This window comes from Sturnus vulgaris, chromosome 2 (assembly GCF_052056855.1).
Source record: "Sturnus vulgaris isolate bStuVul1 chromosome 2, bStuVul1.hap1, whole genome shotgun sequence".
Lineage (NCBI taxonomy): Eukaryota > Metazoa > Chordata > Aves > Passeriformes > Sturnidae > Sturnus > Sturnus vulgaris.
In genome coordinates this window covers 30,074,754-30,215,997 of record NC_142244.1, presented here as the reverse complement: position 1 = coordinate 30,215,997, position 141,244 = coordinate 30,074,754, and the positions used below count along the sequence as shown (strand labels likewise).

The 141,244-nt window shown below is 43.2% G+C and overlaps 6 protein-coding genes across 14 annotated transcripts; 5 read left to right on the top strand and 1 right to left on the bottom strand.

The window, feature by feature from the left end:
• Positions 1-3,629: 3,629 nt before the first annotated feature.
• On the top strand, positions 3,630-12,487 carry TRIM45 (tripartite motif containing 45; the record flags this gene model as incomplete). The annotated part of the gene is given in 7 exon segments (XM_088155857.1): positions 3,630-3,721; positions 7,229-7,547; positions 7,549-7,963; positions 8,960-9,044; positions 9,046-9,162; positions 10,377-11,362; positions 12,158-12,487. Coding segments are annotated over 6 exon segments (1,050 nt in total), but the record flags the coding sequence as incomplete, so codon positions are not given.
• Positions 12,488-26,710: 14,223 nt separating this feature from the next.
• On the top strand, positions 26,711-29,682 carry VTCN1 (V-set domain containing T cell activation inhibitor 1). Its single transcript, XM_088160664.1, is given in 4 exon segments — positions 26,711-26,749; positions 27,157-27,376; positions 27,379-27,576; positions 29,107-29,682. Coding segments are annotated over 4 exon segments (894 nt in total). The 3' UTR covers positions 29,544-29,682.
• Positions 29,683-33,880: 4,198 nt separating this feature from the next.
• CTC1 (CST telomere replication complex component 1) lies at positions 33,881-50,109 on the bottom strand. Of its 5 annotated transcripts, none has more exons than XM_088159039.1 (24): positions 50,064-50,109; positions 49,844-49,983; positions 48,116-48,362; positions 47,039-47,235; positions 45,281-45,425; positions 44,601-44,903; positions 44,299-44,427; positions 43,765-43,991; positions 42,112-42,283; positions 41,826-42,026; positions 41,467-41,593; positions 40,434-40,548; positions 39,641-40,100; positions 39,224-39,316; positions 38,796-38,939; positions 38,440-38,510; positions 37,567-37,676; positions 37,067-37,232; positions 36,762-36,848; positions 36,518-36,677; positions 35,975-36,039; positions 35,569-35,731; positions 35,303-35,429; positions 33,881-34,374 (listed from the first exon to the last, which is right to left on the bottom strand). In XM_088159039.1, the coding sequence occupies exons 1-24, from the start codon at positions 50,082-50,084 to the stop codon at positions 34,214-34,216; spliced, it is 3,831 nt and encodes a 1,276-aa protein (XP_088015165.1). In that variant the 5' UTR covers positions 50,085-50,109; the 3' UTR covers positions 33,881-34,213. The 5 variants fall into 5 exon arrangements, with proteins under 5 accessions (XP_088015165.1, XP_088015167.1, XP_088015166.1 ...); XM_088159041.1 differs by having other exon boundaries at positions 33,881-34,317; XM_088159040.1 differs by having other exon boundaries at positions 39,224-39,313.
• Positions 50,110-52,724: 2,615 nt separating this feature from the next.
• TNFRSF1A (TNF receptor superfamily member 1A) lies at positions 52,725-69,379 on the top strand. Its single transcript, XM_014888920.2, has 10 exons — positions 52,725-52,952; positions 61,573-61,774; positions 62,103-62,231; positions 62,538-62,684; positions 65,177-65,258; positions 65,577-65,644; positions 65,845-65,967; positions 66,303-66,340; positions 67,134-67,293; positions 67,881-69,379. Exons 1-10 carry the CDS (start codon positions 52,914-52,916, stop codon positions 68,180-68,182), a joined length of 1,290 nt encoding a protein of 429 aa, XP_014744406.1. The 5' UTR covers positions 52,725-52,913; the 3' UTR covers positions 68,183-69,379.
• Positions 69,380-71,657: 2,278 nt separating this feature from the next.
• On the top strand, positions 71,658-83,112 carry METTL16 (methyltransferase 16, RNA N6-adenosine). Its single transcript, XM_014888918.2, has 9 exons — positions 71,658-71,879; positions 71,965-72,164; positions 74,477-74,617; positions 75,647-75,762; positions 77,822-77,964; positions 79,251-79,320; positions 80,166-80,255; positions 81,154-81,327; positions 81,418-83,112. Exons 1-9 carry the CDS (start codon positions 71,752-71,754, stop codon positions 82,030-82,032), a joined length of 1,677 nt encoding a protein of 558 aa, XP_014744404.1. The 5' UTR covers positions 71,658-71,751; the 3' UTR covers positions 82,033-83,112.
• Positions 83,113-83,604: 492 nt separating this feature from the next.
• POLQ (DNA polymerase theta) lies at positions 83,605-137,964 on the top strand. Of its 5 annotated transcripts, XM_088159027.1 has the most exons (31): positions 83,678-83,800; positions 88,081-88,263; positions 88,991-89,121; positions 90,588-90,744; positions 94,601-94,709; positions 97,329-97,548; positions 99,412-99,556; positions 99,654-99,800; positions 100,834-101,046; positions 104,258-104,400; positions 105,610-105,814; positions 106,376-106,518; positions 108,882-109,075; positions 109,354-109,478; positions 111,660-111,903; positions 112,697-115,749; positions 116,676-116,819; positions 118,212-118,408; positions 119,805-120,045; positions 121,159-121,352; positions 123,518-123,655; positions 124,971-125,145; positions 125,605-125,740; positions 128,173-128,291; positions 128,881-129,065; positions 129,410-129,521; positions 131,082-131,206; positions 132,695-132,848; positions 134,603-134,718; positions 135,110-135,204; positions 137,516-137,964. In XM_088159027.1, exons 1-31 carry the CDS (start codon positions 83,701-83,703, stop codon positions 137,529-137,531), a joined length of 7,659 nt encoding a protein of 2,552 aa, XP_088015153.1. In that variant the 5' UTR covers positions 83,678-83,700; the 3' UTR covers positions 137,532-137,964. The 5 variants fall into 5 exon arrangements, with proteins under 5 accessions (XP_014744359.2, XP_088015153.1, XP_088015155.1 ...); XM_014888873.2 differs by lacking the exon at positions 135,110-135,204 and having other exon boundaries at positions 83,605-83,800; XM_088159029.1 differs by lacking the exon at positions 135,110-135,204 and having other exon boundaries at positions 129,410-129,452.
• The last annotated feature ends 3,280 nt before the right edge of the window (positions 137,965-141,244 follow it).

Below are 141,244 nucleotides of genomic sequence, written 5' to 3'. Positions count from 1 at the left end.
CTTGACCACTTCGAACTCCGTGTTTCCTGTCACAAATCTGGAGTACAAGAGAGATCTACACATTACTTTTGCTGTTTTCTTTCTGTGTTTCAATTGTTACCACATGTCCATACCCTATCCACTTCCTGTTTGCAAGTTCAGGGTCAAGCCAAGCCCATGTGTGATTATTGCGTGCCTTCCATTAGTCAGTGAGTGACAGAGGTTTAGGCTGCCAGGTGTGCTGTTTGGCTGCCTTCTTCCTTCACCTGTCCCAGGTCACACTGCAGTGGCTGAAGTCCTGCTGGAGCACAAGTTTGATGTGTGACAGCAGCAGCTCACAGGCATGTGCTTTGGAGTCCAGCATGAAAATGAAGATACATGGACTTATGTTAAATGAGGTAATTTGAGTTCAGTTTTGTCTCCAAAGCTCAACGCAAGCCTGAAGAGAAAAAGCTACTGGCAAATTCAAAAGAGAGTATGTATATGCACAAAGGGAGATGTTTGGTAGCAAAGGCGTTTCACTGAAGAGTGAGTTGCCCTAGGAATGCTTTGTAGAAAAGCAGTGAGAAATGCCAGGACAGAAGTCCTCTTTCTCTGTCCCAGGTGCTATTCCCAAGTAGGAGATCAGTGTTGTCCTTCTGCTGCAGCTGTTGCATTCACCCATGTGCCATCAGCTTGCAGAAATTTTGTCATGTGAGGCTAGGGGCAATTTACTTGTGTGTATTTGAGGCCCAGCACGAGTAGAGGTCAAATGGTACCTCCTTTTAAAACATCCATGGTTTTAAACTAAAGAAGAGATTTAGATTAGGTGTTAGGAAGAAATTCTTTACTCAGAGTGTGATGAGTCTGTGGGTGTCAGGCTGGATGCAGAAGTGAAGGCTGCAGATGACACCAGCCTCCGTGCCTTACAGAAATGCTCCTCTCACCAGTCAAATCCACATAATTTCAAATGCACCTTTAGCTGAATGAGGGAGAGATTCTGCCTAAACTGGGAGATGTTTGTAAAGGCTTTTTTGGAGTTTCTGGATGAGGTTGATAAAAAGGAGAAGAGCTGTCAGCTGGGTATCTGGAAACGGTTTGCATGGAAACAAGTAGTGATACATCAAGTACTCCCAAGACCATGCCTGGCAGCTCTGCCACATTCAGAGAAATCTCTGAAACACAGTAGCTCCCAGGGCTCAGAAATTCACAGGAAAACCGGACTTCTTAGTCAACAGGAAAGAAGCCAAAAAGTATATTCTACTTGTCTTTTATTTGTAAATTCCCCAAATAAGTCATTTTCCATCCTCCTCTGGCTGCCATCATGCTAAGCTCTGGCACTTTGACAAGTTCTCAGCTTTCTGTCAACAAGTCATCTTGGACTTTTCTTCAGTCCTATTTACTAATGACTTTCATTTCACCACTTTTTCAGTTTGTTTCTTATGGCAGGATATCCAGAAACAACTCCCTAAAATTATCAGAGTAAATAGGGACAGGAAGGCATGAGGCATCCAAATCAAAATTTAATAAATGGGCTATACCCACTCTGCTCACAGAGTCTAGGAAGGAAATTGTGCTTTAAAGATTTTTTTGAAAACACCAGAAAAAGTTTTACTAATATTCCTTCAGAAAAATATAAACGGGAAAGCAGCATAAAGCTTTCTCTGGGAGAGGCTAATTAGGAGCTACAATAGAAATTAGTCAGAAGTCCTTAACGAGAAGGGAGAAGGAAACAAATCTTCCATATCTCAGTGTAATGATCTGGTGCTTAATAATAGGAAATGAGAAGCAGATAAACAGGAAAAAGAGGAAGGAGCTGGCCGTGAAACTACAGTGGGGAAGGAACAGATCACCCAGAGCAACTACTCTGGGAGGCTCTGATAGACATCATTAACAATAGGGGCAGGAAAACAAGTTTAAAGAGGACTTCATTTCAAGTTAAACTTGGGTCAAATGAGAATAATTAGCCATCCATCAGCTCTTGCGGCAAAAGGAAAACAGCTTAATTTTAATTTTCATTTTTCATCGCTTCATTTATGTAACTATTGTCCTTTATTGCCTTCCAGTGTCTATAACACATTGTTTTTTTCATCCATAAATTTTGATCAGTTACAAAGCAAACTGAATAATCCAAGACGGGAGAAGGTCTCTCAGTCAAGTTCTTGCAGTGCTTTGCAGACCAGTGTGCTTAATTGACGATATTCACAGAGCTCCAGTTAACATGTCCATTGAGTTGTCTTCTACTCTTTAGGATGTAGTGGCACAGGGGCTTCCTCCACTGACTGACAGTACCCAATAAAACAATATTATGGGGAAAGTAACCAAAGTGCATCATGAGTTTGTACTAATGCAGCTCCTGTTTTGTGGGTCTGGGTTAGTTTAGTTAACCTAACCCATTTAGGTTAGTCTTAATTGGGTTAGTTTTTTGGTTGTTTGTTTTTTTTTTTTCTGCATTTCTGCTTTTGCTTTCTTTCCCCAAGTCTCACAGGGCTCCTTCAGCCCATTTCACTACAACTTTCTCTAATCATCCCAAGAGTGCTCCTGCTTTGTGCTGCTAGCTCATAAATACATTACTCAGCAGCAATCTGTGCTCCAGCCTGATCAGTGGCAGGACAGGCGGTCAGATCAGATCAGCTGGGCTGGATCCTCAGCTTTCCGCTGCCACTGGCAATCATGGCTTATTCCACCATCTCTCTGCAGGGATGGAAGATGCTGCTGTTCTCTAGGTAGCTCACCTTTTCTACACAAAGGTGACATTATGACACTTCCTCTGTTTTCTTCCACAACCATGTTTACAGGGCCATTTGCTGTTCTTTCCTCCAGTGCGATTAAAAGAACTAGTCTTTCTATGTGGCAATATTGAATATTTTTGCCAAGTCATCTTGTCTCACAATTACTGCAGCTTTTATCCTCTCTAACCTCTGCAACCCCTGCAGTGTTGGGACATCTTTTGATTGGCTTTGAGGTTGTAAATACTTCATCATGACCAAAACTTTGATCTTGTATTACATTATAAAAGACACAGAAATGTTTGAGTGTATCAGAAGATGATTTCTGTGTTAAGGCATTGGGCATCAGAGCGGCATTAACATCAGTTACAGAGGCAGTATCTACTTGTGTTATATAAAGATATTAAGTATTTATCTACTGCTCTCTACACGGACTCTCTGATTCTAAAAACAAAAACCTGACTGGAGATCTTCCTGGTTGTTGATTTTTGACTTAGGGAACTGAAATTCCAGAAGTCTCAAATGCACTTCACATTACATTGCTGTTCAAAAGGGGCAGCAGGATGGGACAGGTAAGATACTGAATGTCCTGGGCAAACTGATGGATCAGCTTGTAAGAAGTTCAACTATTAAGGGCTGAATGTGGTACACTAGAGGACGCTTTATAAAAAAGAGCTTTTTCAAAACAAGGAAAATTGATTTCAGTCTTTGAAGAGCTTACACATCACACTGATAAAACACACATCTCCAACCATGTAGATGCCATCAAAGTCCAAGGGGCATCACGCAGGGCTTCACTGATGTTGGGCTTTCCAAGCCTGCCTTGCCCAGTATTCCTACTTCCCCGGTGCCCGTGAATGAAAACAGCCACCAGCTCGTCCTAGTGGGCAGTCGCAGGGAAGCCCGGCCGCCTTGCCCCGCCTTAGTTGACGTTTCACCGCTCTCTCTCATCTGTGCGGAGAGTTCTGCAGTGATCCGAAGGAAAAACTACCAAGGCCTGAAAGCACACAGAGGCTGCAGAGGCCAGTCAGGCGGTAAACCTGGAAGTTTTGAACTGAAAGAAGTGGAAACATGATCTACCGGCGGTGGGGTGGGAAGGGGCAGTTTCCCACACAACCGGCGGAGACAACCCCGCAGGTGCCAGAGGAGGGGAGCAGCGGGCCCGTCCCTCCGCGCCTCGGTGAGGGGGACGAGGACAAAGGGGGCTGCCAGATCCTCTCCAGCCGCCTTCGCCGGAGGAGGAGCGGCGGAGTGGGCAGCAGCAGGGTCGCCTAGCAGCCCCCGCCCCTCACAGTGCGGCTCCTCACGGGGCGGGCGGTGCCAGGACGGGGAACGACTGCGTGGTGCGGGGCGGTGGTGTTCCCGACGGGAGTGCTCGGCCGAGTGTGGGTGAGGGATCGCGCGGGTTGCCGGCATGTCGGCACCCACGGTGCGCCCAGCCCTGCGTGTCGCCGCGGCTGCTGCCCTGCCCGCACTCGCTGTGCGAGCCCTGCCTGCGGCGGCTCGAGCCACCGGAGGGACTGCCGGGCGCCACTCGCCCCGTCCTGTGTCCGGTGTGCGACGCCGAGGTGTCGCTGCCGGCCGGCGGCGTGGGGCAGCTCCCCCGCAACTGCCTGGCCGGGAGCCGCGCCAGGGCCGCGGCCGGGTGCGACCTCTGCGCTGACGGGGCGGCGGCCGGGCGGTGCCTGACCTGCGGCGTCTGCCTATGCCGCTTCTGCTGCCGGGCGCACAGGTGAGGGACGACGGCGGGTCCGGGCGGGGACACCGGGACATCGCGGTTGGGGCGCGGCGGGCAGGGACCCGCTCAGGGCGAGCCAGAGCAAGAACTGTCTCCAAGTTTTTACCCACCGCTCACCACCTTTGCCTGAAGGATGCCCGCAGGATGCTCTGTGTTCAGGGACAAGAAGGCTGCTAGCATAGAATCATACTGGAGTTGGAAAGGACCCAAAAGGGTCATGGAGTCCAAGTCCTGGCCCAAAACAGCCCCAGGAATTCCACTCCACGTGCCTGTGAATGTTGTCCAAACACTTCTTGAACTTCCTGGGAGTAGGTCCATCGGCCATATTATTGGCCATTGAGTCCAAAATCAAGCCACCCTTTGCCTGTAGAGGTGTCCACATGCTGGTTTGCATCTCAGTTTAGTGTTACTGGGCAACAGGCATGAGTATGGGCAGGACAAGAGCCTACTAGAGGACAAGAGCCTCACATGCTGTACAGTACCACTTTGGAAAAGACACATCTCCCAAAGGAAAATGAGGAAATTAAGTTGCTGCTCTATGTCTTTCCACCTCCACGACATTTATTGTGTATATGTTTAAAGGCACCCCTGGGCAAAATGAAAGGAGATATGTGGAAGTCTTGCTAGTGTGGTTGCTATCTGCTGATGATCAACCCATGTGCTTGCCTGCTATGTAATGTGGAATTATTGCAGAAAGAAGAGTTAACTACAACAGAGTTAGGAGTCGAAGAGCAGAGGGGTGCAGTGGCCTGTAAGCCAGGCAGAGGATAGTGAGCACTATAGAAGAAAAGTGATGTAAACCTGAATTGCTTTCTGAAGCGAGGAGGTGACAAGCAGGTCCAGAAAAACACCCAGCAGCACAAGCCAGGGAAGCCTCAGACTAGGTTAAGCAATTTAGCCTATTCCCTCCACATTTGCTCCTTTCTGCTTGATTAGCAGATTCTTGCCCCAGAAGGACCTGAGGCATATTCCTCCCTGCCCTGCCCCCCTGCACATACTGGTGCCTTCGGGGAAAACGGTTTAGGCTCTTAGTTACCTTTCCACTCCGGGTGTAATTTTTAGCATACCATTCCCATTAGCTAATGCCTCATACCCCGTGGAGCTGCTGAAAAGTGATAAGAGAACTTGAATAGCAGCCTGCTGCTCTGCCAGGGATAACTTCAGAAGGGAGAAAATTTGTCCCTGTGACCCACTTCCTATAGTATTTACTGCTATCATTTTTTTCACCCCACTGGCACCTACAGACTCTCATTTGATTTAGTTTATGTCAGAGCAGAATAAGGGCTAAGGAAAACCATTTTGAAATTATTTCCTGGCGTGTAGGGAAAGTTCCTATGGTTCTGAGTGCCATGGTTGTGCTTCTTGGAACAAGTGAGAGAGATCTTAGGCTGAAGTTATGCAACACTGGAATGTTGGAGTCAGTAAATCAAGAGTTTCTCTGAATCCTTCAGGGAGAGATCAGAATGCAGGGATTGAGTTGAAACCTTTAGATGGATTGAAGTATATTAGGCCTCTCACTTATAAGGCAGAGGTGAAGATTTAGGTTGTAACATAAGAGAGAGAAAATAAGTAAGTAAATGGAATAAGTTTTAAGTGCTTTTAGTGAGCAAAAGGTCTTAGATGCCTAAGAAGTAGTACATGTTCTAGTGAAGGTTAAAAAACATGCTAGTGTTTCCTTAGTGGCTCCAAGAACTTAGCTTTAGACATAATAGAGTTAAGAATATTGCTTACATTTTTCAGTTAGAACAAGATAGGCCATGAACGTAGTCTATATGTAGTCTGGCATGCTAAGAAAACAGAATTTTAATAGGTTAAAAAGTAGTGGTCCGAGTTTGTGTCTTAGCTAGTTGGAAAGTTTCTATAAAAGAACATGCATCAGGGAGAGCTGGGGCTCTATGCCATGGCTTTATACCATGTGCATTTTGCCATTGCATTTTGCCACTGCAGCTTTGCCATTGCTTTATGCCATTGCTTTGCTTTGCTTTGTTCTTGCTTTTGAGACTGATGTGCTTCTGCAATAAATAACTTTACAGCAACTATTAGTTGCTTCGCTTTTTAAACAATAGAAGAACTAGCCCGGCAGTGTGGGTGCACAGGAGGCACCCGGAGGTCCCCATGAAACCTCACACTGGAAGGCTTTGAAAATGTCACGGATCCAAGGGAGGTTAGTGGGAAGAAAAAGGAGGAGCACAAGAGCCTGTGATGAGGTTGCTTTGTGTTACCAGAGCAACTCTGCAGAGCTTGGTCCTTGGAGTATGTCTTTGCTTATGGCTTGGGGCTCCCATTGCAACTGTCACAAGTCATTAGTGCAGGAGACAAGTAAGGAGAGGGGGGCGGTTTGCATCCTTCTCAATAACTAACTCCCAGTGTCCAAAATAGCAGAGAACAGAATATTCTACTGCAGCCCTTGGTAGCCCATGGTAGATGTCTGGGTTATAACAGGTTCTTCATGTCCCATCCAAGTTTGACTTTTGGAATAGTAAATGTTTTACTGTTTGACTGTCTTCTGGCAGTGGCCTGAACTAGATTTTCCCCTAAGGGATATTAGAGCTCTCTTGCCTTGTGTCTGAGATCAGTGCTGACCATGCAGTCAGGGAGGCTCCAGGAGCCTATGAGCTCTTTCTTTGTGTGGAGCCTAGTTCTCAGAAGAGCACAAGCCCTTTCTGGGAATTTCAGTGGAGACAGGAGGGAGCAGTGCACACTATGACTTACAGCCTGTGGCAAATAGGCATTTGCAAAGGGTCTCAGTTTTTGTATTTTTTGTCCAACATGCATAAAGTGACTGGTGTTTGCTCCTGCCTAGGAGACAGAAGAAAACGGCCTTCCATGCTGCGACAGAGCTGGAGGACACCAAGGATTGCAGCCAGGCCGGGAAGCCTCTCCTGTGCCCCTCCCATCCTACAGAGGAGCTCCAGCTGTTCTGCGAGCAGTGTGACCAGCCCGTGTACTGGGAGTGCATTCTGGGCAGACACGGTCAGCACCCCTGTGATTTCATCAGCAATGTCACCCACAAGCACAGAGATGCCCTGCGGGAGCTGCTAAAGAGCAGCCAGCAGCACATGAATACCCTGGAGGATGTGCTGAGCCAGGTTGATGAGATGGGCAGTGCTGTCTGCAGTCAATGCAGAGGCTGTGGCCGCAGAGATCTGCCTGTTTGCCAGGGGCTACGTGAAAGCAATTGAAGAGCACTGAGACCGGCTGCTGAAGCAGCTGGAGGACTTGAAGGTGCAGAAGGAAAACCTGCTGCACTTGCAGAAGGCCCAGCTGCAGCAGCTGCTGCTGGACATGAGGACAGGTGTGGAGTTCACAGAGCACTTGCTGATGAGCAGATCAGATGTGGAGATCCTCCTCACCGAAGGGGTGGTGTCCAGCCGTCTGAGAAAGCTCAACAACACTGCTTACAGCATCCACCCTAGTGTGGATGACAGGATCCAGTTCTCTCCTCAGGAGAATGCAGGGCAGTGTTGTGGCTATGAAGTTTTTGGGGCCATTCTCAATGAAGTGGTTGATCCAGCCAGATGTACCCTGCATGGGGAAGGTAATGGGGTGCTGTATACAGCAGCTGAATGGGAGTGCACTGCTCCCTGAAGTCACCCCCCTGCTCTCTGTACCCACATGGTGTGCAGCTTCTGGCACTGTTGGCTCCCTGCTATCCAGGCGTTGACCAAGGGCAGAGGTAGAGCCCCAGCAGAGGTTGCATTTCCTGCCTATGGGAGCTGTGCTGGGCAGGAGCCAGGCAGCTTTTCTCATCCAGACGTGCAGAGCATATGGCACTGCCCTCTGCAGCATCACCAACCTCAGTATGGGGCTGAGGCGTGAGGAGGGCTCACTCAGGGGATGGGAATGGCACCTGCAATAGCAGGGCATGATTTGCTGGTGGTCCAAGCTGTTCTGCAGGGTGAGCCCAGGCAAATCCTCTTTGTGGCTGAGTATGTTTTTCCCATTATAGCTTCTGCTGAGATTGCTATAGGAATGCCTGGCAATACTTTGATGATTTTATGGATATTTGCTCACTAAGGACTTGGAGCTGGGCCAGCAAACAGATACTGTTCAGACCATCCCACAGAGCACAGCCAGCTCTGGTCAGTAATGGTCTCTGCAGGGCAAATGAGACAGACCCAGGACTTGTTCGAGACATTCTGTGCCAAACTGTAGGTGTTGAGTTCTCTGGGGCACAATGGGGTGCTGCTCCTTCTTCCTCTGGGTAGCATGGTGCATCTTGAGGCCTTCTGGGAAGGTGCCAGGTAGGCTTAGAGTGACAGGCAAAAAGACCCTCGTGGTGCATACAGATCTCTGGGCTAAACCTGCCTGACATCTCTCAGAGCCTATGGCTTCCACTCTCTCCTCATACCCAGTTGTATGTTGACTTTTCCCTGTGAGTGGAAGGAACTGTACACCCCAGAAGTAAAGTCCTGACTGTGTTCTGATGTGTCTGCAATTCTGCAAAATAGGTGGGAGGTAGCAGTCATGGCTTGACTTGAATCCTTTGTAGTTCTATTTCTTTCTAGTTTGGTGTTTTGTTTTTTATTCCCAGATCTCCACAATGCCCGTCAGAACCAGCTAAGCAGCTTTACCCTGCTGTGCAAGGACACTACAGGGGAGTGCATGGGTCGGAGAGGCTGTGTGGGTCACCATCACCCACAAGGACAAGAGGACTACTGGGTATTCCACTCAAGAAATCCCTGGTCACCAGCTTAGCCTTTCTGCCTCCCTTATCCTGGCTCCTTGCTTGCTTAGGTGGATGGGAGGATGTGCTTCAGCATTTGGGTCAGAATTTGTAGAGGAAAAGGCACTACTCTTTTTCCCACAGTGCTTCCTACTGGTTGTTTTTGGCTAGACAGTGATTGCTGAGATTCGTATTAAATCTTTGAGTGATTTGAACTCCTTAAAGGATTCAACTCGTATGTGTTGGTCTTCACGATCAGAGGGAGCTGTTTTTCCTTCTCACTCCTCCCAGCAGACACCTGGGGCTTCTCTTTTTGTTAACACCTAACAAGCATAAGTCATTGCAACCCCTGTATGACAGTCACAAGTCAGACAGAGAGTTCACCAACCCCACGAGCCTCTTACACCTGATAGAAGTGCCTTCTTCATGTTCTGGAGAAAGAATCTGTGTTGTGCTTCTGTCCTTTCTCCTGTAGTTGCAAGCATTGAGTACTTTAACATGTTTGAAAGTTTTCTAGCAAAACCAGGAAAGGCTGCACTTGAGCTCCTCAGTGTTTCCACAAGGAAAATGACCAACCAGAAAAAAATTGTAACTGTTTCCAGGCCATACTTGTCACTAAGGAGCAGCCAGGCACAAAAGCAGACCCAGTTGGGGGTTAGTTCTTAAAAATATCGATTGTTTTGTAGCAGCTGGAACCAGATGCCAGCATTAATTTGTTCCAGGAACACTCACGATAGGATGACCTGATGAAAGAAAGGGACAGGATGCTAAAACCCTTTGCTATGTTGACAAATCATACAGAAGCAGTGCTGGCTGCACAGATGCTTATCAATACAGCATCATTGATAATGATGATATTATTGGAGAATATTGTTCCAATGTACCTTCTTTCCGTAAGTGTACCTATGATGTAGGAAGGTGCGTGCCTGAGACGTTTCTGGATTTCTCTTGGTGGGGTAGAGGTCACTGTGGGGTAGAGGTCGCCACATTTACTCAGTTTCTTGTCTCTGCCTGTATGCATTTGCTACATGGGTTGCTGAAAGCTGTCTGGCTTTGCTTTGAGGCACAACAGCTGCAGAGGAGTATGAAGTATCACCACACAGTTCATGGCAGGAAATTATGTAGGCAGCTGTATTGATGTGTAATGTTGGGGGTGGGGAACACAGATTATAAACTGTCATGCCATGGGGCCCAGGAGACTAATTAGTGGGGATTAGCAAGAACACCTTCCTGTATGCAGAACTGCCTGACAATTGTCTGTGAAAAGCTTTCCATCTTCCTGTAGAGCAGAATTTATCCTCGAGTAACCAGCTGAGGCTTTCTCTCTGGCCCTGTTCATCAGGGTTCCCCGTGGAACACAATGAGCTTCACTACGACAAGGAAGAGTTTACCAGCAGTGTCCTAGAACTCCTCAGCATTGAACGGAAGAGTTGGGATAGGTGCAGTTGGGACAGTCGTTAAAGTGATTCAAACCTGCTGTATTATATCCTGTCTTCTTAATGGATATTTCTGGAGGTAACTGCTTGCTGAAGCTGTGAATTTACCCCATTTCTGTGGGCTCTTATTTGATAGGATAATCTGATTTTTAAGTGTGCTATGTGTCATGTTTTGCCTTTTCGGTGTGCAGGTTGCTACAAATCCTTGCAGTGCAACGGGCTTTGTGTGACTTCCTTTGTATGGCAATTGCAGTAGCAGGGGTGTGTGAAAACCACTCTAGGCCGAACTCTGGTTTACATTTAAAGCAATTTTCTGCCAGTCACTGACCTCTTGGATTTCTCTCCACTGTTCCTGGTGCAGTCAAGCCAACAGTGTTTGATAATGGTGATGGGACCTATTGTATTTCCTACAGCCCTGAGGAGCCAGGCTTGTATGCTGTCTGCGTCTGTGTGAAAGGGCAGCATGTACAGGTGGCATTTCTTGTTTCTCATGCACTGCTTCTTCTTTACCTGTTTTTCTTTTCTTAGGTATTTGTTTTAAATCTGTCTTTAAATCTTTAAATCTGAAGGATTACTTCTACCACGTAGCAGTTTAAGATTGGGCTTAGTGATGTGTGATGGATAGGGTCACCCACATGGTGTCTGAGAATGCAGACACATCTGACAGCACCTACTGCAGCAGCCTCTCTGTTTGTTTGTCCTCTGCAGGGCTCTCCCTTTACTCTGATGGTGAAGCACAAATTCCGTGAGCACTAGCGGGTGTTTCACTGCTGCACATTCTGTTCCAGTGGAGGCCAGAAATCTGCTCACTGTGCCTGTGGTGCGACCATGCCAGGTGGGTGCTCAGCTCTCCCCACGCTGTTAGGATCAGGAGTATTTGTTGCACTGCATCCTCCCTGGTGGATGGAGGTGTGAGGAGATATGCTCACCCAACTCCCACCTTGGACATACACAAGGAATGTGGTAAACTGTGCATACACATGTTCTGGTGGAGTGACTGCAGCAGGGAGAAGTGCAGCAGGATACACGAAGGGTCTTTGTGGCACATCCCATAGAAAAAGACCTGAGCCAGCTGTGCAGGGGGTGGGGCAGGGCATGTCAGCCTTTCAGCCCTTCTGAGTGAGGCTGAGCAGCATCACACCTGTGTTCCTGTTCCAGTGCTGGCATGTTGGGAGCTTATGGGTTGTGCCACACAGTGACCAGCTCTGGAGAAGCCTCACTCCATGTTTAGGCCAAGAGTTCAACTCCCTTACTTGTTTAATCCCAACCATCTTCCCTGTCCTTCACCTGCACGTGTCAACGTGTGTTTTGTGTGTTTTTAGGATAGAACTGACCTCTTCCTTTTTCTGTGCTTGATCTGTATCTTTGGCCATAGCCACAAGCAGCTGGCATGGGGTTCTGTATGCCTGTGTATTGCTTTATTCAACAGGCAAGGGGGCGGAAATCATCAGCTTTCTCCAGCTTTTGAGATGAGTTATTCTTTCTTTATGGAGCCCTAGCAATTTTGGCTTTGAATATGGTGTGTTCTCCTCAGAACATTTTAGAGAAGTCCTGGGGCCAAAGCCTATAACACACTGGGATCTTCTGGCCCACTTTGGATTGAGTTGCTCTGGTGCCTCTTCTCCTGCAGGTGGGTACCAAGGCTATGGCCACGGACACAAAGGTCACCCTGGCTGCTACCACTGGTCGTGCTGTGGACAAGTGAGGGAGAGCTCAGAGTGTTTGTGTGTGTCACCCAGCAACACCTCACAGAGAAGTTTGCTCAGGACAGTGGCACTCTGAGCAGCCAGGTGAACTCCTGGGAGTCCAGGGCACTGCTACTAGCTGCTCCAGGAGCACAAATGATCCATGAGGATCCATATGATCAATCCCTGCATAGCCTTGCTGCCAGCAAACAGTGTGATGGCTGTGAGTTGAGAGGGGGGGGATGAGGGAAAATAAAAATGTGCCTTATATTCCACCCAGGAGTGTGTATGCAAAGTTATTTTGTGCTCAAACAGGAGCAAATTCTGGGAATTGTACTGCTGCCTATACTTCTGAGGACTTGCAGCCCATGGGGACATGCTCTAAGGGGAAACTCAGTCTGAGCAGTTGCCTCACAGGAGGGTCAAGATGTGTCCTGTTCTGCAGGGTCAACAGCCTGTACTGTCCTTCTTGATGAGGTTAAAGCTGCTCATTGGGCCACATTCCAAAGGGTTTGTGGTCATGCCTTGGAAAGGCTTGGCAACCTGAATATGGCTTCTGCCTCCCTGGTGGATATGCATCTGGATTCCAGCCTTGGATATGTGCACATAGCACAGTCATGCTTCTGGAAGCTGCTCTTTGCAACTTCTACACTTCCTCCAGGTAAACTCTAGTCTCATTATACCCTGCCTGCAAAGTAAGGGCGAGGTGACTTAGTAATGTATCTGCAGGAAGGCCCAGAAAACCTCATGGCACTGAACCAGAATCGGAGTATCATTCACCTGGTCTGTATGTTCTCCATGGAGATGATGTGGGACACAGTGCTGCTGGGTGTGATGCGGGAGCAAAGGGAGTGCCCAGCTCATCAAGGGAAGATCTGGGTACAGTTTGAGCATCAGTAGGAGTCACAGACACAAGTTGGCAATTGTCTGTCCAGAACTTGGTGGATTAATCTCCCAGTTCTTGAAAGTTCCCCCACCCAGTGCCTTCAAGGTGGTTTTAAGCAGGCCATTGCAGTGTTCAACTTTCCCTGCAGCTGGTGCGTGGTAGGGGATATGGTACACCCACTCAATGCCGTGTTCTCTAGCCCAGGTGTTTATAAGGCTGTTCTTGAAATGAGTCCTATTGTCTGACTCAATTCTCTCAGGGCTACCATGCCTCCAAAGAACTTGTTTTCCAGGCCCAAGATGGTGTTCCGAGCAGTGGCATGAGGCACAGGGTAGGTCTGCAACCATCCAGTGGTGGCTTCCACCATGGTCAGTACATAGCGCTTGCCCTGGCGGGTTTGAGGCAGTGTGATGTAGTCAATCTGCCAGGCTTCCCTATACTTACATTTGGACCATTGCCCCCCATACCAGTGGGGCTTCACCTGCTTGGCTTGCTTGATGGCAGTGCACGTCTCACAGTCATGGATAACTTGAGAAATACTGTCCATGGTTAGATCCACCCCTCGGTCTCGTGCCCACTTATAGGTGGCGTCTCTACCCTGGTGGCCTGAGGCATCATGGGCCCATCGAGCCAGGAACAACTCTCCCTTGTGCTGCCAGTCTAAATCTATCTGCGACACTTCTATCTGTGCAGCCTGATCTACCTGCTCATTGTGTCGGTGTTCCTCATTAGCCCGACTCTTGGGGACATGGGCATCTACGTGACGGACTTTCACAGGCAGTTTCTCTACCCGGGTGGCAATGTCTTTCCATTCATTGGCAGCCCAGATTGGTTTTCCCCTACGTTGCCAGCCAGCCTTTTTCCACCTTTCCAGCCAACCCCACAGAGCATTGGCTACCATCCATGAATCAGTGTAAAGGTAGAGTTTTGGCCACTTCTCTCTTTCAGCAATGTCCAGGGCCAGCAGAACAGCTTTGAGTTCAGCAAGTTGACTCGATCCACCTTCTCCTTCAGTAGCTTGTGCAACCTGTCATGTGGGGCTCCATAATGGCTGCTTTCCACTTCGGGTTCATCCCCACCATGTGGCAGGAATCAGTGAAGAGAGCATAGCATGATTCATCTGCTGGCAGTTGGTTATACGGTGGGGCTTCTTTGGAATGGGTCACTTTTTCCTGTTCCTCTTTGTCAGCAAGACCAAAGTTTTCACTTTCTGGCCAGTTGGTAATTATCTGCAAAATCCTAGGGCAATTTGGGTTTCCAATACGGGCACGTTGTGTGATGAGGGCAATCCATTTACTCCATGTGGCGTCAGTGGCATGGTGGGTTGAGGGAACCTTTCCTTTAAACATCCAACCCAGCACTGGCAGTTGGGGTGCCAGGAGGAGTTGTGTTTCTGTGCCAGCCATTTCTGAGGCAGCTTGAACCCCTTCATAGATGGCCAAGATCTCCCTCTCCGTTGGAGTGTAGTTGGCCTCGGACCCTCTGTAGCTTCAACTCCAGAACCCCAGTGGTCGGCCTCGCGTCTCACCAGGCACCTTCTGCCAAAGGCTCCAGGACAGACCATGGTTCCCGGCTGCAGAGTAGAGCATGTTCCTCACCTCTGGTCCCGTCCTGACTGGGCCAAGGGCTACTGCATGAGCAATCTCCTGCTTGATCTGGGCAAAGGCTTGCTGCTGCTCAGGGCCCCAGTGGAAATCGTTCTTCTTGCGGGTGACCAGGTAAAGAGGGCTCACAATCTGGCTGTATTCGGGAATGTGCATCCTCCAAAAGCCTATGGCACTTAGGAAAGCTTGTGTTTCCTTCTTGCTGGTTGGTGGAGACATTGCAGTGATCTTATTGATGATCTCACTGGGGATCTGGCGCCGTCCATCTTGCCACTTTACTCCCAGGAACTGGATCTCTTGGGCAGGCCCTTTGACTTTGCTCTTTTTAATGGCGAAGCCGGCTCCCAGCAGAATCTGAATGATCTTTTCTCCTTTCTGAAATACCTCCATTGCTGTGTCCCCCCCACACAATGATGTCATCAATGTACTGCAGATGTTCTGGAGCTCCACCCTTCTCCAGTGCAGCCTGGATCAGTCCATGACAGATGGTGGGACTGTGTTTCCACCCCTGGGCCAGTCGGTTCCAGGTGTACTGCACACCTCTCCATGTGAAAGCAAACTGAAGCCTGCATTCTGCTGCCAGAGGAATGGAGAAAAATGCATTGGCGATGTCAATGGTGGCGTACCACTTTGCTGCCTTGGACTCCAGCTCATACTGCAGTTCCAGCATGTCCGGCACAGCAGCGTCAGTGGTGGAGTCACCTCATTCAATGCACGATAGTCCACGGTCAATCTCCATTCTCCTTCAGATTTATGCACAGGCCAGATGGGGCTGTTGAAGGGTGAGTGGGGTTTGCTGACCACCCCTTGGCTCTCCAGCTCACGGATCATCTTGTGGATGGGGATCATGGCATCTCGATTCATCCAGTACTGCCAGCGGTGCACTGTTGAGGTAGCAATTGGCACCTGTTGCTCTTTCACCCTGAGGAGTCCCACTGCAGATGGGTTTTCTGATAGCTCAGGCAGGGTGTTCAACTGCTTAATGCCCTCTGCCGCCACAGCAGCTATTCCAAAAGCCCACCTGAGTCCCTTTGGGTCTTTTAGAATAGCTGTTCCTGAGGAAGTCTATGCCAAGGATACATGGTGCCTCTGGGCCAGTCACAATTGGATGTTTCTGCCACTCTTTCCCAGTCAGGCTCACCTCAGCCTCCAGCAAAGTCAATTCCTGAGATCCCCCCGTAACCCCGGCAATTGAAACAGGTTCCTTCCCGACATGTCCTGATGGTATTAATGTACATTGTGAACCAGTGTCAACCAATGCTCTGTGTTCCTGTGGCTCTGATGTGCCAGGCCATTGGATCCACACCGTCCAAAAGACCTGGTTTTCCTGTTTTTCTACCTGGCTAGAGGCAGGGCCCCTCTAGCCCTGGTTATTATTTCTCTCCTGGGCATACATACTGGAGGTTCCTTCAAGGGGATCTGACAGATCATCCTCCCTTCTGTAATACCCTGCAGCTTGGTCATGGGAGGCTGAGGCTACCTTCACTTTAGCAGAGCTCCCTTGATTAGTGTTTTCTTCCCTGAGTTGATGCACCTGTGCTGCCAGGACAGAAGTGGGTTTCCCATCCCACCTTCTCATGTCTTCCCCGTGGTTACGTAGAAAAAACCACAGGTCAGCACGTGGGGTGTACCCTCTCTCCCTAGCTGGGGGGCGTTGGGCTCTACTTTTGGGGTCCATGACTCGCACTGGTGCTGCACTGATCTTCCTCACCTCTTCCCTTATCTCCTTCATCTCCTCCTTCAACTCCTCTTTGAGTTCCTTAACCACAGCAGAGACATGAGCCTGCACTGGGCCAGCCATCATACTCTCAAAATTTCTGAGCCTGTTGGCAACAGAACCCACTGTCATTTGGTTGGTATCAGCATTAATCATTGCAATAACAGTGGTATATTGAGATGGGCCCAGGTTTGCCACATTTCTCAACATCTGACCTGTGCACCTGACCTTGTCAGGATCATTATCATGCTGTCCATCCCTCCCAAAGAGCACCTCCAGTACTGCCACTTCTTTCAGCTGTTGGATCCCTTCCTCAAGGGTATTCCAACGTGTTCTCTGGTGGTGCTCCTGCATTCTCTCTCTGTGGACAAACCTCTCTCTCACACTCATTAAAAGACGCTCCCAGAGGGAAAGGAGGCCTGGCTCCCTTACAAATACCTGGTTGAGTCCTGGGTCAAGGCTCCCAAATTCCTTGCCTCAGTACCATCCAGTTGCACACCTGTACCCATAAGGTCCCAGACCCGCAGTAACCCGCAGGTTGTAAAAGGCTCACGGCCCCGTCGTACAATGTCTTTTCGCAGGTTACGGAGACTCTCGTATGACAGGGACTCGGTGATGATCTCAACTTCTGGCTCCCCTGCTGGTTGTGAGGGGCCCCCTTCCTGACCCTTATTATCTAGGTGCCTTGTTTTCATCTTAGACTTCCTAGTTGCCACAGGGGCAACTGCTGCTGCTGGGTGCCCTTGCATTTCAGCTGGAACCTGGACAGATGTAATGTTGGTGGGTTCCACTGCTGCACCATCAGAGTCTCCCTCTTTAAGGCAGGGGGAGGGTTTCTCACCAGGTGGGGAAAGGTACTCCTTCAGCATCTGGCTCATCTCACGTGTCTCCTTCGCTAGAAACCCCACCCACTCCGGGTGGTTCCTTTCCGAGGTGGGCTGTGGGGCAGGGTCAAACTCTGGGGTAATATCCCTAGTCTCTAGAACAGGGTCAGGCTCTGGGGCAGCATCACTATTTCCTGGGGTAGGTATCAGGGTTGTTATCCAAGTCAATCTCCCCTTATCTCTGAATGTTAGATAGAACAGGTTTAACAGGGATATAAGCAACACTAGCCACAGTATAATGTCATTAGCATTTAAAGCGGATTGGAACCCCTTGAAGACTGGTGGGGTGAACTTCAAAAACCCTGTGATGGGTTGGGAAAAAATTTCACCTGCTGTCACTTCCTCACAGTAAGTACCATTATTAAGTAGCCCAAGAAACACACACATAGAGTGTGATAGCTCTGAATCCATGTGGCCATCTTCCAGAGAAAATTAAAAATCCATGACTTCCTCAACTGATCAACCCACAAAATGAACTGGATAATAGCCACAGTAACCTTGGTTATGAGACTCATGTTTAAAAAAGGGCTTGCAAATGGGAGAGATATAGCAGTGACCACATGGAGGCTAAACCAGGGTAAGCTGGACAGCATGGTGTCACCTACCACAAGCTTGGGTAACTCTAGAACTGTTATCCCCTTTTCTACCCCTCTCTCAGGCAATGCCCCACTCTTGGGCGCCAAAATCTGTCTTGGTTTGAAAGACAGGTATTTGCTAAGGAAAGGTGAGAACCCCTTTCCTGAGATGCAGAGTGCAACCCCCTCCCTTCTAATTATTATAGTTTCAAATCAGAGGCTTTCAGGCAGGAGATATGGGGATAGGAATAACAGTTCTTTACTGGTATCTAACAAGGCAAAACAGCAGAAACAACAACAGCTATAAAAATTGACAACAAAACAGAACAGTATAGCTCAGTTCCAGTCCCTTTTGGCCAAGGCCCTCTCCCTGTGCTCAGTTCCCGGTGCTGTGGGCAGGGCAGGTCCCGCGCAGCTGAAGGGGCTGGGTGATGGCGGCAGCGGCCCAGGGGTGAGAGGGATGGAGGAGCCACTCCCCCCTCACGGTGTCGGTCGTGGTGCTCGGCACAGTGTCCGGAGGCAGTAGGATGAGGTGGGAGAGCAGCAGAGCAGTGTTCGACGGCAGGGAACGTGGATCCCGGTGCTGGGATGGCGGGGAAGATGCTAGATCGGAGCACGGGCCGTGTCCTCCTTTCACTCCACAAGTGAAGCGAGAGCGAGAGAGAGCGAGCCCAGGGCCCTGTCCCACTTTTCCTTTTCCGGTGTCCCCCTATCCCCCACCCCCCTGCGAGAGAAAACTATTGCTACTAAGGTGTAGCCATAAATACTCAGCATAACAATGGGAAAAATTCCACAGAAAGAAAAGGGAACAATTCAACCCCCAACACCTCCCTTTATCTGCCAGCAGCCTTTGCCCTCAGTCTTCATAATTCAGAGTACTTTGCAAATGAATACATCCTTCTGATCTGCTAGAGTCTGATATTGGACCCCAACAACCATTCCCAAGATGGGCTTCTAGTGCTCTGTTAGTAAACACCTGGGTCAGGGGGTGCATTAGGAAGTGTAGTTAGTCTGCTGGGCTATATGATATTATTTCTGTCCAGCTGGTCCTGGAGATAATAAAGGTATTTTCAAGACAGACATGAATGCAGTGCTGACAGAACTGTGCTGGTAGATACTATTTTTTTTTCCCCAGGACAAAAGCTCTTGATAAAATTGCCTGCCTCCATAATTAGGGAAAAAATGAACATGGGGAGGGGCTTTGGATGTCAAGAGAAGAGGATTTACTCCTTCAATAGGGAAAACAGTGTAGCTAGAAGAGAAACCATGAAGAACAAGAGACTGGAAAACCTGGAAGGATGCCTGGAGCCTGAAAGTCTCCATGTAGGGTGCTTCCAGAGTCAGGTTCAGGCTAAGGTATCTCTCCTTTGAAAGGCTGGTGACACAACTGGACTTGTGCCTTTGTTTCACAAGTGTCTATTTTGTCCCAGAAGATCTTAGGAGCAGAGCAGATCCTGGCTCAGATGGGCTGCTTCTTTTTCCCATAGCAGAAGGTGGTTCACAGGGGTGCACTGATGGGAATGCCATGTCAGGACAGATCCACATGCAGTGTGGAGGACTTTGTGTGTTTGCAGCCCAGGGTGGCTCAGCACCTCCCTCTTTTGAGAGGTGAGGGCTTGTTCTGGGTGCTGCTGCTTCCAGCTTCCCTTCACAGGCAGGTGAGGCTGAGGACAGATACTGCCAATAAGGCAGTGCCAAGTTCTCCTCCTTCCAGATCAGTAGCGTTCTCATTTGTGGTGCTTCTCAAGCATCTCTTGGCATCATTATTACAGATCTGGGATCATAAAGCTGGAAAGTACCACATTTTGGGCCAGACCCCAAGAAAAGCTTTCATCTCTTTCAGCTTGCTGGCTGCCTATACTTCTGTGGAATGCTCTGTCAATATGTGGCTCCTGGTCAGCTTGCCACAATTCTGTCTTCGTCACTGATAGCTCCTGCAGCATTCCAGTGACGCTGAAATAAGGTGCAAACTGCCCATAGGCAGGGGAGCTCTTCTGTAGGGTACCAGCTGCTGGGCCTAGCAAAGCTGGTAGCACTTTGTGCCTGCTGTTCCCTTCTCCTCAGTGAAGGCAGCTGATGTGTCCCAGGTGCTCACCAGCTCTCACAGGCCATGTGGGACCAGATCCTGCTGTCACATTTGGTTGGATTTGCTAATAGATTCAAGATTGGTAAGAGCTGGGCAGATCATGTAGTCACAGACCTTGGTTTCTTTGGGAAGTATCCTAAACACCTGTTGGGGTTTTTTGCAGTATGAGCACACAGACAGGAGTCAGATCCAGCATGAGCTGCTCAGAAATGAATGTGTTGTTGCCCTGGGTAACGGGACTTGCCCTGGTCCTGCTGGGGCTGCCTGTGCCCGAGAAGCAGTGTTTTTCCAACATGGAAGTAACCTGACTGTTGACTGTGAAATGCGGTGTGCTGTGGCTGACCTGGAGTTAACTGGAGCAGAAAGGGGACATCTTGTCTGCCCACTGCACATGCAGCTGTAAATCAGGTGTCACCACAGCCATTAATCAAGTCTCACTGAGGGCAACAGGGTATTTATAAGGTGCATTTCCCACCAGGCCACTGTGGCCTAGAGCTATTCTTAGCTTCTTGTACTGTACTGCTAAATTATGAGAGGCTTAATAATCAGCAGAATGCTGACAAATAATGATGATTTTTTTCCCAGCTTATCATTACTGACCAGTATTGTTTGGTCTTGATTTTAACCTCTGGTTATTGCAGAGAAAGTAGTTTGGTTTTTTTAGTTGCTGGACTGTGCCCAGTTCCTCTGGGCATCGTCAGCTCTTCATGGGAAAGCTGTTCACTCCCACTTACCATTTAAACTTACTGGAGATAGCTACAGAGTGTCAAAAATCCCCTTTTACCCATCCTCCCTGGAACACAGTCCAGATGTAGATATCAGGATACAGGTTCACTTTTGGGGAACTGAAAATGGTGGTGCAAGCTGCCTTCCCTTTTCTACTCTTTCACAGACTCTCTACTCAACTGTTATGCCCAAGAGCTGCTCATCCTGCCCCCAGCCTCATCTGAGACCAAGCCCAGAGGGAAAAACCTACAGGGTCTTGCCAGTTTCTTTCCTTTGCATGCTCCAAAGTGCAGCACACTGGCAGACCTGAGAGCAACAGGAGCTGGCCTCGGGGTGGGGGGAAGAGGTAGTTTGGCCTGAAGGAGCTCAGTGGGATTAAACAGCAGTCAGAAAACAGGCAGCTGCCAAACCCGTGTGTCTCTGAGAGACTGCTGAGCTCGTAGGAGCCTCTTAGCACAGCACAGATAGGCAGGAGAGACTCACCGTGAAAAAATGGGGCCAGAAGGGAGTCCCGCAGGTGGGACCTCTCTTCCCAGTGCCAAGATAGTGGTTGGAGATTTTTGCAGAGAGACATGAGCTAGTCCTGGTTATGACACGGCCCCTCAGTGATGGTTAAACTGCAGATATCCTGGAACACTTGTGCACTCTAACCCCAGGATTAGCTGGCTACCAAACCACTAGCTGTGCTATTTTTTATCTTAAATAAGACATGTTTCTTAAATGGATGTGTGGGAGGTCTCTCCTGTTGCCCCAGTGTCTAACCAGACCTCCCTGATTATGACTGCCCTGGGAGAGGGGGGAGTTGAGATCCTCAGTGTTTCCTCATTCCTGAGAGTTCAGTGCTTGGGCTCACCACTCCTTAGCTTCCAGTTATTTAAGCAGGACAGCTTGGGAGGATATATCATGCAACAGACAGGGGCTGTGCTGAACAGTGTGGGACCTTCAGGCACCTGGTGTTTGACTTGTCTCTGTAGATGCTGTGACCATGGCATCCCAAGACCAGGTCGTTTTCTGGAGCTATGGTACCATCTGTACTTGCCTTGGCAGAGAGGAGGGAGGAAATTGAATTTTTTCAGACTCTTGGGATGTAACACCCTGCCGCCAGGAGCTCTCAAGACAGCAGTTCTTTGCATCTTGACTGTACTGCACTCACTCAAGCTACTTAAATACCAGTAGATCTTGTTTTATACAATTTGTAGTAAGGCCATGTATGTATCAGACACCCATGTGTAGGTCATCAGCTGTAGTCAAGATGGAGATGCATATCCTAGAACTCTGCATTTGCTAGAATTTTCTATCCCAGGGTTGAATGCTGTGGTAGATTGGAGTAGCAGTGCTTGAGGAAGGGTTCCTGCTGTTGTATTTTGGGGGTTCAATGGCTTGAGAAAGGCACCCCTCTTCTGCTGGTCCTCAGACAGTTGCTTGTGTTTCCATCCTATCAGCTTACTGTGGGGAGAAAGAAACTGTCCTCCAGAAGTTTCCTTGCGGAAGTAAAAGCTGGGAAGACTGGGAAGACAAAGCATTTTGTGCCTCTCATTTCACATACCCCATTTCCTTTGGAGCTATTGACCGAGTGCTGGTGGACTACAGTTGGAAAAAGAAGCCATAAAAGTATCTACCTCATATCCTTATCTCTTGATTAGTTGAAAATATCCCCTACCAGCTGGATAAAAGGGCAAAATTTTCATCCTCTAGTGAACATGGACTGAGCTTTCATCTAAACCTCACTGAACAGAGACAGCAACAAGCTGTGTCTTTCCATCCCAGTGTCTTTCCAGGCTGGATGGATACAGAGGTTCAAGTGGTGTGTGAGACAGTGCTGCTGGAATTTATTCTGTGGAAAAGATTTCAGCTGTTACCTGTGTCTCTCCCACCAGAGTAGAACAGCAGTGGGGAGAAGGATAGGCCACGTGTGAACAGAAGAGACCTCACACATGAGCTTTGTCACATGGAGCATCAAGGAAGAGATAAATAGCAATATTATCTTCACCTTTTCACTGACAGGAGTGAGGTTGCCTGTAGATACAATGTCAGAGTGTAAATATTCCCTGGGCACTGTATTCCTCATGTGTCTGGAATGCATGCAATAACCAGCTCTGTTATTCTCAAGAGGCAGCCCAGCCAGCCTTTGTCAGGGAAATGAAATAACTGATGGGTGTGAAAAAATGCACATCTATCCCTTGCTGTTCTGAAAACCTTCCTCCTGCCCTACGAGTGCCTCTGCCTGCTCTGCCAGGCAGCAGCAGGTTACTGAGAGAGGCAGGCTTCCTTCAGGGACATTTGCTCTTCAAGCTAATCCTGAAATGCAGAAACAGACCAGAGAGAGGGGTGAATTTTCCAGGAAGTTTCAGAGAAGCAGTGGGAGATTTCTGCTGATTTCAGGAAAAAAACAAAACCAACCAAGGAAACAAAACCAAAACCAAAAACAACAACAATAACAACAAAACCCCCTGAAGTGCTGAAGAAAGTTGGGTTCTGCAATCATCAGCTGCATATTGGAATAAAAACCCTATTGTTCTGGGTTACGACTGCCATTTCTTTTCCAGTAAAGTTTGATATAAGGAAGAAGGCAAAGGACCGTCGATATCTTAATATTCCAGTTCTTTCGACCCTCCAAGCCCATTCCTGAAGGAAAATTTAGTCCAAATGGAGCTAGAGATCTGGAGGATTAGGACTGCTGCCTATCACAGCCAGGCTGCACGCCTCTCCCTGTCCCCAGGCTGGGATCAGCAGCATTCAGGCAGGGATGAATTTAATGCCAAATTTGATTCCAGTTGGATTCCAAATTTGGCTGATGAGGAGCAAAACTATAGAAAATAGAGTGAGAGGCACAGAGTAGCATCCCACAGGCTGCCAGATTGACACTCGGAACTGAGGGTGGTGTCAGGGCTCCACCTGGTGCAGCCTCAGCCTCAGTCTTTTCCTATGCCTTTAAAGCACTGGAGGTACCAGGGGTGCCGATGCACAGAAAATTGCTTTTTGCTTGAAGTGCTTGACCTGGACTGCTGCAAGACACAGCTGCCACCAGCATGTGGCTGGGATGCCAGGTTCCTTTCATTCACTCTGCACTCCAGTGAGCACACAGCAAATGTTTGTAAGGATCCTATGATTACTAGATCTTGCAGTTTCTGCAGATGAAATTCCAGAGGGACTGATTTCTCCTTGTCCCTCACAAAGGATGTTGAAGTGGGCAGTGGCATCTGTATACCCAAAATTGCCATTCCCCCTGACAAGCAAGCTGCTTTTTCAATCAGCCCTGCTGGTGCTCTAGAGCAGGGTGAGTAGCCATTCTCTTGATGCAAAACTAGCAATGCTTTGCAGCCATGTGGGCAGGTGGCATCAGCACAGGACAAAGCATTGGTGTGGCTTGTTTGTGCCGGTTTGTGTTTGTCTGTGAGTAAGCTGAGGGTGGTTTTGGACAGAAGAGTGTGAGGGCAGAGGTGGTGTTCAGGCCAGAGGGTCCTTTCAAGGACCAGAGGCAAGAGTGGTGGTACTTGAAGCATTTAGGGAGTGCACAGGAGGACATCCTGGCTTCCTCTGCCGTACCTCCTAGCATTGACTCCTAGCATACCTCCTTTGGCATCATCCCTTAACTCTGAGCAATTTCTTCCCTGCCTGTCCTTGGGAATAAGGATTGTAAGATATGAGTCACAACTGTTGTGTGACAGCACAGCGTGGCTGCTGCTTGCTTTGTGCCTCCCAGGCGTGAGAGCTGAGGCTTGTCATGACAACCTTGGCTGAGTTTATAGCAGCTATCTCGCTCTGGGATCAACTCCCAGAGTGGAAATTGGTAGAGCTCTGTAAGGAGGTGGATGTTATTCAGTGTACATGACACACTTGGCATCTTCCCCAGAACAGGAAGGCACAGGCTGTCCAACAGTGAGCCTGGCTGGAACCTTGAGTGACTCGGGATTGAGCCCTGTGGGACATGGTAAGGCTTTTCTGGAAGTGTCACACTGCAGGATCCACAGAAACGATCAAAGTCCCCATCCCACAGGCCTCTGGAGGAGGCAGTGGCTCAGTCCCCAGCTGTCTGGTGCCCATGGCTGGATGATGTCCATGGATTTTCTCTCAGTAGGGTCAGCTGTAATCCACCATGAGGGATTAGGTGGAGAACTGCTGTGCATGCCAGCCATGACTGAAAGCTGGTGACAACGGGGAAGAAGCCAAACATGACATTTCCCAGCTTTGAGGGCCTCTAGGCAGAGCTCGGTATTTTGTGAATTTGCATATGGATTTGTATGAACCCTTATCTGGAGGTACCACATATTTTGGTAAAATACAGAGTTCTAATCCCTTCTGAGCATGTGCAAACAGGGCTTCTTCCAACAACTTCCCACTGGCTTTAAGGATGAAGATGCAAGGGAGACTGGGAGAGCAAACAAGCCTGCAACATCTCCCTTTTTCTCTATTCCCTCTTTCAACCTACCTTCCCTTTCTTCCTTCCCTGCTGTTCCTTGCAGGAAAGGCTTGTTCACATGGTACGATTCTCTGGAGTTCCGTATCAGCCCTGTGATCACAGAATCCATGGAAACTGAGCAAGTCACAGATGCAGGCACACATCAGTGGTGGGAGGAGTCCCTGGTTGTAGAGACACCGATGGACTATCCTGCGGGAGGCTGCCCAGTGTGTTGGTAAAGTGTGCTGCAAACCACTAAATGCTGCTGAAGCAGAGCAGCTGGTTTCGTGTGGGCAGAAGGGCTGTGACCTCTCATGCTCTCTGGGCTTCTCCTGTGTGAGGGGTCTCTTTGAGACTGCTGGTCATGAGCCTCAGGATGTACCTGTGGGTTTTGTGGGGAGCTGCTTCAGGGCTTGCTCTGGCTGGGAGCTGAGTTTTCTGCCACAACCCCTCAGTCCACAGGAAAATGTGCCCATGACCAAATGACAGCTCCAGTGGCTATGGTGGGAGTCCATACCTAGCTGTGCTTCTGGGTCTGTCCAAGGTGGGCTGTGCCAGAGAGGTTGTGCTTGGCAAGGCTGAAGCTGTGCTGATCCATGACATGCTGCCTTTCTTCTCCTCTGGCATGGCTGCTCCACCTGTGTGGCTTGGCAAGTGGTCCTCTTCTCCTCAGTCTCTCATTCAACAGCCCATTACTGATCTCCACATGGAGCATCCCATATCCAACTAGCTCAAAAATGGCCCTGTTTCCAGACCCCTCCTGCACATTCTCTGCCTTGTGTCTCCTGGGGTCAGAGACATCTCTGCTTTGCTCATTTCCTGATCACTCACGAGCACCAGCAGGGACTGCCTGACTTGCTTATGCACCAGGGAATGCAGAGAGAAGCATCCTCCACTGGGGCTAGCTGCCTGCTCTCAAAGGCAAGGCCTGGGTCTGCTGCCACAGCATCCCCCACTGTTGATGACACCTGAATGTTCATCTCTGTTGTGGTCATGTGCTTCACCCTTCTGCCTCATTCTGGGTCTGGGCCCCATCTACCTCCCCCTCCTTCCTGCAGACACCTCTGCAGATGGATGGTACAGGCATGGGCTGTGAAGGAGGTGGACTCTGCGCTAATGTTGTTCTTTCCTTTTTCCCCAGTACCATGACTACAGACATTGTCATTCTGGCTGCAGTGATCACCCTGGTCATTGGTTTTTGCGTCTCAGAGATGTGACTGCTCAGATTTCTTGCAGTTACTGGTGGGGTGATTAACTTTTGCCTTGCCTCTACCTCCGTGTGTCTATCCCAGGCACAAGCTGAGGTGTGATCGTGTGTGGAAGTGCCACCTACCACCCTTGAACAAAGGCTAGGTAGGTGTAGTGCAGCCTGTGCTGCTGGAGGTGTAGTGGTATGCCAGCTGAAATTTCCTTGGGCTTGGAGCCCCAAACCTACACATAAAGTCCTGCACATACTGTGCTTCTTCTCCCAGATGGGATGACATGATGGGATGGTATTTATTGTGAAATCAGAGAGCATCTGACAGGATGGGGCACCTTTCCCAGGTCCCTCAGAGACAACAAAAATGTGTTGCTTTGGTGTTGGCCAAAATGCAGCTTCCTTGGAATGTGTTGAGTGAGGATGGGTAGGAAAGGACTGCATGGGAAAGAGGACCTGGCTGTGGGAATTCTCAGGCTTGAAGCTTAGGATTTGAGATGCTGACGTTTCTTAAATGAAAGAAAAATATTTGGATTTCAGTAAGGGGGAAAGAGCTGCTATTTCTTTGTCAGCATTATGCCTTCCAATCACATTTATATTGCATAAAGGGAGGTCCTTACTAAGAAGAGACAAAAAACCTATGCTTTTCTGGCAGCTGCAAAGAGAAAAATCCCAATACATATAAGTAAACAAGAAAATACCACACGAATTCTTCTCAAACAAGTAAAAAGAGCTAGTTTTTAAAGCACTCTTTTGCTAAAGAAATACTCCTGGCTCTGTCTTGGCATACAATCCACAGCAGCTGACCTCTACTAGTAGCACAGGTGGCCTTGCCATGTGCCAGTGCCTCAGGCTTGGGTCCATGACAGCCACAGGGAAGTCTGGCCTTTCTCCGGGCTTGCTGCCTCACCTTTCTCCTGCCTCCTTGCTCTCTTCTTGCAGGAAAACACTCCATCAGTGTGACAGCACTGATGTCTCCAGGGAACATTGGCCAGCTCAGCATCCTGGGCTGCACTTTCAAGCCCGACATCCAGATGGACAGCATAGTAATCCAATGGGCCAAGGAAGGGGTAGCTGGGCTGGATCACAAGTTAAGGGTGGGAAGGACCACCTGCAAGAGCAAGATCTGTCCTTTCAGGGCCACACGGCCATGTCTGCGGACCAGGTGATGGGCAGGAATGCTTCCCTGGAGCTGAGGAATGTGCAGCTCTCTGATGCTGGCACTTACCAGTGCTCTGTCACCACAGCCAGAGGGAGTGGGGAAGCAATTCTGCAGTACAGGACAGGAGGTGAGGGCTACAAGGAGCAAAATACTGCTGCAAAACACATGCTAATGTGGCTTGGTTGAACCTACCTGTGCTTAGGATGGTGCTGCACCCCTGAGTGTTACGAGTAGGATATTTTTATGGCTTTTACAGGGATATTTATGGCCTTACTCCCTCTTTTGACATCCTTGTTCCAGAAAAGGTTATAATCTTGATAACATGGTAGCTTTTTCTCTCTAGAATTAGGTTATATCTCCAGCCAGAAGTGCTGCATAGTAAAAATTTAATATATTTTATTCAGTTTTACTAAAGTATTACGTTTTTTAAAATTACTACCAAAGCAACAAACCTCTGATATAATACTTATCTAAAACATTAAATATTTACAGGAGTCAGTCCTCGAGAAAAGATCTGGAAACCAAGAGGTCTTCAGCCTCTTCCAGTGAGATGAATTTAGCTGTATTAACAAGTAACCTCCCAAGTGGTCACCTCATAGATAGATGAACCCCTTGAGGGTCTTCTCCAGACTCCAGTTTTGCACCCTCCCTCTCATCCCTGTGGCTAGAATTGCTGCCCTAGAGCTCAAAGAGGGTGAGGAAGAGTCTTCAGAACTCTCCAAGTGAAAGAGGGTTTTGGCTCAAGCCTGAGAGTTGCAAATGGTCCACAGGAACTTTGTCCCTCATCCCTCCTTGAAACCTTGTGAATCTGTCTGCTTTTGTGTTGCTTGATTGGACATTTAAAGTAATCCACACAGAAAAAGCATTAAAAAGAACACGTGAAATGTTGTGACACAGCTGTAGTAACTGTTCTGTGTGGAAAGACAGACATGTTCCTTTCAGCTGATTTTCTTTAGCTCATCCTTTCACCAGTTCACCTCCAGGTCCTACCACCCAAAGCCAAAGCTGATGAATACTGAAGGCAGGTGTCCTGTGCTTTGGCTGTGTAAGCCCTCCTTATTCCAGGTCTGCAGGGGATTGCTCAGGAGAGAAAATGGCCTCGAGTTGCACCAGGGGAAGTTTATATTTAAGAAAAATTTGCTCATGGAAAGGGTTTTCAAGCCCTGGAACAGGCTGCCCAGGGAAGTAGTGGGGTCACCTACTATCCCTAGAGATTTAAAATATGTGCATTTATGGTTATGGTATAGTGGTGGACTTAATGCTGTGTTAACAGTTGGACTTGATCTTAAAGGTCTCTTCCAACCTTAACGATTCTACAACTCTGTGAAGCTGTAGGTGTGGGTCAGGCCCCCTTCTCAGTGAGTGGAGAGAGTGAATCATCTTCCCCCATTATTAAGATACTAAAGCTGTGTCACGACCTCAGCAGGTCCTGTCAAGCTGGACTGCCATGTCCTAGGAGTCCTTTGATCCCTTGTAATCATCCTCCCACGGCCCAGCCTATACATAGCTCTGTCTGAGCCAGTTTGTGGCTTGGCTACAGGCAGTGCTGTGCAAGCAGCCTAGAAATACCTGGAACTGGTAGATGCAGTTGGGTATTTCCTGACCAGTTTCTATCACTTGCCTTGTTTTGACTCTCTCCTTGTTGTCCCTCCCAAAGCCTTCAGCATCCTCGTGGTGCAGGTGAACAACAGCTATGGGGACACACTGCAGTGTGAAGGCCTGCACTCGTTCCCTTGCCTTGCCGTGCACTGTACAGCCTACAGTGACACTGGGGAGCACCTGCCCCATGCTGCCAACACCAGCTACGAGTTGAACCCCAAAAACGTCACTATGAGGGTGGCTTCCCTCCTGCACAACATCACTGCTAATGCTGTCTACACCTGTGTGATTGAAAACAGCATTGCCAAGGCTATGGGCAACATCAGAGTAACAGGAAGGATTCAACAGCACCCTGAGACCACAGGCATGGGGGAGAGAAGAGTTTCAACATTGTTCCTGGTGCACCAGAGGGTTCCTGCAGCAGCTGTGTCAGTCAAGGAAGGGACTGAAAGCATGGCTAATCCAACCACTTCTGTCTGTCCCTGGGATGAATGAAAGGGTCTGTGTTTGCTTCTGCTATCTCATATGCGTCTCATGGTACTGAGACACACTTCAAAGGACCGTATTGCTTGGAATGTTAACCAAAACAAAACCAACCAACCAAACCCCACCTCTTTTGACACTTTTTTTAGCCAGTTCAGCTTAGATCCAATTTGTGTACCAAACCAAAAGGCCCCTTTAGTGGTTATTGATGACAATATCTCTGACTCTAGCCCAATCTCTTTATTTAAAAGGCCATTTTACTCAGAGAAAATCAAACTTTCCAAAGGTCTCAGTATGTTCTCCTGTTCTACATGAGAAGGGCCATAATGCTTCTATGGGCAGGACTTCATTGCAATTGGTCTCCAGTACAAGGGGCGGGGTCTGTTTTCATCCACATTCAGAAAAACGGGAAGGAATAAGTACACACTTTATTTGCCTTCCCTGCTGTGTTCTTGTACTGGTAGCCTCTCACTATTCTTCTGCTACAGATTTCAGTGTTACAAAGGTGACCAACTTGCAGCTGGTGAACCTGAATGCAGAGTCAGTGTCATCCTCCTTTCTAGCTTGTCACTGGATGCTCTTGCTTCCCTTGTACCTGCTATCACCACAAAGCCTCTAAAAAGCAATTGGAAACTCTGCTGGACCTGGAGGTAAGCTTGGGAAGAGAAACTTCTACATGTACAAAATATGTAGATCCTCTTTGGGAGTTTGGCTGCAGCAGCAGACCTATCCCAAGCCTGCCAGAATGGGAGAATGTGTCTTTCCCCTCTGCCCACGCTTTCCTCATCCCCACCTTTAGGTGGGAAACATGGCTTGTTCCTCCCACAGGCTTCTCCCATCACTTTCTGCAACCACAGAGACCCTTCTCTTGCACCATCAACTCTCAGCTCTTGTTTGTCCCCTCGTTCTCTTTCTACTGCACCCTCTGGACCTGGGCTGCAGTTTATGGCTGCAAGGCCACAAAAGGGCTTAGGGCTTTTATCTCTCCCTCCCTGCTTGCAAGACCTGCTACAGTACAAGGCTTGCTTGCTCCCAGTTTACTCACACAACTCCACACTACAGTGTGCTGTCTCTAGTAAATACTACAGATACCTTGAACATGGCTAGAGGGAGCTGCCAGCCTGAGCCAATCCCCTGCAGACCTGGAATAAGGAGGGCTTACACAGCCAAAGCACAGGACACCTGCCTTCAGTATTCATCAGCTTTGGCTTTGGGTGGTAGGACCTGGAGGTGAACTGGTGAAAGGATGAGCTAAAGAAAATCAGCTGAAAGGAACATGTCTGTCTTTCCACACAGAACAGTTATTACAGCTACAGTGATGGCAGGACTCACTTCAGGCTTTCCTCCCTCTGGGGCTGAGGACTTTAACAGCTCCTTCCAGTTCCAGAGCATACAGTAGCACAAACATGAAATTAGCTGATTTTTCCTGTGTTATTATTTCTTACCCACACCAACACCAGGACGCTTTGTTTGGCTTCACAAAGAGAACACGGAATGTGATAAGGAGAATTGTATAAAGGAAGAGTTCTGATTACAGGATAAGATGTTTCCCTTGTCTGATCTAACACAGTGACCAGAGCTCTGATCAAGGGCAGAAGTTCAGACACAAACAGGAAAAGGGTTTCTTGCAATACAGCTGAGAACTGCTCCTTCAGAGTATTAAAAGCAAGTAAATCTTAACTCCACCCAAAAAGATTTGATTAACCCATCTCTTTGCTTGTGATTCTCTGTCTGTATTATACAAGAGAGCCAGTTAATCTTCTTCATCTTCTTGGAATGCTACAATCAAACTCCCCTCTGAAAAAGATGTGAATGACGGAACGGCGATGGGTTAGAAAACTGCCAGCAGGCTTGGAATATCGTGGAAAAGACAAACCACATTGTAATATATGATATAATGTAATTCGTGTAAAGTTGTAAATTAACATGGAATAAGCAATGTTTGTATGAATAAAATAATAAAGAAAACTCAGAAACCAAAAAGAGAACCACGGACGAAAAGAACACCAATTGCTTCATCACAACATTGTAACAGCCAACAAAAGCAGGACAGCCCAGATTAACAAGTAAATAGACGTGGCCTCAACAGAGATAACTCTCTTGGAAACAAACAAGGAACACCCAAACTATGAGTTCCCGACAAGCACCCACGATTAAGATAACCAGAGCCATCGGGAAAAGTACATCTCAATACCAGCTTCCTGTAAACCAAGGCCTGCCTTCATCAGAATTCATCGTCTCCCAGAATATGGTTTTGTCCAGCCCAAGCAAAGAAAGAAAACCACATGAATATGCGAAACGACGAAAGGAGACAAAGACCTCTGCTCCAGGCTAGGAAAAACTGTATATAAACTGGACTGATCAAAGCGGTTTAATAAACATTGGGGGATCCAGAGCCGTAGAGTTCAGATCATAGCGTGTTCACCCGGCGCCAATGCTAGGCTCGGCATTGTTCTTTGCGATTGTGGCTGTCGTGGACCATATCCCGGTCACGAAATAAATTATCACTTATTTTTGATTATACTCAATTCATCTAAATCTCTTTATTATCTATAACAATCTTGATGACCCCAACATGATTCTGATTGGTGGGTTTGAGAAGGCTCCCCTCTGCTCAGGAAGTGCCCTGCTGAATTCAGCAGCCTGATGGAATCGGGACAATTTTTGGAACCAATCAGAATCTCAAGCCCAAAAGCCAGTGCCACAATCGAAAGGGGATAAAATGGGCCCAGAGCTGTCGGAAAAGCCGCGGCGAAATTTTTTCACTCACAAAATTCTATGTGCACAAAGAACCCACACGAGAAAAGGAACCGTAAGTATGGCATGGTCGAGTGAGGAGTGATCGGGCGCATATGTGAGACGTGATCTTATCACAAAGCAAGTGTGGACCCTGAAACCGCAGTTCCACTATCCCATGAGGGACGTGGTCAGGTGAAGGGGAAGCGAACCTAACGTGGTTGTTCTCTCTTGCTCATGTGAAAAGCCTAAAACTCAGCGAAGTTTTAGAGGTCGATCATGAACGGGGATCAAAAGGGAGGATACGTTCTCAAGTGTTGAGAACTGGTAAACCTTTTGGATCTGGGGACTAGGTAAGTCCAGGAAAGGGAGAGAGCTTGCTACCTTTCGAAAAGCTCACAGAACAGTTCTCTGTGAGGCTAAGTAGACTGGTAAATTAAATAAAAAAGGAAAAATTAAAAATAAGTACAGTATTGCTAAAATTTTAAAAGAGGTCATCTGGACGATTCTGGCATAAAAACAAGGTAAGGAAATTTTCAATTCTTTTAAGAATGGGACAGAAGAAGAGCAAAATTCAGGAAAAAGCCCCAAAGAAGCCCTTAAAGGCATGAGGGAATAAATTGCCTGAAATCCCTCATTATACTCAATTCGGCTGAATCTCTTTATTATCTATAACAACATCTAAAGTCCCTTATGAAGACTGATGATTGCATTTGTAATGTGAAATAAAAGAACAAATAAGTAGACACCAGACAGAAAACTAACATACAGTATGAGGAGGAAAAGGAGACTAGTAAGATACTACTGGAAGGTTCAAATTCAGAAGCAAAGTTATTAAACTCAGATAAAACAATAGAGCTTAATTTTCCCTTTTATTTTTAAGTGTTATCTGGTACTTCCTATCTGTTTCTGTCTGTTATTGTGTTATTCATGTTACAGGACTACTTTCAGGTATGCTTTTTAACCAGATTTGATCTTTGTCTTATCACTTATGGTCAACATTGTCCTCAGGCTGAGATAGTTTATTTTTGGTTGGTATTTTTTGGTTTATTTTCTTTCTAGAGGGTGGAGAGTAAGCTTTAGTAAAATCTTTTCTGTTTTGCAGAAAGCACCCACAGAAAATAAGGCTGTCACAGGAATATTTGCAGAATTCTGCTTTAAGCTATTTTGGCAACCTTTTAGGATGGAGTCCCAGAACTTTACTGAATGGTGGCATCTATCAGGTCTTGTGCCACTCAAACTTTGGTCTCAGAAGTGGACAGCAGGCCTTGAGAGGGAAGATACTTCACTCATGCTCAATAAACCCACTGCCTGTATCACAGCTCAGTGCCTGCCTCTTCTTAGCATCCCCACCTAGAGTTCAGGCTGCTGTTCATAAACTGCAAAACAATGCCCAAACAATCTAGTCATTTAGTACTGTGATGTAGTCTCTAAACAGCAGCTTGCTCACTTCCCTTCTCTTCCTGAAGAAGATGCTTTAAAAAGTGTAATTTTAATAATTTCAGTTAGGTTAAGAAGACCATACCCTGTGGGAACTGTGTAGTTTTGTTTAATGGTCACCATAATAGCAAGTAAACCTGAATACTAAAATAGATACTAAAACAGATACAGTGTTCTTTAAGTAATATTTTCATAGCTTTATTTAGTAGATACTACTACCACACAAAATGCACACACTGTCTGCCCTAGGCCCAAGGCAAGAGCTGTCACATAGGAAGCACTGAACATCTCTCTTCCAAAATGTAGCCCAGTATCACTGGTTGACAATGCCCCAGAGTGACCATTCAGGAAATCCACAACTCACAGCAGCTGCTTGACTGCACACTTCACCCTGTGCTCACAGGCTTGTTCTCCCACTGGAAAGGAGATTAAAAAAACTCCTGATCCCAGCAGGTATTTGCACAATTCTTCTCCCACTGGGAGAGATATTAAGCAGTGGCTCCTACTCAGCAGGAACTGGATGTCTTCCTCATCCTCTGGCTGTTCAGGTAGCGTAAGGCATCTTGTCCCACTTCCTCCACCTTCAGGCACAGCAGGCTCAGACGAGGCCCTACTTGTGACACAAACTCCATTTCACCACAGCGAAAATTCCGCAGCTGCAGGGGAGCTGCAGGGGAAGAATACAACAGGTAACAACTCGGTACAGGGCTCTGGCTCTGCTCTAGCCCACAGCTGCAGAAACTGCTGGGGGAGGAAAGGTCTTGCAGGAGCTGCTAAACCTCAAAGGACAGCATGATGAATGATTCCAGCATATAGGCAGATGAATGCATTTTGTCAGTACCCGTCTAAACTTGGAAGAAACAGACATTCTACACTGTGAAACGCTGTGACCTATGTGCTCACAGAGCTGATGCACTGAGTTTTGTACCCTCTATCAGTATCAGCAACCTGCCTTTACGGACAGTGTACATGACAGCCAGAAACAGTCTCCACTGCAGAGCATCATCCTCTGGTGAGCTTAGCAAATCAACCCCTGCAGCACCAGGACTCAAATTTAAGCACTAGGTACTTGTGCAAACAGTGTGAAGAATTGGTGTGAAGAATGTCCCCTTACCACAGCAACTGCATAGTTGTGGCAGCATGAGCTCGAACCTCAGCACTCATGAATTCAAAACACTTCAGTGTTGATTTCCAGGTGAGGATTTCCATGCCTACTATAGACCCTATATGCTGTTTAAAGTCAAAACCCACATGATTTGAGAGGTCTGCACAATAACTCTGGCTGATCAGATTCCTACCCCAGACGAAGACTGGGAGTCTTTCTCAAGTTAAACAATTTTCTGTTTCTATGTGAAGTAGAGAAATTAATGTATGTTGTTTTAGTGATTTCCATAATACTTTTTCTCTATTTCTATAGCCATGGATCTACTAAGACACAACTTAGTTCTGCACCACAGAAATCAAAATTCCAGGAAAATCCTTCAAAGATCTTGCTTTGTGGGTAGTGAAGGCACCTCTCCCTCCCCAGGCTGGTGAGATGCCTCCTCCCTTCCTTCCCACACTACGTATTAGAAAAGCCAGCAGTTCTTGCTTACCGGGATGCAGGATCTTGGAAGGCTTCCTGTCTAGGCTGAAATCCAGCAGGATAGGCCGACATATGAGAGGACTCCTGCACAGACTCCTTAGGTAACAAGCAACAAGATCCTCGAGTTCCTCTAGACACTGAGGAAGGAAAGAGTGTTGCCAGGGAGTGTTCAGAGGGAGGCAGGGAGGCTCTGGAACACCCAGAGCAAAGGGAAATCCTGTCCAGCCAAGACTTGAGCCCAGCAGACTGCAATTGCTGCTAGAATAACCCACTCACCACTGTTCCAGGAGCTTCCCCATGCTGAATGCACACACTGCCCCTGCTCTGTACACAGTTCTGCACAGCTTCCCACTCAAGAAGGCTCAGGCCCAGCACTGCTGCCACATGTTCATTCCTGCACAACACCACAGCTTCACCTGTTCCATCTTCTACCAGCACCCTGTGCAGACAGCAGGCAGGCTGGAATCAGAGGGAGGGCAGGACAGTGTGTGGCTCCCTCACAAGGGTCACACCCCAGACAACAGCTCTCACTAAACAGTTTGCTCACGTCTCAGATGTGATAAGTCCATCTTTGCTATTCTGTTCACATCCCATCCTTGATATGATATTTCCCCTCCTGTTTGTGGTGTAATTTTTCCCCTCCTCTCCACCTCTTCTTACACCCAATCCCCGCAGCACTTACCGTGCACTGGCTTGCCTCACTCCTGTTTGTGATGGACATGGAGGATTGTGTCGGGTGCACCTCCCCTGAAGAAAGAACAAAGTTACAGCTATGTATGGATGGTGTAAGTGAGAAAGGGAAGGGCCACTGCTTATTTTAACCCTTCCCTAATTAAGTATGCAAAGGTGTAAAGAATTTCACTGCATTTCCAATGAGTCTCCTGGGAGAAGTGTATATGGGGAGAAAAATCACCTGGTGCAAGGTGCTGATCCCCAATAGCAGTGAACATGAGAAGAGCAGAACATTAACAGAGTAGGACTGTCCTCTTCAACGTCCTCACTTCACCCCCAGTCCTATCTGCCCGCCTGCCTGGCATCAGATACATACTTCTAATCAGCTATCACCTTGGTCTCTTTCTAATATGCAAGTCCTTCTCAGACACTGGAAAAGAGGGTTTGCAAGTGAGATAGGAACTCTCATTTCTTCTACATGGTAGCAAAGGATGTGTGAGAGTAAAAAATCCACAAGACCTCTCACAAATTATGTTTACGGAAGCTTGAATACCTCTTTAAAGATGCAGCTGCAAAGTGAGCAAATCCACTGCAGGCACACAGTCAGTACACAGGACAAGTGGCATAAAATCCGAGCCTGGGCCAGGTTTTGCAGCTGAGGTCTCAAGCTGGATAGAAACACTAGTGAAGGGGATGAGGCTTCTCCTGCATTACTAGAAGAAATAGGAATTTGAGAAGTTTGGAACACAGAAGCCTTTCTAGGGACACAGTAACATGAGCCCAGACCCAACACTTACCTGGAAGGAAAAAGTAGGTGAGAAGCTGGCAGAGATACAATGCTCACACAGCTGGAGGTAATGTATGTGCAATAAACATTATGGAATCTGCAATATGAAAGAGCAGATGTCAGAAAGAGCTCACAGAAACCAAGCACTCAAGTTTTTTTGGGATGGCTGGGCTGATCTTCATTTGTAACATGGTAGGAAAATAATTTATGGTATTGGGAGACGTGAAGCTTTAGACAAGGGATGAGGGAAGTCCACAGATTAAGAGATGGTTTCAAAGACAGTATGAGAGATCAGGGCTCTAAAGACAGAAGCACCTTGAGATCTTGCGTTCCAAGTTCTGGAAGAGGAGCTTGGCTCCAGGTAGCAAACCCCAGAGATGCTGCAGATAGGTGGCAGTAATGTAAATGTCCATCACAACAGGGGAGCCTGGAGTAGCTGACACGCTGAGCTTCACGCTGTGATCCCTGGACAGCAGAGTCCCTGAGGAGGCACAGAACCACACAAACCATGAGCTCACTCACACAGGCAGCATGGCTGTCACTGAGCTGGGCCTGCTAGATGGGTAAAAACCTCCCATCACAATGAGGCTATCACTGTTTCACCTCCCAGGTTTTCTGAACACTACATTCCCATTCCCATCTCCACATACACAGTGTGCAGTTTCCAAGCCCTTTGACATGCAACAGGATGCAACATCCTGGCATACTTCCACTATTCCCAGACACAGCAGCACAGTTAGCAAAGTGCATTGGCTCTGAAACAGAAAGAAACAAGAACCAATTTGTTGCTTCTCAACAGGCTGCCACAATCTTACCTTTCTGCTTTGGAAGGCCAAGGATCACAGGTGGCTTCTCATTCTTGGGAGAGGCACACAAGGTCCTCTCCATGATCTCACCACAGAAAGAAACAAGGGAACCTGTGAAACTGAGAGCAGACCAGGATTTTTGTCCTGCCTGAAAACAAAGGGAGTGAAGAAGGCCTAACTTCAAGATTGCCACAAAGTAGAGCACTGTTGGTTAAGCCCAGTTTCTGGGGAACCTTCCCCTGAGCATCTGAGCTACTGGATTGAGGGTAGCCTACCCCTCCCAGGGACAAGGGACCCTTTACCTCGCTTTCTGCTGCTTCAGGCTCAGCAGTGATGATGAAGGGTGAGGCATTACAGCCTTCCTATCTGCTAAACTCCTAATTGTTTTTCTGAATTAGAGGAAGAAGCCAAGCAAAGAAAACAGTTTTTCATAAAGCACTGGTGAAAAATCCAGTGTACATCCATCTCACCCTGGACTGAATATGCTTTGAACAGAAAGGCTTCTAACCTTAATATTTATTTGAGCAAGGTATACTAAAATAATATAAAACAAAACAAAAAAACCCTTTACATTCAGTCTGATTTTCCCTGCTGTGCTTGTTTCCACTTCTGACAGGAATTTGGCAGACACCTTTGGGACTTAGTCCACACCAGCAGTAGCTGAACCATTTTCTAGACACCATTTTGCAGTTTTGTCACCTACAACCCCTTTATCTTCAATAATCTGGATGGGAGAAGTCTGAACTAATTGCACACAGATTTTCCAAACCATATTCCTAGGATGGATATTTAATCGCGATTTAATATAGCACTTCCCAATAAAATTACCACAGAGCCACTCCCTAAGACACAGCGGCTTGTAATTTGGGGCAACCAACGTACCTGCTGCTAAGCACTTCTGGGATGGAGGCAGTTCTCTGGTCCATGCCTGTCAGCACTGACATGGCTGCCAGCTAGAAGTGAGGGAGACACAGCCTCAGAGGGGTTGCAGTTTACAGGCATCCCAGCCAGAGCAGAAAAGACAAGCTCTGCATGCTCAGAGCTAGGTCAAGCAACTCATTCTTCCTCTCCAGATGAATTCTGAAGCAGGAAAATGTGAAGCTCAGCAGCAGCCTCTGATGGAACTTAGCGCAGAACAGTCTCATCAACAAGATACTCTGTAGTGATAATTTTCTAGCTAGTTCTGGAGAGATGTACAAGGAGCCTGTGGAAGCCCTGTGAAATAAGGCACTGCATACCTGGCGCTCAGGCAGACAGGAGATCCAGGTCTCATGCTGTAAGTGCCAGCTATCTTGGACAGGCAGGCACAGTGGGCAGGAGGACCTGCTCAGGAATGTTGCTGGCACGGGTGGAAAAGAGAGCTTGTCAAACACTTCCAAGTCCTGAGGTAAGAGTGATATGGCAAGATAAAAAATTATTAGAAAGGAGATAAAAGTTATATAGGGAAAAAATGAAGAACAATGGTTTACAGAACAATAACAAAAAAATCCCACTGAACTCAGAGCTCTGAGAATTTTAATCAAACACCAAACGAAATCAGTTTCTTGGAAAGACAGAAGGAAATTCCAAACCTCAAAAACAGCTTAGTCACCCTCTGACTCCTTTGACTCCCACATGCAGTTCAGCAAAAGCGTCCAAGAGTACAGCACGAAAACTTCTCTCTTACCGAGCAGCAGGGCACAATGAAGCGATACAGTCCATCCATGTGCAGGAATGGAAACCATTGCAGAGACTTCCCCATAAAGAGCAGTAGTGCCTGCTGGGGGAAGGGACAAGAGAGAGAGAGACAGTGATGAGAACTGTTAGGTATGGAATGAAAAATACAGTAAAAAGAGAGCAAGACCAGCCCAGAGGATGTCTTGATTGAGAAGTAAGGTTAGCACCACCAAGAGCAAGAGAAGGCAGATGCAGTTACAAGAAGGTGACAGAGAAGAGATGAAACTTGCTTGGGGTGCCAAGAAGGAATTTGCCAGCACAAACACACAACTGTACCTAACAAAACACAAAAAATACTTTCCCCATTGATACTAAATTACCACATAGGCTCCCAAACTTATCAAACCACACCCCAAAGCTGCCTCACTTCTTGCTGTATCACATCCTCTTTTCCATCACAGCCAGTCTCCTCCAGCTCTGATAGAGTCCCAATTTCTCTGGGGTGGCTCCAGAGCCGTGGTCTGCCCAGCCACAGCACCGTGGCTTGGAAACAGCGCTGCAGCTCCTTTGCTTCCTTTGGTTCTTCTGTGGGCAGTTGGTAATTGCGTGACATGAGACCCTCCTTCTGGGTAACCAAAAACAGGTGAGATACACAGCTCATTGTCCTGGTGCTGCTCTGGCCCCCCTGACAGTTCTCATCTCTGCCAGTATCTGCCTTGGGATCCTCCAATTTCAGCATTTTTGCCTCTGGGGTTTCCAGCTCAGATGTGCTGCCATCTTTCTTCTTCCTCAAAGAGGAGCTGCTTCCAGTCCTAAGGCTTTTCTGGATTTGTCCTTCAGCAGCATGGAGAACCTGAACATCCTCAAAGTAAAACTGCACATAGACACTGAAATGACAAATGGTAACAGTGAAATTTCCTGTTCCTGACATGTGGCTGTCCAAAACAAATGCTTATCTGGGAAGAACACATCTGGTGAGCACCCCACAGGTACTCAGCAGGAGCAGTGGGAAAGAGTGGAGGGCAGCTCCCAGGCTGCACATACTCTGAACAAAAGGGAGATGTGGCTTTGTTGCTGAGAAAGAGCTCATTTTATGCAAATAGCAAAGAACAGTTGCTTTGGCACTGAAATGCTATGTTGGTAAGAAGGCTTACTATAGTCCAAAATACTCATGGAACTGGAAGTGATGATTTACCTGCACACTGAATAAAGGGACTCACCTAGTTTTTTTCTCTCTCACATGCTCCAGATTTTCTAGGTGTTTCCAGGAGGGAAAATCAGTCTTAAGGAATCTCTCCACTACAAGCTGGTAGTTTTCCACCTGCAAGAGTGATCCTGCCAACACATCAGAGAAAAGAGCTGAGCTAAATAAAAAGAGAACATAGAACCAGTAAGGTCAATATCCTCATTTTAGAGTCACGAGGTCAGGCAGTGACAGTTCAGCATCTCCACACAAGGTCTCTTCTTCCGTGTTTTGGAGATGGAAGGCAGAAGAGCAAAAGCTCAGCACTCAAATAGTTTAGTGGGTGTTGGGGGTTGAATTTTTCCCTTTTCTTTCTGTGGAATTTCTCCCGTTGTTATGCTAAGTATTTGTGGCTACACTTTAGTAACTATAATGTTCTCTCGAAGGGGGATGGGTAGATGGGGGGAAACCGGAAAAGGAAAGGTGGGACAGGGGTCTGGAGCGGGCTCTCTCGCTCTCACTTCGCTTGTGGAGTGAAAGGAGGACGGCCCGTGCTCCGATCTAGCATCTTCCCCGCCATCCCAGCGCCGGGATCCACGCTCCCTGCTGTCAGACATCGCACTGCTGCTCTCCCACTTCATCCTACTACCTCCGGACACTGTGCCGAGCACCACGACCGACACCGTGAGGGGGGAGCGGCTCCTCCATCCCTCTCACCCCTGGGCCGCTGCCGCCATCACCCAGCCCCTTCAGCTGCGCGGGACCTGCCCTGCCCACAGCACCGGGAACTGAGCACAGGGAGAGGGAGCCTGCGGCTCAAAGGGACTGGAACTGAGCTATACTGTTCTGTTTTGTTGTCAATTTTTATAGCTGTTGTTGTTTCTGCTGTTTTGCCTTGTTAGATATCAGTAAAGAACTGTTATTCCTATCCCCATATCTCCTGCCTGACAGCTTCTGATTTAAAACTATAATAATTAGAAGGGAGGGGGTTGCACTCTGCATCTCAGGAAAGGGGTTCTCGCCTTTCCTTAGAAAATACCTGTCTTTCAAACCAAGACAGTGGGACATACCTATGAGAGCAGTCTGGGCAAAGGGCCTACCATCCTTATGGGAGATCACACAGGGAAGTGTGCTGCTCTTGTCCCGCAGCTGCAGGGAACTGCTCCTGGAGGAGACCCTCAGCACACCCAGGAGTATCTACAACAGAAAGGAAGCTGCAAAGAGTATCATACAACTCTGATCTTTGAAAGCCATAAATCAAAGTGTTTGTAGCAGCAGCTCAAATTCAGTCTGTTTTCAACATGCCACAGTGAGAAAAGCAGTGTTACTCCCTAACAGGAGGAAGAGCCATACAGGACAAGGTGCTGGAAGGCATGGTGAGAACCAGGGGTTCTCAAGGCACAGACAGGAAAGAGAATGAGGCACTTACCACTCGAGGCTGGAAACTTTCTGCTGAGAATGTGCAGTAGGACCAGGCCAGTCTGCGATTCAGCTCCTGGGTGCCCATATGCTGTGCCTCCAAGGGGGAAAGCAACTGTGATGGACTGAAGCCTTCCCAGTTCTTCTGTTCTGCCACACGGCAAACTGCAGACAAAGATGGGGCCTGGCATGGAGGGTCCAGAGTCAAATACTTTGAACAAAAGAGAGAAAGAACGAATTAGCTGAGTTTCTTCTCATCAGGCAAATAGGAAAGAGCTCAAAGAACATCTACTCACTTTCTGCAGAGGACACTGGTGTATTTTTGATAAAATTTCTTTATAAATATCTCTTGCTTCCTCTCTGTCTGGCACCATAGCTTGCAGAAGGGGGACAAGGAACTTTTCAGCAGCTCCAGGGTTTTGGTGCATAGAGCTAAGCAGCCGATGGTGCCCAAAGAAACAAGAGAACCTGAAAAAAAGTTACGACCATTAAAAACAAAAGCAGTCCTTGCATTTTAGTGAATCTTGCATCTTAGTCAGGGACTCCTGCTTGTTTTGAGTATAGGACAAGAAACTAAAGAGATCACAAAAATCATGAAGTGATTAAAAAATAGAGTATTTAAGGCTGATGCAAATTATGTTGGGCAGACAAGGAACAGGAAAATCCACAGAAATGAACAGACTAGCAAAATTTCAAAACTCAAATGGCCAGAAAAACAAATGGCATGAAGATAATCTCCCTCTAAGCCACACAAATGGATCTCCATGCATTTTGGCCAGGCTTGACACAATTACTCATGTTAGGTACACTTGGCTTTCTTTCACAGAATGCAAAAATTCACAAGTCAGAAACAACTACAGACTATTCTTATTCCAGTATTTTCCTCATGTAGAATTTCATAAGTTTAGCTTACTGCTTTTGAATGGCTGAAAGTGATCACATTGCCAGCCAAAATATGACAGAAAGTGAACTCAAATGAAAAGAGATAGCACTCACTGGAACAATTTTTAAGCAGTACCAGGACGAACCATCACATTTAAAGAAAGTGGAAAAGATAATAAAACCTGAAACTTATAGCTAGCATAATTCCCAAGGCAAAACTGAAGCTGTTTTTTTGGTAGCTTGTCAAAATTCCACATTGCCAGTAAAGCACAGGAACACTGACCATTCTATAAACTGCTACTTGACTGAGAGCAAAATGTATATACTTTAAAGACCAAGGCAGAAGTGATCAGCCATAACTGCTTCAGAACAAACACAAATATTTTCCGTAACAGAAGTCAGAAGTAAATCCAGAAACTGACCCACAGCTATCCTGCTAACAGAGTGCAGGAGAGAGCAGGAAGCCATCTTGAAGACTCGGAGGTAAGCATGAGTGGGAAAATCTGACAAGACAGAGATTCTCAAACAAATCATCTCACTCCTGGCAACACTCAGAATATCTCAAAGTCATATGCTGAGCAGCTGCTCCTGCTTCTGTACACAGGCAGGACACAAGAGCCATTATATCAGTTGTGATCTAGTTGTAGCACCAGTTTCCAGCTTCAGCCTCAGCACCCATCTTGATCTGCCAAGCAAACCACATTGACAGGCAGACACCCCTACGGTGCTTGTGTATTTCAGGACAAAGCATTCCAGGCAGGATTATATGAGTAGAATTCTCTGAAGCACTGCAGCTTCCCAAGACCATTACTTCACCTGCACTTGATAAATGAAACGGCTTTTCTCATAAGAGCAACTACAAGGTAACAAGCAACTGAACACGATGTGAAGTCTGGATAAATGGCTTACTTAGGCCAATAAACCAGAAGCAATAGCTGCTTGTAGTATCGAAGCACAATTTTGTAAGTAGCAATTTGTAAGTAATTTTGTGATCCTTTGGTCTGGAAGACACCCAGGTAATCTACAAAACACATTTAAGTATAGCCCGACTTCAGAATTGTCCTCACCTCTCCTCAAATGTCTCCAGGAGGCTCACCAGCCAGAGGTACAGTGGCATTCCAAGATTGAAGCGGAAGAGCAGCTGTAAGCAGAGATTTCCTGAAGAGGCCAGTGGTTGGTAGGGGGTACTGAGCCTTGAAAAACTCCTCAGCACAACCGTGCTGCTCAGGCAAGCACTGAGTACAGTGAAAGGGAAGGACACCAGAGGCTTCTGCAGGAGGTGGACATCAATGAGCTGGGATACATAGACACAGAGTGTAAGAGAAGTCTGCCACCAGAGCTGTTACCCCACCTTAAATCCTTTCTCTACTGGATTGTCTAAAATCAGGCTGAGGCACTGAGCACAGTTTGGGGAGGAATCAGATAATAATCAACTCTCATGACTGAGTCTAGGCTTTAAAATCTCCAGTTTTATTCCAGATACTTGCTGAAATAATTTTCATGTTCCTGTAGGTTTCTGTTGACCTACACACTCATAATCCATCCTCAGGGCCTGAGCCTTTTCCACTAAATACTTCATGACCTTGCAAATCTCAACTTACTTCCACACAGGCTCCCGGTCGGAGTCCCCGTGCAGAGTTCAGCAGTGGCTGATAAGCAAGGCACAAGCAGACTTGGTTATCCAGTAAAAACAGACCAGCTTGCACATTGAGTATTTTGGTGATAAATCCCTAAACAGAAAGCAAACAGAAAGTAAGAGGACTATAGAGAGTCCCAAAATATAAGAGACTAACGGGCCTGAGCAGTAAGAAAACAAACTCATGATGAAAATAATGCTCCTTGCAGGCCAGAAGCTGAAAGCCCAGTGCATGAGTGGGTAAAGGCTAAGCCTATGAATCCTTACCACATAGGAGATGATCTTGGACTCTTTAGTTGGTCTTGGCCTCTCTTCTACAGCCCTCAGCTGCAAGGAGCAACTGAGCTGTTCAGCAGTCTCCAGGGAAGAAGACTGAGTGGATTCTCCTGGCCAAGCACTGTTCAGTGGCTGCTCCCTCACCTGCTCTGCACAGTAGGGCAGAAGGCAGGAAGAAACACTGGTGACGAACATTGTTTGTCCAGATTTCTTCAGGCGGGACATACTCAGGCCTGTGATTGTGTACCTGTGACCTAACTGGAAGACACGATGCCATAACAGCTGGCTGGGTTTCTAGAGCAGAGAAACCAAAAGCAACATCAACATCAATTCCAGTGAAAAAAATTCTTCCCGACCCAAATAATCCCACCCAAAAAACCCTTTTCCACCCAGAGGATTTTCTCACACTTTTATAGCAAAAGGGCTGTATCTGCAAGACATTCAGGGGCACTGCAACTGCATGAGGGAGAAGGATTGTATTTCTTCAAAGCACAGAACTAGACTTCTTACATACCAAGACTATCGTACATTGAGCGCAATTAAAAACACACCACTTGTAAAACGAAGAATAAATCAAATTGGGAAATCAATGACAAGCTTCAAAAAATTAATCAGCTAGCACATATACAGATCCAGACAGCGAATTTGTGAGCAAAATTCCAAGGACTTACTTGCACCAGCACAGGGACACAAACAGCGGAGGCAAAGCACTTCAGAAACAGAAAGAAAAATGTCTTGTGGTGAACACAGAGGAGAGGCCCGAGTCTGGTCAATTCCCCTGCTACAGTAAGATTTGATCTTTTCTTACATGGAATCCTAGAAGGCAATTTAAGAGGCAACTGTAATCCAGAGATGAAAAGAAGCTCAAAAGTACCCAAAAGCAAAATAAACAAATATGCAGCATGTATTTGCTGGGAATTAGGGATCAAGCAAAGTAATATGGTCAATCTCTCAGAGAGGTTTTCAAAACAACATTTGGCTACAGAAGTTGTATTTTACCTTTTCTATACTAAATCCCTTTGACATTTTAGTATTTGAAGACAGAAGGAACAGAAGAACAAATTCACACACTCCATGACAACAGTCAGGTTATGAAAAGCTTTATCACAAACAAGAAACTATTGTTGGCCTAAAAGAGAAGAAAAAAGTCACAAGCAATTCTTCTGCAGAAAATGGAACTCGGATTTGTAGGTCCACGGAACATGACACTGTGGAAGCCTATAAACAAGAGGCCTGAAAGCAACAATGAAGTATTTCTAAAAAACTTGACACAGAGTGAAAGAGCAGCAAAACTGAAAGCAGATGAGAGGTGAGAGAGATGATATTTCTTGAATCAATCCTGTTTGATTTTTCAAACCTACGTTTCAAAATATTAAAAAAAAAAAGTAATTTCATAAAAATTTATGTTGGTAATTTTCATTTAGCTCCTACTGGACTTGAATATAACCATCCCACTTACTCTGAACAAAACCATTATTGATTCCAAAACATCTAAACAATTATCTAACTTTATTACTTTAAAAAAACCCCAACCAGTAGTAGACACACAATAGTACAAGCACCTCACTGTAACATTTTTTGTTGTAACATGGAAAATTGGTCAGGTATCAGTCAATAACAAAGGCGCTTTATGTTAAAAGCCTGAGAACACATACTGAAATATGGAAATAGTTTTCTTGTTTAGAAAGGTCCCTTGAGCTAAATCAAACACTTAAGCTTAAAATTACTTTCTTAGAAGCAGATAAACCAAATCAAAAGATAACAAAAAAACCCCTAAAGCATCACGATCAATGACATTTTATTGCAATTAAATTACACCAAGAATTCTCTACTCAAGAAGATAAAACAGGATCTACTGCGACTTATAAACTTAGTAAGATTTTCAATTCCATTTCATTTTCACATACTGTAAACTAAACTAAAGCACACTTTACCAAAAGCACTTACTTTTACTTACTTTTTACTTACTAAAGCACTTACTTTTACCAGTTGACATTTCACTGGCACTTTTTAAGTTTAATAAGAACTTGACTAGTGGCACATACATCATAATACAATACAGGATTACTGATTACTTTCAATTATACTTCCGGTTCACTGGAGGTTAAAAAAAAAAAAAAAAAAAAAGCTGTGCTAATCAAAAGAATGAATTGAATCAACACTGTTCTAATATTCTTTCTATAATTTCAATTACATCTAGAAATACTTAAAATTTGTCTTATTTTTTTCAAATTACAGAATAAAAACTTCCAATAAACTCCTGGGAAACAGATGATTAAAGAAAAGTGGCTTTGTTGTATAACTTTTACTTCCACCCTCGCTGCTATGCTTCCACATGTGGCAGAAATAGAATTTGTCTCTTTCTAAGCCAAGTGCTCTTCATGTCACCTGCCAAGCCAGAGCAACAGTTGGGCACAGCAGGTGTTTACCTGGAGGTAAGCAGTAGCTCAGCTGACGTTGGGGAGGTGACTGGAACACTGTAAAGTACTTCCTTGGGGGCATTTACTGGCACTGGATCTGCCAGGATTTCCAAGTAGCCTGATGCACTCTGGTCTGTCTGTGGTATATATGACCAGCTTGGGAAGACAAACAGTGACTCCAGCCACTCCAGTTCAAAGTGCAAGAGCTAAACCAAAAGATAACGAGATTGAAGCTTGAGATGAGTTTCAGTTTCTTTTCTCAGCACTACTTACAATGTTCATTATCAATACACCCTTGCATCTGCATCACGAACTCCTGTCCTACTGCTGGGCTTCATCACTAAATGAGAGCAGTTTCCTGCCCACTCTCTTACCTTGCACTGAGAACTTCTGTCCTTCCAGATGCAAATCTGGATCCGACTTGCTGAACCCTACAGCTAGCACTTCTTGGTTATAGTCACAACCTCACAGAAAGGTGATAATTAATTCACTTCAAGGCTTAGTTATTTTCAGACTGTTTTTCTAGAATTCTTGCCTGCTTTCTTTTGCCCCTGTGTTTTCAGCTACAAGTTCTTACCAATACAACTTTTTCCTAGACTTTGTCTCCTTGGAAAGTACAACTTCAGTGCTCTGTCATCACCACTCTAGAGGTTATTTGTTATCTCGACTCACTTGCAATTACCTTTAGGAGGCTTTTAAGTCAACTGTCATGCAAGCTATTATTTCCTGAATGTATGTCATCAATGCATCACTGAACACACAGTATAACTCTCCAGAAAGTTATTTCTGCTCCACTAGTTGGAATTCAGCAAAGAGTGGGAAGGTCTCCCAGGCCATCTTGTACTGTGGTGAATTTAACAGAACTGTCTCTTTTTTTCACATCAGTACATTCAGTATTTCTTCTCCTAGCAATGGCACATTTCACATGTTCTGTGAAATGGATGTGAGCTTGCTGTTTCCCTGCCTGTTACAGAGACATGTTATTTCCTTCACTAGACTCTGGCAGAACACCTGAAGCCCCTGGTGGTTTGTGACACTGCCCCAGAAGTGGGAATAAGCACAGAATCTGTCAGATTGAGGACATACCTCACATGGAATTACCCCAGTACAGTCCTTCACGTATAGGCAACCATCTACCAGCTTTTCTTTGTTTTCTTGCCTTCCATCTGCTAAATAGCCAACCAGGATCAAGTAAGTCCTTGGCAAAGTGTTCTGCATGGGTAAAGCACCTTGTCCTTGATGAGACCATTCCTTAAATTCATTAGTACTCCAGCTCAGGTGGCTGCAGCATGGTATGTGCTGCTGATGCTGTAGGTCAGAGATGGAGACGAAACTGGAAAAAAAAAGCAAGAAAAAAAGCACAAGAATATAGCAGGATGTGTGAAGAACTCAGTTTGCAAAGAACCCTAATATCAACACTGAAAGAGCCAACACAAACTGTTATCCAGCCTGATTTTGGTACTGGTTTCCAGTGAGCTTCACTGACACTTTTAGGTTGTGAAACTGGAGCTCTATTCACAATATCCACTTGCTCAGTAGCAGAACATAATCAAATTCAACGGGTGTGAATTCGAGGAGTTTCACTTGATTAGTCAGGGATCAAAAGTTCAAAGCAGGAAACTAGTGCAGATCAGTGATGGATCTGAATCAGCAATAAATAGTAATCAGATATAGAAAAATTAATCAGAAGACATAAATTTATGCAGGTACTTATGCTGTGCATTTTGCAGGAAAATGAACAGGGGATTAGTTGAAAATTCCATTAGCTGAAACTTCTCCATCTTCAGAAACAGAGCACCACCAGGAATGATATGGCACCTATGACATACAAAAGCACAGTGCTGCTCATGTTTTTGTCAAATGTACTGAGTGTTTTTTGAGAGAAACCAGAACTACAGCAGGACACTGGCTCATGGTTATCACATACAGAAGCAAACAGACTCTCTCCTCATGCTCCAGAACTTGGTGGGTAGCTGAGGATGTAGCACACTGCTCATAAACAGACCACAGGCCTCACAGGAGAGAAATACCAAGTACCTTCAACTCTTCTTTATAGATTCTCCTGAATATAAACCAAAGTCTAGTTTAAATGTCATAAAATACACAGGAAAAAATACGGCTTAAATGAGATAGGTTTAGCTGGTGTGAAAGATTAACCACCTACATTTATAATTATTAAAAGTTAAAAGTCACAAATACCTAATCAATTCCAGTTGACCTTTTCTCCCTCAATTGGGCATGTCAGAGATTTTAATTCTCCCAGAATTTGGAACAAGAAACAGATCCAGACAAGCCAAACTTTCCAATATGGATATCTCTCAATAAGCTGCATGTTTTTCATGATGGTGAGCACCCAAAAGCCTTTTATCAACTAAAATATGGACAATGTTATCCTAGATTCCCCTTTTTTAAGAGTGCACACTCGAACGCTGAGCTCAGCTGGCCAACAGGTAGGCAGACCGTGCCCAGGAACATCTTCCTGTGCGGACCAGAAGGGTCCAACCGGGAAGCTGCCGTGCAAACGCTGTACAGGGCGGCAGCTCCCCTCGGCGAGATGCCGCGCTTTGGTTACGCGTTCTACCTACTGCAGACAGGCGGATACAGGGCTTAATCACATCGCAAGGGCGGCCGGGGGCGTGCCGAGGCCAAAGAAACGCGTGCGGTTACCCCTGTTCGACAACATCCCTCCCACAGCCGACAACCCAGGCGGGCATCGCGCAGTAACAAGTCCCGCCGAGCTCCCGGGAGGGCCGCGCGTGGGCATTGGAACCCACCTCGCCCCGTGCCGTCCCGTCCCCTCCTCCCGGCTGTCACCTGTAGCCAAGCGGCAGCGTCCCGCCGCCCGCGCTCCGCAGGCATCGCAGCACCGCCTCCAACGTTGCTGGCTCCTGCCCGTACGGCCCCGGAAGCGCCCGGAGAACGAAGTCCCGAGCCGCCCGTAGCCAGCACTGCTCCTGCGGGGGGAAAGGAGAGAAGCGGGGGTCTCAGCGGAGGGCGGCGGAGAGGGTGCGGAGCCCTCGGGCCCTTTACTCACCGCCGCGCCGGGCGCCGCCATGACAGCCCGCGCGGGTCGCGCCGTTGCCGCGGCGACGCGGCGGGGGGAAGCGCGCAGGAGCCGCCAGGAGCGCCGCGCACGCGCCTAGCTCCGTCCCCTCCTTGCCCTCCGTCCAATCGCCGCCGCCGCCGCTCCCCGGCTGTTCCCGCCCTTTCCGCGCGGAGCCTGAGGAAGGGCTCCGGGACGGTGTGGGATGGCGCTGGGCCGCTGCCAGGCGCCCACCGGTGCCACTCTACCGCTCCCTTCCGCAAGTGGGCAGGGGAGAGAGAATAAAGCGAAAGGTTCACGGGTTGAGACAGGGACGGGGGGAGATCACAAATCGATTACCGCCACCGCCAAAGCAGGCTGAACTTGGGGATAATAATTGAATAAAATCAGGGCAGGATAATGAGAAGTAAAATAAATCTTAAAAGCACCTTTCCTCTTCCGACCCTTCCGCCCCTCAGCGGCGCAGGGAGAGGGAATTGAGATTACGTTTAGTTCATCACACGTCGTTTCTGCCACTGCTCTGGGAGAGAGGGGGTCTTTCCCCTGCTCTAGCAGGTCCCTCCCACCGTCTTCTCCAAGGTGAACGTTTATCTCGGGCAACAGTTCTTCAGAGCTTTTAAAACATGACCTACTCTTCCACGGGGTGCATGCACTCCTTCAGGAACAGCCTGCTCCAGCGTGAGTCCCGAGAGTCACAAGTTTTACTAGGGAACCTGCTCCGGTGTGGGCTCCTTTCTCCACGGGTCTGCAGGTCCCTGGCAGGAGCCTGCTCCAGCACAGGCTTCCCACGGAGTCAAAGTCTTCTTTCGAGTATCCACTTGTTCCAGCATGGGGCTCCTCCATGGGTTTCAAGTGGATCTCTGCATCGCCATGGACCTCCATGGTCTTCATCATGACTGCAGGGGAATCACAGCTCTGGTGCCTGGAGCACCTTCTCCTTCGTCTCCACTCACCTTGGTGTCTGCGAAGTTGTTCCTCTCACATGTTCTCACTCTGCCCTTCTCTGGTTGCAATTACATCTATGTAATAATTTTTTTTCATTCCTAAAAATGTTATCACGGAGACATTGCCACCATTTCTGATGGGCTTGGACTTGACTAGCGGTGCATCAGTCTTGGAGCAGCTGGCAGTGGCTCTGACAGACAACTGAGAAGTTTCTGGCAGCTTCTCACAGAAGCCACCCCTGCTGTCCCTCCGCTACTAAAACCTGGTTGTGCAAACCCAATACAGCTCTGAAGGCTGAGAGTAAAGCCGTTGGGGTGTCAGACGACCTGCAAGTCACTGGCTGTGTGACAGGAGGGTGAGCTCAGTCCCTCTAGGCCTTCGCCCGTAGCCACAGGACCTTAGGAAGCCCTGGACACCTGGCAGGCTGCAGGGAGGTAGCAGGGATGGAGGGAGGCCTGGACCTGGAGTTCTGGTGAAAGCTGGGAAGTGGATGTGCATTGGTGCGTTTGACATTATGTAAATGTCAAACGTGCAGTGTGCTGTAAAACGTCCCTCCCCGAACTTGGGAGGAGTCAAATGTGAAAGTTCACAGGGATTTTTCTGACATTTATGTGGTTCTAAAGAAACGGGGCTGTTTTTTGCCTTTTCTTAATTTCTTTCTTTTTTTTTTTTTTGTGAAGGCTGAAGCTCCATGACATGACAGCAAGTGCTAAACCTGAAACAGCTCATTAAAAACATTATTTCCTCCTTCACAGAATGTGTGCCAGAATTTTCCCTTTAGGGGCTAACTTTGTATTGCCCTCATTCGAGGCAAGGAAATGAACGAGACAAAATTTTTTCCACCTCTATCCCCAGAGATGGTTGCAATCTGATAATAGATTATTCTGCTATTTCCTTTCCTCCCGGGACTTGCAGCTGGAAAGCCACAGCTGTTCCAAGTCAAAGTGTGGAAAAATGCCTTCCTTGTTGTCTCCCGTGCCCATGCCATCATTGGCTTCCACACAGCAGATAAGCAACTACATTGTATGAACAGTCTGTGAAGGTGTCTGCAGTAATTCAGGCAGTCCACGGAGTGAATTGTACCCATTTTGTACTGAAATGGGCAAATTCTTCCAAAACAATGCTTAGTAGCTTGATTTAATGTCTTTTACTGGAGTACAGAGACAATTCCAGAAAGCAAGGGGAAGTCTTAATGAGCAACAAATGAAGCAGAGTTCTTTATAATTTAGCCACTCATTCCTAGCTGTATTTTTGTTTTTCAAACATGCTAAGAGGATATATTAAATGAAGCGGGGCTTACACAAAATGTCATGTTGGTTTTGCTTATATTTGCGCTATCTGTACAGCTGGTTCATTGGAGTGTACAAGGAAATGTGTGTTTTAAATTGAAAACTACAGGATGGTCATATAGACTCTAAAAATGCTGATCGTGGCTGAAAAATGCCTTTCTTTAAAAATAAGGCAGTTAAGATGCAGAAAGTCTTTTTCTTACAAATACATGGTTAATTTTCACATGGAAAAAAGTACAGCTGAAGAGCGAAACACTCCTGCGTCAAGAACTTTAGGATATCAGTAGACCTGCTCTGACTCCTTTCCCGTGTGTTTTCTAGCAGCTTTAGCCACTCCATGCACCATCAGTTGCTTTTTTTCAGCTTGCCCGTCTGGGTTTTTAAGGAATACTGCCGACGCCGGTCCTCGCGCGGCGGAGGGCGGGCGGGGCTCGGCGCGACTCCGGGCCGCCTCCCGCTCGCCGCTCTCTTTCCTGCTGCCGCTGCCAGGAAGTTGGAGACGGGGTAGTCACTCTCCGCGCTGCTCCGGCCGGCGCTGGGTAGGGCTGGGGCGGCTTCCTCTGGATGTGAGGGACCCTGCTACGGGGATGTAGCGGGCCGCGGAGCCATGCGCGGCCCGGCGCTGCCCCGCACCTCGCTGGGGACGGTAAGTCACGGCAGGGACTTCGCCGCTCCCGACGGAGCGGGGCCGTGCACCGGCGGGACACCGCCTCGCCCGGCGACAGCTCCGGTCCCGCGGATCTGCAGCCCACTGCGGGTCCGCAGAGCGGTGTCCGCCGTCGAGCTTTCGGGCCCGGGCTCTCTTCGACCCTCCCGGCAGCCGTCGGGCTCCCCATCGCTGCCAGTCTGCGGACAGCTCGCTTTCTGCTCGCCCTCTCCGGGGGGCTGGGGCTCCTCTCTCGGCAGTCCCATGCCGGGGCGGGCAGCAGGGGGGCTGGGCTCGGGGAGTCTGCGGGAAGGCGAGGCGGGCGGTCGTCGTCACAGGGGAGGCTGGTGCGGGCGCCGGAGCGGCAGGAGCGGCGGTAGCGGGACGGGCAGCCGAGCTGCGCCATCCGCCGGGTGCCCGCGGGGCAGCGGCACTGACGTCCTCGCCGCCTCTCTCCTGCCGCTCCCCGCCCACCGCTGGGCACCGAGTTCTCTGGCGCCGTTTCCGGGATTTATCCTTGACTCAGGGAAAAGGCGTGTGGGCTTACAGGAACGGCGGTGCATTCCCTGGAGCCCGCGGCGCGGCCGTTAACGCGTGGGGCGGTCCGGGCGCTGGGGCTCGCCGGGGCACTGAGCCCCCCGGGCCGGGATCGGAGCCGCTCATCTCCTGCGGCCGCTGTGCGGGGGCCGGAGACCAGGCGCCCCCGCTTTGCTCTACAGCCGGCCGCACACAAATGCCACTCTGAACAAAGATTAGCGGGTTGTAGCTACGCCCCAAACCACGGAATTTGTATAAAAGCAAGTTCAGCTTTGCCGGTAGACCTTCTTTAGCCTTCCCGGGCTTCATAGGGGAAGACTTTTAAGCTGCCCATTGTGATTTTGCGGGCGAAAAAGTTGTAAAAGAAATTTGAGAGTTTTATGAATAATCTGATTGCCAGATGTGAATGGCTATCCAGTATCAGCAGACGTGTGGTGAAGCGGGGACAGTGGAGTGGTGTCACTCAGCATCATGACATGGCTGTAAACTCTGCTGTAGAGGTTACAAGGTCAAACTGTTTATCCTTAAATATCTGAGCATCCTAGTAATGCACATTTGCACTTGGCTCCACGGGACTCGTAATGTTGGGTTAGTTGTTAATCTGTGGTCAGAAAGTTGCAACATGTGCAAAGTTACCTTCCAGAGGGGTTTGCATTTGGTTTTGGATGTTTTTTTACCGCTTGAAAGGCTTAGAAACCCGGTAGTAGACTTAAAGCTAGCAGTTGCAGGACAATACAATTAAAACTCGGGAGAAAGAATACCTTGACTCTAGCTGTGGATCACTTACCATCTTGGGACCTAGGTAGGATACATAAACCATTGATTTATGGACAGATTTCTAAGCAGTTAGAAAACCTGAAAAGTGTGTTTCTAGCTTAAGAATAGAGGTGCGCACATTTTGGTATAAATCAGATACTATATGTGATATCGTTAATTCAGTTGGCAAAAAAAAACCCCTATTGTATTCCCCAAATTCATTATATTATCTTCAGTTAAATAAGATACTGGAGGAAGTGTCCTTCAATGGGATTTCTTTTTGAAGATGTTTTCCCCTTTCTATTTGCATGTCATTTCAAGTTGTCAATAACACACTACTCCCTACTGATAATGTTTATCTTTTCAATAAAATCATATTCTTTTTCCCCAGAGTTATAGGTCTCACTCTGTTGCATGCCCTTCCATCTGTCATTTACTTTGCATATCAGCCTATTTGGCCTCATAGCATTTCTTTTCTCAAAATTTCCTGTAGCCTGTTTCCATGCATTCACTCTTTCTGCCTGTCCTTAAACTCATTTTCAGGTCCTCTGCTTTTCCTCCATGCACTCCTAACTTTTACAGTGGACAAAATGGCATCTGTCTTCACTAAGGCCAGAGTGTTTTCTGTCTCATTAAAAGAAAAAAATATAATGGAAGTTTCATTTACTAAATAAAATTCCCTTATATGAAGAAAAAAGACAAAATAGCCAAAAGGATAATTTTGGGACTAATTTCTTTTCAAAGTAAGGGGCGAAACTGCCATCTTGAAGTTAGAAGCTACGTTATATAAAAATTGAAAACCAGGCCAACAAGTGCATTGTAAGAAAGAACTGTTGGGCCACCAACCTGTTTCCAGTAGTGACCAGTCACAGGTGCCTGCCAACAGTTTTGGAGCAGAATAAGAGTACAGCAACGAAAAATAAGAATACTTTCCTGGCTTCCAGTGGGCTGAGACTGTAGGAATTTCCAAATTGAAATGGCATCTTCATATTTTGGATCTCTGATCATGGTTTTTTTTTTTTTTTTCTGCTGGTGGGTGTGGTGATCAATTTTGGAACCAGGACAGGTTTCTGGCAGAGCCAACACTCTCTCAGGGACTCCCACACGTCATCTACATTTTAGCTGTAAAAGTACCTCCCTGTGTTTGTTTTGAACCTCTCTACTGCTTGTCTTATTTGATGCCTCTTAGTTCTTGTATTGGAGGAGACAGAGAGCACACATCCCAGTTCACCTTCTCTTTGGCATTCATGACTTTGAGCCTGCTACAGTATCCTTGGCTCAGGTTTCTCTTTTATAGATGGGTATATTTTATCATTGCCTTTGTGACAGTCAGTCTGTACCAGTGATGGTCCATTTTACTTTTCTTTGTATTATATCTGAGTTAATTTATATTCTTAAGGCTGGGGACTAGAACTACAGTCCAGATTGAATCCTTTATATATTGTCACAACAACACTCTTGGTTTTGCTCTCAAATCCTTTCCTAATAATTCATAGCATTTGATTGTATTTCTGATTGTTTCCTCCAATCAGACTAATTGAACTTTTACTGCTTATTAATCTAATTTTAATTTCTATTTTTAGGATTAACTAATTCTAGCCAAATGAAACGTTTATATTAGGGTCTGTGCTAAGTACACTTATGTGGCAATTTTTGTTCTCACAAGTAACCAGTACTGTCAGTTTGGATGCCTTTCCCTTTTCATTAAGTAATCAATTTTCTGTATTATTTGGGGTAAACCCAGTGTTGTAATTTTGCTCTTTCTTACCCATTTTCTTTAGTCATCACAAAGAGGCTTTGTTTGTATTTGGGGCAGATGCCTTGTGTTCTCTTTCCTAATCTCTGGATACCTGAGTGCTTCCTTTGCTAACACGTATCTTTGTGTTATGCTCTTAGGAACCTGACAGTGGAAAGCCTATCTCAAAGCACACTCACTACATTTCTCTATTAAACCAAACAGGAATATATCTGTTCCAATGAGTAGGACTTGGCATTTGACAATTAACCTGGCATAAAAATTCGCCTAGTGAGTCACTGACGAGGGGCATGAGCAGGTCCCTGTGTGGCACAGTGTGGGCAGGGGCCAAGGGCTCATGCCCAGCTGAAAATCATTTCAGGATGGAAAAGTAAGGACCCCACTGAGCCTTCCCATGGCTCTTGCTCCATTTGCACTCTGATGTGAAGCTGTACAGCAGCACAGTCGAACTCAGCCCTGAACAAGACAAGGCCTGAAATACAGCATTCTTTCATCTGATCTTAATAAAATGGAAGATTATTTATAATAGTAGTTCTTGTAGCCTTCTTTTGTCCTTTCTAGATTTTAGTGAGCAATGACAAAAGCTTCCTGTAAATGTTGCTTTAATGCACATTTCTTAATGTGTAAAGCAGAAGTTCTGGTTTCCCTTTCATCTTTGTACAGCAAAGTAAAACAAATGGAAACCTCAAAGAGCTTTTGGAAATGGCTGAACCAGACAAAGAACATAATGGTAAATCCTGTACCCTGATTTCTTTGGTAGCTCATTAGTCTGGACAAGATATTGGTTTTCGTCCAAGCCTCCAAGCTGACTAATTTTTATGACTCATTAAAAAGGCTAACTGATAATTCAAATGTAGAATACTTGTGTATGGGGCGTGTGTCATGCTGGATTCTTAAGCCAAGGTAACTTGCTGTTACAAAATAATTTGCGACACTCTAATGACTCATAATGCCTCTTATTTGCAGGCAGTTATTTAGTTTAAAAATGGAATTTGCAAATGGAAGCCTTTTTTGAGAGAAGTGATTGATTAAGTTATTACAATGGAATCTTCATGCAACTTGGTCCCTGAGGATTAAGGATGACAAACTAAATATATTTATATGAATAAAATATTTATTTCATTGATGGTGATAATGCTGAGACTAAAAGACAAAATTCGTAATTATTTACAGCACAATATGGATAGTTATAACTACTAATATGGTGTACTGTTTTTTCAAGCAATATTGAAGCAACAATATTAAAGATAGCAAAATTACCTATGTGTCACTATGCCTGCTTCCTCTACCCTACTCCCTGCAGGCAAGGAGTCTGGCAGGTCACAGCAGGGCTGCAGCCATTCATGCTGAGTAATTTGGTATTTCCCAGCGTTGTGAGGTGTGATGATATGGGACAGCACTGACATGCTGCACAGGTGCTGTGCTTTATGTCTCTTTGTCCTGAGAACACTGTCCCACACAAACACAAATGTCCCTTATTTCCACCCTCTCACCCATCTTTCTGGCATCTTGCTCTGTTCTCCACTTTTATCTTTGCCCTTCCTTTCTTCCTTTGCCTTATTCTAGGGGCATATCACCTCATTGCAGTTCTCTGTGCATGGCCTGGTGAGGCAGAAGCAAGAACAAGGGTGTAAATTGTAGTGGTGGCAGTAATTCAAGAATATTTGAGTGTGAAAATTGTGGAAATGTTCCTAACTCCTGTCTCAGCTGACAAAACCTTGCATAGAAGAGCTTTTGGGCTTGTGCTGTGCCATTTTGCTTTGTAGGTGAAGTGCTGGGCCTTAAGTGCTGGTGTAAGGCATGGGAAAGAACGAAGGTTGCCTCATGTGTGAGGAGAATGTGCAGGGAACACAGCTGTCACCCAGAGGGATGGAATGTTTAAGGAAGAGCATTCTGCCATATTTTGGTTATTCCTGCAGCAGTTAAAGAAGTTTCGCAAGTAAACCCTAGAGTTTCTGCTGACTCTTTCCCATGGGTAGTCCCTACTCTGTGAAATGAGTGAGTAGGTATGAATCAATGGTGTGCATCACATGTGGTTTGAATTGTCACTTGACTTATGTAATACACATTGTCTCTGTGAAGTTGCTTAGTGGGTACTGTTTTTTTTATCCTGGCAAGTGGACTGTGCTGTACATCTAAAAGTGGAAATTTAGCTTATTTCATTTGCAGAAAACCTCTAAACTTTGCCATGGCAAACTCTTATCAATGACTTGAGGCTTCAGTGCTTGGTAAATGGAGCTAAATCTGGCTGGCAGTTCCTCAGGGCTCAATTCCAAGGCCAGTTCTGTTCAATGTATTTATTCTAGATAAATTGGAGCATTGAGCAATGATTATTGGAAGTCCAAATGCTGGATCCTGAACCTGGAGACAGAGTTACTGCCCGGCATAAATATAAAGTGGGAGAGGAGTGTCTAGGGAGCACCCTGCAGGGAGGGCCCTGGGGGTGCTGGTGGGCAGCAGCTCCGTGGGTCAGCAGGGTGTGCCCGGGCAGCCCAGAGGGCACAAACCATGTCCTGGGGGAATCAAACACGGCAGCACAGTGGGGCAGAGGGGAGATCATCCACTGTGCTCAGCACTGGTGCAGCCTCACGCAGAGTGCTGGCAAGCAGTTTGGAGCCTCACAGTTTGAAGATTTGAAGATCCTTGAATGTGTCTAGAGGAGGGAAAACTGCTAAAGAATTTTTTAAAATCAGGCTCTCATCTCCATCAGACAGATTTATTGGTAAAAATCAGCTGTGTTACATGGTAGGTTAAGCCAGCCTCAAAAAAGGGACTCCCAACAAAGAAATTAAGATCTAAACCCTCTATCCCTCAAGCGACAGTCTGGATCAAAACATTACTATAAAGAGTCTTCTCACTTATCATTGGGTCACTCTTTCACTACCAAGTGGTTGCCATGTGGTCACATTCATATCCTCTTAGGTTGATTTTTCTGAGGATTTTGATCAGTTCTATAGTCCATGCTGTAACATGGTTGTCACAGTTCATATACCACAAGTTATGTGCCTTCCATCTGAAGCAGAACAGACTATTCTAATTCCATGTATTACCAGAATTTGATCAAGTTGTTCATTAGTATAAATCAGTGTGTTGCTGAATGGCTTGGGGAGCTGCTTAAGACAGTGGTGTATTGGTTTTTTTCCATCATGTGAATGATTTTGCTGGATAAAGTCATTGGGGTGTGTCACTTGTGGCCTGTGACTCTCTATTCCTCAGACTGTGGTCTATAATATGTTAACTCTGCTTTGATGACACTTACAGACATGCTTTCACTTAATCTGAAAAATTAAAAGCACTTCTGTTTTCTTTTGACTTTGACTGTGTATCTGACTAATTTTCTCTGTATTTTTGGCTTAATCTTTGATGCTTTCATCTTCTCTCTATTGCTGACTTGTGTGACTTATGGGCCGACTGTTTATATTCTCTTATTAGGGATTAATCACTACCTAGAGAATCAGGAAGTTTTTATTGTTACTGTGTGTCAGACCATCTGTGTGAAGGATCTTTTATCCATTTTCCCGCAAGCAATAAATCTTGTAATGTCAGCTGCTGAAACAATTTTTAGTTTTGCTGAGGAATTGTTGGAGTCCTTACAATTATTCTGTGGTCAACTAATTAAGTCTGAAATAATATCTATTTAAATATGTGGTTCTCTTTTTTCCTGTCCACCATTTTAGCATCTGGTCTATAGAATATGTCAGAGCTCTCTGAAAAACAATGTTTTAGCTTTCTCAAAGTTGCAGACTCCATCCTTCTTGAGGTTTTAGGTTGCTTTTATATATGTACCTTTCTCCCCCAAGGCTTAAATTCTGAAAGACAAACATGACAGTGTAGGGCTGTAGTCATAGCCATTTCATTCTATGTATTTTTTGTTAAGCTTGCTACCACAAAATGTGGTTTACCCTTATTGGTTTACTTTGCTTTTGCTATAACTCTCCTAGCTGAAAAAGAAAAAAAAAACAACAACAAAGGAACTCTGAAGCTGTGCCTGTACTGCAGGGCATCTTCAAAAAAACAATTTAAAAAAAAGCAAGCTGGGAAAACATTACAATTAGAGGGAAGGTAGTGTAGTAAAACTTTGGGATTATATTGGCAGGGCAGTGCTCATTTGCAAAAAAAAATTAGTTGATTTTCATCATTCACGTGATCTGATGCATAGAATTCACTGGTACATCTTGTAACTTACTCAGAAGCATCCACACATGGATGTCCAGATGGTGTGGTCAGGATCACTTGTGAGCAAAGAGGATGACAAGGGATGCAGATTGCCGAGTCTTAATCATGCTGCTGGACTTCTTCATGGTACTATAAAGTAGTTTTTGGACAAACCTTTCATACTCTTCAGGACCCATTGGTTGGTACGGGATGGGTCTTTGCTGTAGAAACTTGCTGACTTCAGGTTTCATAAATCTTGGGCCAAGTTTTTCCTGGTTTTGTTATGTTGGGCTTTTTAAAACCTTTTTGTTGTTGTATGTTTTTTTCTTTATCTAAATGTTTGAAATGCATGCCCGAGGTCTGTTTTTCTAATGGGCCAACAGACAAAGGAGTTGTGTTTGTGGTATGCTGCAATCTTCTTACCATCCTTCTGGAACAGGATCTTTTGCTGATGAGTCACTTATGCTGTGGTCTTACCAAAGTGGAAACCTTTTGGCCATTACATAAACAGTATATTTCTCAATTTTAATGCTGGGAATAGTGTCCTAAAAACAGTGTCCAAGGAACGGCATCCTTTATTATTGGTACAGACTGTGCTTTTAACCCTTGGTTCATGTGTATGTGGGTGTACAAAGTCACACTCTCTTACAGTCTTATGGCAGCCAATCTTAATATTTCTGTTAAGATGACAACACTAACTTTCAAGGGGAAAAAAAAAATTAAATCTTAACGGAGCTAAAAAAAGAAGAAAATGCGTGTTTTTTTGTCAAACTGTAAGGGCTGATTGTTAACAGCTGCAGTTTAGAGGAAGAATGTACATTTGACACGGGGAGAAGTCAAAAACCTAACTTTCCCACATTTCTAGCTCTGGCTTGCTCAGGAGGCATTTTGGAGGATTTCCTGTACTTTGCAGGCAGTGAGATCCTCCTTTGCCATCTTATTCCAAACTTCCCATCTTGTGTATTTATTCAGTGGAACTTCAAGTACTGGGTGCATTCTTCTCTGTGGAACTGTTTCTACATAGACAGCCTTACTGGCTTCCTTAATAAAAACATTTCTTTGCTCTTGTGTAACTTTTATGCAAGCTGCAGCATTTTTAAGGCATTCCATGTATAAAACACACATCATGAAAAATATTTGTTTTATATACAACCAGTTTGCCACAGAGGCCATTGAATGGTATATTAATATCACAGATGGCGGTCATCAGTTTGTTAGGGTTTCTTTTTGTAAATATCTCGCCACACACATTTGCCAGGGGAGGGTCCCATTACCAGAATTAGCCAACTAAATTGAACTCATGATATGATTTAATTCTAAGTGCTGAAGTCAGAGGTGCAGTCTGCAGGAGGATATAATGTTTTTTCACCGTGTTTCTCTCCTCTCCCTCCCTCTCCCCCCTCCCTCTATTTACAGGTTATTTTAATATTCGTGTGTGTGTTGACAAAGGAATCTGTAGAAATTACTCCACTGCCATATAGACTGCAAGTCCGTCGGGTAGCTTTGGATGGAAGAGACCCCTCTAACCCTTTGAGGAGAGAAAAGAAACAGATGCACTGTCAACTGGGACAATACCTACACCCCAGAAAGACCCACTGCTGCATGAGGTGTCATGCAGGTACACAAAATAAATACAATAGTTGTGACTTTCACCTTGGAGGCTTTTCCCTGTCCTGCACTCTCAAACTGTCTCTTTCCTACAGCTAATCAGTTCTCCCTTTGCTTGGTACCTATCCCTACTCAGATAAATTTTTATTCCTTTTATTTATTCTTATTTCTTTTCTCCTCTTATGGGCTGTCAGTGTCATTCATACCAGTGAGAGGAAGCATAATTGGTCCTTATGCCATCAGCTCTAGAGTTTCTTTGAGGAACCAGTGACTCCTGTCCTCCCTACGACAATGCATTTGCCTTCCTGTCAGAGCTCTGTTAAGTGATTTTCTTGCAGGTACCTACAAGGCAAAAGACTGTGATGGGCCTGATCAGGCAACTGTCTGTCTTCCGTGTGCCAATGGCACATTCACAGCTGTCGATAACACCATGTCTAAATGCTTCCGGTGCACACGCTGCCGTACAGGTGAATTACTGTCAGATCTGCAGGATCTGAGGAAAATGGTGGTGGATGAGGGCTGGAGGGGATGGCAAGGTGAGCGAGGGAGCTTGGGAAAGTAAGCAATTGAATGGGTAAGACAGTGTATGGGGAGTGACTGGGGGCAGCAGGAATAAGGGTGACCAAATTAGTACAGTCTGAGATACAGTTTGCAGGCCTTTCTGGCCTTTTTCTGTGAAAATTAGGGGATAACAATACCTATCATCATAACAGTGCTCTCAGTTGAAGGTGAAGGAAGAGGCTGAAGTAATAATTTCTCCTTTCTTTCCTCAGAACTTCAACAGATAGTAGAGACCCCTTGCACCCCACAGCATGATACTGTATGTGGCTGTCAGAAGAATCAGTATCAGATTGATTCCGCGTCTGAATTCTTCCAGTGTAGGAACTGCAGCTCCTGTGCCAATGGGATTATTGCCAGCTGTGAGTATAGCATGGCTATGGCTCCAGTGCAGATGTACTGTAGTAGGGTAGATTTTCTGATATGCTGCAGTGCCTTGCACTGAAAGGATGGTAGTTTTGGAACAACTGGGGTTTGTCTGCCCTCTTTCCCCAGAAAGACTGCTATTTTTTGCCTGCTCTGGCATCAATCCCTGTTTCTTATCATAGCTGCTTTCTTTTGTGCTTGAACGGTTTCTTGGTTTTGGCTGTTGTGAGGAGCTACTTCCTACTTAATTTTGGTGCCTCTGCCTTGCCTGTCCTGAAGCAAAGTCTTTATGTTCTAGAGCAGGTTTCCCCTTACCTTCCTTGTTTGTCTTTCTCCTGATGCTCACCACATTTTCCCTACCAACTGCTGGAAGCTCTTTGAGTACAATGGATGAAAATACCTCTGGTCCCAGTGCTCAGCTGAACTGCTTGTCAGTCAGTTGCTGAATGAGCACAGTGTTCTGTGCAGTGTTCTAAAGGAAAGAGCTGCTAGTAATACTGAACTATACTCAGTGGCATTGGGCATTACCTTGGGATGATGCCAGTGTCTGGGAGAAGTACTTGTGTTAGCTGTCCCACGGTGCCTCATCTCTAGTCAGAAATCAGAGATCTTAAACAAACACTGCTGTCTGTAGTCTAAGTTTTTCTATGTCCCTTTAATGTATTCTTTTCATGTTGTTGGAGTCTGAAAAAACAGAGGTCTCTCTGAGTTCCTCAGAGAGAAATCAGCAAGTTACAGTGAAGGCTGAAAAACATAGTCCTAGATACTAGTGTCTCTGTGGAGGCTCCAGGAACATATTTTTAGACATAATAAAGCTATAGTAAGAATACTGCTTACATTTTCTAGATAGGACAAGATGGACCATATGCGTAGTTTATATGTAACCTGGCGTGCTAAGAAACTAGAATTCGAATAGGTTAAGAAGTGGTTTGAGTTCGTGTCTTTAGCTTGTTGGGAAGTTTGTATATAAGAATCTGTGCATATGGGAGAGATTTGCTTCGCTTTGCCTTTTGCGTTTGTCCTACTTTCTCGTTTCTCTCCTCACCACCCAAGAAGATAGGAGCTGCAGCAGTAACATTGGCTTCCCAGGACCTTGACAGGAGCAGCTTCTACTTCTAATTGGGACTTTGCTTCTATTTAGGACTCTATACCAAAACTTTAGCATGGACGTTAATGCTTGTGACTCTTTGCCTTTTTGAGACTGATGTGCCTTTGCAATAAACAACTTTATAGCAACTATTAGCTGCTCAGCTCTTTAGAGAAAACAACCACAACCCAACAAATAGTGCCCAGAGCACTGGAGTAAAAACCTACGGGTGATGACTGAGAAAGCATGAGTCAGTATTGAATACGACACTAACTGACTTTATATCCTTGATTAGCTCTTTTATAGGGTTGCACAGGCAGATCTGACTGTGCAGCCAAACAAGACAGCACACATCCTTGCCCATTCACGGTCAGTGGTCTTTCAAGTCCACACATACACATTCCTTAGTGGCTGTCTTCCAGCCCAAAGACACACACTCCCCTCTGAACATCTTATTCAGCTGGTCATGATCTGTACAAAATATACAATTATAATTAATTTAGTCATTGTTCTTTAATCATCCAGCAGGCCATGCTTCCAGTCCAGCTGCTCCCCCGCCCTACCTTGTATTAAAGCTATCCCCTCTTCTTTGCAAAATGTTCTGCTCCTGATCCCTTTCCCATCTCTTACCCTGCCCAGTGTGAGGTTTTCTATTTCACTGGTGAATGTGTTCCCTCTAGTGCTCAATCACCTTGTCACAGTTTCCACACTTAAGCCTTGAGCAGCTTCCTTCCCTCTTGGCTGATGTAGAACTGTTCTACATCCCTCACTCGCCACAGAATGCATACTCCTTATTCTAGTATGTTTCCCCCTCCTCTCATGCAATTTGGTGTCCTTCCATCACTGCTCTTGTCTGCTCCTCCCCACACCTGTTTTACTCAGGCTCTCTCCTTGCTTAGAAGTGATAGTTTTTTCATTTCTTCTGCTCACGACATCAGAAGAGCGCGTATGTGTCCCATGACATGAAGTGATTTCTCCCTGCCCGGAACTGACTTCCTCACCAGTCCCAGCTGCTGAGGGACCACTTCTCCCTCATCTTGGCCTGACTAATGTGGTTCCCCCTTCCTGTCATACTTGAACTTGAGTGACTTTTACTGCTTTTTGCACATTATACTTATTTCAGCTTCTCTGTAATTATAATTCTTTCCAAGCCTCTACAGAGGTGCCCACCTTCAGAACAGTGGCACTTTTTTTTTTTTTTTACTTCTATCCTCCCCAGCTCTGTTTTTATATGTAGATCAAATCCTTTCTCTTCTTCAGTTTTCCAGTTTTTCAGCAGTTTTCCAGGCTTAAAAAGGATAATCTCTCATCCATCTTAGAGTGGATTTTTTTCCCTTTGTTTTCTTCTCTGTCCAGATTATGGTAACAGTTTCTGGTTTGTTTTTTTTTTTCGCTCTACAGGTTCAAAGAACAAAGATGCAATTTGCAGGTGTAAGCCTCAATTCTTCTTGTCACGTAGTAATATTTGCAAGCCTTGCAACAGGTGAGTTTTTTTACTCTGTATGCCCCACCACTGAGTAGGAGAGACAGCAGGAGCACCACAGGGGGAAGAAATTCTTCTCACGACTCTTTTTATCTAGACATAACTTTACAAAATTCTAATTGCCTTTCTGGGGCAAGTAGGTCTTCACCCTCAGTCTCCTCCATCAGAAGGCATCAGCCCACTATGAACCCAAAGTCACTAGTCACACTGCATTGCTCTGCTTTGCCGGCTCACCTGGACTTGTCTGTTAATTAGGATGGTTGCAAATGGCTAGAGTTTCATTGCATGTGTGCTCACCCCTCTGATTTGCTCTTTCAGCTGCACTGGAGAAGACTGCTTGTGGTGTCCTAGCCCAGTTGCTACCTCACCGACTTCATCTGGGCTGAGTGAGTACTCAGGGGACTGAAGGGCAGTGGAATCTTTTCATTGTGGGGTGTTCTCCTAATTCCTTTTGTAAAGGGTTATGTTTTCCACTTTGTCAAACCTTATCCTTTTTCTCTTTACCATTGCAAATCTTCACCTTCCTCTAGCACTTACCTCCTCCTTTCTTAGTCACTCATGCATTTGCTCTCTTCCTTTTGTCCAGATGGAAACCTTGTACTTGGCATCCTTGTTGCAATATTTGGATTTATCTCTATCCTCTGCATTGCATGTAAAGTAGGGAAGCTGGTCCAGAAAAATAGGGCAGTGTCGTCTTTCTACTCCTGTGGTGAGTACAGTGTCATGTGCAGTGATATTGATGGGATAGACACTGTTTCTCTATGTGGTTTCGTGTGTGCATGTGAGTGAGGGAGAAAGTGGGATCCCCTTACTCTACTCTGCTGCAAGGCCAGAGTGGCATAAGAACTAAATAGCCAAGGCTCTTGTTGCAGTTTTGCATCTAGGCCCATAGCTGTGACTGGAAGTGCACATGAGCTTATTTCTGGGATGTGTATTTTGCTATAAAACATTTTTGAGGGCAGGATTGTGAATAGCAGGTTTCCTGTTTTCTCTGGAATGAGAGAAAGTGAAAATAATTTCTGCTTTTTTTTTCTTTCTTTGAAGTTTCTTTACCACAGACAACCAAGGAGACGGTATCAGAGGTGAGCAAGATGATGGTTATAAGAGCTTACCTTCCACTTTCAAATATGTTAGCCTAGGATCTGGAGAAATATTTTTCCCCATGGACTATTTTCAGACCTTGTATTTTCAAGTGAGCTGAGTAATAGGGCTGTTTAAGTCAGAAGTCTTTTTCTGTAGAGGGTGGAGCCAATAACACTTTACTTCCCCTCTTCTAGAGCATGCTTTTCAAACTCCTGGCTTTTTCAGTTTTGTTATTTTTTTTCTGGATGCATTTTGTCCAGATAGTTGGTCCTTAATCCCCTTTTCTCTCTGTGTACCCTAAGCTTGGAGGATTTAATGAATTTTACTTCACTTCAGATCTTGATTCCACAAGCCTCTCCATGCTGCTTCACATGTATGCTCTGAGAGTATGCTCTGAGGTCCAAGATAACTCTGCAAATAAGATGGCCCAGGCAGCAGCTGAGGTGGGGTTTCCACAGCCTTAGACAGGAGGCTGATGGGAAAGGTGACATGTGGAACTTCTACAATGGTGGTGATTTTGGGTCCCATCCTTACTTGATTTTGTAAATAATTTTTTTTTCCAGACTACTGTTTTATGGTGACAAAAGAAAGTTAAACTCTTTGGGTTCTGATGGAAAGAAATGTTTAGTATCTTCTGCTGAAACGAGGCATGTAGGAAGAATTAAAATCTCAACACCCACTCCCCACCTATCTTGGATAAATTTTAGCATATAAAGCTAGTGGTTACTTACAGGAGACAGGTGTACTGTGCTGCTATATGGGTGGTTGTGGACTATGTAATGTGTCTTTCAGGTTGAGGAAAAGAGAAATGGAATTTCCACCCTTCTTCCTGAGCCCCAAAAGGAAACAGAATTGCCAGTAAATGCAACCCTATCATCTGGACCTCTACCACAGAGTTCACATGAGTTACCAGACTGCGTCAGGCCGGCCAGGAAGACGCAGCTCCCAGACAGTAAGTGAAACTCCTCCATATTTCTCTCCTTCCCTAGTCAAACAAGAACCTAATTATGCAGATGCAGCTAGGGGTATGCTGGACAGACCTTACTGAGTGTATGTGAACTGAATGTATACCCTGTGCATGGCACAGTACAAATGCAGAAGCATGCCCAGAGCCTTTGAATCTGTATATACTAAACATCTGTGCAAGGCCTTTTTGTTGTCCCTTTTCCTTACTAGCAAAATGGATTGTCATATGTGTTGATATGCTGTCAGTCTTAATGCCTCTGGGATAGTGACCCAGAATTATTTCAATAATTAATTCTTTTTCAAGAATGTATGGCAGCAAGGCCCTAAGTAAATGTGCTTGACTCTGTTCATAACCTTATACAAGAGTATATAGAAACATTCCCATTACATTTTTGGGGATAAGAGCAAGTCTGGACATCACACGAGTATGTGTGATTACTCTGGAGAACTGCAGAAGACTTGAACAAGAGGGGTCAATTCAAGATACCAAGGCAATCTCCAGCCCTGGATTATTCACATTCTCCTTGAAGTTGAAGAATCTTGCTTCTCAGAGTTTTCCCTCTGTTTTCACAGACCCTGCTATTCTGTACACTATGGTGGATCAGGTGCCACCATCTCGGTGGAAGGAGTTTGTGCGGCGCCTGGGCCTGAGTGACTATGACCTGGAGCGGATTGAGCTGGAGCACCGGCGCTTGCGAGATGCCCAGTATGAGATGCTCAGACTATGGAAACTGCAGATGGGCCGTGCTGCCACTGTGGAGCACATCAGCTGTGTTCTCAACCAGATGGAGCTCAGTGGCTGTAGCGATGCTGTTCAAGAAGCTTTGCTAAACCAGAACTCTCCTCAACCTTGCAGCCTCCACAACCATCTTTAATCTATTTCTGCTTTAGCTGCCTTTGACTATTAAGAGGGGATCATAGCTCTCTTTCTTTCCCTGTATCTTCCCATCTTTGTAACACTCGTCAGCTGGTTTTGTTGGAAACCTCTGCAACACCTCCTTTCCCAAGGAGGGAAAGCTCCTCATAAAGGAAGTGGTGTGTGGACTCTGAACAAGATGCAAATAGGAGCTCTGAGTGACTTGATCATTGATCAGCTTCTATGGACAAGTTGTTGTTGGAACAGATGCTCCACACATTATGTGGTGGCTAACTTGTAGGGTGCTTTGGTTAAGCTGACTGTTCAGATATCAAAGTACTCACTTCTTGCAGATCTATTTTTCTGTGAGATCAACCAGTTGAAGTGGCTCATATTGCAGCCTTTTGATTGCTATATCTGATTGAGTGGAAGTGATGGGAGGATGTGCCTATTTATGGGAACAGGAGAGGATTGCCCCCTCTCGGTGCCAACTAGTAGCAACTAGTAGGTATTGCTGTAGCAAGACTCCTGGAGATGCAGAACTGGTTCTCTGCCAGAAACAGGAGGACATTATCTTTTCCACACCATGTCCCTCAGGCTCCAGAGGAGTAAGGATTCCAAGCCAGTAAGTCAGATGAGAGGTTTGGTGCTTTTTTTCTCAAGTTTTTTTCCTGTATCGAGAAACCGTCTAAATTAGCATTAACAAAACACCTGCCTGTGTGTTCGTCCAAGTGCAGGGTGGCAAGGAGTGTGTGCATCTGCCTGGGTGAGTTGGTACCAATGCATGAGCATAGGTAGCTTGAACACCTCTGCAAATCAGTGCTTGCACATGGGTCAGTAGACTTGTGTCTATCTGCTTATCTAAATATGGATGATTCAATGAATCTAACTGCAAATGGGACTGTGTATGTGCCTTTATAGATATTTTAGCAACTGTTGAATAACTTCACACTACTTCCTGGACTGCGTTCTATGATTGCTGCTTGGCTGTGGGACCCGTTCAGTACCAGCCCCAGCCTCTCTCCATCATCACTTTCTCACTGGAATTACCCTGGGTGAACCAGACGTAGAAAAAAATCAATCAGCCTGCACCAGGTGCAGATTGACCACTTTTCTGTAATATGGATTTTTTGAGTCTCTAATCCCTTGACCAGAGAGAAACTTACTATTGTAAATACACTAAATGTTCTGAATTAAAGTGAATATTTTTAACTCCGTTCTGGTTTTGGTCATATCAGCTTATTTTCTGTGAGTGCGGCTGGGGGAAGAGGAAGGGGAATAACTTACAGAAGTGTCAAGAGTGGATGGCTTGGTGGTTTCGTTTATTTTTTTAACAAAACACCCAAGTTTTATGTATTTTGGTAAGTAAAACTTTACTGACCTTACGCCACAAGAAGCTAGCTGAGGGCAGAAAGTAGGACTGAAATGAAATCCAGTTGCAGGTCTTCTGAGATATTCAAGAATATGAATGCCAGCACATTTAGAGAGAATTTTTAAACAATATACAGTGAGTCATTTGGATTTGTATCTGGCATTTTAAACAGGAAAATATCTTAAAATAAAAGAATAATAGGTTATACTTTAATGTTAATCTTACATGTTTTTGTCTGAGGAACCAAAGCACCATGTTAAATAAGGAAGACTACTTCTATTCCACTTGAAAGTTTCCTACTTGAAACTTGGAAGTTCCTGACAGTCAGTGACAAAGCCAGGAACTGAAGTCAGTTTTAATTCCCAGTTTGAGGCTTTGTTTTACTATGCCTACATCCTATTTTAATTGAGGATGATTTTGTTGCTGTTTTTTTTTTTAATCAGAGACAGTATAAAGCTCACTGTAATACACTTTTTCTTTCATAATTTATGTTCAACAAGCACAACAGCATGATAATCATTAGAAGTATATGCTGTATATTGAAAGTGCTTGAAGTAGGGAAATTCTCAGAAATCTTTTCCAGGTTTGACATCTAAGCCTTGGGATTTTTTTCCCTCATCTCAAACTGTTTAATACATAATTTAAAACCCATGTGTTGCAAAGCTTGTGGCACAAGGTAAGCCACAAGCAGCAGGCCCCAGGCCACTGCTTGGTTGTGGCTTTATGCAAGAATTTTACAGAAATCTATGGCCATGAGGTGTTTCAGAGAATGCTGAAGACCCTTCAAGGTAATGAATGTGACTTGGGTGGGTAATATATGTGAAGATGAGAGTGGAGGCTCCTCATGGTGCTGCCTCTGAGCCTTGTGAACAACGAGGTTCACTTTCTTGGTAGATTTTAAAAAACAATTTTTTAAAACAGAGTAAGAGACAAATAATAAAGCAAAAGGTTATAACAGCTTGGTGCTTGGCATTCAGCCAAAAGCACACCTGCTGTTTTGGAGACACCACTTAAATTCATCAGTCCGTTGCATATTCATAGACCTATCATGCATTTTCAAACTTTTCTATAAACTATTTTCCATATTCAAGGAATTGTTTTACATGGCCACTCCTTGAGTCAGCATTTTTAGAGCATGTATGTTTCTTGGCTGTGGTTTTAATTTACTTTTCTTATCAGTCTTAATTTGAGCTGTGGTCTTCAGTTTCTACAGACGGTTGATGCTGGTAACTGGTATATCAGTAGCAGGTGTCTTCACTGGGTGTTATCCAACCAAGCAGGTAGTTCACTTGCTACAAAGACACTTTATCAGCCTGTGTTACTCCTAGAGAAAACTATATTTTAAAAACCATTTTAACACCACACATACAGTATTCACCCTAATATTTGTGACAAGCCAATACATAATATGCATTTATAGCAGCCACCAGAAGAACGCAACTGTTTATGTGATTTCATTTATTCATTACTCATTGAATATCTAGCGCTGAAGCGTGATGCCTGTGTATAGAACATTTTAACTGTGCGGGATCCAGCTCTGGTGTCCCAGCATGAGGAGGACATGGAACAGCTGGAGCCAGTCCAGAGGAGGCCACGAGGCTGATGAGAGGACTGGGGCACCTCTCGTACGATGACAGGCTGAGGATATTGGGTCTGTTCATCCTGGAGGTTCTGTGAAGACCTCCCAGCAAGCTTCCAATATCTGAAGGGGGCTACTAGGAAGCCGGAGAGGGACTCGTCTTCACTGTTGTGATAGGACAAGAAATAAATTGAAAGAGGGGAAATTTAGGCTAGATACGAGGAAGGAATTCTTCACTGTGAGCGTGGTGAGGCACTGACACAGGCTGCCCAGGGAAGCTGCGGATGCCGCAACCCTGCCAGGCTGGATGGGGCTTTGAGCAACCTGGTCCAGTGGAAGGTATCCCTGCCCTTAGCAGCGGGGTTGAGACTAGATAATCTTTAAAGTCCTCTCTAACCCATGACATTCCACGATTCCATGGAACCGCGGTGGTGACTTCTCCGCCTCAGCAGTTGCACCTCCCTCGCCGCGGCGGCGGGCGATGGGGCGGCGCCCGGCTGTCTCCCCCGCGGCCGTCGCTCCTTGGTACGGCCCGCGGGGCCGCGGTGCGCGCCGGGAGCGGGCCCGGCCGGCGCGCGGGGGTGTGGCCGTGATCCCGCGCCGCGCTCCTGCCGCTCCCGGCACATCCCGGCCCGACATGGCCCTCAACAAGTCCATGCACACCCGCAACCGCTACAAGGACAAGCCGCCTGATTTCGCCTACCTGGCTGGCAAGTACCCTGAGTTCCAGCAGCACGTGCAGACCACCCTCGCGGGCAGGATGAGGTATGGCCGGGGCGGGATGGGGCGGGTGGGTGCCCGTGTGCGTCCGGCCCCGGGCACCCGTGAAAGCTTTGCGTGTGCCTTTCAGCCTGAATTTCAAGGATCCCGAGGCCGTGAGGGCTCTGACGTGCACCCTCTTGAAGGAGGATTTCGGGCTGACGATCGATATCCCTGTGGAAAGGCTCATTCCCACAGTCCCTTTGAGGCTAAACTACATCCACTGGGTGGAGGATCTCATCGGCCACCGGGATGCTGAGAAGCAAACCCTGAGACGAGGCATCGACATAGGTATTTGGCAAAGCTAAATATTTAAATCTTTATTTACCATCAGGGACAGTGGCAGATACGATTTGTTGCACATCCACAGGAAAACGTCAGGTTTGAGAAACAAAGAGATCTGATCTATGCTCGCTGTGGTGGGAGGCAGTCTGAGCTATCCAGGTGTTTCGTGCGTCTTCTGGGTGGGCAGGATTTCTCTGCACAAGTACAGGAACAGTCATGGCACACAATTACGTGGCTTTTCAGGGCCTTGAACTCACTTGAGTGCAGCTTTGTGTGGTTTACAAAAACTGCTTCTAGAAATGGAGGCAAAAATGTCATTCTAACGGAACTAAAAAGTGTTCTCAGTGGTCCAACTAGCAAATTGTGTTTCGTTGCTAATTATTAATTTTGCTTTTGGACATCTGCACCAGAGAATTTGTGAGTTGCATAGCAATATTTTTTAGTGTTCCACTTAATAACATTTTCTCCTGTTGTTATGGGTGTATTTGACCAGTGAATGATCTGTCCTTTTAAAATTTAAATTTTTATTTGAATTTATTTCAATGCAGTTATATTCGTGAGCTGAATTGTAAAAGAGACTAAATTAGAAACCCGGGCACATGCTAGCTAAGCTGTGTTTTGGTTGTAGATGGTCAGAGATTTCTTGTTTAGTGTTGAGAACAAAATGTCTTTTAAGTTTGATCAGGCGTCAGCAGATGGATGATATTGTCCACTTTCAGTCTGGATTATTGGGTAATATCAGGATGATACCTAGTTTAGGCAGCAGATAAATGTAAACAGCAGAGATATGAATTTACAAATGTGCATTGATGGCCATAATTTGGTTTTCATCAGAAATAAAAAAAAGGCAAGTTCCATAAGAACTTCTACACATAAATAATAAAATTGGCATTCCTAATCTTTGGTTAATCTGTATTAATTATTTAAAAGGCACTAGTGAAAGTACATTTGAATTTAATTCACATCTTTTATTTTGTCAATAGAATCTTTCTTTACAGTTTCAGAGGCTTGATTTCAAAGACTGTTGTGTGCTGAAGAAAACTTAAAATGAAATTGAGAGAAGCTGGAATTTCCTTTCTGATCTGTTTTAATGCTTGACATTAAAACATTAAAGTTACTGAATTCCTCAAAGCTGGGGTTCATTAATCTCTCTTACTGTGCCGGATTTTTTTTCTTGGCATCTGCTAGCATGACTTTTTGTAATGTAATTTTCTGTTCTCCTGAAATTTTCTGACTTGTATTTTTAGCTGTAGTTGTGCTGGATACCAGGTTTGCATCATCACATGGTGTGTCCACAGCTGCTTTCTTACAGTTCTTTGAAATTTCTTAGACAGTTTCTATGCATTTGATAATAGTTTTTATTTTTGAAAATGACTTCTGTGAACTTCATCATGGTAGGTAGGCTGGGTAGAAGAGTCAGATCCTCTTAAGTCCTCCAAATACTGCAAAATCTTCAGTTTCAGTTTGCATGAGCTTTGATATTTCAGCTTTGGAAAAGCCGTAAGTCATCCAAGAGGGACTTGGCAGAAGTGCCTGAAGTAACCCCTTGCTTTTGTGTACTGACAGATGAAGTTCTTGATTTTTCAATAAGCCAGTATAACAGATTCTAATGACATGTCTAAACTCTAGCTTTGTGGTGGTGGGATATCTTTCCCTTTTCTTGTATCACTTCCCTTTAATCCAAAATTTGGTTTTCGTTGATAGTTGGATCACATAGGTATGCCATATTTATTTTGTGTTTGTATCTCTCTTTTTTACCAGGTTTTTATCTGTCTTGTCTCTTTTTTAGAATCTCTTAATTGACACTTAGGCTTATTTGATAGTTTTGGACATGAGAGAAAGACTGTCTCTTTCAGGTGGAGAGATTTTTTTTTTTTGTTCAAATGGGACAGATATTTTTTTGTGGTTGTTGTATGCATCAAAGTATCACAAATTATTTGTGATAAATGACAGAAGAATGCAGAAGAGAAATTTATTTGTGGTAGGGTTTTTGTTGTAGTAAAGTGAGAATTTGGCTTTCTTTATATAGATTAACCATTATCATATAGAAGAAAAATAGCTTAAACCAAAGTTGATAATTTACTAGAACATTTATTACAGATTATTAAATTCTTTCTTTTGTTAGAAGTGTGTATTTGACAATGCTGTTTTTCAAATCACAATGATTAAGTTCACAAAAGAATTGAGTAGTAGATGATCCATAATCAGCATTTTCTTGAAGTTAGTTCTTTTTGGTGTAGTAAGTACATAGTTAACAGCCACACTGCTTATAACACCAGTACTTACTTTGCCTTTTTCATGGATTTTCACTTCTGCAGGGACAGGGGCATCCTGTATATACCCATTACTTGGAGCAACTTTGAATGGCTGGTACTTCCTTGCAACAGAAGTGGATGACATGTGCTTCAATTATGCCAAGAAGAATGTGGAACAGAATAAGTTGTCTGATCTTATCAAAGGTACAGTGTAATAAGGTATTTAGTAGCACACGAATGTTTTGACATATTTTTGCCATGTTCGGTGGCATAGCAGAATGTGTATTCCTTCCAAATATATGCTCAATTATTTTTACTGGAGCAGAATATTTACTAAAGTCAGTGTATGCTTAAGCCAAAAAGCTGCCTTGTCTGGCGTGGAATGTGTGGATAGAGAAATACTCTTCCTTATGAAAATCTGAAAGTTAAACTTCACCCTGGGGTGTTTCTATCTCTCTATTCCTTGTCTGTTACTGAAGTATTTCTTAGTGTTTGGGCTATTTCTGCTGGTAGGAGACCTGGAATGCTCCCCTTGAATAATTGCGTGACACTGTCACAAAGGTGTATCTTGTACAGAGAGTTCTTTGTCCTCACTTCTTGAATTAAGTCCTAACACTGCCTGTGGTAGTAGAGGCAGTATGCCAGACTTGGTCTGGGAATGAGCTTGGAAAATTTTTTGTAACTCAGTGTAGTAAAAATCAGGTCCGTTTATGAGCTCTGAATAAAAACTTGCAGAAACATCCATTTGAACAACATGTCTGTTGTCCATGTCAGTCTTGAAGATCCAGAACTTGATGTGTAGAACAATGAGAGTTTTCTGTCACTGCTGCCACTGATTTTTAGTAGTGTGGTGGTAGTTCAGTACACTGGAAAAGCAGCTGGCAAAGGAGCAGGCCTCATATGAAACTGTAGTGCCTGTAGTTGTAAGGGCTTAAAAGCACATTTGTGGTTGTATTGGAGAGCTTGGTATAACTCAGGCTGTCCTTGTTGTTTTAAACAGATTCATGTGGTTCTGCTGTTATGTATAAACATACAGGCTGTTTGTATGCTAATCCTTGACCTGAAATCTTTATTTGCATGGTGACATTTGTTATATCTCTTTTGTAAAAAGCATTGCTTAGAAGTACAGTTTTTATACAGTGTATAATGTAGATAGCATGTTAAAGAAAATAGAAAGTTCACGTTAAAGAAAATAGGAAGTTCCTTACTGACCTAATTCACTTTTTCTAATAGTGGTTAAGGTACCACAGAAGACTCTTCTAATGGATGCACTGAAAGAAGAATCTGAGATAATTTATGATTTCTGCATGTGCAACCCCCCTTTTTTTGCCAATCAGTTGGAAGCTAAGGTAAGGTAACAAACTGCATGTTATATATACTTAAGTAGTCAGTGGATGGTAGCAACAGTTTAACCTCTTGGCTTGGGCAAGGTTGAGAGGAAAATCCCAAATCGTCATGAAAGAGCTTTTAAGTCTTCTCCCAGTCCCTAAAGGAGTTCTGAAAACCTAACTGTTACCCCTCCTAAAGTGGAGGGTGAGCTGTAGCATTCTTTCACAAGTTCTTACTGTCTTAGAAAATAAGTTTGGAAAGTAGACAGCTAGTAAATCTGAAATCAGTTGCCTGCTGCATAACAGTGTAATTTGGTTTAATTTTGTTTCCTGGCCAATGCACCAAATTAATGTCTTCGTTTTGATTTGCCAATTTAAATAAACTCATTTTTTTCTGTTGTGAGACAGAACCAGGAGCAAAAGAGCAAGGCAGGCCTAAAACTTGAGAGAGTATAAAAAGAATTTATTAACTACACAAAGAGAAGGGAAAAAAACCAAATTCAGAGTAAGATTTTTCAGATCACTCCTTCCTTCCCTCTCCCAACCTTTATAACAGCAAAACAAGCATATAACAAATACTTTGGTCAGTCCTCGATTTAGTCTTTTTCGGTTCACTTCTGGAGAGAGAAGCCTCCTTTTGTTGAAAGCTGTAGGGATTTTTTCCACAAGAAGGAAGAAGACAGTCCTCTCGTGGTTTTATCTTTCACGATTTGCATCCGCCTGGGAACCTGCAATCGTGACACTCCTCCCAACTCCACAGCCTTCCCAAAGCTGTAGATGTGGGCCATGTCTGCTCCATGGGGTATTACTTTTAAGAATGAAATGTTCTACAGCAAAGGCTCTTTTCATCTCCTTTCTCTCTGTTCAGTCCTCATCCTCAAAAAACTGAAATCTGCTTTTTCCTCAAGGCAAAGATTCTTAACACAGGTGCTGTTTAGTCAAATCATCTATTAAATGGAATATTTCCATCCCCCCATGTCTTTTTCCATGATTTATAGGAATATTCAGTACATCAGTTCATCCCTACAATTTTACAAAAGGATTTTCAGCCATTTCAGCATCTTCTCATTCTCCTTCCATCTAAAAAAACTTAGCTCTTACATCACTGACTTCAGAAATCTTCGTATTCCCTTTCCTATTCAAAGGAAGGCTGGAGGTTTTGCAAATCTTATCTGAGCACTAAAGAGTTAAAGTTTAACACAACTACAAGAGTTGGGCCAGGCTCAGGCCGTGCTGGGGGTGGCTGAGGTGTCACTCAGCCTTTCTGGGGCTGGGCTGCAGCCCCACACTGCTCATGGCCACCCGGGCAGGCCCGGCCCGGCCGGCAGCAGCGGGAACTGATCCCCCCCAGGCCAGAGCCGCAGGCCCGTGGAGGAGGAAGCCGTGAAGGTCTTATCACAGAACCTTTTCTCCCCCCGGCCATCGGGTCTCCTCGTTTGCAAATGGGGCCCAAGCGGCCTCCCCAGCCTCCCCCCTACATGGAGGAGGAGGGGAAGCTCGGGTTGATGTTACCTGCTCAGCTGCCGGAAAGACAAAGAGCCTCAGTTCCGGATGACCTCCTTCAAAATGTGTGTGCACAGAGCGAACTAACTTTCTCCCTTTGGCTTTTGAAGGTGTCCCAATCCCCACAGGGGAAATTCCCTTAGAGAGAACTTCTCTCTGGGTTTCTTCTTCCCAAGTCAACCTATCCCACAGTGGTACAGAGGAATTAGTTCCTGGAATTTTGCTTAACTGTATTTTTCATTTTGTTAGTCATGGAGACAGTATCATACAGGTCTTGCAATACCCACTGAATATAATCAGAAATGCAGGGCATTAGAAAAGAAGGTTTAAGATTTAATTAAACCCTGTGGATTGTAATGTGACAACTAGCTTACCTAGGTTTGAGAGTGTAGGGAATTCACTCAGGTATGTTTATTTTGAATGGATCTTTGTCTGTTATCCACGGTTTTGATGGGAGGAGGGTAAGTAGAGGTGGTGGTGCTTTCTTCCCACTAAAGATTAAGATAAGGAGCAGTGTACAAAGTACCATAACACTTCATTAAATGTTCATGTCAAATGTTTTTCTTTTTTAATCCAGGGAGTTAATTCTCGAAATCCACGGCGTCCCCCTCCCAGCTCTGTAAATACAGGCGGGATCACAGAAATCATGGCTGAGGGAGGAGAACTAGAATTTGTCAAAAGAATTATTCATGATAGTCTCCAGCTTAAAAAGAGGTTACGGTAAGTGTTTTGTTCCAGTTAAAAAGCCCCAAACAAACACCTTTTATCTTCATCTTTGTCAGAAGTCATGCAAAAATGTTATTTTTAGTAGCTATAGTCCAGTGATATCTGCTCAGTTTGTTTGATACTTACACATCCAATTGTTCCTGAGCAGCAATTAGAAGTTATTGCTGGAGGTATTTAAAGGGACAAGACAAAAAAAGCCTATGCAAGTGACACTTGTACTTAGCCTGTGGCAAAAGTAGCGCATGTACCTCATAAGAGACAGATCAGGGTTCATTCTTGAGGACTTTTGGAATGGAAGAGGTTTTATGACATTGCCTAGTTATCTGTTGATGATCTAAAAATTTCTGTCTTTTCCTTGATGAATTTTCATAACTTGCAGCTTTGCCTGCTAAAGGACACTGTTGTACTGAATGCTATCTTTGGTGAACATGAGCTGCAATAAAAAACATAGTGAGACCTTCTTTTGACCTTATTTTGACACAGATGGCACGTCTTCAGTTTTCTGACTATCGGGCTTTCACTCCCCCAGTGCTGGACAAAACTGTCCCTTAATAGCTGGGAAATCTTTAAGTTTTGTACTTCAATACGTTATATTTATGAATAAGGATTTTTGGATCCAGTCATCAAAAAATGTGGAAGATGGGGTTGTAAAGCTCAAATAATAATTTAGATGAAGAACAGAGCTTCATCTAAAGTAATGTTTGGGAGATTCTGAAGTGGTAGAGCTGAGTGGAAGAATTAAGTTTCAGTAGAAGTGGGAAAATAACTTTTTTCCTTTTTTTTGGCCTAATTTTTTCCTCATGAAATATGAGTTACATGAAGGAAACCTGGATATGAGTGAGCACAAGTGAAAGTCAGTATATCTGCTTTTGAGCACGACTACTTGCCAATATTTGATTATTCATTTTTGTTCTGATTCATTCTCCAAGGAAAATGGAGAAATTAAAACAAATTCTTGTAAGGTGTAACATCTTCCCTATAACTGAAGTCACTTTTTGAAACAAGATTCCTTGTTGTTCACGTGTTGTTTCTAAAATACTCCTAATGTATTTCTTAAAAGCTCAAAAAGATTTCCCTGTCCAATCTGTCTTTGGACCTTCTGTTCTGAATTTTGCTGTACTATGTCCTAGTCATTCTGTTTAAGTGTGATTTTTGTTGTTGTTTTGGTTTTTAATCTTGTTTGTTTTTGCAGCTTTCTGATCTAGGTAGTTCTTATTGATAGCTGCCATTCTCAGTTGATCTCTATTTGTAAAACACTTTTTTTAACGTGTCCTTTGCAGATGGTACAGTTGCATGTTGGGGAAGAAATGCAGCTTAGCACCATTGAAAGAAGAACTTCGAATCCAGGGGGTGAGTTTGCATAGAGTCAGTATATATTCTGCCTGTCTTCTGTACAGAATAGAGTATGCTTCAATTATGTGGGTAATTGTTGAATTGTTTCATAGAGTTTTTATAACAAAAAGGAACCGCAGTTCCTTGTTAGGGAAACAATTGAGGTTTAACTATTGTAGATTCAAAACTGACAGATAAATAGCAAATATTGTCTCCAAAGTTTTGTCTTTAGCACATATTGGAGCATGTCTTCATTCTAGAAGATTCAAGGTTTCTGCTTTAAAATAGCCTTAACAAGGCTGTAGTAGAAAGAAAAAAAAGAAAAAGAAAGAACAAAAAATCCAGCTTTCTTTCCTCTTAGCTCCCATAAAATCTAGCAATTTGGTTGATAAAAGAAATGATTACATGATTTAAGTGGCAGCATTTTTTGTTTGTGTTTAATTCTGGCACGAAGAACCTTGTGCTACTATTCTCATTAAAGAGGGCTGTGCAAAGGGCTTTTGGCTGGCTTTCTGGAAGTAGTGTACTTTTCACTAATTCCCATACAAAGAGAATAATTGTGAGATCTATCTTTGTATAGAGCGGAAGGAAAGAGAATGCTGGTGAACTAAATTCCTAGAAAGATGAATTACCAAAAGCAGATGCTGAGCTAGACACAAAATACATTATTTTCTTCTCTGTCTTTGAATTGTTGCACCTCAGTCTTAGTAAAGGGAGAGAAACGAGAGAGGGCTCTGACACCTCTGAGCCATGTCAGAAAGAATCTCCGTTTGGGTAATGAGAAAATATGCTGTGTTTGAAAATATGTGCAGTAAAACAATGTTGTTTATTAACATGAAATAATGTATTGCTTCTTTGCATAGGTTCCTAAAGTCACTCATACTGAATTCTGCCAGGGACGCACCATGAGATGGGCACTGGCCTGGAGTTTCTATGATGATGTGCAAGTACCTGTAAGTAGCTTAATTCTGATTTGCTTGTGATTTTCTGTGCCTCTTTCTTGAGGAAGGGGCTAATGAACTACAACTACTGTGATACAAATTGTTGTTCTTCAGATTGGAATATTGGATGTGCTGGGCCGTATGGATAGTGGCATTTCTTAGATGGCTGCCACTCTGTTAAGCAGTTGTGAGATGTGATTCATGAGTGACCCTTGTTGAGGGTGGAAAAAGGAAGCTGTTGTGGGAACTTCTGTGGGTTTTAGTGAAAATAAGGATCATTTGTAACATACTTCAAATAGCAGTAGTAGTAAAAATATGCTAAGCTTGGGGCTGGATTTGAATTTAAACTTCCCTCTGAGAACTCACTTCTAATTTAACATGTGGCTTCTGTTACCAAATAGGTATGACCACGTCTAACTCAGACTTGCATACATGAATATGAAGTGGAGCTTGTTCACCTGAGATATGAGCCAGTTGCTTTTTTGGATCTGGATGTTTGTAAATTTGGATATAGGTATAGACAATAACCAGTCTTAAGGAAGATGCAAGTAAACCTTCTGTGCACTTGGATCAAAATGTGGATATTGGCAGTTGGCCTCTATTCCCAAGAGCAGCCACACTTTCTCAGCTCATGGAGAGCTCATAGTTTGAAGGAACCAATGAAGCCTTTTGCCTAATACCTGAAGATAAACTCCGTCTGTCCGTCATAGCATAAAGTGCATGATCCTGTTAGCTGGTTTGAGTCGAAAATTCCTGGGGGTGAAGTGGAGCACGGGCCATGTGAATGACTGCTTAGTGCCTTATGTTACATTCTTAATCCCTGTGTCTTACGGAATCACGGTCTTCTGAGTACAAAAGTCACCCTACTAATACCGCATAGCCTTGTAATTATTTTCTTTCTTTCTTCTAGTCACCTCCCTCTAAAAGAAGAAAGTTAGAAAAACCCCGAAAACCAATTACATTCATGGTTTTGGCTTCTACAGTCAAAGAGTTATCCATCAAAGCTGCAGCTGTGGGCTGGGATGCTGTAGAAGCTATTGCTGTGGTTAGAGCCTGGGTAGAGAAGATTCTCACTGATCTGAAGGTACAGTATGAAGTATTAGATGTTAGAACAATGTCCTAATTGAAAGCATAACTGTGAGAGGATAGTATGAAATTCTGTTTTCTGCGATAGGTTCAGCATAAACGTGTTCCATGTGGAAAAGATGAAATTAGCCTCTTTGTGACTGCCATTGAAAACTCCTGGATTCATTTGAGGAGAAAGAAACGAGAGAGAATAAGGCAATTACGAGAACTCCCTCGAGCTTCTGAAGATATTCTGCAAGCAATGGAGGAGGAAAAGAACAGCCAGAAGAGCGTGAGCAGCAACTCGGACTCTGAAAACCCCAAGGCTGAAGACTCTGGAATGGGGTTTACGGCACCTGATGAGGATGTCCAGATGACAGCAGGTGATGAGCAACCAGAGGATTCTTCTGCCAAAGAACACGGTGATCCTGTGAAGGTAAAGGAGATGGAAGCAAAGCAGGGAGAAACATCGCTTGGGAAAAGTTCGGATGATGCGAAGGAGGAACCTTGCCCTTCAGAGGAAGCTAGCAATCTGACAGTGGAAAAAGTGCAAAGCCCTAAAGAAACTAGCGGGGGTTTTCTCTTCAAGTGTTTAATGAATGTGAAGAAAGAAGGAAATGATGTAGCAGTAGAAATGCACTGGGTTGAAGGACAGAACAGAGACTTGATGAACCAGCTGTGCACATACTTACGGAACCAAATTCTTCGACTGGTTGCTAGTTAGCTCTTTTTCCTACTTTGGTAAAGTAGGTCTATCCTCAAATTTTGTAAACTATTTTTAATGAATTAAAAATTTCAGATAGCAAAACCTGTCTCTTCCCCTTTAAAAAAAAAGAGTAGAATGAAGATAGATGTCTCCTTTAATATTTTAAATTGGTTTTTCAAAGATATAAGGAGATAAAGAAGTAAGAGATTTCATACTGGAGTTGTAAAACTACATGTTGAAGTGTATGTTTATGTTAAACATGTTTATGCTGTGAGCATTTTAAATATCAGCAGTGCTTATTCTGATCTTTTTCTGACGCAACAGAAATATATATTGTTCCTAAGTAGGAATCTTTACTGAGTTATTTTCTTCAATGTTTTTTCAGTACTAATACAGGAAACTCTTAGTCTGCAGTGGGAATTGTTTCCTGCAGTGAGGAGTCTTTAGCAGAGGATTGAGTATGCCTCTCTTCCCTTTAATGTATCTAACGTTTGGTCAACAGAGTAGCAGCATGGATACATTCTCCATGTGTCAATTCATTAAAATAATTGTTTTATGAAAATAGTGTGTGTTGTATTTGGCTGGCACTTGGGCTTTGAAACACAGAAGAGCCTACTGTTAGTGTCTGTTTTGGTAAACTTGAACAGTGAAAGAAGCTTTTTGAGCTGCTTGATTTAAAGATTATTAAAATATGTTGACTCTTCCATTAGAGCATCCTTTACACTTACTCAGATATAATTGTCTGAAATGACAGCAGTATTCTTAAAGAATTTTGCTTCAATTTAATTTTAAGATTTAATGACAGGAATGAGAGCACATTTCGGCGTGTATGTGTTTGAGATTATGAGCTGGTACTAGTCCCACTTCATATGAAGTCAGCCTCCTAAGCTGTGATCCATTTCTCTGAAGAGATACAGAACAGGGAGAGCTTTTCTGAGTGGGGTGTGTGTGTTACCCAAAATAAAGCAGTGGTGTCCAGAAGGAAATAACTGTGTATTCATACTCCTGCTTTCAATGTTCACCCGTTGCTGTTCTTATTTTTGGAAAGTTCAGTATGCTTTCTTCAGGTGAAATTAAAAGCAACTTCGAAAAGCCTCATTTTTTGATATAATGCTTCTTAACATTTCTGTGGGTGGGGGACAAAGACATGCTTTTTTTGGGTACTGCAGAATTTTCGTAGAACTCCTCATATTCACGTTGCTGAGGAGAAGTAAAACCAGTCCTAGTCTTTTAGAATCTGAAACAGCTGTTTTGGCGTCAGAGACATGAGAAACAGCAAACGAGGCTGTTTGTCCTTTGTGCCCTCTCCTGTTGCTTAGCTCTGCAAGGTAAGCCTTGTTTCGTTGAAGCAGAGCCTTCATTAATTATCTCAGCCTTTCACCGGTACCGCACGAGCGCCGCACGCGTATCGCGCACTCGGAGCGCTGCCTAAGCAAAGACTGGCTTTTGTATAGAAAGACAACCGCTACTCGGCCTGAGGCGTGCCGGGGTGCCCGGTTTGCTGCGGGAACGCCCGTTCCCTGCTCCCGCCCGCTCCAGGGCCGCGGCCCGAGGCCTGCCTCCCGCCGGCTGGGGCGGGGCTGCGTTTGAATGGCGCGGCGGGAAGATGGCGGCGGTACCGACGTCTCCGGGAGCGGTGTCGCCGCAGCCTCGGCCGCGGGGCTCCGCGGCGGCGGCTCCCGCAGGATGGGGCGGGCTGTGCCGCCCAGCCCCGCCGCTCTCCGCTGCGCTGTGCTGAGCCCCCCGCCCGGCCTCGACCTCTCCCTGCGCCGCAGCGGCTCGGCAGGTACCGGCGCGGGAGAGCGCAACCCTTCTTTCTCATTCCCCATCTTTCCCATCCCGCCTTCCCTTCGGTCGTGCAGGTCTGGACATGGTGGGCGAGGGGGAGCGGGGCTGCCCCGGGGGGCAGCGGGGCGCTACTTGAAAGGGCCCGGGACCCTCCGAGCCTCTCCTGGCGCTTCTCTGGTCCCTTGGCCCCGGGGGCGGCGCTGCTCGGGCCGCGCTTCGCCTCTTCCGTCCCTCCTCGAGGGCAGCGGCTGCAGCCGAGGTACGTGCTTGTGTTAGCAGGGTGGTGGTCGAAGAATTTCATGCACCCCTCACTGTGCAGTCGAGGAAGAAAATAAGAAAATGTATATTCTGTGCACAGTTCTGAGATGGGGGCATTCTGTGTGTCGTGTAACAGTGGGCTTTATTCTTGGCTTGGCCTCTAGGTGCTGCCAGAGGTATAGTCCGTTCTCCTTGGTATAGCAGGCAAGGTTTGTTTACTTACGTTGTGAAATTGATCAAATAATACCTATAGAATACAGAAGAAGTATACGCAATGTATTTCTGTGTGCAATATACAAGATTTTGTATAAACGTCTTGTGGTAAGGTGTCATATCAAGTGCTCCTGCTGCCAGACAGAGCCACTTAAAGTGATGCTTCTAGATGCCATACATACATTTTACCAGCTTATTGTGCTCTTGAATCAAGAGAGAAATCAAGACGTATACAGCATCGAGACTGTAAATATCTTGATTTAAGATGTATACAAAGTATCTTGCAATTTCATCTCTTGTGTGATTTTTCTGTAACTTTTTAAAGCATTTACATGTCTCAGTCTCTTCTCCAGTCATGTCACATCTTCTCATTGATGAGATTATGCTCTGCAAGATAAAATTCTGTAATTTTCTGCAAATGGAACAGAGCAAGGCAAATGTATACATTTCCACAGCCAGCTCCCCAAAGACGATTCAGTAAGCAGCACTTTTGTGTTTAACTGGCCCCACACTCTGGAATGGCTTTCTTTGTGAGAAATCTAATACCTAATGCTTTTAACCAACAGTTTGTATCTTCCTAATTCTGACTGTTTCTTAGCATTGTTTTAGTAAGTAAAGAAAGGTTAATGTCACAGCTATACTTCTGTATATAGATCTCTAAGCCATGAGTTTCCAAACGCATGTTCAGTTCTAATCTAAAGATACTCTTTAAACAGGTGAATCACGTAATCCTTTATTCATTCCATATTTTACATGAAATTTGTCGGTTTTAACACTAAGGGAAAAGCTTGAGGTCCCATCATGTAGGGTTTTTTATGTTTCTGAACCCTAATTCTGCCATATTAGCTTCTGTGAGAATCCATCAGAAGTTTCCCCTGTATTGCACAGAGCCAGTGCAGCTAGATTCAAAAGTGACCTGCCACTGGTGAAGGCCATCAGCACCAGCACCTCTGGGATAATGTATTTAAGAAGGGGGGGAAAAAGCCTGTGCAATGGCAACTGCAGCTGGAGGAGTGAGAATACGTGATGGAAACAGCCTGCAGACACCAAAGGCAGTGAAGAAGGAGTGGGAGGAGATCCTTCAGGTGCTGGAGTGGAGATTCGCCTGCAGCCTATGGTGAAGACCATGGTGAGGCAGGTTGTCATCCACCTGTAGCCCACTGAGGTCCACAGTGGAGCAGAGATCCACCCGCAGCCCATGGAGGACCCCATGCTGAAACAGGTGGATGCTCAAAGGAGGCTGTGGCCCTGTGGGAAGCCTGCATTGAAGCAGGCTCCTGGCAGGACCTGTGGAGAGAGGAACCCACGCTAGAGCAGGTTTGCTGGCAGGACTTGTGACCTCATGGGGGGACATGAACTGGAGCAGTTTGTGAAGAACTGTGGCCTGTGAGAAGGACTCACATTGGAAAAGATCATGGAGGGCTCTCTTCTGTGAGAGGGAACCCACACTGGAGCAGGGGAGGAGTGTGAGGGACTCTCCTCTGAGGAGGAAGGAGCGGCAGAGACAATGTGGGATGAACTGACTACAACTCCCATTCTCTGTCACCTTGTGCTGCTGGGGGGAAGGAAATAGGGCAAATAGGGAGTACAGCTGAGCCTGAAGAGAATGGAGGAGTAGGGGGTAGGTGTTTTTAAGATTTTGCTTTATTTCTCATTATCCTACTCTGATTTGATTAGTAATAAATTAATTTTCCCCAAGTCAAATGTTTTGCCTGTGATGGTAATTGGTGGGTGTTTTTTCCCTGTCCTTTTCTTCACTCGTGAGCCTTTCATTGTATTTTGTCTCTCCTGTCCTGTTGAGGAGGGGAATGGCTTTGGGTAGCACCAGGGTCACTTTGTGACACTTCGGGTGTCCAGCCAGGGTCAACCACCACAGCCACAGTTTAGGACAGACAATTCTGGTCTCTGAATTCCCCTTGGGAAGTCTGTTCTGCTTTGTAGCATGTTTCTGTTCTCTCTCAATGGTGCGTAAATTTTTGTTCATTATTTTATGGTACTTTGATTATACAAAGTGAAGCAAACCTGTGTATAGGACACTGACCATGCAGCAGTGGCAGCCTAGGTTGGGGTTAACCTCAAGGCAGCAGTTGAAATTTTTAGTGTGATGAAAGAAACCTGGCTGTTTATGAAGGCTGGTATTATTAATCTAGCCTGCCCTTATAATGTCAACAATGGTGGGAAATTTCTTTTAGAATTTTTTGAATGTACCAGTAGAAGAATGGGTACAGTAAAGGCAGTATACACGCTTACTTGGTTTTCGTCTCAATTTTACAAAATGCTTTTACAAAATGCTTTTACAGGAACTATATATTTATGTGTGATAGGGGAGTGTGAGGTTTGACCTCCGGGTGCTCTTAGGCAACCAACTGTTGGGTTATTTCTTCAAAGAGCCAAGCAGCTAATAGTTACTATAAAGTTGTTTATTGCAGAAGCACATCAGTCTCAAAGGTAAAAACAAAGCAAAGCAATGGCATAAAAGCAAGTGGCAAAAAGTAATGGCAAAAGCAGTGGCAAAATGCAATGGCATAGAGCACCAGCTCTCCCTAATGCATGTTCTTTTATAGAAACATTCCAACTAACTAAGACACAAACTCGGTCACTTCTTAACCTTAACTAGAATTCTAGTTTCTTAGCATGCCAGGCTACGTATAAACTATGTTCATGGCCTATCTTGTTCTAACTGAAAAATGTAAGCAATATTCTTAACTATAATTCTGTTATGTCTGAAGCTAGGTTCTTGGAGCCTCCTTGGAAACACTACCATCCAGGGCTATGTTTTTCAGCCTTCACTAGAACATGTACTACTTCTCTGGCATCTAAGACCTTTTACTTACTAAAAGCACTTAAAACTCATTCTACTTACTTACTTGCTCCATTTACTCACTTACTCATTCCATCTACTTACTTGCTTGCTCACTCATGCTAAAATCCAAATTTTTACCTCTGCCTTATGTGTGAGTGGCTTAACATACTTCAATCCATCCAAAGGCGTTAATTCAATCCCTGCACTCTGATCTCTCTCCTAAGGATTCAGAGAGACCCCTGTCTTACTGACTCCAACAGGGGAGACATTCCTGTAGATCAGAAACCTGCATAGGACAAAAACCTTGAGTTCTTAATGATTTGGGAAAAGGGAGGAGAAGGAGAGAGAGGAGGCAGTATCTGTAGTCAGCACAAAGTTGTTTAGGGTTACTAAGTCAAAAAATAATCAGCAAGGAACTTAATTAAGCTAGAGGAACTGTCAGTGTTGTGAAGATACTAATCAGTATTAATAAACTGAAATATGACACACTGTCCAGGGCAGCTTGAGCTCCTTGTTTGCTTTAGGTTGTAGTTTTCATTCATCGGTAAAACAAAAAACACTGGGCAGTTCTCACGGGCAGTAATCAGTGAGAATTACTGAAATCTCAGTAGCAGTAATTTAAAAGCGAAATGGCGTGGGCGAGGACAAGACAGCAAATACATTGCAATGCTACTACATTAATCAGTGCTGATGCTCTCTTTGACCATATATTTGGTAATGGCTGCTCTTCTCAAAATCAAATACCGGGGCAGGAGTTTGGTGAAGGAATTAATTGAATGTGGAAAATCTTACAGGAGGAAAAATTGAAAAAAAGAGATGAGAAGAAAAATGGTGAACCATCCACACAAAATATTGAAAAATACAGGACAGATAGTTTATTGCCTTTACTTTTAATACAGGAGTTTGTAGAGAAGTTTGATATTTAGCTGTATGACCTAAGTGACTTCAGATGCAAAGATGATACTTGACTTTTCAAATTTTATTTTTACTTTCTCCTTCCAAAGGGCAGTATCAGCAAGTAATTGTTCCTGAAGATCAAGCAGACAAGTTGCTCCTTGCAAGTTGGGGTCTTCCCAAAGCGGTTCTGGAGAAATACCACAGTCTGGGAGTAGTGCAGATGTTTGAATGGCAAGCAGAATGCCTGATGCTTGGACAAGTTCTGGAAGGGAAGAACCTTGTTTACTCAGGTATGCGAACATTTGACAAAACCAGTCCCCTCAACTTTTCCACTGCCATTTACAAGGACTTACTGGTGCTGAAACATTTGGATCTGGCAGCCAGAAAGGTCAAGATCCTCTTCATCTTAATGAGACATCTTAAGATCTGTCTCATTCCTGTACCTCAAACTTGACTTAATGGTCTCCTTTCCAGATGTGAAGAGAGACTTTTTGTCCCATTTTCTCTGTTAAAGTTCCTTTAGAAGTTGATAATTAGGAGTCAGCTAATGGTGACTCTTTTTTATTACAGATTATCAACTAGGAGCTGAACGATAACAGCAATTGAAGATGTACATACTTCTGAGAATATTATTTGCTATTAGTTTTTTTTCAGTCCATTTATTGTTTCTCATCACATATTGTGTGTGGGGTGTGTGCAGAAGGAGAAATAGGACTAGTGGACTAGAAATCTATGGGAAATGACAATTGCTTGTCTACCCTTCATGGGAAAAGGGTTCTAGAGCAGCACTGAGAGGATGGAGAACTTAGAAAACAGGCGAGTGATTTTTAGTCTTCTTGATTCTTTATAGAGGTGACTGCAAAGGTGGTTGTGGGCGAGAGAAATCAACTGAAGAGTCCCATCCGAAGATCTTCAGTAACTGCTTTCTATGCTAGATTTTGTGATGCTTGTTCTTTGGATTTATTTTTTAAAACTTTAAAAATTAATTAAACACCCCCACCCCTTTTTTTTTCCAAGCTCCTACCAGTGCTGGAAAGACTCTTGTTGCGGAATTGCTTATTTTGAAGCGAGTCCTGGAGACTCGTAAGAAAGCTCTTCTCATCCTTCCCTTTGTCTCTGTGGCCAAGGAGAAGAAGTGTTACCTGCAGGTAAGTAGCATTCAAGGAGGGTAAATTTATGGGTAGTAGTTGTTTGGTCACATTTTTTAAACAGAAATGCAAAAGCATGGATTTTAGGGGAAAAAAATTGCTGAGGTTTTCAAAAAAGTTGTAGATAATTTAAAATTTGCTGTAAGTTGGAGATAAAAAAATGAAACTTTTAGCCAGAAGGGTAAACTTAGAAAAATTTTACAGAGTTGATTAAATCTTTTTATTTCAGCTTTGACTTTTAAAGCATTGTTACTTGCATTTATTCACCGATTTGATATTCTCCAAAATTTAAATGAATTTTCTAATGTACTTTTCATGTTAGGAAAAGTACAAAGGGAAGGTGTAAATGTTATCTAAAGTATAAAAGTGTATTTTAACTTTCCTTGGGGTATTCCACCACAATTTTGTGCATTTGATTTCACTTTGACTTTACTAATTTTTTTTATGCCAGAATATGGTTATGTCTCTGCTTCCCTACCCCCAGCTATTTTAAAAATAAAATTACAATGAGAACACTCTTCAAGACATAAATATTTTTTCTTGAAAGACTTTCATATCTAACATTGTTGCCATTAGGTAATGACAATGACTAAAACCAAATCCATTCCAGCAGGAATTTTTGTTATAGTTTCTAGCAGTTAAGACAGTTTGGTTGTTCATTAATTGAGGTGGTATCTTAACTTTACAAACTGCTAGGAAATTCTACAAACTAAGTGCAAAAGCTGCTTTGTAGTGATTGAAAATGGAGGCACGTTTTTGCTTTAATCTTGTAAAACTGGAGGATTATCAGTTATCAGCTGGATATCAACTGGGGGATTATCAGCTCTGTTCTGCTACTCCTGGCATGAGGTTTGGCCATACTTGAACTCAAAATGTGACCTACTTGTGAGGTCCAAATATTTGTTTCTTTTATTAATGCTAGTGTGGGATGTGTCAAAGCTTTGGCACTGCAATAAGGAGACCTGGAAGAGAAGTTGTTTCTTGGCTTTCAGTGTGAGATGTAATCACTGTGTTTGGAGTTCCATGTTTGGCTTTTTCCCAGGACTTCTCAAGAGGAAGGTGTCTTTGTACTAAGCCATATTCATTTATACATATAATATATACGGAACTTTGTACATATTATAAACCATATATATATATAACTATAACTGTATATTGCACTGCGTGTTCCCTAACGTTTTTAATATTAAATCTTCTTATACAAAGCAGTGGTCCTCATCTTTTACTCAGTTATGTACACTGTCTTGTGATGTGTACTCTGTGGCACCTGCTTTGGAAATAAAAACTGACAGTGGGAAAAAGAAGTGTCACTAGCTGGCTGAGATATAGTTTTAATCTGATTAGTTGGCATTACAAACACTAGAAATTGTGGATGTAGAGTGCAGGCTTTTATGTGATTCCAGCAGGCATTAGTCAAATACCAGAGCTGTAATCTTGGCACAATGTTCTATATCCTTGGAAAACAGGCCCTGTTTCAGGAGGTGGATGTGAGAGTTGAAGGCTACATGGGAAGCATGGCTCCAGCTGGACATTTCTCTGCTCTGGATGTTGCTGTCTGCACCATTGAGAAAGCCAATGGACTAATCAATAGGCTCATAGAAGAAAACAAAATGGACTCATTGGGTAAAATACTATGGCTTGACCATTGTGGGGTTTACATATTCTTAGGACATGTGAAATCAGTTTGCATTTTCTGAGTTCTGTATGTGACAGATGTAACATATAGGAACATGCAGCAATTTTCTTCTTCCAGAGAACCTCTTATTTGGACTTAGGAGCACTGTCAGCGCTGTTCAATGTAGCTCAGCAACTAGGATGAGTAGGTAGAAGCTGTAGGCTTTAGTTTGTCTCAAATGAATGGCAAACTGCTTTTAAAAATGATTCCCATAGCTGGGAACTGTTCTCTAATCAATAAAACCGAATTCAAGTTCTGAGATATGTTTGAGTTCAGGAATGCATTATGTTTGTTTGTTTTAGACAGGGATTGTGGAATCTAAGATCTATCTTCATTTAGCTTGAGGAAGAGAAGGAATTACATTCTGTGCTCATCTGGATCCAGATAAGCGGAATGAATACACAGTACTCCTCTGGGTAGGCATGGTGACTGTGAGGGCTGTACCATTCATTTCTGTCTTGTTTGCTCAAAAACCCTCTGTTCTTGTAACATTGGCTTCTGGGTCACTGTGGCCCTGATGGCCTCTAGATAATGAAAATATTCATTACATATTGGGGATGAGATAAAACTAGAAAAAGCCAAATGTTTCTGTGTACACTTGGAAAGAGATGTGCTTTCCTACTCTAATCAAGTTTGTTATTCTCTTTTTTTCTCTGCTCAAGAAAGCTATATCCAGTTATATTTTATACAGTAATCCTTCCCATCTTCACTCTGTCTTGTAACATAGCTGATTGCTATTTTAAGAATGTAGAAATTGCAAAAATATGGATGAGGATTGAACTGCTCTGAGACCTCCACATTTGAAAATGCTGTTCTATGTACATCTGGTATCATAATATTCTGCTGCATTGAGTACCAGAAGAGCTTTTTAGAGAGAAAATGAAAAATAAAACCTTGCAGGATTTTTTCAGAGTGTGAGATCATGGGATAATACGTTCACACCTGGATCTATAGGGGCTGAATCACCATGAATGCTTTAGAGACTGCCAGTGGGCTGGAAGATGAGTGGATGACTGTTGTGCAGCATTTTAAGCTCATTCAAATTAAGGCTCCTGCAGTCCAGCTCGATTCTTGAATGTGTATCTTCATCCCTTCACTTGGAAGAAAACCTGTTATTTATTTCAATATATGGCTCCTCGGTTTAAGGTTTTTTTGCTTGTTTTAACTAGGATTAGTTTGCTCCTGTGTCACCACATTGTACAAGCTGTACTGCCAGCACAAGGCAGACAGTGGGGTCAGGATAAGCAACTTTCTTTTGGCTTGTGTGCCTTGGAGGCATACTCAGTATATTAAAATGTATTGTTTCATGGTATCGTCTTTCAGAAGCTAGAGATACAGCAAATCCCTGTGGTTGGAACCTCCATTTCATCCCTACATGTTGTTGCACTTTTGAAGATGAACGTACTTGAAGGGAGTCATTTAAATATAAGCAGCCAAGTGACTACAAAATTTGAGTTTGAATATGTGTTCTCAATACAAGTGCCTCCTTAAAGCATCATGTTTTTCTTTCACCATTTGAAAATATCTCTGCTGCAAACCTTCATTTCCCTTATGCCCCAATACGGCCGTATAACAGAAATAAGGATAAAATGGTTTTTTTTTTTCTTTATATGCTTTTCTGGCATTAATTTTTAAATTAAATTTGATTTTAAAAGGTCATCTTTATGTAAGAAAGGGACAAGTTTTCTGTTTAGAGGTAAATTTTCATAAAAGCTGTAAAATATGTGTATGAACTGAAAATGCCAGTTTAGCTGTCACCCAAAGCAAGCTTGTCTGAAACTGCAAGATTGTATGCTGTCTTCTAATTAATTCTAAATTTAGACCAGTTTGTAACAAGGGTGTTTTATCTTTTGAGATGAGTTACTGGGAGATGACTGCAATCCTGGCTGGATTCCATCTCAAGCCTGAGCTGTTCCTTTTGGTGATGTCAACCCCATGCTGATACCTCACGTTGCCTTTGGAAATTGTTGAGAGAAACTCAAATCTTCTGCCTGCCAGAGCTCTCTTTGCTGTATGAAGCAGTTAAAAGCAATGCTGTGTTGCTAATTATTATATAATATGGTACATGGGAGATGATATTCCTCTTGTTCAGCCTCTTGACACTGATGCTAAAGAAATTTTTAGGAAAATTATTAGAGAAGAATCTGCTGCTTTCTCAGTGTGTCAGCTGGGAATGGATTTATAATGTGCTGTTGTGATATTTGTTTCTTAATTTAAACTTGAAATTAAAATGTTACTCGTTTAATTATATTAAAAAAAAGATCATTCAGGACTTTTTAATTTTAAACACAACAGGGAATTAAAACAACCTAGATATTCTACAGTAAATGTTCAAGGCTGCTCAGCTCTCTGATCAATAGCTCTCTGCAGCTTGGGCTGGAACTCATTGGATCACATCCTTGTCTGTCTCCAATTCTGTCTCATCTCTGTTCTCTGGGGGCCTGTCTTATCAGGCCAGGCCGCCTCTCATATCTGTGGTCCGATTAACTGCCCAGTACAAGCCAGCTCGCACTGTGACATTGTCAGCTCTGGAAGAATTCAGACATTGTATGGGGAAGCAGGAAGAAGCTTTTTCTGGTAGCTGAACAAATATGTATTTGGTGACCAATGGATTGACATTTTTTACAAGCAAGCACAGAATAGACGAAGTACAGGAAGATAGAGGAGCTGGATGGGTGGGAGTTTGTAAAAGAGGCTGATGAAGCAGTGCAGCACTCTTTTCTAAATTAAGTGGCTTGAAAGAGAAGGAGGGAGAAAACAGACAGAGAGAAAAAAAGGAGAAGGAAAAATAGCATTGAGACAGATAATATAAGGTCAGATTTGCCCTTAAGCTCCTGCTATTTTAGCCATACCAGAAAGATATTACATAGCTGCACCAGAGGAAAAAAAATTCCACAGCAGCAGAGCTAATGAAGCGTGGTGTCCTCTGTGCCTTGCTTTTTTTGTTTAACCTTCCTTTATCCTACTCCTTATCCCTGGGACCCTGTCAACTGGCCAGAAAGGGTGTATACTGCTGCTGGGATGTGTGCAGGAGGTGCACTGGATGCCTGAGTAGTAGTGGCTCTGCATTTTCTCCTCAGGGAACACCCTAGTCTGGTCTGTTGTCTCCAGCTGCTGATATTCAGAAGCCTTTTTAGACATTATTCTTTTAGATATTTCTGCACACCTTAATGTTTTGATGGAGGTGGTTAATAGATTAAAAAGTCATTGGTAGAAGGGCAACAACACTGTCACATAAGGATTTTTTTTCATTAGAAAGCCAAAGTTAAATCGTAGAGCTTATTCAGGTTTGGTTAATGAAGAGCAATTTAAAGGTAGCAGACTCTGCCAGTGTAATTACACGTGCTCTTGGTTTTTTTTCTGACATTACTGCATTAGTAAAAAACTATGTTTTTAACTAAGACAATGATGTCAACAAAATTTTTGACTAGCTCATTTGGGTGCTGGAATTTTTCTTTCCAGATACTCTGAAGCCTGAGGGTTTTAACTTGCAAGGAGGTTACAGTATAGATGCTGCCATACTGTTTTGTGTGGTGTCTAGACTAACAACTCAACCTATTTATTTTTATTTTTTAAAAGCTGATTGTGTGTGTGTATGTGTGGTTGTGGTGGGTGTGAAATATCATGACTTCTGTCATGATTTGTCTCTCTCAGTGACAGAGGGAAGCCATCATGGTGTTGGTAAGCATGGATGGGTTTGTGACTATAAATTTCAGTTCATCACATGGAATGTGGAAGGATCAAGGCTATTTGTTCTTAGTTTGGAGGTTTGTCACATATGACCTGAGTGCTTTTCTTTATCAGGAGTGGTGGTTGTGGATGAGTTGCACATGCTGGGAGACTCTCATCGAGGATACCTGCTGGAACTCCTCCTGACCAAAGTGAGATATGTTACAGAGAGGGTAGCAAAAAAGTGAGTAGACTGAGATGTTTGTCTTTTAATGCTAAATAATTGATGACTCTAAATATTTGTTCTCTGTGTGAATGGAAATTTGGGTTAGCTCCAAGATTTTTATGAGTCATGACCTAGATTATTTTGTTTATTAAGATCTCATCGTAGCACTTTTCATGGGCCTGCCATTGTAGTTAAACCCTCTTTTCCTCATGCTTTTCAATTTGGGTGCTACCATGGGATTTATCCGCTCAGGGAAAAAAAAGTAAGGCTGAAGCTTTAATTTACTTCTTTAGCCTATTTTTTTTAAAACTTTGGATTTTTTAAAAACAGTTTTGCTAGCAGATTTACCCTGCCTAATTTTTCAGTGCTTCATGGAATGCTGTAATTATCCTACCGGAATTCTCTGGTGTGGTGAAAGAGTGGGCATGCTGTTAACTTGTGCATGGTGAATTGATCAGAAGGCTTAGAGGATATGTCAGTAGTCTGCTTAGTTGGCACTGCTCCAGGTGAGCTCTGCTTTTGCTTATAACATGTGATAACCTGCTGGTTGCATGTTTTCTTGCCTTTAGCACAATTAGTTCGACACTGGGAAATAGATAAAATGTTTGAGAAGACCTCTAGAAGCTTTTAAGAATTCAGTGTCTAGATCCTCAGTACCAGACTATCCAGCCGTCCCATAGTGCCCAAACACAGAAAAAAGGAAATGGAAGAGGTGGTGTTTCTTTATTGGTGGTGCTGAGAGAAGAGTCAAAATCACCTGTTTCCTCAGCACAAAAAGTCAGATTTTGCCAGTTTTCTCTGCTGCTTCTTGTCTTGTGAGTTGTACCAGTGCTGGGCTAAGCAGAGACCATCCGTTTAGTTCTGGAGGAGCAACCATTTCTACACTGTCTCTCCATTGCACATTTCACCCAGTATTTCCCATCGTGATTTCCAGGAGACAGCAGCATTCTTTGTCTAATCATATCTGACTTCTTATATTCTCTCCATAAATCCTGGAAACCAGTACACTTTGGACCAGTGTGAGTGACTTTGCCACTCCTTTTCTCTTGGTTTATCGGGTAGCTGCAGCACAGGTGCAGGCCCACCCTCTGCTTTACTCCCTTACATTGAGGAAGCAGGAAGGAGAAAACACTTGCTAGGGGAAAAAAGTACAGGTGCATCAAGGAATATTCCTGGGAAGATACAGTGTTTCAGCCTTCACCTTGCAGGCATGCTAGGGCCCAGATTCTCCCTCTCTCTGTCAGGATCAAGGTGACAGTGGTACCCTGTACCACTTCCTGACATGAAAGAAGTGGGTGCTCTTTTTATTTTGGAATCCACTGGATTCCTGGAGCTGAAGACCACATTTACTCTCAAATGTCCTTCTAAGTCTATGTTTTGTTTTGTTTTTTTTCCTCTCTGTTATTTAATGAGCTTATATAAAGTTTTTAAATACTGTGCAGTCTGGCCAGGTATCAGAATGATCAGTGCTTATCCCACTAGAGTACAAGCTGTGTCTTCATGGCAAGAAATTGTTCTCAGATGACGATTGCCTATGTGGGAGTCCATGCTTCTCCGCTAGGCTTTTCCAGACTCAGCCAAAATTCTGCAGCAGATTTTTCTCCTCCTTAGTCAAAGTACTGTGTTGTAGAGCTGGAACTTTTTTAATGCTTAGAGGTCAAAAGTTGTATTAGGGAGGAAAAGGCCCAAAGTTCCTGTAGGGACAAAAATCTGTAACCTTAATGATGAAGCTGTATTAGCAAATGCTAAAAGAGTTTGGTAACACAGATTCTGCCTCTCCCCAGCTTTCTTATTTCTGTCTCATCAGTGACTGGCCTTTTAAACTACAGCTTCTGAGTAATCTTGTTTTCTCTGTCTTGTCTTTGCCAGGATTACCAGGGTCTTCTAAGAAGATTCGGATAATTTCTGAGCTCACAGTGATTTGTCAGATCTTTTTAATGTCTTGATTTGTAGCTCAGTGAATGCAAATGAGTACTTTTAAAACACAAGCTTAGAAGTGTAAAAAAAAATCTATTATGTGGATGCAAAAGCCTGAATTAAAATCTAAATTTGGATATCTAAATTAACAGTTTGTGTTGTCAGATTTGTTAGGAGTCCATTACTTCTCACTGTCTTTAGTGAAAGCTGCTGTTCAGCATTTTAGGAACGGAAGTTACTTGCTTTTTTGCTGTACTTAGGGCTTTGGTTCCCAGATCTAGGAAAATATTAGTCTAATATTATTTGTCCTGAAAAGGAAACAAATAGAAGTGTTTTAATTAAGGTATTTAAGCTTAGAAAGATTGCAGTGGAGATTGAAAACAAAGATCAACTAGCTCCTTGCCACTAACAAAACCACGGAAATAGAGGAATGGCTCAGTCTCTCCTATTATGCAGTCAATTTATAGCTGTTGGCTACCTAAAGAAGGTAAAGGTTTAGGTTCAAATTGATTAAAAGCAGAATTATCTTGTTATCAGTGCATAACCTGACATGTTTTCTGAGAGTAGAGTATTGCTTCTTTCTTAGTCAAGAAGTTGAAAAATGAGCTTTACACTTGAGAGGCTAGAAGGAAGTAGATAGAACTGGTTTTTCTGAATTCCATTTTCCAGAACAGTAGCCTGTGTTGTCACTAACTTTCATTTTCTTTTCACCACTTCCAGACACACAAAGAGCACCAGTCCTGGTTTTGGTGGGATACAGATAGTAGGCATGAGTGCTACCCTCCCTAACCTGGGGCTCCTGGCCTCATGGTTAGATGCAGAGCTGTACTGTACAGATTTCCGCCCTGTGCCTCTCAAAGAGTGGGTGAAAATTGGCAGCAACATATATGACTCCTCCATGAATTTAGTGCGAGAATTCCAGCCCAAGCTGCAACTGAAGGTAACAAAACTCTAAGCAGTGACTTTGGGTTAACATGTTTCGTAGTGCTAAAGTTAAAAAGACAGCTCCTGGTATGTTTTTTATTTATTTTTAAATAGGTGACGTTCACAACTTCATTGTTTACTTCATAGATTCATGCTGAAACAGAATAAAATTTGTATTTTTACCTTCTACTGACTTTAATAAAAAAACTACACACTCATGAAGGTTTTGAAGATTCTTGAATCTGACTTGAAAACAAAGTTGACTTTGCAGTTATGTTTCTGAGTACTTGACAGGTATAAAGAGTTTGATTCTCTTACCCACCACTCTGTCTTGTGTCTGGAAATCTACTTCCCTTTCATAAATGCAAGTATTTCCTGCTTAGGCCAAGGAATTTGCATTCCTAATTGGGACAAAGTATTTGTATTAAAATCTGGTAAAGAACCTGCTTATGTTAAACTGCTAAATGTTCTAATTTTTACACTGATTAGAAGGCAGATGTCCATCCTCTTCTTCCGAAAATGTTTTCAGTAGTTAGTTAGTCCTTTTGCATGCTTGAAAAGGATATGATAAGTTAGGGGTAACATACTATAATGTTACCTCTGACAAATGGGTAGAAGTGAGAAATTTGAGCTCTCGACTTGTAGGTCCTTTTCTGTGGAGTCTGAATTCTCTCTCCAGTGAATTCTCTCTCCAGTCCTTTCAACTGCTCTGTGTAATACTAGTGTAGTTGTTGGGTAATATGGGCTGAATGGCAGCAATATTTTGGAATATTTTGCACTCTGTTCTTGCTGTGCACAGACATTGTCTTGTCAGTAGCATGGTGGCACAGCAAAGAAAAGGTATCCTGGAAAAAAAAGGAAATGTTTTTCACTAGAGCATTTGGAAGTTAGCTTTCATGTGGTCATATTGCGTAGGTGATGCTGCATTTGTATATTTTTTGAGATAGTTGGTTTGGATAGTTACTAAATTAAGTGAGAGAAAGAACTAAACTAGGCTTATGACTCAACGGTTTAAAGGAGTTGGCTTATTTTATAAGATTGGAGGATCTTGGGCTTGAAGTCTATTACTGGACCTTCAGACTTCTGTGCCTTAGACTGGGCCAACAAAAGGGAACTTGATGACTTCACCACTTCAGCTGAATTTGGCTGAATCCTTGTGGAGAAGTTCCTGCCATTGCTCCCCTGTTTTCATTTGCATTTTAGTGCTTTTTATTTCTTGCTGTACACCTAACATTTTTCTCATCCTCCTTTGGCCTGGTTGCTACAAGAGAATCTGGCATAGCCAAACATAACAGATCAGTTGTAGGGACTCTCTTAGGATCTCAAAACCAAAAAAGCAAGCTGTAAACAGCAGGTTTTTGCATGAACATCTATATAAGAATCCCTAAAAGCCTTCCACCATGCTCTGAACACTTGCGGTCTTCGGTCAGCAGTGCTTGCTGAGTGCATCTTATTGGGGTTGCTTAGACTGCTACATGTCATGCTTTTATTCAGACATCCAAGTTAACAAATATTCCCTAGTTAAAGTAGAGGGGTTTTCCTTTTGGGCTCTTTCTAGTTCTTCCCCGCTGCTGTTAGCCATGATGTGGAGGTTGAAGTGATTTATTTGTGCACTGTGTGGCCTTCATTCAGAAAAAGAGTTCTGAAAGCAAGATGCAAAACATTACATGTATTCATGGGTAGGTCTAGAAATGTGGTCATACAAGTGCTTGGACTTCATAAAGCAAGACAGAAACTGAGATTATAGTGCTCCATGTTCTTTGTTTGCTTCTCTTTCTGACTGGAAGTAGAAGATTCCTACTGGGATACAGAAGAAGGACCGCATTTACAAAGCTCATTCAATCTGAGAGTGCACTGAAAATATTTTATCTCAATTCAGGGAGATGAAGATCATATTGTGAGCCTGTGTTATGAGACTGTTTGTGGAGGCCATTCAGTCCTGCTCTTCTGTCCATCCAAGAACTGGTGTGAGAAGCTGGCAGACATCATTGCCAGGGAGTTCTACAGTTTGCAACAAACTGAGAGTAAGAGAAAAGTACTTAATAGAAGACTACAGTATACACAGTGTCTTTAATGAAAATTAATTTTGGTAGGAACTATAAAAATATATTCTCTCTCAAGGTTCTACAAAAAATTCAGCCCTTGCCCCAGTTGTTGTGGACAGAGAAGGGATTGATGAGGTCCTGGATCAGTTAAAGCGTTCAATTTCAGGCCTGGATGCTGTGCTCCAGCGTACTTTGCCATGGGGAGTGGCATTTCATCATGCAGGTATTCCTGAATATCTTGGTCTTGAATTCAGTAATGGTTAAGTCATATGGGTTCTTTTTACTACACGTATCAGCAATTTACCAGATGCTTTTTTAAGCGTTTTGTAGCTTATGACTAAATAAGCTTTGAGAATCCCACAATTACAGGCAAATTGGAAATTCTTTTCTTGTGGCCGAAGACTTTAATTCAAAAACTGTTTTGCTAAATATTCTCTCTATTGTGTTGGATAACAGCAACTTCTGGAATACAACTTACTTGATTTTTTCTTTGTGAAATGCTTGGAAACTTAACTGATTTGCAGCACCAGCGTTTTCAAGTTGTTCCTAAAGGTGCCAGAGTATTTCAGAGCAATTCTCCTCAGCTTAATATTGAAATAAATGAGTAAATAGAGGCAGTAAAACAAAACAAAACAAAAAAATAAAAGGAGCATGTGTTGTGAACACTTCTGCTTAGATTTTTTATTTCTCACTTAGGTAGATAATACGGTATGTCACCTGTTGATTCACTGAGAGAAAAGACTGACTGGAAGAGACAACGGTAGCTATGGCATTCATTATGTAGGAGGAATAATTCTAAATGCTTATAGAATTTGTATTTCTTATAAAATTGACCTAAAGCCCTGAAGGTAATGTAGAAAGATACATAGTAGACCTATAATGGGAATAACAAAGAAGGAGTCCAGGCTCAGGATGGCAGATGAGTAAATTCTAGTTCCCTACTGTTTTCTCATTTTTATTTTATTCCTTTATGTATTGTAAATGCTTGTAAATGTGCAGTAAGTAGTTCATCTTGCTGCAATGTGTACAAGCACTTCAGAAAAGCTAGTATATTACTATCAATTGAATAATAAAAACTTAATGGTGAAATTTCACTGCACTTACTCGTCAGAAGAAGTTAACTAGGGCAGTTCTAGTTCCTAGCACTGAATGGTGAATGTTCTTTAAGTTTATTCTTCCCTTGCTGGACAGCAATACTTTTAGCTCTTAATTCAGTCTCATCATCACAAGGGTCACTAAAAGCCACGTCTCCTCAGGTCTGACTTTTGACGAGCGGGACATCATTGAGGGAGCCTTTAGGCAGGGCTTGATCCGAGTCCTGGCAGCGACCTCCACACTCTCGTCAGGAGTGAACCTTCCTGCACGCCGCATCATCATTCGGACACCCACCTTTGGTGGCAGACTGCTGGACATCCTCACCTACAAGCAGATGGCTGGAAGGGCTGGCAGGAAAGGGATAGACACAGAGGGTAAGCAGAGTCTTTATTGACATTCTGTAGGAGCAGTGTTAACCTGATTAAATCCAGGGCAGTACTTTGCAATTAGGGACTAATCATGATGCATTCCTTTAGTATTCTGTATGATTAGGTTAATCAAGATGAATTTGTTTGTTATTAATGGAGAAAAAGTTGTAGTTCCCAGGGGATTGTTTTCACTGCCTGAGACTGACTTTAGTATTTATATGTCAGTTACTTCAGGAACAGGCTATTTTCTCCTTTGAATTCTTGTTAGCTTCTAAGGCTATGTTGTTCGTTTGCCTTAATTCCGTGATCCATGGTCAGCTGACTAAAGTGTTTAGAGTTTCAGTGAGAAAATTTGCAGTAAACTCATTGGACAGGCCTAAAATGTCAGAAATACATTTAAAGTCTACAACTCTGATTTCACAAACTTCTGTTGTCTGAAGTTATGACTTAGATTTATTAAACTTCTGCTAAACTTAACCATCAATTTTATGGATCTTGAAAGCAGTAATGAGACAGAGACAGGGAAATACGAACAGTAGTTCATATATAACTCGATAATATGGCACCTTCTTGCATACAGTGGCATGCATGTTTGATATTCAACAAAATAATCCTGCCTGTTATTTTAATTTGCAATGGAAATTTATCTTTGTGGATGATGTTTGCAAAAAGCCACCTTATACAAGTATAAGCACAGTAGAAAATAAGAAGTTCAACAGCTGCAGGAAGTGGGATTTGCCTTCCTGATTGTTGCTGGAGCCTTATGTAAGCAGACTGTTCTTACATTTAGCTTTCTATTTTTGCCTGAGTAGCGTAGCAACAGAGCATTTTGTGACCTACATCTCTGCAAGCTCTCCCTATGCGTTCAAGGAAAGGGCAGCTGCATGCTGGATTTCAAAATTTTCCAGGCTTTCTCATTTGACTGTAGCAGGCACATGTAAAATTACATTATTCCTTGATGTTTCTTCTTTTTCTCCTTCAAGTTACAGTAATTAGTACCCTTTTTGACAGTTCTGATGTGACTGTATTGTGCACAGTAAGCAGTTGATTTTATGCTGATGAGCTTCATGAATGTACCATTTTCTTCTACTCCATGGAGTCTTTTGGATGAGAACATAAAACTATGTTGCCAGCTGCTACTCTGTCACAGAGTAAGGGAGACTGGAGGGCAGCAACTTCAGCTGGAAAAAATGCCTTATGTGGATATGAAATTTAGCTGACAGAAGATAAATGCTATTTGGTTGAATCCCTCCTCCTTCTCTCCCAACATTGTAGTTTCGGATTGTCTTACATTTTGGTTTTTTAATTTATTTTTCTTGGTTTGATGGAAATTTAAAAATACAGTTTTGGAGAGTGAAATTTGTTTCTATTTGCATTCATTCATCAAAACTACCATTTTCCCAAGGAGAAATAGGTAAAGCTGAACAAAACATAGAATTTAGTAGGGCCTTTGTTGGTTTTAATGGAGTTTTATGTCTAGATATCCAGAGTCTTCTGGTGTTTGTCTAGTCTGATGCTAAATTGGACCTCCCCTAGTATCTGAAATGTTCAATAATACATATTGGAACAGCTCAGTTCCTTTTTTTTATTTATTGTTTACTAGATTGTAATTATTAGCTTTAAATTATCAGTGGCATCTTGGGAAAAGAATATCCCCTAAGTCTTGTAAAACGGTCAGATAGTGTAGAGCTAAGCGGATACTCATCTTCTGTTAGATTTTCTTTTAGATACATCACTCTGGAAGAGTCAAAGGGAAGTTTTCAGAGGAAATTTCAGGTCACATCAGAACCCAAATACAAACTGAATAGATGTTCTTTATTGCTAAAATAAAAATAAGCTTTTCTTTCACAAAACAATGCTTTACAGTGTTTACATTGAACAGGCAGTTTATCTTGCCTACTCTCCAGTTCTGTCAAAAATACATGATCAACAGATAACAAAAGTTTCACTTGGCAGGACAAAAAAAAAAATCCAAGACACATCGTCTTAGCATATTTTCATCCTGTAGTTAATTGACATAATTATGTTAAAGCTGTATTTTGTTACTTGCCTATACTGTGTTTATTTATTCTGTCCATTAAATTTAAGTGCAGTTGTGTTTTTATTACCTCTGGATTTGCTAATTACTGTAGCATTTCCACAGCTACAATTTTATCCTAAGTTAACATTCCTACTAAGGAGTCATACTAAGATACCCACTACCAAAATTACCTTGTGTCCAGACTACATGCATTTAAATCTTAACAAGTTATCATAAATCTATCATGATATTTACTGTACAGCTAATCCAAAACTAATGTTCTCCTCTTAGTCAAAGGCAAACGTGTTCTACCCATAATTCATTTATCCTGTGCCAGTTGACAAAGCTTGCAACTGAGGTCTTCCAGTTATCCAGTTTCTCTCTAATAGCTTTGTGGAAAAATATCCTTTATGTGACCACTGCATTTTCCATGGTTAAGCTGTACTGTGATCTCATTAAAGGAATTTACCCATTATTTTAATTTTTCTTTCATGGCTCTGGGACATTTTTTGTCTGCCACAGAGTTTCAGTAGTTAAAGATGAACTGAACAATGTCTCACAGAGAATTTTAAGGTAGGATATGTTGAGATGTACTTTCAGTGGAAACCATGCAGGATAATTATGTGTATGTATATATAAATGCATATATGAAAGTTCAGAGGATGCATAGTTACTTAGATCAGTAATTCTGGATTTCTGAATTAGTTATTTCTGGAGTGAAAGCTGGTTGACAATACAAACTGTCAAAATACTGTGCAGCTTTTATGTTTTCTTCTTACTTTTGGGAATTTTTTCAGTTTATTAATGTAATGAAAAAGTCAAATTGATGCCACTGTATATTATAGTTCCAGTCAACTCCAGAACAAGAAGCAAGAGTGGTTCAGCAGCAAAGCAGATGCATGGAGAAGCTATGGAATCTACTTAGATGACTTGGCAAGATCCAGACTAGCCTAATGTAACTTTGAAGCTTGCTCTGCCTTAGTTCTGATGTACAATGCATCTGTGCAGTTCTTACATAGCAATTCACATGTACTGTTTAAAGTTGCACATTCTTCTCTTCGTTACCCACCTCTTTTGAATATACTTACAGTTTTCCATTCCAATAATACTTCCTCGGTGAACTGTGTGTAACTGTTATAGTGCTAGGATGGAGTACTGAGGTCATTGTTTTTGTGGTTTTTTTTTTTCCTCCAATAGGTGAGAGCATTTTAGTTTGCAAGCCCTCGGAGAGATCAAAAGGTGCTGCTCTACTTCAGGGATCTCTCAAGCCTGTTTGCAGCTGTTTGCTTAGAAGAGAAGGAGAAGGTGTTGCTTCTAGCATGAAAAGAGCAATACTTGAGGTACAGGACACTCAGAGAGAGATTAGAATTGTGTTTGTTCCCTTGTAGGGTACATCAAATGTTCTCTGTGCACTTATTTTTCATATGTTTCCTCCTTTGTCAATCTCGTCATCTTATTTGGGTCTGCCAACTTGCTTCAGTACTCAGCATTTTGTCTAGGATGTTTCTCTGCTTGCTGCAGATTGGGATGTGAGCGCTCAAAGAAGCTTTGCTATTGCATTTAGATGTACTCAAGCAGCAGGCAGTACTAAGTGTAATTCTTAAACTTTATGTGTAACCTGACATTTTTAGCTGGAGCATGCTTGTAAATTACTGATCCTAGTAGGCTGAATTGGGCCATAATGACATTTGTGCAACCTTGTAGGGTCTCTATTTTACCCCCTCAACTTACCTACCTCTTCTGCACAGGAATGATTGAAATTTTGTGAATACATTTTTGGTGAGCAAAGAGGGGTGGTACCCAATTTGCTACCTCTTCTGTAGGTTTCCTACAGGAGTAGAAAGGACCAAAAGGATTTTATTCCACATAGGTGAGTTTGTCCCTTTTCAAAGCTGCTTTTGGGCTTGAACTTAGATTAGATACAGAACTCTTTAAATAGAATTTGTTTGCTATACTTTTACTGTATTTTGAAAACTTTTGTGATGCTTAGAACTTGGTTGCACTTTCACAGATTTTGAATTTTCGCAGACCAATGGAATTTCTAAATGTATTTTTCTACACAAGAGCTACCTAAAAGAGCAGAGTTCCTTTAAAGCAAAACCAAGATCCAAGGTAAACAAAATCATTCTCAGCATTCATATTTATTAAGAGAAACCTTCAGTATGCTGAATAGCCTTACAAGAACTCCACCTTCATGGTTTGCTTTTTGTATTCACAAAATTTCAGTTTGTGTTCTAACATATTTTAATATTTCACAGTGTTGGCTAAGAAAAATGCCTCAGGCTAGTCTCAAATCTATATTCCTGCTATGTGTATAAGATTTTGTAAATCATACTTTTCTATAGCTTAGTCCTCTTACTTCTACCCAAGATGACTGATTTCTTGCCAGGAAAGTCTTTGAAAGTTGGCTGTTGCTCTGCCTCATATTCCCCCCTCTGGGAAAATGGTTCTTTAAAACTGAGATGATGGATCGCTCTCTTTGATTCTCGGATCTGATGTTCTGTCCTACTGCACCTCTGGCAATATGAACAGGTAGTTTTCTTCAACAGATCATAGTGGGGGGAGTAGCCAACACTCCAGAGGATGTGCAGACCTACGCCTCTTGCACTCTGCTTGCATCCAGCTTGAAAGAAAGCAAGTGGGAAAATGGGAAAGGGCAAGACGAAGCACAGGCTGGACCTATTGAAGCTTGTGTGGCATGGCTACTGGAAAATGAATTCATTCAGGTTGTGGACTCTGGCAATGATGTGAAAGGTAAAGTTGGTGTTCCTCCCAGTGATTGCAGTTAGTTTTGATTTGCTGGCTTAGTAGATGTTCAGTGTAAATTAATAGTAAGGACTTCTCTGCTTTTTCATTTTATTTTAAAGAATTGTGTATCAAGAATTTTTTGGCTTTCTGGAAGGCATCTTTACATCTGCTTTAATATATTTTGCATGCACATGTTCTTGGAAGGTACATCACATCACCTGCACATCACCTCTAAGACTGATGCGTCCTAGTCTACAAAGTCCCAAAATATCTTTAAACAAAACAAACTTGAAACAAAACAAACTTTAACCACAGGATGGGTGCATATTAATTGCAGACTGTGATTTTTGTCTTTCTAAAGAAGAGAAAAAGGATAGTTTAGACATAGGCAAGGCTAAGTCTGTTATTGTTTACATTTTTCTGTCTTCAGAATGGAGACGTTATTTCTTAGTGAAAAAGCAGCTGTAAAGAGTTAGAAATCTCTCAAATGCAGCACAATCTGAAAATTATTATGAACTTGCACTTAAATGTTTCTCTATCTAATACATATATTTTTTTTTTGAACAGCAAAGATTTATCACCCAACGCATCTTGGCTCAGCTACTCTTTCCTCTTCTCTTTCACCAACTGAAGCCATGGAAATCTTTGCTGACCTGCAGCGAGCTATGAAAAGCTTTGTTCTGGAGAATGATCTGCATATTGTCTATTTGGTAGGTTCCTCATTCTGTGTCTTGTATTTTCTACTACCAAAACTAAGGGGAGACAGTTCAATGCAAAGTTCTTGATGGCTCCATGAACACAGGTTTGTATTTTTCTGTGCTTTGCTTAGCTTATCCTTCATGAAGAAAAGTTTCTAAATTGAACGTTCTTTAGAATTAGTGTGTTACCATAGTGTCTATTGTGTAGGCAGGTGCTTCATGCTGTTTAACCCTATTGTTGTCACTCTTCCTAAGATTTCAGAATTTAATAAGTTTTGAGTGTAAGATAACAGTAATTTTTCTGAGGCACTTGAAGTTGATAAAACAAATTGATTTTTGTATGTGTGTTTAGGATCAGAAGACTTAATTTCATATTGCTTTTGGAGGCCCAGAAAAATGTTGGGCATTTAGTATCTATTTTGCTTCAAAATGCCTCAGAGAGCCACACCACGTTTTTTTGATGGGTTGGCCTTTCTTTGTTTCAGTTACAGTGAAATCCATCCCTGATTTAGTTTATTTGCCTGGTGGTGCTACCAGGGCTAAAGGAAGGACTGTGATAAATCTTGTGAGGGAAAAGTGTCCCAGAGTGTGTCAAGATTTATGAGCACATACACTTGAAAAGCTAAGCACTGCTATTTAAGACTTTGGGAGAGGAAGCCATGAACTTGTAAAGATTAGTGAGGAAACCAGATGAATTTGCACTGAGTGACTTGGAATTCATTGCTGCTAGAGGCCCATCATGCAATCATCAGCTGAAATCTGAGAATCAGCTTTAGCCTTCTTTAAGTGTAAGGTATATTCTCTTTACCAGGTTGATAAATCAAAAGCAGAATTTGGGAATCTTGTCTGAAACGACAGTTCACTTCAAGAGGAATGTGCTTGCAATTACAAAGCTTGTTGAGCTGGAGCAGGCAGATGTCTGAGGGTACCTGTCCCTGCTTGCTGTGTTCAATAACCCAATTACGGGCTAACACTGATAGATTTTTTTTTTATTTTAAATCTACTGCTGTCCCATATGTACTCATATGTGTTTTAGAGGACCACGTTATATTTTGTTCTATTTCTTTTAGGTAAAATGAACTCCTCTGTGTTATGCACCAGTGACTTTTTTCCCTGTTTGCATCTCCAAAACAGAAAAAAAGGATGAAATTTGTTCCTGTTCTGGGGTAGAGGCAGTGATGGCATTAGGGTTTTTTATGCTGTTCTTTTTAATTGCAGCAGCTTGTCTAAGGTTATTTTAAATCATACACTGTTGAACAAAATGTTCTTGAGATTCTCTTCTGTTAAGCTACTCTAAAACACTTTGTTGTGAGTCTGTTCATTTTCTAGGCCAAAGGTTTATTTCATTTTCTTGCTTTTTTAGTTTTTTTAAGTGTTATTCTTCTTGTTTTCCTTATGGGCTACAGGGAGTTTATCTGCTAAAATGCTTTTTAATTCTTTTAAACTTGAATCTTTTACTTGTACAAATATGAGACTGAATTACAAGCCCTTGTGTTTTAGGGAAGTTGATTAAAACAAATAAGGATTTGCTAGACTAGGAAAATAGTTTTCTTTAAAGAAAAAAAAACAAACCACAACAAAAGCCCAATAAACAACAAAAGATAAAGCCTCATCTTAATCACTTTTGTTCTTTTCAGCTGATGAAGAGGCATGGATGATTTACAACCACATAGGCATATAGTATTCTGTGCCATTTAACATTTGTGCCAAACAGCTCTTAGTTCTTTCAAAATAATTAATCTTGCTTTATATCAATAAAGATATGAAGATGTTTTATCTCCTCATAGAGAAACTGGCTGTGTGCTGACTAAACATTAACAGAATTTGTTTTGTGTCTAAAAAACATTAACAAAAAGCCCTCCAGAGCCTTTTTTTAGTGTTAAGAGAAGTTGTGATTTTTTTTGTACTCCAGATAAATAAAAACTTCAGCAAGTTCTGGCAAAATCTATGTCCTTCCTGCTTTATCAGATGCTGTGGCAGTGGTTAGTTGGTTACTTGTGGCTTTAAAAGGTTGATAGATATCTGTAAATTATGTTAAAAAAAAGAATAAAATTTTGTTTTCTTCAAGGACATTGATGATATAGCTTAAAAATTGTTTAGTGGCTTGGATTTAAAGAATAATCTGAAAAATATTCTAAATAGTTTAATCATTGGAGTACCCATATGAGTCAGATCTCATCAGTATAAACATCAAAGGAACTGGATTAGAAGAGTTTTTACTTTCTTCGTGGTACACTCCTGTGACTCAGTGTCTTTATGTAGTGCGTAGAATGTTGTAACCACGTTCCCTGGGCTGTAGTTTTGTTTACCCAAAACTCTGTTTAGTTCTGTTTATTTCTCTGAAACAGTTTTTTGCATTGTCTTATTTTCTTTAGGTCACCCCAGTGTATGAGGAGTGGACCACAATTGATTGGTACCAATTTTTCTGCTTATGGGAGAAGCTGCCTGCCTCAATGAAACGTGTGGCTGAGCTGGTGGGGATTGAAGAAGGCTTTCTAGCTCGCTCTGTGAAGGGCAAAATCACAGCTAAAACAGAGAAACAGCACAGACAAATGGCCATCCACAAAAGGTAGCCACATAATGTGGGTGTGAACGTGCAGAGATTAGAGGCTATAACATTTGCGATGCTCTGTGTCTGTTTTCAGGAACAGACTCGTCCTGTGCTGATAGGTCCGAGAACACTGGTGGCACAAGATGTTTGTGCTGATGTTTCTGGAAGCCATCCTGTCTGTTTCTTTTGTGTGTTATACTGTAGAACTGTTCTGTCCTGCATATCACAGTACATTTTCTCATTACATTAATGTGCCTTGGATGGCAATTTTATTTCTTCCTGTATTTCATCAACAGGTTTTTCACCAGCCTTGCCCTTCTGGATTTAATCAGCGAGGTTCCTTTACAAGATATGACCAAGAAATATGGCTGTAGTCGTGGTCAGCTTCAATCCTTGCAGCAATCTGCTGCCACCTATGCAGGCAAGTTGTCTGAGCAAAATACCCCAGGAGTCTTAGGCTACTCTGTTTTGGGGTTTTTTTTGTCCCTCCAGATTTGGGGCTAAGAGAGCCACAGTGTCGTACTAACAGCAAACAGCCTTGTAAAACCACTTATGGATTTATAGCTTAACCTGTGGTTGCCCCTGCTGTGGAACCACAGAATGTACAGTGAGAAGGGAGCCAGCTGAGGGGAATCTAGCAGTGTGCAGCTAACGTCTGTGGAAATCAGCTGCGTACTGTGCAGGAACATAGTTGGTTAAATACTAAGTATGGAAATTAGTGTCAATCCATTCTAAAGCTTTGCTCTATCAGAAAAGAATATCTTTCAGCATGGAGTAAAGCTTGGAGCCTCTAAGATGGGACATGGCTTTCTTCTGAATGCAAAATTAATTGGCCAGAAGGTATAAGGTTACAGTTTTTAAAACAGAGTGAGTAGCTTCTGGGTCAGTTATCACCAGATCACAGGAGGTCAGACAGCTGCTACCTTTAAGTTCTTGTCTCGGTTTGAAAGACAGGTATTTGCTAAGGAAAGGCAAGAACCCATTCCCTGAGATGCAGAGTGCAACTCCCTTCCTTCCAGTTATTATAGTTTGAAACTGGGGGCTTTCAGGCAGAAGATATGGGGATAGGAATAACAGTTCTTTACTAATATATCTAACAAGGCAAACAGCAGAAACAACAACAGCTATAAAAATTGACAACAAAACAGAACAGTATAGCTCAGTTCCAGTCCCTTTTGGCCAAGGCCCTCTCCCTGTGCTCAGTTCCCGGTGCTGTGGGCAGGGCAGGTCCCGCGCAGCTGAAGGGGCTGGGTGATGGCGGCAGCGGCCCAGGGGTGAGAGGGATGGAGGAGCCGCTCCCCCCTCACGGTGTCGGTCGTGGTGCTCGGCACAGTGTCCGGAGGCAGTAGGATGAGGTGGGAAGGCAGCAGTGCGATGTCTGACAGCAGGGAATGTGGCTCCCGGCGTTGGGATGGCGGGGAGGACACTAGGTAGGAGCACCGGCCGTCTTCCTTCGACTCCATGAACGAGCGAGAGAGCGAGAGCGAGCCCAGGCCCCTGTCCCACCTTTCCTTTTCTGGTATCACCCTGTCCCCCAGCCCCCTGCGAGAGAAAACACTATTGCTACTAAGGTGTAGGCACAAATACTCACCATAACAATGGGAAAAATTCCACAGAAAGAAAAGGGAACAATTCAAGCCCCAATGCTTCCCTAAGAAGGCTGTGTTTGAGTAGAAGTAACAGCCCACCATGTGACCGAGATATATTTTTTCTGTTGCCTAAATCCTTCATTACTCCATAAGTGGGTTTTCAGTTTTGAAGACAGTTTTAGCTCAACTTGCAAAACCCTCTGTGTGGGTTGCAGCATGAGTCAGTCCCAAAATGAAAAGGTCACGCCAACTGATGCAGAGTAGTTAAATTTAATTCTGGTAGTATAAATAACTTTTTAAAAAAAAACTTTTTAGTATAAATAACTTTGTAGCAGTTTCATAATCCTGTATTTCCAGTGTTAATTTTCACAGGAGTAATCTGAGAAGTAAAATGAACTATTCATATTACATAGAATTAAGAGATGTGATAGAAGTTGTATTCTATAATCACTAAAATTAGTGAGGGATGCTATGTCTTTTATTGGTTTTCATAGTCCATAGATGCAATCTGGGAGTAAGAAACTGTCTTTTCTGTGCTGTTTTCCTTCTCCCATGCACTAGGGACTGTAACCTTTATCATAGGATTTACTACCTCCTATGATGCTCTCAGTAACTGAAATCCTGCAGGCCAAGGTGTGCTTCAGCACTGGGTTTCCTCAGAGATCTGTGGCTTCCATTAGTGACTCTCATCACTACTTTTTCCTTTGCCCTATGACTTTCATAGGACTCCTGTTCCAGGATATGCATGTGCTTCAAATTTTCAATATTGGCATCTTTGAAAAAACAGTGTCATTCAGAATTTCTGCCTCACTGATTAACTAGTTAATTGCAGGTGGAATTTTGCGAGAGTAGCTCCTAGTCATAGTTGTAATAAACACGAGTTTGTTTCTGTAAATAATGAGAAGGTGATATATGTCAAATGAGTGCTGATTCAGATTGGGGGGTGAGGAGTGAATCCAGCTTAGTAGGACTGGAGCTGGAGTTCAGACATTAACGTAACTTTTGTGTTCCAGGAATGATAACGGTTTTCTGTAATCGACTGGGCTGGCACAACATGGAGTTGTTGCTCTCTCAGTTCCAGAGCCGCCTCACTTTTGGGGTACACAGGGAGCTCTGTGACCTGGTCCGAGTATCTCTGTTGAATGCACAGCGTGCCAGGACACTTTACAGTGCTGGCTTTGTCACCGTGGCTGATCTTGCTAAAGCCAGTCCTGATGATGTGGCAGCTGCTCTGAAGAACTCAGTGCCATTTAAAAGGTGAGAAATCAGTAAGTCCTGAAGTCAAGTAAAGGAGTTTGTAAAGTGAAGGATGAAACCTGCAATAAATATGGCAACCTTTTGGAACTTCGTATCAAATGTTAGAAATAACTTGTAGGTCTCTCCAACTGATCACAGTCATTCCATTATTATTCTGAAATTAATAGAAGCATCTTATATTTACAGAATAAGTTTTTGAAACCTAATTTTTCTTCTTCTTCCTCTTTTCAATGCACTGTTTTGTCCTGGGTAAATTTCCAGTGCTGTTGGGGTGTTCTTGCTGCCTATAAAAGGCAGCTCCACCATATGTTCAAAGTAGTTGATGATTTATTACTGATTATCTTTTGGGATTCTCTTGTGATTTATATGTTAGTGCAGTAACAAGCTTCCTTGATCAAGTACCTGTTGGACTGTGCCATGACACTTGTCTGGTTCATGCTCTTGAAGTTTCCTTTCTTTGGAAAACAGTGCAAAGAGGATGATTCATTGAGACTTGCATCTTGCCCTGGTAGGAACTGGGACTTGTCTGGGGTACACTTGAACACAGAAATCTGGCAATGCTTTTGGGGCATGCAGCCAGTAATATCTTTCATTTACATGTGTTCATATTTAGAAGTAGTTATTTCCAATTAAGTTATTTCCCATCGAGTCCATTATATTTTAGGTAGAGTGCTTCTGTAATGAAAACTGTGAAGACAGATGAAATGGGAGCAGAGGAGAATAGTGCCAGCTCCTTGTGTTGTTTTTTTATGTTCTGCATGGATATTTACATCTGTCTGTACCTTCCTCACAGTGTTCGTAGGGCTGTGGATGAGGATGAAGAGTCAGCAGAGGAGCGTCGGGCTGTGCGCAGCATCTGGATGGCTGGAATGAAGGGCTTAACTGAAAGAGAAGCGGCCTCCATCATTGTGGAGGAAGCCAGAAGGCTTCTGCAGCAGGATTTGGCACTGTTGGGGGTGCAGTGGAACCCAGAGCCTTTTCTCGAGACTGATACATCCTCTGTGATCAGCAGTGAGTCAGAACTGGAAGACAGACTGCATAGATCAGATGGAGAAGAGTCTGCTGAGTCTTCAAGGGTGTCAAACAAAAAAGGGTGCAGAGTTCAACACTGTAATGGCTTTGGTTCTCAGATTGGAAACTTATCAAATATTAGAAAGGGATATAAAAGGCGACTGAGCAGTAGCACAGAAAGCTCTGTTTTTGAGAGTAAAATCCTGGGCAGAAAACAGGCTCGAGCAGAGGACGGCAAGGGTGATCTTGTGTACAGTGCCAGAAAACGGCCAAATGTGTGCAGAGGAAATGAAAACATAGAAGAAATGTTTCTGGTCAAAACCAAGACGGATTCCAGAACAGCAATCCAAGAGCACCTTACTGAACAAGGAAAAACACCAACATTGAGAGCAGTCTCTTCAGCCTCTAGATTGTTTAAAAGCACAGATACACATTTAAATCAGACTAGGAACAAAAATACCTTTTCAAAACTGCAGGAGTCACTTCTTGACGATTCAAATAATCTTAGCATAGACATACAAAAGCTGCCTGTTTTCCACACCACCATCTCTACAGATAATTTTGTTTCAAACCAAAATAATAAGGAATTTATGGAAACAGATTCTGTAACTTGTAAAGTCTCAAGTTCTGTACAGATGGGAGAAGTTAAGATTGGAAAGAAAGATAAAATGGAAGGATTATTTACAGAGCCTACCAACACTAATGAAGGCATGCCTAAGGGGAGAACAGGTTTTCAGGCACCTGTTATGCTGAATGGTAGTCCACACACCAGTGTGCAGGTACACAGTATTGTAGGACACAGAGTAATGCCTGCTAGTGCTAGGACACAGAAAACTGACAAAACCGGTGATGAGCAGAATAAAACTCAAACAGATGTGAACTGTGCAGAGGTGAGGATTGATAAGCATTTTTATCCTGGTGAGGAGAAAACCTGCAATATTCAGATTCAGAATGGTGGCAAAAATGGGAATGAAAAGCCCAGTGGAATATTGTTACAAGCTGGAACACTGCAGAGTGGCAACAGTCATCCTAAAGATTTTCTGAAAGGGTCTTTAGTAAAATCCAGAGGTGTTTGCAATGCAGATGGTGTTCAGAATGGCCCAGCCTCTCATCTGTTTTCTGACTCTAGAGTCTTTGAAGACAGCATCCAGTTGGATACTCAAACTGAAATGATAATAAAACAGGAGGGAGCAGCTGGCATCACGGGACAGCAGGAGATACAAGGTTTAGAGCTGGCAGCAATACCACAGCAGGAAATACCAGAAAAACGAAGCAGTTTATGGACTGAGAATGATACTGATAAAAGGCTGGCTACAACAGTTAGGAAACTGAGCTTCCCAAGTCTTACCACAACAAATAACATTACAGAAAACACAACTCAGCACTGTAGTAATAAAGTTTTGGAGTCTGGATGCCTTAATTTACAGCCTGTAGTGAAGAAAATAGAACCTGTACCTTGCCTTAAAGAAAGCGATTTCTCAGTGACTGACTCACAGCTACACAGTTTTCTACAAGATTACCAGACCCAAAATTCAGTGGAAGGGGAGAGTGTGTCTGAAGACCTGAATAAAGCAACCTGCCATTTTGGTAGGGAACACATTGTACAAGTAGAATGCCAGTCTGTCCCTGAAACAAGTCTAAATATGAGTGATAGTTTGCTGTTTGATGATAGCTTCAGTAATGTTAATGACGTTTCAGCTGCTCACATCATGGAAGGTGATGGAAAGGACCCTGTGGCTTTGCTTTCTCCAGATGGTGTTTTGCAGAATCCAAGGCCTGTTGAGAATAAATTTGATATCAGTGACAATCAGAAAGAACATGAGAATCCTGCACAATGTAACAATGTGTCTCTAGCATCCTTGGTTGTAATAGCAGAAGTTTTAGATCTTGGAAACTCTCCATCTTTTCTGAAAGATGTTCCTTCTACATTTCAAGGTCAGTCAGAATTAAGAAACTCAGTCGTTTGTAACAATGATTCCAGACCAAAGGATTTAGTAGGAGATCAAGGTGAAAAGCTTCAGAGAAGCCACCCAGCTTTGGAGAAGAACCCTCATCCAGCGATGTGGACTGGATGCTCATTTGAACTAAGCCCAGGATTGCAAGATGTGTTGGACAAATGGCCTAGCCTCTCAGGCATTGAACCAGTTTCAGCAAGTTCCAATTTGAAAGGAGAGTTAGTTGCTCCTATTGTTAGTCAAGATCCAGATCCAGTTTTTGAATCTGACTGTTGTGAGCCAGAGCCTTTGCCCACTTGCCAGGAATCAAAAAGCTCTTTCAAGGTTAAGGAAAACAAAATGGAAAACTTGGATCTTCAGAAAACAGATGGCATAATGCCTCAGCTCAAGGGAAGCAACAGAACATCCTGTCCTGCATCAGATAGTAATAATGGGTTTATTCCTCCAACACCCCCCAAAGAGCTTCTTCCAAAAAGTTCTGTTTCTCTCCCTGTGAAATCTGCAAGAAAGGGACAAGTCACCTGCAAGAATGAAGGGCAGACAATTCAGCTACTGTGGAATAGTGAGGGCAATGCAGAGCAGCAGATAAAAACATTCCAGGTCAATCTTGGATGCCTAGATCCAACTGAGACAGATGAGATAAAAGATGATTCCGCTATAGACCAAGGCTTTTCACTGCAGCTATCTCAGGATGTTTTTCCATTTGTTCCCTTAAGTGCTGAAAGTTTCACAATTATTGATGTAGCAAGTGACAAAGCACTTTTCCAGACTTTTTTTGCGGAATGGAAGGAGAAAAGCAGATTCTCTATCTCAGTGGCATGTGAAAGAACAAAGTGCCTTTTGTCTCCCAAATCAACGATTGGTGGCAAATTCAAAAAAGGTCAGTTTCCTCTTCCAGTGCATTATTTTGTGAACAGCATGTGGTACCTTCAGCTTAAAGCAGGCCTAGAGAAGGAAAGGATATGCAAAAAAGGAGGGAAATCACTGATATAATAGAATCATTGAATGTTTGTAGTTGGAAGAGTTCTCTGGAGATTATCTAGTCCAACCCCCCTGCTAAAGCTGTTTCTTGTAGAGCAGGATGCACAGGATAGTGCGCCGGCAGCTTTTGAATATCTCTAGGGAAGGAGATTCCACAACCTCTCTGGGCAATCTGCTCCAGTGTTCTGTCACCCTCAAAGTAAATAAGGTTTTCCTCCTGTTCAGATTAAACCATCCATAAAGCATGCCTTCCAAATTCTGGCCTTTTGTAGCCACCTCTTCAAGAGTTGAGATAGAAGTGTATTCCTTCCTTCCACTCTAAAAAGTGTTGCACGTTTGCCTGTCAAAAATCTATTTTGATAGTTATGAAATGTTGTTATGGCAATGTGATGGCAAAGAATCTGACTGCTTAATCCTGTCGTTTTAAAGGAAGAATATGTTTAAAAAGCAGCATTAAACTGCAGCATATGAATATTTCTGTGGGGGGAAAAAAAGAAGCAATATTGCAACAACCCAGGAACTGATCTGAATTTTACATGTGCTTATACTAAACCAAGTTTGCATTTTGAAAATATTTGAAGATATTTAACCTTGGTTCAGAGACAGTCACAGAAGAATAGCCAGATGCTCTCACATACCTACAAGCTGCTAACACTTCATTGCTATCACCACAGACCTATCAAGGAAATGCTTGACACCAACTTTATTGAGACTCAATAATACTCAATTTTAGGCTCAACTGTATGTATTTGCATTTTCAGGTTTCCAATTTTTCTGTATTTATGGATGCCATTTTATAATAGTAACTTGAAATTATTTCTTTAGTGAGTTCTCCTCAGTGGATGCAAGTGAAAGATGACGGATTTCCTGTCCGAGGATGCGAAGACATCTTGGTAGTTGGACTGGCAGTGTGTTGGGGTGGAAAAGATGCCTACTATATCTCTTTGCAGCAGATCCAAGACCAGACTGGTAAGTGAGCAGACAGGCTCTGCTGGATTACTTGACACTGCATCTCAAAAAAGTTCCTTCAGCAGATAAGGTTCTTGGAAGTGCTGTGATTGTCCTGACCCCCAGCTCTGTTGTGTGGAGAAGTCATTTAGTAGTCTTAGGTGTTAAACACCCTTGGTTGCTTTTGCTGCTTTGCTTTGTCTACTATTAGTAGTGCAGATTTGCCAGTTAGCCAACTTAAAAATGCTTAAGTAACTTTAATTAATGTATTAAGTTTAAATGTCATATGTCTGTCCACCGCAACCCCAAAAAACTCTTTTTCATTTGTACAGTACAGTCACAATCCCCTGTTAATACAGGCAGGAGTCGTGGTGGTTCGTTTGATCTCAGGGGTGCAAAAGACACAACAGGGGACAGCAATTAGTTTGCTCACAGCAAAATGCACTTTTATTGAGTGCCAACAACTCAGTTTTTGCGACAGAGGGGAGAGGTATAAAGGAAACAAAGTAAAAAGAGAGAGAGAAAGAGAGAGAAAGAGGGGAAAATAGCTACCAACATATGGAACTAGTCCTCGTGGTTTGGCCAATAGATGTGACATCCTCGTGGTCCTGCCAAGAGATGTGGCGTCCTCGTGGTCCAGCCAGTAGACGTGTCTTCCTCGGAGAGATCTCAAAGGCTTCTCTGGAGAGTCACCTTTTTATAGTCTTTTTCCAAAGCGAGTGGCTTCTGGCCCAGAGGTGGGAAGATTTATGGACCATTGTGAGGGTTGCACTGAGAAACAGGTGTGCAGAACCTGACGCTCCAGCTAATGTCTGCCCGAGAGCAGTGTACCATGAAGCACAGCAAGCACCTGCAAACAGTCTCTTGGCAAGCATCCACCACGACCAGGCCAGAACTCCTGCCTGAAGGGGTGGGGGTCCTCAGGGTCTTCTTGCCACAGTTGTGAGGCAAAAATGAGGGAAACTCCAGACCGTCTCTTACAAGTATTGTGTACTAAGGGCAGGTGATTGGCTCAGACACTGGACTGTGGGCAGGCATATGGCTAAAACATTTCGCTCACTCCCAAATTCTCTTTATCTAACTTCCTTTTCCCTTTCAATCTCTTCCAATTTTTGCTCTCCAGAACAAATCTAGCATTCAAATGCTGAGCATAGCCCAAGCTGTGCTAAGTGACCTTGTGACCAGGATTTGATTCCTGGCTATCCTTTGTTTGTTAGTACACACACAGCATATTGTTTTTGGGAGCCTTGTCTGGTTTGATAAACATGTAATAGTACTATAGATGTATTGTTATTTGTTCATAGTTCAACTGTAGCTTTTGTGCTTTAGGTGGTTGCATTCTAGATTTTTCTCTTGCCTTTCTTACCATGTAATGGGTTAAAATATGATTTTTCCTTGTATTTCCTGCCTTAGAAATCAGTCTGAGTTTGGCACCACCACCTTTGGACCAAAGCCTATCTGTGACAGAGAGATTGAACCATCTGCAGCTGTACCTGCAGAAGAAGCCCAAGAGGCATCGCTCACTTATCATGTATGACTTTATTCAGCACTACAAAACTCTGCTGATGGCTTGTGGCATCTCCTTGGAAGGAAGTTTTGAGGACCCAAAGGTTTGCAGGTTTAAGAAATTTTGCTTGGGTGAAACTGCTAGGTTAAACACAACAGTGGAAAGACAGGAGTACATTCTGGTACTTCTGTTATTTAGGTATGAATCTGTCAAGAGTTTTAGTGACATTTTCTTTCAGTGGGCAATCTAGAACAGTATTTTGAGGACATTTGCTTTGCTATGAATGTTCATGGTGCCTGCAAGAGAAACAACCAGAGAGTTTCAGAAGTTAGCACATTATTATTTCATAACTTACTTGGCAAGGGAAATGAAGATAAATCTCTCACCAGTCCCAGTAGACAGGACTTAACTCCTGTTTTGTTGCAGTAAGAAGTCTGGGACTGAAATGTCACAAGTCATGGTCAGGTTGTTTCTTCTGAGAGCAGAAGACTGTAAGCAAAAGATTTACCCACCATGCCACTATTTTCTCAAATCAAGATAACATTTACATGGAATTTCAAAAGGTTTTGGTACCAGTTGTAACTCACATGAAGCACTAGCTTGAGGTAAACACCTTGTTGCCCATGTTACAAAAAAGCTCTGGATGCACAGAAAATCCTGTTGATTTTTAAAGCTTGCATTGCATATGGGCTGAACAGCTTCTTGGCAATATTCATCTCTGCAGGGAAGTAGCTAAGATGTTCAAAACAAGGACAAATGTAGATTTTTTTCATAACAAGACATAGTTTTAGGATGAAATTGAAGAGCAGTAAAAGTATCTTTCCCTTCACTGTTCTGTGTAATAGTCATACTCATGTTAATTCATTTTAGTGATACAATGAATATATACACCCTCCCCAACCTCATAAATATACATATGGGTTTTTACTTCTGCTTGCATAGCAGAGGCAATGTAGGAATCTGTGCTTCATCCTGTTTTGACACAATAAGTTGAAATATACAGATAAATGAATTTGTTTTGAAGACAGGGGTTTAAGCTCTACCAGGAGTAAAATATCTCATGCAGAATTCTTGGCATTAGTCCTGTTCTGCAAAAGATAGGAGAGCTCAGCTTGGCTAGTATTCTAGATCAATAGCAAATTCTAATCTCTACAAAGTCATTTTTCAGGCTAGACATGTTTTGATTCTGATTTTTGTATTTATTCCCTTTAAGTATTAATAAGTGAAAAGATACTTCAAGATGTGTTTATTTGACAGAGGATAAAGTTTTCAAAACTACGGAAATAACTTTTCATTCTCACTCAAGAATTAAGCTCTTCAGTGACTTAGGCCCTTCTGAAGGTTTTTACTAAAATGATGTAACAAATTATTGCAGTTTGCCTGCCAAATGAAGAAAAATAATATCCACTCTAACCTTGAATTAACCCCTGATTAAATATATGCATTGTATTATGACTAAAAGGTAGAAAAAATATCTCATGGAGGTCTACCTTTCTAAGGTTGCATGTTGGCTGCTAGATCCTGGCTCCAAGGAACATACCCTTCACAATATGGTGACCAACTTTCTTCCCAGTGAGCTGCCCCTCCTAGAAGGAGTGGGCACCGGCCAAGGGGTGCAGAGCCTGGGGCTGAGCGCCAGCGGAGACCACTCTGGGCGGTACAGAGCAGCCATAGAGTCTGTGCTTATCTTCAATATCATGGAGCAACTCCACAAAGAATTACAGAAGGAAAATTTGACAGGTAAAGAGATCTCCTGCCTTTGCGGGCAAAGATGGAGGGTAAATACAGCCGTGCTACCACAGGCTGAATGATCAGTGCAGAAGAGAGGTGGGTTTGGAAGTTCTTACCTAAATGTATCCTGTCAAAATGTTCATTTGTTAAAAGAAAAGAGGGAAATTCCCTTGGAAGCATATATATTCTGAAAAAAAAATTAAAATATAGTTCTTATATCCCAAACGTCCACCAGTTCCAGTGGTTAAGGCTGTAGCAGAGTCTTTTCTAAATCTCTAAATCAAGCAGATATGTACCTCCCAGGTGAGTACCCTGGCCATTCTGAGGGACCTGTGGATCTGTCTGTGATTTCTCATGAGCATTTTCAGAAGTTTTTGGATTTTCCTGTCAGAAGTAATTCCTAAAATCCTCAAATGTTTTCTGAAGGAGATTTCTTGCTCTTTGGCCTGCCTATCTAGCATGATTTGTCACGTATGCATTGTGTCATGTATACATTTGCGTGTTCATTGAGTTCATGAAACTCTTGTGATTCCATAGTGAATGATCCTGTATGTTTGCACTAATAATTGCTGAGTGCTTGTGCTGTTTTAAAACAAGCCATCAAAAAAACCCCCCAAAAAATATACCTATTGATGGTCATGATGATAGTTTCCCCTAATTTATATCCAGAGCCAAGGATTATGGTCTAATCCCGCTGAAGTATTTTATTGCAAGTTTACCACATTGTTTATGATTGTTACAGTTGAACCTTAGAACACTTCAAAAAGATATGAGTGGTGGAATTAAATTGTATCAAGTTAGACATGCTTAATGTAAGGCTTTCTGCAGTTTATAAAATGTTGATATACAAAGAGATGTATCTTTTAGAAAAAAAAATTGACAGAAGCTGCTTTCTTAAATACTTTTGTGATAGGAAGTTCTAAAACACTTCTCATTATGAAATATTTCCTATTCCAGAAAAAAAAAGTATTTAAGTGAAATGTACAGTAAAATATTTCAGTGTGTCAGAACATTTCAGTATTTTCAAAACTGATGATTCTCCTTTTTTCAAATTTAATGAATGTGTTTGTCTGCAGTTGATCTGTTTTATAAAAGATTTTCTTGGGTTTGCACTTACTACAGATGTATTTTCTAAAGTGGAGATGCCCACCCATTATTGTTTGGCTCTGCTGGAGCTGAATGGCATTGGTTTCAGCACAACAGCCTACGAAACCCAGAAACAGGTCATGCAGGCTAAACTGAGCCAGATTGAGACCCAGGCATATCAGCTGGCAGGGCACAGCTTCTCCTTGACCAGCCCGGATGACATTGCAGAGGTACGTGAGAGTTGGGGTGGGAGGAGGAGAACTTCCCCAGAAGTTATCATCAAGAGGCTTTGGCTAAAATAGGAAAAAAATTCTTCTTGGGAAGAGTGAAGAAGAGACAAAATGCAAACCCAACTCCGCTGAGAGTTCATTTATCCTTACACTCATTATGAGCTTGCTGCCTGCAAGAGCAGCTGTGTCTCTCCTGCTAGTTACTGATCATTCTAGTTTCTGCCAACTTTAGCAGAGATAAAGAAGGTAGAAGTGGAAATATGTATGTTGGAAATAAAAACCAAGTGAAAATAAGCATGTGGTTTGTATAGGACCTTGACGTCTCAGGGTGCATGAGATGATCTGCCAATTAAATGGCTTTTAGAGGACTGGAGAACCTTTTTTGCAATGCCAGTGTCCTGCACACGAGATGTGATTTGATGTCATGTAGTCTTGAGTCTAAGAAGAGTTGAGTTGTGCTGAAGAATTTGCATTGTTACCCTTGCCCCTGTACAGGCACGAAAAAGGAGGAAAAACTGCTTTAAACGTTTTGAATTAACTACTGTCTGCTTTTAAGAAACTTTTAAGAACTGATATTTTTTAAAGTCTAAGAAACAGATTTCTATGTAGAATAGCAACTCTTTCATTCCTGAAGAATTCACTTACATTTTTTAATGTATATTACATGGAACAATTGAAATAAATTAAAATTGCTGTGCATGGTTTTCTCCCCATCTTCTTTTTTTTCTCCATATACTATTTTCTTGCTAAGGGGCTGTCCTGGTTTGGGGCAAATTTGGGAGGAAACCTCTGAATAGGGTATGGGGTCCTTCTAGGAAACAGATTTAAGCAGCCCCTCCCCCAACTGGTTTGGGGAAGAAATATTTCCTCGCCTGGTGGGCCGCAGGTACGAGCTCCTGGTGCTCCTCTGGGATTTCAGTCCAAAGCAGGTTTAAACAATTCCAAGAAAAAGGAAAGAAAATCCACAGTTCAGGGAACTTTGCCTCAGCTAGTCAGAAAAAAAACAACTAAAAACAAAGGAGAGCTCTCTCCTGCTGTCCACTGCAGAAAACACAGTCTGTGTGAAGGATGCAGGGGAGCAAGTGCAGTCTGATAACAAACTCTGCACCTCTTCTCTCTCCCTTCACTCCTGAAACCAGTCTTAAAGGTGCAGAACTCAATATTTAACACTAACAGAACAGATGATTGGAGATAGAAGCATCATAAAGTCACCTCAAGACAAGGACTGTACTTCATATGGAAGTAGTCAAAACCTGCAAGCAGCTATCAGGAAAAGAAATTCCACAGAAATATTCCTTCTTTGTTGCAAATCTAGAAATCTTTCTCAGTAACAGTAGTCTAAGTTAGAACTGAAATAATGCTCGACTTCAGTTTCACTCTGCTTCATGGAAAAGGGGAAGTAAAGTTTTGTCTGAAATGCTGTTTTCTGAACTACGGAAGCTTGTATCTCACGTGGAAATTTATTATGAGTCATGTAAAGTATCTTGTAATAAGTTAATGGAACTTTACCCTTCTAGTTTTGTGTCCGTGAGACTTCTGTACTACATAAATGGGCAAGAGAAAAGCTTTCAGTTCCCTTCTGCCAGCTATGAAATCGAAGACAATAGCTGCTAAGTAATGTATAGTGTATAATACTACATAGAAACATAATGTGAAAAATTAAGAGCTGTATTCTGTCATCAAATGAGCATATACTTAATTTTCTGTATTTTGGCAATTTGTTAGAAAAACTAATATTCTAGGTATTCTCTAAAAGGTATTTGTGACCCCCTTTTTCTCTGCCATTCATATTGTTCTGAAGCCTGCTCCCTGCTAGCACTTCTTTTTTTTACCGATGTTCTTCCCACTTTCAGTCATCTGAACATTATATTTTATTGCAGTTGACTGACAGTAATAACCTCACTTATTCGATGGAGTTAATTACCTTATCTAAAAGCATACCTCTGAATTTAAACTTAAAGTATTCAGAAAATGAGATTTTAAATTCGTAGTAATTAAAATGAGGAGGAATGACTTTGATGGCAGGGATCTTTAATCAGCTTTTTAATTATGTGAAACATTTGTACTATCCTTTGGCTGTAGTAAGCTGTTTAAGTGCTCAGTTGCTTTTGTTTTCTCCTGGGAGTAGTGTGTGGAAACTGATTTGACGTGCTGGCCTCTTTCAGGTGTTATTCCTGGAGCTGAAGTTGCCACAAAATGGAGATGTTAAAGTCCAAGGGAACAAGAAAACCTTGGGTTACACCAGAAGAGCAACTGCTAAAGGAAACAGGGTCAGACTAAGCAAGCAGTTCAGTACAACCAAGGTACAGTAAAATCTGTTTCTAGTCTGAAAAGAAATTTTAATTTCCTTTTGCTCTTCCAGTTACCACTGGAAATTCAAACTGGGTTCTACCTTCTCTGTTAGCAGAGTTAGTAACTCCTACTCTCCTAAAGCTCGAGTGCAGTGAGGACATGCCTATAAATAGCAGACTTCAATAAGAGTAAATCAGGCAGAATCTGATTTCCCAAATCATGTGCAAGACTAAAATAGCACAGTAATTTTGTAAAGCCAATAGGATAAGAATTTTTCCACATCAGTTTGAAAGATACTTAAATACCATGTTGACTAAATACAATGTTTTCTCTTCCTGCTACTATCAAATCTGTATTTTTTGCTTCAGAGAATTTGTCTTCAGAATGGCTAATCTGATGGTTTATCAAATTTAGTATATCAGAAGCTTGTATAATGTGAAGACTATTGACATTCTTGCCAGTTGATAAATATTGTGGACCTGCATTAGTACCAGCTGCCTCAGGCTAATGGGTGCCCTTGTGGGACAAGTGAAATTGGCAGATATATATGTTCCTGTTTTCAGGACTCATTAATCTGTGTTGTTTTCCTAGTTTCTCCTTGTTCAGTGTAGTCTGTACTTGGAAGACAAATATTGATTTCTGGAACTCAAGTGGCAGTGAAGACATTGGGTGCAGTGGTGGTGGCAGAGCAGGGAGCAAGAAACAAAGGGAGGATTTCCTCCTTTTGTGATGTGAAGGCATGAGGCTGCAGCTGTCTGTGGCACACAAAAAAATGTTATTTTGAGAAATGTTTGCATTCCATCGTCTTTTGAAATTCTTGTTAGTTCCTTCATATTTCTGATTAAACTGAAATGATTTGATTGCTATTGATGAGCTTTGTCTTTCAAGGAGTGTGGTAAAGGGCTTCACTTGGTGTTCCTAGTCTACAGATAGGAGAGAGCAGGGATGAAAATATGCAAGAATATGGAGAAGCATTAACGCTGGACAAGAGGAGACAATATAGGGGACCTGTGGCAAGTGATGCTTTATTTCATCATTTCACGTGGTTTAGTGGTTGGTGTAGATTAAGAGTGATGACGAAGGTGCAGAAGTCCAAAGAGAAGTGATTGTCTTCTCGTGGGTAATAAAACTGCAGCTATGTCAGGTGGTGCTTTCATTACCCAGATGTAGGTGGTATAAGTGGAGAGGATATCAATTTAATTTTAAGGCAGTGACACTGGAAGCTCACTGTGGGTGAAGGAGCCACTTTATCCTGCAGAACTGCAAAAACTTTTAAAATAAAGTTTTAAAGGCTGTTGATTAGTTGTTCCCTTTTTTTCCCACAAGGATGTTTTGGAGAAATTAAAGACGCTTCACCCATTGCCAGGGCTGATACTGGAATGGAGGAGGATCAACAACGCCATAACTAAAGTGGTGTTTCCACTGCAGAGGGAGAAGCGATTGAATTCTGCATTGGGAATGGAAAGGATATATCCAGTTTCACAGACTCACACAGCTACAGGTGAACAAATGTGTGCTAATGCCTCTGGTCTTGCTGTTTATTTGTCTTTTTGTATGTGTGTGCACCTTTTCTAAGAGGAAAAGATAGGAAGTCAATCCTGTGCTCTGCTTCAGCCAAACAAAGATACTGACATATACCTGCCTTAAAAAAACAGATGTGTTTAAAATTGCTTTTGTATTCACTGAGCAGTATTATTAATTTCTTGCATATATTGCCATGTAAATCTCTGACTCCAGAACAGGTTCTGGTTTTGGGAGTTTCTTATTAGTGATACAGAAACGGGGAACCATCACAAGGCCATTAAACACAAATTACTTTTCCTTTTAAATTTTTTTTTCAGTGGTCGTGTCCTCTCACTCTTCTGCCCATTGTATTTTGGAGATACGGTGTGTGCAGCTGTATTGAGCTAGGGAGACACCTTTTGGACCCTTCCTTAGTTCTGCCTTTCCTTCCTTTCAGGTCGAGTAACCTTCACAGAGCCAAATATCCAGAATGTGCCAAGAGATTTTGAGATCGAAATGCCGACTGTGGTTGAAGAAAGCCCACCTTCCCAAGCCCGTGGAAATGTTAATTCTAGTGCTGCTTTAGGGGTCAGGTAGGAGGATCTTGACAAAGCTTGTGTCTAATCTTAATGTGGTCGGGTTGTCAAATTTCTCTTTTCTGACTTCACCTGTGGCTGCTGTTGTGTCAGTGTGACTTGTTATTCGGTGTTTCTCTTACAGGGGAATAAATACCTAAAAATCAGTCATACACGAAAGACATAATTATGCTAACAGCATGTGGTTTCATGTAGCTATTTGCTTTCTTTTTGACGTTCTTTATGAAACCCTTCAGTGAGATTAGTGTTATGTTCCCAGCTGTTGGACGGAAAGCCTGAGTGTGAAAATAACTAAACTGAAGTTAGGTTTGACTTGCTAAGAACTACTCTGAAAGAGGATAGAATATTGTGGAAGAAGCAGAAGAAAATTCATTTCTTTTATGCTGTGCAGCTCCCTTTGTAAGGGAACAGGGTGAACATATTTTTCATTCTTTGTTAATAATTTAATTTCTGATCGTGACCTGCAGAAACTACCATGTAGCAGAGCAAGATTTCTAAATTTGGTTTCTCTTAACCAAATACCCTGTTTTCTATGATTCTACAATTCTACTTTGACAGCATTACATAATAGTGCCTAAACAGTTGTGTGGAAGTCTATGAAACACTAAGGTCAATCTTTTAGCATGTCTGTTGTGAGCTTTGAGGCTTCCTGATGTTTTTCTGCCCTTTCAGTTTCTCTTTCCATTCAGGTTCTTGTCCCAGTTGTATCACCTGAGAGACTTTTCTAAACTTTTTTCTCCACAGCAAGATGTGAGAAATTTGAGAAGATTTTTACTTCTTCTATCTGGCACCTGCTAAACACCATGTATTTAACACCCTTGTGCCTTGGGAAGGGAACTCAGGAGTAGAAGGATGTTGTCCATCTCTCCTCAGAAGAACCAGGCATAGCTGTGGAGACAGGAATGTCGTCCTGAGATAAAACTGTGGCAGTGCTCAGGCTTGCAGCAGCTTTTCAGTATGGCTGGGGAGTGTGCTGGTTTCTTGAAAGTCTTCCCTGTAGAGAAGAGGCCATCAAAGGACTGGAGTGCCTGCCAGACTTTGAGAGGTCTGTTTCTCAGGCTGGCTTTTCCTACATGTTCCTTCATTCCTTAGTTAAGCAGCCACTGTGTTAGGAAGATGGGCAATCCTAAAGGCACAGAAATGACTGCTAGCACAAAAGAAATTGCTATCCAGCCAAGTCTGATTGGCCTTCCAGACTTTGGTCCAAACTGTCTATTATCTTACTAACTACTATTGCTACTCTTTCCTCCTGTTGTAAGAAGCTTCTGACTAAAGGAATGCAGCTAAATTAGGTCATTGTATAAAGCCCTTACACATTTAACTAAACTGAGGACCTATGCTGAACAGTGTGATTTTCTGCATTAGCCAGACATGCAATTGTCCCTCACCTTTATTTCTTTTGAAAATTTATTTATCTGATTTTTGTGCTTTCATCTCATTGATCCCTACCATTGCTGAAAAGCCAATATTTAAGAAGAAAAGGAAGTGCCCAAGGGAGAGCATGATGTTTTTTCTGTGCTCTGCTGAAACTAGTCTTGATCTCAGAGATCATTTTGGTAAAGAATTTGTTCAGATCCCTGATCCAGACATCAAGGACTTATAAAGGCTTTTTACCTTCCAGTGAAGAGCCCACTAGACTGTCTGGTAGACTGGTGTTCACAGGAGAATGTGATGTGAATGACATGAGAATGTCAGAGCTGTGCACTGTTCAGTGGATATGCTCATGGATAAAATTCCATCTGCAGCTACAAATGACTTGGTGAGACAGGACACCTAAGCCAGCCCTGAGAGGATGCAGAATATGTGGGTGACGCTGTAAACTTGTGGCCTGTCAGAAAAGAAAATCGAGCAGCTTTGGGGCAATTTTTCCCTCAGTCTCTAGGGAGGAAATGTTGAGTGTGTTACGAGCGCCTCTTCCACAATTTCTGCTCTGTTTTTACAGGCTTACTTGTAAATGTGTATGTGTGTGCAGTAATGAGGGTGATGTTGGAGGGGGAAATTTTTCTGCCTCTGGGCTGGTGTATGCATTCTGCAGAGGAGAATGATGTTGAGAGACTTGGTACTCAAGGTGGAGTGTTGAATTTTTAGGATTCCTGTGACTTTGTTGTCTTTCTGGAATAAGCTCATCACAGATCTGGGGCCATTCATCTTACCTGTTTTAGAGCAAAATTATCCAATTTCTGAACTGAATCCTGAATGTACTAGGAAGATTTCTTCCTAAATCTTTTCGGAATCAATAAATCCCTTTTAGGTGTTTATGTGGTCTCTGTCCAGTTCCTCTATGGTCAAATTTGGGTATGGATTGTCCAGAAAAATGGAATAGAGGCCAATGTCTGACTTGCTTTCATTGTTCCGTTGTGGTAAAAACTATTATTCATCTCTCGGTATTTTAGAAATTGGTGAAGGGCAGTCATTTTTTTTCTCCACAGATGCAGAAAGCATTTCAGTATTTTGCCTAATGAGCTAAAGGGTCAAGCTGCAAACAGATCTGAAGAAAGACGAATACCATTTTCTGTTAGCATGAGGCATGCTTTTGTTCCTTTCCCAGGTAATGCCCGGGTCCTGCTCTGGAATTGTTAAGTATATGGTTAACAAAATATCCTAGCTATAATGGAGGTTTAAGAAAGAATTGATAACAGTATATATGTGTCTAAGCAGCCTACTTGGAAAACTAGTGCAGTAGTTAGCATGCCTTCAAAATTATTCACACAACTGTAGAAGAGAGGGATTCAGTTGGGCAAAGTATTCAAATGATATCATTCACATGTTCACACTTTCATTTCCTGTTTAAGAATACATATTCTTTAAAGAGGTAGCTAAGGCAGCTCTTAATACACAAATTGTACTCTACCTAGTGCTCTTTCTATCCAAATGTCAGTTCTCACATTGCTTGCTCTGTCTTAGACACCTGGAAATATATGTTTATGTGTTTTTGATGGATTCTAAATGTGACTAGATGTAAAGCAGGCAGGCCTAAGCATTGGGGAAACAGGCAAGAATTTGTCTTGATAGAAATTGCTGTGAAAAACTCTCAGAGCAGAAGATAAAGAATGGGTTCAGTCCTTCTTGCTGGCAAGTTGGATGGAATATTGGAGTAATTTATGAAATAATGCTTTCTGATAACTTCTTGACTTCAGGTGGCTTAATCTTGGCTGCTGATTACTCTCAGCTGGAACTGAGGATCCTTGCTCATTTGTCTTGCGACTGTCACCTCATTCAAGCTTTGAATGGTGGTACTGATGTATTTAAGAGCATCGCAGCAGAATGGAAAATGATTGATCCCAAAGCTGTTGGAGACAGGACCAGGCAACAAGCTAAGCAGGTAATTTTAGGAAAAAAAAATCAATAGCAGCTTTCTGGGCAGGAAGGTTCAGTGTTCAACACATTGTAGTAATGCTTTTCTGTTTGAATTCGGCCATGATTGTTCAGTAGTTGCTTTGTCTGTCCTCCCACTCTCAGTACGCTGCAACTGGAGCTGTCGGGGTTTTGGGGGACGAGGGTGGAGAAAAGCAGCATGAATGGCTTGGACTCAGAGGGGGTCTCTCTTCTTGCATACTTGCCCTTGTTTCCATACACGTATCTTCCAGTGAATCACATTTTGTTTTGTCTCTGCTTTCTCTGCATGGCTAACAAACGGTTGCAATTCTTCACCCTTTCCTCTGGCAGATTTGCTATGGAATCATCTATGGAATAGGAGCAAAATCTTTAGGTGAGCAGATGGGAATTGATGAAAATGAAGCTGCCAATTATATTGAATCCTTCAAATCAAGATACACAGGTTTGGATATGGCTGTTTGGGAGCTGGGTGGTGGTGGTTGTTTTTAATCCCTTCTCTCCATGTCTCTTCAAATCCTAAATTTGTCTCAACCTACTACTCTTATTTCTTGAAAATGCTTTTCATTTTGCAAATGTCCAGTGCATGAATGCAGCAGTTTGATACTCTGTAATGTTTTACTCTACTCTCTGGTTTTATTCACCTTTAAGACTTTGTTCTGTACTTATTACAATTTTTTTTGTTATTTTAATTAATTAATAAACCCTGAGGAGTTATTTTAAAGCTCTTAAGTTTCTGAATGAGAAACATGCTTTTCCTTATTAAAACATACAGCTTCAAATAATATGCTGTGACAACTTTGGACCATGCTTCTTATAATTTTTAATTATAACCATTTCTTTCTTCTGCTTTTGTCTTCTGCTTTCATGGAGTTTTAACTGTTTTACGTATTACCCTTTAATTTTTATCCAGCTGCTCAGAGTAGCTCTCCCATGTTCTGTAAAAAGGCATGGTTGTGTTTCTAAGAAGCATGTTAATTTTTAGGAAAGCTGCAGAGAGAGCTGCAATCAGAAAAAGAATGGAGGGCAAATGGGACAAGAAGCAGCTAGCTCTAATCATAGGACTTGAAAATGAGCTGGAAAACTGTGTTCTGAAGATTTAGGGTTTGTTTCTTTAGGACACAGATGCAGAGAAATGGTTTTCTGTTAAGATTCTGTTTAGTCTTCATTAATTTCTGAATAATCTCTCCTTCATGACCATTAGGAATGACTTCCTGCTTCATCTCTCGGTACATGTGTGTGCATACAAACTGCAGCGTACCTTATATTGTAACTTCACTTCTCATGGATTTTCACTTGCTGTGTGTTGCCAGGCTGACTGTTAAATGACATACCTAATGAATTGACTTATGCTGTCAGTCTTGATTTTGAATTTTCCGTTTTGTATTTTCCATGTAAACATGGAAAGAAGCTGTCTGAAGTTGACTTTTCCCACTTTAGTACAGTTGTTACCTCCACTTGCAGTGCAAGTTCACTCTTCCCTGTCTCGCCTTTCTTTGACCTAAGTTTCTTTTTAACACTCCTGGCGGATTTGCTCCTTCCCTTGCAAAGTGCAGGTGGGTGATTTTCTTTCGTCCTAGAATCTGAAGAGACACAGCCTTAAGTCAGTCAGCCTGAGGCATCAAGGGCTCTGGCTTCTGCTTTCAATTTGCTCCCTCCCTACTACTTGTCTTTCCAGTGCTGGTCCAGGTTCTGACCTCTCCATTATCAACAACACACGTATGACCCTCTGTGCCTGGGCACTGTGCAGGATGCACTTCCTACCTCCCTGTGCACAGCCAGATATCCTGACACTATGCACTCTCTTCCACCTTAAAAGTCTTAAAAAGTTTTGCAGCAGAGCTGAATGAGTGATCATGTGCCTTTGTCCACTGATGGGGTCTGGGAAATTTAAGAGATTTGCTCTGTGCTGCTTGGCTGCCCCAGACTGCTTTCAGTGACCCCACTGAGAAGTCAGTACAGAACATCAGCTGTATTACAAAAAACTTTCTCTCTCCTTTCACAGGGGTTCAGAAATTCTTGAGGGAGACAGTGCAGAGCTGCAGAAGGGATGGGTTTGTGCAGACCATCCTGGGGAGACGGCGATACCTGCCAGCTATCAAAGACCCAAATCCCTACAGTAAAGCTCATGTATGTCCAGTGCTATGCCTTTTAAAATTATTTTTTTAGTTGTTTTTTCTTAATATCAGATTTCTTTGCGTAGCCATGTCTGCAGTTTTGCAAGGTTTGTGAGCCATCATAGTCATGACCTTTCACTTCTTGTTTAGTTCATTGTTCCCTCAGTCATTCTCTGAATAACAGAGTTTTTGTCATGGCCTGTTTGACGTAAGTCTTCTGTGACTGGGTGTGCAGCTGTCATCACTGTGCTAACATCAGAACTCCTACGCTGGAGCTGGAGTGAATAATTCATTGAAATCAATGACATAATTTGAAAAAGCCTCCACGTAGGGGTGCACTTTAACTCTTCAGGCTGAGTTGCTCCCACTCAGCAGCGTTTGTGTGTTAAATGATATCAGCGCTTGAACAAGAAAGGGAATTTAAGGCCTGTGTTTTTGGGTATTTGTTCTTTTTCTTATTTTCCCTGAAAGGAAAATTGTTTTAACTTCTTAGATAAATATTTACTTAGTACACACCTTTGCACTAGCTTGATTTTTTTTTTTCCAGGTCATTTTGGACACTTGTGCCATAGACTTTACTTCAGTAAGAGTAGATTGACTCCCTAGGGAAGCATTATACTTCCCACTTCAGTAGTAAGCTGGCTCAGGTTGTGTGGAATTAAAGACTAGAGTAGAAGAGGGAGGATGTGGGGGAGTTTGTGCTCCAAATAAGTTGACAGAGAAATAAGGAGGCTTTCAAAAAAACTTTTGAAAATAATGGACAATTTGATCTGAAAAATTCTTCAGCAGGATGCATTGTAGATGCATCTTTGTTCAAATTTAGTCTTTAAAATAATTTAGTCTTTAAAATTTAATCTCTAAAATAATATTAAAGACCAGTTAATGAATTATCTTCACTTTCATTTCAGCATCCTTGTAATTCTTTGCACATGTTTCAGCTCTAAACAAAGAATGAAGAAATTTGAATAGTTTTCTTGTCTGAGAAGGAGATTAGTAGAGAAGTTGCTTGTGTTAAAAAAAAATGGTGGTCTGATGTGTTTTTGCACAGCTGTAGTGCTCTGACAGTTCAGGATTTAGTGTGGCAGACCTGATTGTTAGTCCATGAAGTCCAGTTTCTTGCCTTTGGTTGTCCATCTCTTATGGCTTTGAAGATAGGAAGAAGTGTCTTGTGGTGCTTGGATTAACTGAGATTTTTCCTCTCCCCTTGAAACTGTTACCATGGGTATATGCTTCTCCTTCTTGTGGATTGTCACTCTTGCAGGCTATTACTCCTTATATTCATTAATTTTAAACTTTTGGAATTTTCTCAGGAGCCTGTAGAAATTCTGTGTTTGAAGCTAGTCTATAATGTATCTTTCAGGCAGATAGAAAAAACTCTTTATTTGGAATTTTTATTCTGTGTATATTTGGCCACGTATTTATTATTTTTAATTAAGTGCATTTGACATGTTGGATTTGATTTTTTGGGGGGTGAGATCTGAGAACAACTCTCTCTGTTCAGGCAGAGCGCCAGGCTGTGAATACAACTGTTCAGGGATCTGCTGCAGATATTGTCAAAACAGCCACTGTGAATATTCAGAGACGCCTGGAAGCTTTCTCATCTGTGATCAAGTCCCATGGTCATCTGGAGAGCTCTGTCCCAAGAGATAAGACTGGTATGGTTGCCTCTTCTTTGCACACTGGAGCAAAATTTTCAGTGTTACTAATGTAAACTTAAAAAAAAAAAATCCTGAGAAAAGTTAGTGCATTTGGGCCTGGCTAGAGGGGGGCAAGTTTTATTTCCTGACAGTGGAAAGTCTGTGTTTAAGGGGAAAAAAAGTCATCAGAAAGGAGGAGGAAGAATGTCTGCTCAACAAACTAAAGCAAATGTGACCAGAACAGACACCTCAAATACTTCGGAGAAGATCTTGCAAAGGTTGGCAGCGAGAATTCATGTGTGATATGGTCTGTGAAGGCACCACAGAATTGTTCAGGAGTGGGAAGGAGGTACTGAGCAGACACTGGCTTCAGAGGCAGTGAAAAAATTGAGCAAGATGACTTCTGGTTCCAAAAATACATTTTTTTGGTTAGAATTAAGTCTGGAATTTGTTGGCTGGAATTTGACGTACAGAGACTTCACAAGCGTGTTACATGAAGCATTTATCAGCATAAGTTTTTTCTGACTGCAGATAGCAAAGCTGTGCTGGGATGCTCATTCCCAGAAGAATGCCACAAAGACTTTTTTTAGCTTAATGTAGATGGTGTTTTGTTCATCAGGTGTATTTTAGAAAGACTACTTAAGAAATGGAGAGCTATATTTCTTTGATAGTTCTTATGCTTCAATTGAAACATGAAGCTGTCTTAATATCAAGAGTCTGTTTTGGAAATGAAATAATAATTGCCAAATCTCTAAAAATGTGTTAGGGTGTTTATTTTGGAGAGACCCGATTCAGAGGTCAGCTATGAGTAGAAGGCATGTTTTTGGCAGAGCTTCCCACCCCTCCTAGGAGCAGAAGTTACTGACCTTTGGCCAGTGTAATTGTAGGGAGGTGAGTAGATGCATTGATGACAGTTTCCCCCTGCTCTGCTACTGAGTGTTTCAAGAACTGGAAGGAATTCTTTTTCAGCAAGTTAGAAATGCCTGTGCCATCAGAGGAGCATCCTGCATCATGTGGCTCCTTCAACATTGCTGCTTCAGTGTGAGGCTTGTGTGAGGAACTGATGATGGCTTGAAAATCTTTCTGTGAACTCAAGTCCTCCTGTTAGCTAACCTGAGAAATAAATAACTTTTGAGTCTCTGTGTGTGAGGTTGTGTTTGTTTATTTTAAGACACCAACAGCTTTTACTGTGAAAAGGCATGTTTGATTTTTTGTCAGGGAAGGCCCACGAGGATCTTGGTTTTTGTCAGCTGCTTACTTGTTTATTCAATAACTGCTCTTTTTTTCCTTCCTCAGTTCTACTCAGGAGCTACAGTTTCAGAAACTGCAGTTTTCAGGTGGCTGACTACTTTCTTAAACTAGCCATTAAAATATTTCTGGAAGATAGGCAGAATCCTAATTCATTGCCAGAGAGAATGTTGTAAACCAGCTTCTGATTAAACTTTGCATGATTTTGTTTAAAATTTACTTTCAAAACAGATGGTTCAGGAGACACAACTGTCTCTTGCTTCTGTTCTGATTAATATCTTTATAATGTAAGGCTGAAATGTATATATCTAAAATACTTTTCATTAACATTTTTTCCCTCAGTAGCTGTACAAATATTAATAGAATAGCCAGGATTTGTGGTTTTGCCCATAGGCATGAGCTTTTTAATTTTTCAATGTCCTCACGTTCTTTTTTTCAGCATTAGGAATATGCAAAGGTTTTTGAAACAAGAAACACACTTTTGTGTGATGGTGCCTAACAAACTCTGCTCTTCACGTGTGTAGGAAGGCTGTTGAGGAGGAGAAACGCAGGGATGTTACATCCCATCAGGGGAGGCTTCTTTGTCCTGCAGCTGCACGATGAGCTCCTCTATGAAGTTGCAGAGGACGATGTCATCCAGGTATAGCCCTGCAATTCCTCTTTCAGCTCTACTATGTTACAAGTCTTCCTTTTAGGAGCTCACATTCTCTTCCCTGGATCCCCCCTCCCTGGATGCTGAAAGGTCTGTGAAAACAAAGCTCAGTTGGATGAAAAAAACATGTTTGCATGCTTGATCCCTTGATTTTTGGATTTAAGCCATCCCCATGGCTGAAGTTCTTTTTTAGTGTGTGCTTTATTGCTTATAACAGCAGTTCTTCTCTATGAGGCTTGATGAGCGAAGTGGCTTAGCATTGTTGACAGGTGTAGGGGGAAGTATTTCCTCACCTGGAGATATTTTTGCTTCCCTGCTTATGCTCTGGTGCCTAACTCAGAACATGTATTATAACAGCTGTGGTTTGTACTCTTTGCAGAGAAATGAGGATTCTATCCTTTTGGTACTCATTTCCTCCTTCCCTACCTTACTTGTTTTCCTGGTAGGAGCATTGTGGTGCTGGTTGGCAGCAGGGTAGGTACAAGGAATGTGCTCTGTGGTTTTTAAGTCCCCTTAATGTCTATGTGTATGTGCTCTTCCTCCCTGAAGGCACTCCTGGGCCTGGCACAGAGGAGTCTGTGTGGCAGCTCTCAGAGGCAGGTGTTTGAGCTGGATATTGGCAGCTCAGTGTTTCCCAAGTCCTGAACATGAACACAAGGAAGCTCCCAGGCCATGCTTCCATATCTTGGGGTGCCTTTCTTCCACTTCTGCACAGGCTCATTGCTAATGACAAAAGGTCGTCTCCTGATGGCAAGCAGTAACTCCTAGTCTGACAGAGCTTTCAGCACTGCTGACTGGCCTGAGCATGCATGTATATATTAATAAATATGAACTAATAAAAATATCAATAATATAAATGAGTATATTTATTAATAATATAGATATGTTCATGTAAATAAAAACAAAAGGTTTGATATTTTTGTCTTGAATCTCAGCTCGAGCTTTTTCTCATTTTGCCAGCTTTGTTCAGACATCTGCTGCTTCAATCTAGGCAGGCTGCTTTTGAGGCGAAAAGGCTCCTAATATTCTTCCTGTAGAAGACTGAAATCCCCTGAGCATATGCTTTAACATCTTTAGATACTGACTCCAGTTTATCAGGTGTTCCCAGGAGAACTGAAGACAAGTGAATGGATTTGCTAGTTATTTATTGTATTCTATTTGTTTCATTAACTACCTCAACTTCAAGAGCAATTATTACCTGCTTTTCTAACTTCCTTCAGATATATTTTTCCATAGATTTTTCTGGGCAGTTGATTAAACCAGCAGGCTTTCCTGTCTCACCTGCAGCACAGCTGCTGTCCCTGGTTCTAGGTGCAGAGACCTAGTCAGATTTTCTTTACTGGTGCCATGTGCTGGACTTGTGACCATTCTTAGAGAATCTCCTTCTGTATGGTTCATGTTTCTTTTGATCTGCTGTGCCCCAAATTTGGTCAAGGCTGGAGTGGTTTAAAGAGTGGAAAATGGATTTGTGTGTCATGCCAGCAACATTTTTTAGGTTCCAGAATTTTCATTTTCTTGTTTTCTCACAGCAGTGTGCCTTGCTTAGGCCCTGTTCAGTTGTCAATCTCTCATAACCCATTTTTTTCATGCCCAGGCAGTTGTTTTGCATCCTATTTTTGAACAGTAGATTATTTCTGTCCTAATTCTCTACCCTGCTTCTTTCTACTCTGTACTCATCTGTGCTGAATTGCCTCCTATTTCAAAGCATTTTTCTAAGTTATCAAGATCATTTTGAAATGCAGTATGCAGGGGCATAGGGGTTTGGAAGACATCTTCCCCTAGTTCTTCATGCAGTTGTAGACTTGTGCTCTGAACTCCTCAAATCCCCTCCTCCATTCCTCAGCAAAAACTATGGAGGAATTTCTATGGTGGCTACCTGTGAGGAAATTATGAAAACACATAGAAGGGTCAGACAGATTGAATAGCTCCTCTGGTGCCAGGGTGGCTTCTACCTGAGCTGAGGAGTCACTGTAATTCCAAAGCCTTTTTTCACTCTGCTGTGGAGAGGTTCGTGGGATGAATGTGGATTGAAAGATTCATTCAAATAAGCAATCCCAGACGGTCTGCATAGGTCTTGGGGGAGAAAAGAGAGTACCTTTGTCCAGGGCAGGTTTTTACAGTCAGGAGAAAAAAAAATCCAGTCTCTTGTAATCCAAACAGCTGCAGAAATGTGTAATTTCTGGTCTCCTAATTGTGAATTGAAATGAGTGTTTTCTTAGGAATACTTCTGGAGAGCAGAGAACAATTACCTCATCTGTTTACTAGAGGGCAGAAGTTACCTTAACTAAATAGTTAGGGGGAACCTGGCAGTATTTGTAGCACCCATATGGTATGTGACCTGCTTTCCCAGAGGTTTATAATTTGTGTTTCACAGAGTGCTTTTCAAGCTGGCACAACATGGAGGAGCCACTGTTCTTTGCTTTGTCTTTCTTTCAGTACACTGAAGTTTTCAGAACAGACTCCACGAAACACTTAAGAGTTATGCAACTGAGTGAAAGATGAGACTCTTCAGGACACCCAAGTGTTTAACAGAAAGTTAATCTTCGTCCCTTCTTAAAAACTGCATAACCTGTCACAGCTCTGTGCTGCATAAAATCTAACTGGATTTATACAGTTTCTCCATTCATAAACACTAATCAGGATTTGGTTGCATTCCCATTGGTGGTAACTCAGTGCAAGTAAATGCAGGACAGGAATTCCAGGTGTCTGTCTGCCCCAGCTATTAACAGAAATCTAGAGCATTGAAGATGTGTGTGTGTGTCTGATGCCTGATGTTTTCTCCTAGGTTGCTCAGATTGTGAAACATGAGATGGAAAATGCCATCAAACTCTCTGTGAAACTGAATGTTAGAGTGAAAATTGGCCCCAGCTGGGGAGACCTGCAGGACCTGGAGCTGTGACAATGTTGTGCGACTTTCCCATGCATGGGAAGGCAGAAGGCACCATGGACTGGGCAGGGCGAGGGCCTGTGATCACCTGCTGGCAGTGTGATCCTCCTGGGCTGTATTTCTACTGGCAAGGTACCAAACTGCCTCTGAAACATGTGGTGGAAGCTGGTATGAACTCACCGAGCACTGAAACGTGTTTACAGAACTGTGAAATTATTGTTAAAAGAAGGATATTTAAATAAATTCTGTTAAAGTGTGCTTGATCTTGTACAAACCCCCAAAGCCTAATGAATTTATTATGTATGAAATTATCTGGATTGCATTATTAAAACAAGGTGCAAACATAATTTGACAGTGCCTAATTTTCTAGGGCAAAAAAAGTCATTGATTGCACTTGATGTAAAACTTTGCAAGCCTCTCCCAGGATTATCTTTTACTGGATTCTGCTAATGACACTCAGGTGCTGAAGTGGCTTTACAGTTGGCTGGATTTCTCACTGAGCAGCTTTGCAGCATTCACAGTGTGTGGAACCTGTGCTTGGTTGGTCTCTGACTTTTAGGAAAGCATTTTGGCGACTGACTGCTGTAATTCATCCTACTGCTACCTTGCAAACTGGACTCAAGAGGGATATTGTTTGGAGTCTCTTACAGTTAGTACAAAATCACCAGTAAAAATATTTTAAAGAACAAAGCTCAGTGTATTGGTTAAAAACTTCATGGCAATGCATATTTTTGTGAAGAAGAAAACTATTTCATTCTGGCCTGCTGACATGGCAGCCTTGCTGGTGTTTGAGGTCTGGTGTGTTTGAGAGGAGTCACTACATTGTGGTGGGTGACCTGTGGCTCTTCATTCAGAGATTGTTCTCCTAAGGAAGCCTCACACTTGCCTGTTGGCAGCCCCACTAAAACCTGCTCAGATTTCTCCCATTCTTTGCCTCAGTGCCTTTGGCTCTGACATTGATCAGGCAGAAAGTTTTCCTGGGAGTTTGGGCTCGTCAAGCTGAGCCAGGATCAGATCCTTCAAAAGAAAGGGGCAAGGAAAGAGCTTGCAGGGATTTAATCTGCCACTATTTGGCATTGCTCTCCCCACTAATACCTTCTGGTCTGGCTAAATCTCACATCACAAGTTTTCATTTCCCTTCCAGACAGTTGTGATGGTTACAAAAGTTCAGCTGCTTTTGTTAACTTCACACAATGCCTGACCTTGAATTCTGTCATTTTCATTGTATAGCTCTTGTATTTTACAAGAAAGGGAGGACAAGTGCCTCCCATCATCTTCCTTATGCCTCTAATTATTGTATTATGTCTTTTTTCTGCAGTTCCTTCCTAATGTAATCTATCTCCATCTTTCCATTCTTGCCTCCTGTGAGAAGTTTTCAAGTCACAAATTACCCTTTCATTTCTGAACTTCTGCTGGGTCCTTTTTAAGCAGTGTACTTTTGAAGTTGCTTTTTCAGCCTGCTCTGAGAGGATGCATTCTTGGCTTTCAGCAGCCTGAGAGGGGGCTCGAGATTGTTAACTTCAAATGCAGCACTTTTGGCAGGGCCATTGTCCTGACATCAGAAGTAGCCAGCACCGACGGCTGGAGAACACAGGGAGCGTTCAAAGATGCTAAGCAGGCCTCCTTACAAAAGGCTGTATCCCGGACTCTGATCCACCACCTGCCTCTTGAGCAGCAAAACAGACACGTGGTACCTGAGCTGGAGCCTCAGATAAGGCTGCCTTGACTGCCCTTCTCAGCACCGTCTTGGCTTTCTTTCCTGTTCCATATTCCACCTTACACTGAGATTTTTTTGTTTTCTTCCTGCCTGCTCTATGCCATGGCTTTCTATGACATCTGTCACCTGATGGTTGAGCTCTTTATCCACGGCATTGTCTTTTTTTTACTTTATTAAAGCTTTTGTTATTAACAAATCCGAGCCTCGGCACCCTGATGCCTGGCCATTTGTGTTCTCTGCCTGTGAAGAGGTTGGCTTGGACTCATTATCAATTCACATGGCCTAATGATTTCCTGTCCTAGGTGTCCTGCAGTGACACACCTGTGCCTCACTGGGGCTGCTGTCATTTGGGCTGCTTGTTCTTTGGCACATTACAGTATTTCCCTCTCAGACACTGCCTTCAGAATTTCCAAATGATGGATCTCATACATATTTCTCAGCAAGCTCTCTAGAAGGGGGTGATGCTAATCAGTAAGGGGATTAACATGTACCCAAACTTATTTTAACTAACAAACTCGATGGGTTCATTTTAATAAAGCAGTAATTTGGAGCAAATGAGAAGATAAGAGATAGCCACTGTGGTGGCTATCTTGAGTCGTGTTACTAGGACTGGCTCTGCACTGTTTTCTGATTGGTGCTATTTACATTCCTCAATTCTGATTACACTTTTAACTCTTAGTGAGACTGAGCAGTGGAAGCAGAAGAGGGCTAAGTCAGGTAAGCAGAGGCACTGTCCAGACCTGCAGAAAAGGGTTTATGTTATTTTCTGAAGGTGGTAAGAAGGAGCTTGGACCTGATAACCAGAGTGCAGATTAGTCTCAGTCTCTGTGTAGTCAGCATGGGATGCATCTGGTAGTGTTTGTCCCCCAGCGTGTTTATGTATTCCTCTCTTGACAGCCCATTCCAGCCTCCTGTCAGCTGGCACAGCCTGACACAAGGACAAATGAATGCTGCAGAAGGGGTAAGAGTTCTGTCTGTTACAACTGCTGACAGCCTTGTCCCTTGGTGCACACAGAATTCCTACTGCAGCCCAGCCCTGCACAGCCCCTGCCTGACTTCTGCACCAGCAGGGATGTGTCTGCTGGTCAAAAGAAATCCCGTTGGGATGCAGTCTTGGCGCTCAGCTGTGGTCATTGGGAGTACCTTGTCTTCACGTGACGGGAACCTTTGTGACCCAGCTCCTCACTGGGAGAGCCTGTCCCCTGGGGCTGCTGAGTAGCCCTGGTCTGGTTGGTTCCCATCTGCTTTCTGCTCAAAATGACTCAAATTTGCATTCTGCTGGCTAGTGCTGTGGGGCAGAAGTTGCCCAGACTTGGTAGCAGAAACTCACACCTTTGGTGTTTCCTGCAACCTCTTGGTCCTTTTCCTCACATGCCGACCACAAGCTTGTTTAGCCTTGGTTTTTCTGCTGCAGCTTTCCTTTTCTCCCTGGCTACTGGAAGTGGTGACAGGAAGGTGACAAATAATGACACTGGTAATCTGATCTGGTATGGTCCTTTTGCCTTTCTCCCATGCTGCTCACATTTCATCAAGAGAGTTGTACATAGCTGGCAAGAGGGAGATGGGAGCTCAGCACCTTTGGCTGACATTTTGAGCTTTTGCTGGCAGAGCAATTCAGAGGAGCTGTTGGGAAGAGCCCTTACACTGAGCTTGCTTCTGCCCTTCCAAGAGCTCAGTGGCTCTTGGCTGTGGGTGGCTGTGTTCGCTCTGAAGTGGGAGTGATGGAATCGGCTGGTAGCCCGGGTCCAAGGCTGGTAACATTCCCTAGGGGGTGGTATGGCAGTTAGGATCTCCATGTGAGCTTGCTGCAGTGGAACATGTGAACACCATGGGTTCTGTCCTGGCTGGAGCTGCTGGAGGAAGGGAGCAATTTTTGTATTCCTGAATGAGAAGTGTAAACTCCAACCAAG

Excerpts from the sequence above, each read along its gene's own strand:
- METTL16 (XM_014888918.2), top strand. The coding sequence starts at position 71,752 with ATGGCCCTCAACAAGTCCATGCACACCCGCAACCGCTACAAGGACAAG. Across the intron at positions 72,165-74,476 it reads GAGACGAGGCATCGACATAG|GGACAGGGGCATCCTGTATA; the intron begins GTATTTGGCAAA and ends TCACTTCTGCAG. Across the intron at positions 77,965-79,250 it reads CAGCTTAAAAAGAGGTTACG|ATGGTACAGTTGCATGTTGG; the intron begins GTAAGTGTTTTG and ends TGTCCTTTGCAG.
- POLQ (XM_014888873.2), top strand. The coding sequence starts at position 83,605 with ATGGCGCGGCGGGAAGATGGCGGCGGTACCGACGTCTCCGGGAGCGGT. Across the intron at positions 97,549-99,411 it reads AGCCCAAGCTGCAACTGAAG|GGAGATGAAGATCATATTGT; the intron begins GTAACAAAACTC and ends ATCTCAATTCAG. Across the intron at positions 116,820-118,211 it reads GCAGATCCAAGACCAGACTG|AAATCAGTCTGAGTTTGGCA; the intron begins GTAAGTGAGCAG and ends TTCCTGCCTTAG.
- TNFRSF1A (XM_014888920.2), top strand. The coding sequence starts at position 52,914 with ATGCGCGGCCCGGCGCTGCCCCGCACCTCGCTGGGGACG. Across the intron at positions 52,953-61,572 it reads CCCGCACCTCGCTGGGGACG|GTTATTTTAATATTCGTGTG; the intron begins GTAAGTCACGGC and ends CTCTATTTACAG. Across the intron at positions 65,968-66,302 it reads GTCGTCTTTCTACTCCTGTG|TTTCTTTACCACAGACAACC; the intron begins GTGAGTACAGTG and ends CTTTCTTTGAAG.
- CTC1 (XM_088159039.1), bottom strand. The coding sequence starts at position 50,084 with ATGGCGGCGCCCGGCGCGGCG. Across the intron at positions 48,363-49,843 it reads ACGCTGCCGCTTGGCTACAG|TTTCGTCTCCATCTCTGACC; the intron begins GTGACAGCCGGG and ends TTTTTTTTCCAG. Across the intron at positions 40,101-40,433 it reads GTGAGAGAGAAAAAAACTAG|TGTCTATGTGCAGTTTTACT; the intron begins GTGAGTCCCTTT and ends TTGTCATTTCAG.